The sequence below is a fragment of the Bradysia coprophila genome, unplaced genomic scaffold (genome assembly GCF_014529535.1).
Source record: "Bradysia coprophila strain Holo2 unplaced genomic scaffold, BU_Bcop_v1 contig_350, whole genome shotgun sequence".
Taxonomy (NCBI): domain Eukaryota; kingdom Metazoa; phylum Arthropoda; class Insecta; order Diptera; family Sciaridae; genus Bradysia; species Bradysia coprophila.
The window spans coordinates 6,228,670-6,344,203 of NW_023503608.1; the positions used below are offsets into that span (position 1 = coordinate 6,228,670).

Consider the following 115,534-nt stretch of genomic DNA (forward strand, 5'->3'; position numbering starts at 1 on the left):
ATTTCGACTTTCAACTGTTATTGATCAGAGAGCAGATGACCGAAAGCAATAATTTTTACACGGTAGAATTGTTCCCTCTACCGATCCCAATTTAAATATGTGCAGGCTTGTTCACATATTTCAGTCACAGGCCTGACTGCTTGCGGTAATCGCATCCACTGGTTTTCAGAAACGGCCCAGGGGTTTGGGCTTTTTTTTCCTGTGTGATATTCTTGTCCATCACTCATTATAAATATGAAATAAAATTATTGGTGGTCGGCGGTCCCTATTTAATGTCGTTTCAAACCAACCGTGATTTTTTAATATACTTCAGGAAAAGCTTTTAATTTTTGAATTTTTTGTTAATCAAAAATGTAAAAAAAGGCGCTGAATATTGGATAGCCAGAGGCGCTGAAAACCTAAACGCGGCACTGGTTACACGTGTTGTAATGAGATTTTTTCAGCACACGCCCCATTTTTTTTACTCGGATTTTCAGATTTGTATTTACCCAGTGCGTAATACGCTCTAGTGTGTAAAAATGAGGATATCATTCCTTAACAGAAAATATTGTTCCTATTGTGTTGTCAACCTCGACTTTGATGGTAACTACAATATGACAGTTCAAGTGATATTTATCTCTGCACAGTTTTTGCCAATGTCATTCTTTTCCGCACTTGTATCAAAATGAATAGGACTTACATTTATTGCGTTAATATTTTTCAAGCATTTATTTTTGAATGCTGGCTGTTAACATTATCAATTCCTAGAAAAATTGACGAAATGAGCAATAATTCAATGTGTTGAACCACCTTACTGATTGTTATTATTCGAATTTGTACTAGATGCTTGATAGACGTCACCACACTTCGCCACCCTGTCGTTGTGAGATCTACATAACTAACGTCAATGTCATCACAAATAACAAAATAAAAATGGTTTCTGTGTTCATTTTGGTCGACAACCTAAATTTACATTAGCCAAATAAAAATATTGTTTTGAGATAAACGCTCCCGCTGCGCTTTAACATATACAACTAACAGTTACTTATGAAATGATACTGTAAAAGACCAATAAATATTGACGACGATAACAATAATTATCGAAATTTAGTGGCACACCCCAAAGTGGTTGAGAAATTAGCAGAATTTGTGACAATATTATGCTAAAAATGAGATTAAATTCAGATATATCAGATGCTCTGCAGCATATCGAAGCTGTTAAGAAAGTTATTGACGAGTCAGATGATGCTAAGCTTCAACTAAATACTGGCGAAAGTTTTGATTTAATCTTTCGCATACTGCAAGATCCAATTTTACGCAGCATTGCTCAAGTGCAGGATTCATTGAGCGATTTAAACACACAGATCACCAAACATCCGTCTATTCTACCCAGCGATTTTGATATAAGTACATCCGGTGAATTGGTTCTGAATGTTCCGACCACTTTGGACTTATACGATCCGGACTATCCTGACCAGGAACAACGTGTACCATCTGCACAATTGTCACCCAACAGTCAAACCGAAGATGATATGATGGTCGAAGAGCAGAACTTGAATATACTGAAAAAGACCCGTGGCTATTCAGATTTAGTGCGAGCTGACGACGAACGACCCCAATCCGCTGTTAGTGATTCGTCAAAGCATTTGAATGAAATGATGACCGAATGGGTTCAGATTCAATCGCTTGAATTGGTCAACGATGGCACTGGTTTGGGTTTTGGCATCATCGGCAATGCTAGAACATCCGGCGTTATTGTGAAAACGATTCTGGGTGGCGGTGTGGCTGATAGAGACGGTCGACTAATCAGTGGTGATCACATATTGCAAATTGGTGACGTAAATTTGCATGACATGGTTTCGGAACAGGTTGCGACGGTTTTGCGACAATCTGGTACACATGTACGTCTTGTTGTGGCTCGTCCAGTTGATCCAGCAAAGACTGCTCAAGATGTTGAAGGGACTGCGATTGTACCGGCAAGGTGAGACCTACAGTACAATATTTTTCTAGGTCAAGTTAATTGTCCACTTCTCGAGTGCCACGATTCTTCCAATTGCAATTTTCGAGTTTTCTATTAAAAAATCTCCGACTCAAATTCTCATAGCATCAAATTTGTTTCCTTTGCAGACTTCTGTCGGATCCAAACGAATTGGAACGCTATCTTATCGCTGCTGGTTATCCAGACATATTTGGTATAATATCAACTCCATCCACGCCAACACCAACTGCCGACAGTAAATTTCATTATCGTGATGATCATATGTCATCTGGTGATTTGCAATCGATTGCAAATCGTCCGCCAATATCTCCACCGAGTGATCTCGATCTGCCCGAAACTGAACGATTTATCGTTGAACTAACGAAAGACGCTAATGGACTCGGAATCACTATAGCCGGATATGTATGCGAGAAAGAAGAACTATCTGGAATATTTGTGAAATCTGTGTCTGCTGGATCAGCAGCAGATTTGAGCGGACGAATTCAGGTCAACGATCGGATCATTGAAGTCGACAAACAATCATTGCAAGGATATTCAAACCATCAGGCTGTAGAGGTGCTTAAGAAAAGTGGAACGGTTGTTCAGCTTTGTCTGGAACGATATCTTCGTGGGCCCAAATACGATCAACTTCAGCAAGCTATTTTAGCTAACGAAATGAAACCGCCGACACCGATTCTTCCGCCACCAATTATGACACCGGGCCGGCCACATAGTGTTCTGTCAATGACACCAGATTTTGTGCGACGAGCATCCGTTAATGATTCATTTTCTCGTGAAAAAATGGAGGTGGAAAAGTCACCGGTGACAGCTACGAAAAGTACTCCTATTGCTGTAGTAAGCGGTGTGGTTACTTCGAATCGTAAGTTAATGCACGCAAAAGATTCAATCGAAAGTAAATTGCGTGCGGAAGCAGAAGAATTATTGGCAGAGGACAACGATAACGTTTCCACATTAGCGCAAGCAATGAATTCAGTTGCTATCCATAATCGGCATAAATATTGGGTGGAGCCGGTACTCACTGAAGCTATTGAACGTGAGATTCGAACGAGATGGCAGGCTGTGTTGAATTCTGACATGAAAATTATCGTTGCGCAAATTCGAAAATTTGCTGCTATGAGTGGCCTGGGAATATCTTTAGAGGGTACAGTTGATGTCGAAGGCGGTATGGAGGTCCGTCCACATCATTATATTCGTTCAATTTTACCGGAAGGTCCGGTGGGTCAGAATGGATTGTTGAGATCTGGTGATGAGCTACTAGGTAATTTTAGGAAACCTCTCATATGTTGAACAATTCCTAATTCTAATGGAAACAATTTGTTTCGTTTGCAGAGGTGAACAACCAACGTTTGCTTGGCATGAATCACCTTGAAGTCGTTTCCATACTAAAAGAGCTACCGCAGGACGTGCGCATGGTTTGTGCTCGTGGTGAAGTTGAATTGATCCCATTCACTGAAGAAAATGTGAGAAAGAATCTGGGCGGTAATTTTGGTGGTTCGCAGAATTTCGACAGCGCCATTGCATCATCAGACAGATTAGTTAAAGCCAAATCCGATGGAAGTTTGGCTACGAGTGGCACGAATGCCGAAGATTCTTTCAGCAAATTAAAATCCAGGTAGGTTCAGACATGACTGAATATCCTTAACAGTTACAGCTTCTTGAGAGTTATAACTCAAGAAATTAAATTTGAAACAAATACTTACCGGTCACTCTGTTACTTTCAGATCCTTGGAACCGCTGACTGGGTTAGCAATGTGGAGTTCAGAACCTCAAATTATCGAACTTATCAAGGGAGAGCGTGGCCTTGGATTTTCCATTCTCGATTATCAAGATCCGTTGGACGCAAACGATACATTAATTGTCATTCGATCGCTGGTTCCCGGAGGTGTGGCCCAATTAGATGGACGTTTGATTCCCGGAGATCGTTTATTATTTGTAAATGACATTAATCTGGAGAATTCATCACTCGACCAGGCCGTTCAGGCACTGAAAGGGGCACCGAAGGGCGTTGTCAAAATTGGTGTCGCCAAACCATTGCCGATGGCCGATCATTCGATAGCAAACGGTGCAAATCAAACTGATCCGGATGTTATACCGGAATGGAAGGGGAAATAATATTTAATCATACCAAGATCTGATTTCGAGGCGTTTTTGGCGTTGTACAAAAATTTGGATGGAATTCTCAAATTTTTGGAACACGTTGCTAGAAATGGTCAACAACAGAAGTAGGGATACAAAAGTAAGCGATTTTCTTGAATTGAATTGAATTATTTGTGTTCGACCAAACATTTTCGTTCGATTGATCCCGGGTATTTGTTAACGAAAACGTTGGCGCGAAAGATTCGATTTATTGAAAGCAATTGGTCATTTACAATTTATGCAAATTCAATTCGACGGACAATTCCGGAAATTCCTCGATGTCATTTTGATGGTATGTTTCAATCATTTTTTTTTTGCGTTTCTTTTTCGTATTGAGAACGTTCAAAAATCTGAACGGAACAAAAAAAGTATTTACTTTGAGACAAATTGGCTCAATTTTAGATTTTAGAAATTAAATTAAGAGAACAAATAATCCCATGTACAATGCAAGCAAGCGGCTGACCACAGTCTCAAATCTCAAATAGTCTTAGAGTTTGGGTGTTGGAAGGTGTTACAGTGTAGCTTCCTTTATAGCATTCCGCATCAAGCTACATTTGAATTTGTAGCGTTGCTAAAATAGATTGCGGATAACTGAAAACTTTCCAGCAAGAGTGCACAAGTGTCGCAGCATAACATCAAATTCCGCCTGCAAGTTCATATATGTGTTTTAGGCAGCTAGATTCCAGTAAAATCATTTTTAAATTCTTCCAACCTTTATTTAAAAAAAAACCTTTCTTTGTGTCGCCGTCGTGACTTTCTTTTTTAATTTTCTTCCTTTGTCAAACTTCTAGAGCGTTGAAGTACTTTCGAGACTCTGATTTCCAAATTTCTATCGTCAGATTTCCAAATATCTGTCGTCGGACTTCCAAATATTAGGACAATCTCGGTCGTCTACTAGTTAGACCATTACCTACTCCATTTTTAGATGCTAAAACTATTTACTTTTCCAATCGACTCAGATCTAACTTCTTTTTAACATTTTGTGATGGTGGTCTTTAATTGTAGAGACGAGTTAACGTAGATGCGTAGACAGTATATTGATGACCTATGCTCGTATTTATGGACACTAGAATATTTAACTTTATCTTTAGAAGAGTCTATGCTCTCTATACGATAACGTTTGGCTCTCTTTAAAATTCTGACCAGAGCTCATCGCTTATTTTTGTCAGTATCATCATTAATTCATGACTAAATCAATAGCCGTTCCTAATTGGTTAATTATTATCAAAGCCACACAAATTTCTTTAAAGTTGGTGGAAACTTCTTCACATGCACACTCAACAGTAACGTAAAATTAACTTAGGCTAAGGACAACAGTTGTTATAGCAGATATAGTTGCTCAAGGCACTAGAATTTAGAAACTTACCATTGGTCAAAATAGAAATGTTGATGGTGTCATAGCATTCCGTATTTAGCAGAGTTTCATAAAGAAAAAAAAAAATCTTCCACAATGTTTCGGGTCTCTGATATCTTTTCATAATTGTTTAGTTTTTGGCAGCAAGACTATATATTAGTGTCTAGTGTGTGCACGTTAGCATTCCATGTTTTTTTTATACACAGTTTTATTTGGACTTTATTATTACTTTAAGCAAATTCTACTTATGTTTAATTCGATGAAAAAAAATTATTTACAAAAAAAATCTTATAAATTTATAGAGTTGAAAATTGAAATGAGAATAAATAAATATTGTTAACAATGTGTGGCTTTCATTCAAGACAACAGCTATGATGACAAAAATGTAAAATTAATTTTTACGAAATAAAACTTCTCTGTACCCTCGCGCCTTTAAATACACTTCACAACGAACTTTCAGATCTGCTTGTATAAGTAAAACTACAGGGGACGTCAGTGAATGAATTTGTTTGAGCTGTTTTTCGGGACCACCTGAAACCACTGAGGACGACCCATATAAATAAAAGTACTGATACTTGTTTATACAGGTGAAATAGTTACACGCGCGAGCGGTATTGTAAAACCGTATAACGACATACGAACAGTTTTGTTTCTATGAGGGTACCAGCTGAAGAAAACTCATGTCTAAATTTCACTGACGTCTCCTATTCTGCGTGAACGTGAAATTTACATACATCGACATCGAGGTGGAGCACAAAGTATTACGGAAAATCTCTGTAAAATGATGTGTGATCTTCGCATAGACATCTAGAGCTCGAGATGACTTCTATCTCCGACAAAATATTCTATAATTTTTCTACTTGCGCCACATAAATTTACCATTCCCCAAAAGTGAACCTGTACTCAAAGAACCCATAATAATTATTTCCATCTGTGACAAGTTTTTTATTTTGTTGGAATGTAATTTTTCGCTAGTAAACAATCCCAATTCGCTACTGTTACCGAAATTCGGCGACAGATAACATGATTATTTTCCGGTTCTTTTAAAGATGTTAGAAATAAAATCTTCTGAATAAATTGAACTTGAAATTAGTTTTGATTGGAACATTCACAGTGTAACTTCGTATTATTGTGTGTAGTAACTAGTAGGTAGAATTAGTTATATAAGTTCATTAAAATATAATGTTACGACGTTGCGAACTTCTTGGACATGGATACTTTTTAAATTGTTTTCTTCAAGAATTATTCGCGAAGATTATACAAAATTGAATTGCAGTTATTAACAATGTCTGTTTTAGTTTGCTTGCGCAAACAATTTATAAAAATAGATTAACGTAATCACCTTATCATTTTATAATGTTTGTTATGCCACCTGCATGCTTCAATGAATTTAATTTTATTTTCCTCACTGCTCCCGCATCCTGAATCGAATTATTATGATTTCCTAAAGGCTACGAGATTTTTAGACGAGTCCAGTTTTCTATGTTAGTACGATCCCTTGTGTCCTTATCTTATTATTGGCCCCGCATGAAGTGGGCTATTGATTTGTTGTTCGTTTGTGAAATTGTTGAGTAAAACAATGATATGGGAGAGCACGATCAGAGTCAGAGAGGATTACCGAAATTTCACAGAGTGGCTCTAGAGCTTAGAATATATTGGGAAGTTTCTCGTATTCCCCACAAAAGTACGAAAAATACATTTAATTAGCATTAGAAACATGTCGAACTCTCAAAATTTTAATTTTTGTTTATATGGGAAAAATTGTACTCACCAGCAATCTTCGCAAACTTAACAACCTTTATCTTATCGCATAACTTTCTTATACGTTTCTGCTCTCATATTCATTGAATATGAATGATCAGAGTTTAGTAGATGAAACGAACTAAAGACTAGCAATCAAATCTACTAAGCGAGTCGTAGGGTTTAACTTGTGTTATTTATAAAATTTAATCTCAGGACGTCATAATCATGCCGGTGGTCGACCATTTCGAATGTTCTCGTTGTCAAGAACATGTTCCAGCTGATAAATATCAGACAGTATGCCCAACATGTGCAGGTGAACAATTGGAGAAAAACCTGATTGAATTAGGTTCTCTAACAAATTCCCAAATATCAAGGTGCACTTTACGTTCGGTACGACGTTGGCAGTCTAAAATTGGCCAATCGCCCAGGTCCTAATGCTCCTCAGAGTATGTGGCGTTATGCTGATGTATTGCCAAAAGTTGATCCAGTCACCCTCGGTGAAGGTTGGACTCCTATGCTGCGTAGTCGTAGATATCCTATTTTTATAAAGGAGGAAGCAACGAATCCAACAGGCAGCTTTAAAGCGCGTGGCATGTCTATGGCTGTGTCTATGGCTCGGTTTTATGGAATTCAGAAATTGTCCGCTCCATCCGTAATTTGAGTATTGAACTTCACTGATCATGTTTTCACACATAATCATTTACAGGCTGGAAATGCGGCAGGGGCACTAGCGGCATATTCCGCATCTGCTGGAATCGAGGCCAATATATTTATGCCGAAGGATGTACCTTTTGCAAATTACCTCGAAGGAATTGTGTATGGTTCAAATGTTACTCTTGTTGATGGCCTGATTTCGGACTGTGCGCGTATTATGAACGAGAGGAAAGAGAAAGAAGGATGGTTCGATATTAGTACACTGAAAGAACCATTCCGAGTTGAGGGTAAAAAAACTATGGGCTACGAAGTTGTAGAACAATTAGGTTGGTCATATCCTGATGCCATTTTCTATCCAACTGGGGGAGGCGTTGGTTTAATAGGGATGTGGAAGGCTTTCGATGAAATGGAGCAATTGGGATGGGTAATATTTTGACTCCTACAAAGTAACTAAAATTTTTCTACTAAAATGTTCATCACTCTGTAGGTCAGCGGCAAACGGCCAAAAATGATTGCTGTACAATCATCTGGATGTGCTCCGATTGTTCGCGCCTGGAAAGAAGGAGCTAGCGTTTCGCAAATGTTTGAAAATGCAGAAACATTCGCCGCAGGTCTTCGGGTGCCGAAGCCGTACGGTGATTATATTGTTTTGGACATTGTTCGCAAATCAGAAGGAACATGCGTTGATTTGTCGGAAGAGGCTATCCTAGCATCGCTTCTCGATTGGTCACGTAATGAAGGACTTTTGCTTTGTCCTGAAGGGGCAGCTGCTACCGCTGCATATGATCAACTCATAGCTGAAGGATTTTTGAAAACTACCGATTCGGTTGTCATTTTTAACACTGGCGCCGGTCTTAAGTATACCGATATGATTGCTGATGCTATGAAAGTTTGTCGTCCAAAATAAATTCCTTTTTTTAATTCAACTCGAAGTTTTAATTTTACAAAGTCTGACAACTCAGAAAAGTTCATTTGAATGTATGTGGTCAGATTGCTGGACACAAAATAGTGGGCATCGAAAAATTCTTTAAATCCTAAAAACACTTGAAGAATTCTAAAAAAATTTCAATCACAAAAACAATTCCAAATAATATTCACTGCCACAGTGACCATATCCGTAGAAAATATTGACTTTGATACAGGCCTCTGTTCTGCGCCTCAAATGACGAAACATGGAAGGATTCTCTATACGTTAAACGAGCCATCAGAACAGTCGGAGCGTTTGCTGCGACTGAGCCCCGTACAAACCCGTATATCTATTGCGTACGTGACCCTAGTGCGTCTGTCACCCTACTTTGACCGTAAGCCTATGCGCCGGTTAAAGTAGTTAAAGTAAAATTATTATGTAATGTGTACATCTTAGAAATTGCGCATAGCGCAATTACGAAGCCCCGTACGACGTTCCTTTCAAATAAAACAAAACTTTCAAATAGCCCTAAAATTTTAATTTATTGAGTATAAATACACATAGGCCTAGTATCGGCCTCAGTCCGAGGATCCAAATTTATTTTTTTTTCATCTACATTCTATTCGGCCTTTGATTACCTTCCAAATGAAACAAAAAATACGAAAAACGTATGAAATTTGCTCGAGTTATATGTAAAATACACATAGGGCCCTAGTAGCGGCCTCAGTCCGAGGATCCAAATTTATTTTTTTTTCATCTACATTCTATTCGGCCTTTGATTACCTTCCAAATGAAACAAAAAATACGAAAAACGTATGAAATTTGCTCGAGTTATATGTAAAATACACATAGGGCCCTAGTAGCGGCCTCAGTCCGAGGATCCAAATTTATTTTTTTTTCATCTACATTCTATTCGGCCTTTGATTACCTTCCAAATGACACAAAAATTACGAAAAACGAATGAAATTTACTCGAGTTCAATGTAAAATACACATAGGGCCCTAATAGTGGCCTTAGTCCAAGGACCCAAATTTAATTTTTTTTTCAACAACTTTCTATTCGGCGTTCGATTACCTTCCAAATGACACAAAAATTACGAAAAACGAATGAAATTTACTCGAGTTGTATGTAAAATACACATAGGGCCCTAGTAGCGGCCTTAGTCCAAGGACCCAAATTTAATTTTTTTTTCAACAACATTCTATTCGGTGTTCGATTATCTTTCAAATGAAACAAAAATTACGAAAAACGGATGAAATTTACTCGAGTTGTATGTAAAATACGCATAGGGCCCTAGTAGCGGCCTTAGTCCAAGGACCCAAATTTAATTTTTTTTTTCAACAACATTCTATTCGGTGTTCGATTATCTTTCAAATGAAACAAAAATTACGAAAAACGAATGAAATTTACTCGAGTTATATGTAAAATACACATAGGGCCCTAGTAGCTTTTCACTTCTAAGGCCCTAACTCACGGTCCACTCACCCGATTTTAAAACTTTTTTCCTGGATTGGTATTGACAATACCTATCATTTGCCGTGTCATTTACATTTCCATCGTTTATTTTGCCATAAATATCACCAAAAGACCTTAAATCACTTAGGTGGCCCTAACTCACGAAGGGCCGAACCGAATATGCCCATCTTCGAACTTAGCCTCACTATTTTGACTATCTTTCAGGAAAAAAAAAATTTTGAAATCGGATTTGATTTACTCAAGATATCGACGTGACGGACAGACGGACAGACGGCCCAAATTTTTATTGCGGATTCGTCATCTATGAACATAGGCAAACACTTTGCCCTTACCGTCTGCTTCGAATTCCATCAATTACACACGGCATCGTAATCCTATAAGCCCCTTCGTACTTCGTACGGGGCTAAAAAGTAAATGAGTGTCAGTGTCAAAACGAAATCTAATTAATTTCGTCGATTTTTTTCACCTGTTCGAATAGATGGACGCATTCACACATTCGATCTTGAACTCGATAGGAAATTTCAATTAATCATAAACCAAGAAAGTTATCGTAAATTGTCTTTAGTCTTTCACATCACTAGCTCAAACTAGAATATAGCTAAGTAAGAATACTACGCTACACACACTATATGTAACCAATCACTCTGTTGAAAATAACAAAGAAAACACTCCAATTGTACCAGTAATGTGGGTGGTAATGTGGCAGGGTAAAGTTTACTCATAAATAACATCTACGACAACCGATTGAAATACATTGTTTTAATAATGCCGACCTTTGCTCAATGAGACCAATCTTAATCCACACCAAATCAGGTTCAAAAGTCGATAACAATAAAATGGTAACATTTAGAAAATTGTGTCACTTTTGGTTTTTTTTTCTTCGGTTTTATAGCATGGGCTTACTAATATCTTATCCATGACATAATAATTCAAGTTGCTTTAAAATTTGACCGACATTGATGACGAACAGTTATGAGTTTTTCCTTGAATTTTGCTGTTTGTATTTGTCGTGGACGATTGCTGATAAAAATGATTCACTTTGAGAGATCAGAACTGATAAAAAAAATAATCGAAATGGATGCAATTTCCATCATTTCTCATGCAACTCGCTTAGTCCCAATCCGAATTTTATCTGATGGCTAATGTTGTATGTAGATACTGTAGATAATGTAGATACTGCAAGTTGCGGGAGAAATGTGTGCGAACAATTCAGAGCCTTATTATGCAGAGCCACGCAAATGAAGTCAATTTTTTGAGTTTGAGTTTAACCTGACACAGACGGCAACATATTAACACTTTTACTATTAACATTACTTCATTTGATCGAAGATTTTCAGAAATTAATTTCAGAAATCTTTTACTTCATATGTTTTGAACATGCTCTTTGCTATATAAGACCTCATTAGACAGACCTTGTCGTTGATTATTGCTGTCGTTGTCGATAACAGATGACAGCCGTATGTTCATTTTTAGGAAAACTGTGCAATCCGTTAGAAATTGGGTTAAGCAACGCACTGTCTAGCACCGAAGCTGGCTTTGACGTCACTCAAATAGCGGACTGAACCGATCAAAATTGGCTATTCTTTTTCATACAATGGCTATCAAAAAAAAAAAAATAGTCAACAGGTGTGTTTTTGGCCTTCTAATTGAGTGATGTCAAAGTCAGCTTTGGTGCTTGACAGTGCGTTGGTTAAGCCTATCGTGAATGTAGTTCTACATGACCTGGTGCAATCTTGACAAAATTGGTACCTAAACGGAGGCAAGTGTGAATAAATGCCAATCACTTACTTAACAGTATCTAACTTTATCATATCGCAAACTCACAAATAAATCGAAAGGATTAACGACGCAATTCTTATCTAATGGTCAGTTTTATCGATAAGTCCCTAATTTCGATATCTATATAAAAGTTACCGTCTTGGAAACGGGAACTTTAGTTTGAAAATTTCAACCATCTCAGTCGGTCTCAGGGAAATTGTGCGGGAATAGTAAATTAAAATGAAATCAGTAATTTTGATATTAGGTGCTATACTGGCGGTATGTGTAGCCCAGAACAATGTTGACTGGGCACAGGTTCGAAGAATCCATGAGGCACCTGCCTTCTTCGAAGAATTTCCGTATCTACAGGCGCTGTTCCCAATGTACAATGCGGTCAATTTAAACGAAACTGAAGGTCATACGTCCACTCGGAATCAGTTCAATTATATCGTGAGTTTGTTATGCAATTTTACTGTAGCAACGAATTTTATAGTTGAAAATAAAAAAAACAGGTTGGATTGGTATTGAATACACCAGACAGTACAGGCTTTTGTTCGGGAGCACTTATTTCTACACAATGGATTGTTACAGCCGGACATTGCTTGCACAGAGTAACCACTGGTATTGCGGTTTTGGGAGCAAACTCCATTCGTAATAATGGAGAAGCGGGTCAGACGAGGTTATTATTTATAATATATTAACAAATGGAGTACGGAAGTAGATAATCGAGACCTTTAACGTAGACAAGCACTTGCTGCTGGAAGCTTTTTCACGCACTCTGGCTGGAATGGCCTAAGACTCACTGATGATGTTGGCTTAGTTCGACTTGCGACTGCCGTCGTACCAAACGGTAATTCACATAATCACTTCTACAGAACTTTTTAGTTTTAATTAAAATATTTCGTTTTCAAACTATTGATCTCAGTGAACGTTGGAATTGTTCGTTTACCTAATATTCGCCAAGTACCAACCACCTACACCAACCAATTAGCAACAACTCCCGGTTGGGGACGTGGATTGTTCTTAAATGCTACCACAACCGTTTCGTTGCTGTGGCGTCAAACAGTAATAGCACCATCATTGCTTTGCAATTTACAACATGTCGGTTTACTCGAGTCATCACAATTATGCGCAGCTCAAGTTCCAGATCCCAATTTAACCAATCATTGTCCAGTAAGTGCTTCATCGTCATATTATTGTAAGTGACTTCTAATCAATCCAGCTATCCATTTTTAGAATGAATCTGGCAGCCCTATGGTTGTTGTAGAAGCCGACAATAATCCAACACTTATCGGCATTTCCGCATTTACTTCTGGTCTGGGATGTAATGGTAATCGGTCGACAATATACCTTCGCATTTCCTTCTACTTGCGGTGGATTCAAGAAGTTAGTGGAATTAATATTGCACAGGATTTCGTTTTTTAATCTATTGGATCGACTGAATCGGGGATGAAGTAAAAATGATTATTTCAATAAATTTGATGCGTCGACTTTGAATTGTTTGTTAGTTTTAACATGTTACAGACTGACTGCAAACATATGACCAGTATTATTCTCGGGTCTATTACTTCCATCGATCGAAGTATTTCAATTATGTCGATTTCAATCTTGTACTTCAATTTTGTTGAGCATGCATTTTACTATATCAAGGATCATATTACACAGAGGCCAGAGCTTGTCATTATAATTTTTGTCGTCGGTATCGATAACAGATGAATAGCCGTATGTGACAGGTTACAGCTCCCTTCGTACTCTCTAGCTATCTGTTCCCTGGTCATCGATCGATTAAACGTTAAGGCGACGCTAAAAGTTCGCCATCACCTTATCACTTTGTTCAGCTTACACAATCTCTCATCTAGTTATATACAGCTCAGCGAAGTGAAAATGGAAAATTATACCGACATGCCCAACCTTTTGGCAAGCATTTTGTTGTCATTTATAACGATTAAGTCTGTTACTTCTTTAGCCTTAATCATCAGCTGGTGTTCTAAATCAAATCTTTTAATTCTTACTATCTGATAACCTGACATCTATTTCGATAAAACACCTTCATGGTTGGTAAATGACCACTTCGTAATTTGCAAATGTTCATTTCATGTAACAAAGTTAAAGAATTTGCTGAACGCAAAACGAGGTGATACAGTTTCGCGTTTCATACATAAGTATTAATGTAACGAAACCTAACTAATAGAGAACCCCTATTGTTTCCATTTCCAGCATTTCATTTTTCCATATAATACGAGGTTATCGCTCTTGTATTATTTTGTGTATTTCGGTCATTTCAGTATGAATGCATTCTCAAAAATCGGAGAGAGCGTAACGACGTAAAAATAAATCGCTCAGTGAGACTATAATACTGGTGGTGTACGGTTCACTCGCGATACATTCATCATTGGTTTTTTTTTTTAAGCAAAAAAAAATCTAAAATGTCGGATTGTCTCTAAAATTTGTTTCAGTTTCTTTGTACTTCATTGGCATCTGTGAAGTGTTAAGTTGTGATGAAACAATAGACCAATCGGTGAATGATGCTCGAAGTCATAGTCTGATCCAGGTGATATGCAATTTGATTGATAATTTCAGCATAAAGAAATTTACAACTAAGTAAACAAAGTGTGTGCGTGCAGCAAAAGAGGTGAAATTATTACTTATCTTTTACGAGATTTTGTTTTGTGTTGATTTTGCCATAACTGCAAAGTGGTCAAAAGTGTTGTTCTACTTTGAAGTTTGTTAATTTTTCGAAGATAGAAAATATTATGATTTTTCCTTTCATGTTTTCTTATGTGTAATCAATGTGCGATGTGCGTTTCCATTTGCTAGGATAAACATTGCAGACACATATTACACGAAGGATTACACTACATAAAGGAAATCAACCATCGCACAACAACTGCAACATTTCAGGTGAGTGTGTCTCGCCCTGCCCATTTTTTACACTTTTGAATACCTTTTACGAATGGCTATATCATCCGTAGTTATTTCTAGAGACGACAAAAATGTAAGCGACGAACTTTAACTAATGAGGTCATTAATATCAATCTGTATGGTAAAACTACGAAGTACAAGATTTTCTATTAATCTATCGATAACACTCAGATCAACAGAATAATTTACTTGTAATATGTGCCTTTATTTCTACAATAATATTTATTATTGCCATAGCACTAACTGATACCAAAATTGATACTTTCGATGTATAAAACTGGTTTGTGATAAGTGTCGTTTGATCGTCACATTTTCTACATAAAGTTTTGAATGACCGTGATAGTATTCTTAAGTGAATGTTGGATAATCTTAGACCGATTCTATCAATTTGCAATTATTTTATAGCCGTCGTCTGTCATAATTGCTACTGTTCGTTTGTTGTTTATAGGTGTTTTATGGTAGAAATTTTCGGTTTCAGTCTATCATGAAATTTTGCAATTTCGATTGCTAAATTCAAATCATTTCAAGTTAAATTTAGACGTTGAAAATTTGTATGAATGTGTTCCACGAGCAGGCTCTTTGTCGATTTCATGATTCACACGAAATGTAGTTCAGTCTACCTATAAGTATAAAGAAACGTGTAAAAATCACAAAAAAGTTTATGGTGACCACGAGTATTGATACTTTATTATTCGTGTAAATCTAAATCATGCACATCGAAAGAGAATGTACCCCCCTCAGTATCAGTATGCAATCTAAATGTTTAGTTAATAGTAGATTATGCACCTCTTTCCACATTGTTTATTTTGACGATTTGGAAGTTATTTACCGAGCCGAAACCGTGGAACATGATCCAAATTGTCAAAATAAACACTTTAGATAAAGGAAAATAAATTAAATGATCGGTAACAGAGCTGTTTACTTTCCCACCTATATGTAAAATGATTATGATAGAAAAGCAGTCTAGGAAATACTAGCATCCTTTTCATCAGATCAGATATCTGCGTAGAATAATCTGATTTGAATCTGAATTTTACATATTGGCAGCTTTCAGATTCAAATCAATCCCAAATGCTCTGTTCGTACTCTTTCATACATCCTGTGCTCAATATGACACAAACATTGGACACCTCTTTTTCACATACGAGGAAATTTTCACAGCCAGAAGTACAAATGCATAAATGTATTTCCCTTTCAAGACTCAACAAGAGGAATATGTGTACTACAAAAGCCTACAGCACTCTAAAATAAACCCGACCTCTTCAGCAATTAATTTAAATAAATCTTGAACTAAAGAAAGTGGGCCACCCAACGATGTAGAAGTGTTCCGCGTACATTCATCGATCCAAATATAGGCGAAAAATCAAATAATTTCGTTGTTTGTATATAATTTAGTAAAGTCTAAAATATATATTCATTTGAGTTGCTAATTGTGCGCGGTAGCCCAAGACAAACAATGTCATTCAACTTTACCTTCTTAAGTGAGTGTAAAGTGAGTCATTCGTAACATTTTATGAGAAAGGTGATTATGTGTGTGGATTTTGTATACAAAATTTCAACTAAAAACATCGCATTTCCCGATCCGATTTTACATCCAAGCTCAAGTTCATCAAAATAAAAATTTGGTTGTATAACATTTTCAAGGTAATCGAAACAAACAAACATTACAAACTTTACACTGACTGGTTCCGATTGTTGTTTTTATTATTATTTTAATTCAAAATATTTTTTTTGTTTAATTTAACGCTAAAAAACAATTTCAAAAAATTAAATGTGATAAATGAACTCTAAAGTAGAGTCTTCTAATGTCATGTGATGTGCGCATCTTGTTCTTTTATCATGTTTGAAGAACCCTTTTTCACAATAAGCAATTACGTTCTTTCTTGTTCCATTCACTCTGTGGATATGTGAATTAAATGCGGGCCGGGTTTTATAATATAAAAAAAAATTGCCGAGACACAAAGAACAAACTGCGTTGGCCACACATGTGTGTTGGAGACAGTTAAATTATAATATCAAGCAGTTCTGAGCCTGTGTTTATTGTGGAATAAATATTTCTGAAAATTATATTTGTTTCTCTTATGATCAGCGATTCTTGCTATCTTTTTATTTTACATTTTATTTTCATCGACGATGCGATAAAGATATAATTTTCTGCTTTGTTTACGGTTATCTGTTTATGTTATTGAAAAGTTCCACTCGATCAGACATCTAATCTCATTGTATCGATTTCATAGAATAGAATGATTAAGTACCTACTTTTCTCAACAGAAATGATGTCTTTGTTCTATAATAATATCCGGTAGAATTTATTGATTTTGAATGCGGCCATAACCTGTTGTACAAGGGACAACTTTCACATTCTTTGTACTCTTTATATAACACAATTTTGATCTCTTGTAGAGGGTTTGACATAGCTGTAGAGTGCCACTGAATCAACACAAATTTATGACCATATAATCCACGAGATTGATTTGCTTTATGGAAAAATGATGTGTTGATACAAAGAAAGCCTGGATCGGTGCTGCAGGTCTAAAGCAGCTACTGTTTTAGATTTTAAAGATAATAATTACTCTTAAATCTATATATCTCTACACCCAATGTAATAAACGCACAAGTACACGATTAAATGTGGCCTCGACCCACTTATCTTAATTTACTCCTCATTCCATTTTAACTTTTCACATTTGTGGAAGTTTGAATTTCGTGATATAAGCAAGCATCAGTTGTTTTCTGATCCATGTAATAAATCAAATTGAATTGAAATTCAAATTTGTTTACAAAATAAACGGTTCTTTAACGCTGCGTATATGTTGTTATCATATCCCGATCATTTCCTGCAATAAATAACAAGACCACTTTTCGATGTTATTCCCTTGATGTTATATTGTCCAAATCGCACATCACATTTTCTTTCAAGCCACTTTGTTTGTGTTTATTGGCACAACCGCATGGAAAATCTCTTTGCCATAAGATTCAACTAAGAAAAATACACATAAAACGGACGATTAAAATAGATTATGTAAAGTTGGGCAATTTTTTTCCACTTTTATAATAAAACGAAAGAGGTTTTCGTTTCAGAATCCGTAAGATGATGGGAAAAATGTTGATGAATGTTTATTTCGAAATGTTCATTGTTTGATTTATTTATGTGTCGTTTCTGTGCACTGTTTCCTTCTAGTCTGGGAATGTTTTTAAGACAATTTTTCCACGACTTATGGGTCATATAATAGAAACTAATTAAAAAAAAAACTTATTCGGCGACATAATTCAGTATTACATTGTTGTCAGTGCATACGTAAATTGAATTTACCATACTGCATGTACATGTTATTATAGTCAAGCATTGTCATTGTTAGTATCGTAAAATTGGATAAACCTTAAAGTCTCATATATGCAGATAAATAAATTAGTTTTGGCCAATGCATGGTGTATTAAAGTTCCACCGCATGCGTAAATACAGAGAAGCCTCGTAAACAGCCATGACATAACTGATCCGCAATTTATCAAAATCTCATATTTTAGTTATTTAGACTACAAGTCATTAAGTGGTGCTCTTGTTACATTGGATGCTGCGAAAGTAATTCATTATTTGAGGTAACAACTTTTTGAAAAATACAAACTCTCAAGCGTGTTTTTAAGCAACAAGCTTCGGTAACTGCAAAGGTGAAGTATGCAGCTACACTTTTCGAAAAATATTTACTGAATCAAGTTGCTCAAATATACAAGAGGGAGTTTTGTGAGTATAACAACATTGTTTCCGAAGCAATGAATTACGTTTTACTGCCTACCAGATGCGAAAGTTAAAAATCACATGAAAGTTGACAGAAACTGAACCGAAAATATTCCATATGTAATCGATCAAATCCTGCGAAAATGAGGCGGCGAAGTTGTATTGTAATGACTTTCCCATGGGGCAGGCAGTAAATTTATGTAACACCCAAGATCATTTACGCTATCTATTGGATTTGTAACGTAATACTTGAGCCACTGCAACATTTTATCTCTTTAGGTGGGTATGGGTGCTATATTTTATTGTGAAAGTACTCCTCTTCACTTGCCTCTTTTATGCGTTCAACATTGACTCACTGTTTTCATTTTCATTTTATATCTGTAGTATGACTGAATGCATTATCTTGTGCATCATTCCAATGACGAAAACAAATTCTAATGACGTGTCAAGTCGCGTGTTTATTTAAAATATTCTGAGTGAGTTTACCATAATTTCTAAAAAAAAAGAATGGAAAGAAAAACTTGACAAAAATTATATGTCAAGCTATTTTTGGAATTCATGAGTAACTGACACCTCCATGGCAACTTTAACATGATAAAGTGTAATTTTCAGGAAAACGGTTTTCCTCTACATTATGCTCGTATCAATCAAACGCATCATCATGGAGCAAATGTAAAATTTTTCACAATCTTCCATTAAAATAAATATTTAACGGTCTCTCTATATCTCTACCTACATCCATTCCGTATGCAATTTTATTTTTATCTACCGAAAAATTGTTTATGTCACTTCTTATGTAAATAACTTTTTAAGTAAACAGCTGATATTGTAGAACTAACTTCTGTTGAAGAAGCATGACTCGGGTATATGTTTAATTTGCGCTTTTGTGTAACAATTATTTACAGAATTTTCCACACTTTAACTTCCAACATTCGCATGTTTATTTTTAAAAATAGTTTTACCTTGGGTATAGCTATATTATCATTGCAAAACTAACAAAAATGTCGTGTTATGTTTTGTCTTCTTATCTCTATAATAATGTAAATTTGGCTGGCTTTGTATCTGTTTCCTTTTTAATTAAAATACGATAGACATGAAATAAGATCTGCTTAAATATTGCCAGATCTGATTAAAATTCGATAAACATGGTATTACAGCCGTACATTCTGCAGATAATTACTGAGTTCTACGTAATCGGTGCGAGTGATAGCTCTCTCGAGCTTAGCTCCGCTACAGTAGAACTGGTTCAAAGTTTCTATCTAATGAATCTAAAATTTGATGGAAATAAACTTAATCCCTTTTGCTCAGATGAGATGGTAGTATATATTATACTTATGTATATGATTCAATCAAAGCAATTTGTATTTAGTAAAGAAAGTCTTCTGAATAAGCATGATTTGAGTGGCTCATGAGTTTTATTCGTCTTATTGAGAATACACAAGTGCAGTGCAACACACCAATTTCAATAAAGAACACATCTTATTCTACGCCACCCCGAACACAAAATCAGACACATTACTGTTTATTAATTCCATCTATACGCAGTCAGAAGTATATTGATTTTAAATGCGTAATACCTCGGTCTTCCACAGCACCGACACTTATTTCTGTTGAAAATTACCAACTTGCATAAAAAACATGATGTCTTTCAAATGGAATAATAGAATCGGCTTCCGTTGCAATACTCATTCATACATTTAATATATAAACGAAACACATTCAATTTTCAAATGTTCAAGCGACATAGTGACATCACTGCATTTTATGCGACAATCGGCAAGAACATGACCCGGAGTATCCGTTGTACTCAACTCTTCTCCGCACACATTTCTTAAAACGTGCATTTTTTCAGCTTCAGTTACAGCATTGTTATCTTCAACCACATGATATGTAATATGTGTTACGTGTTTTACATTCACTTTTACTGTTTTACCATTCATTAAAAATGTTATTTTTTTCGGCTATATATGATCTACTTCACATAACAGGTGTGCAAAACATCGACCAAATTCATTATTATAGTCCAACTGGAATACATGAGACTATCTCCAGAAATATACACCACATTCAGCTTAAGCAAGTACATCAGTGCACGTGGATAAATGTAGCACAGAGTTCTCATAACAGAATGTAAAATTTTGCTGCAATCAGCATTGCTGGTTTTTTGTCGAGGCATTTTTTGGCAAATAAGTCACGACCTATATTTTCATTCCTTAACTCGGACAAACCCATACGTTTCTGGAAAAGTTACAAAACGAATTTCCGACAAAACAAATACAAGGTAAAACGAGGTTACACGGATACATTCCTGGACGATATTTTATATGCGACGATTTTATCGACTGATTTTTAGCTGTTATGCAACATGTATACGTAACTGTATATTCACGGGAACATGATGAGCGTCATTTCGACCGCTAAGTAGAACATTTGCGATAGATAGTTCGTGTAATTAGGTCGTTGAGATGAAATATCAACTACCGGTTGAGTTAGGGTAGTAATTGGTTCAAATCGTGCGGAAGATATTTTGAACGTGAATTGAAAATAACCAAAATGTTAGATAGAATTACAGGCAATTAATTGGGAAGCCGATACGATGTTCAAAATAGCACACTTGAAATTGTATAACCGAAGTGTTGTGTTTTTAAGTTCCTTTCTTTCGCATCAGTGGAAATATTTGAATTTACAAAATATGAGCATGTTGGACATAGGTTTATACAGACTGAACACGGTCATATTTCTTTACTATTTATATGGGAAGTTCGTTTTCGTTTTAACCTTTCACTTACGGTAAGCACATCAGAAGTTTCACTATTGGATTTAGTACTTTTATTTGATTTGAATATTTTCAAGAGATTCACTCCAAATCTTTTACTTCATTTGTTAACATGTCACCGTAACTTTTTGTTGAAAGCAGTATTCTTCATCATATTGAGGCTTACTATTTGTTAGATTATCCGTTGATCAATGCAACTAGTTTTGTTGCGGAAACCATCGTGTTATTTCAAATGTTCAAGTCTATTTCATTTATAGCAACAAAAAGTCTTGTGTACGTATCGTCCGAATAGAGACAAAATCAGAATCTCACTTCCTGAAACGAGTATGCATTTAATCAATTCCTAATTAAAGAAATTGTTTTTTTTTTATCTTCAACATTTTTTTACCTTCGTCAACAAAAAATGTGGTCTGTAGTAATAAAAAAAACATTTTTTTACTTTGTACAGAAATTTAAAAAAATAATTGTATACAATGCAAGTTACGGACTCCGTAATACGGAGTATATATACCTAAAACATGTAAACGAATTGATGTTTTGTTAATTTCATAATATAAATACTGTAATACTCGAAGGTAACTTCTACACATGTTTTACGTCTGTTGATTTGAGCAATTTGTAAATTAAAACCGGGTATTTGGTTTATACTTTTGTTTGTTTACAATTTACTCACAATGAAAATGCATAGAAATTTTACCTTTGTAGCTCGAACATGCTCACACAACACACGCTAAGTAAATTAGATTTAAGTGCGGATGTTTCATTCGTTGTTAACCATTCACAGACGGTAAGAATATCTTACTTGATTTGATCTAAGACGTACTTTCACAGATTAGATTAAAATAAAATCCTATACTTCATTGGTTTTAACATGGTGGCGTTGGGCTCATTTATTCATTTTAGTTGTCTTCATCGATAACAAATGATTTAGCCATATGTAAAAGGTTATCGGAAGTTGGCTAATACTACTACGAGCTGTCACATATGGCTAATGATCTGTTATCGATAACTATAAAAATAATGACAAGCTCTGGTTAATACGGTTTTTTATATAGGAAAATCTATGTAACGAAATTGAAGTACAAGGTTTGAAATCAACCGATTAAAAACACTTTCACCGATTGAAGTAATAGACCTGATAATAATACTTGTCATATGCTTGCCGTCTGTTAAACTCACCTTATTCTGATTTCGATTCGATTAAGAAATCGACATTTGCCAACGAGTAAGATTTGGAATAAAAACATAGATTTTAATGTATTTTCACCAGCTAAAACATAGTACTGAACCAAGCGTTTTGTAACGGAAAATCTGCCCCTTTTTTCATTATAAAATTGTGACGCAGTGGCATTATACCAACCTTATAAACTTAATTTATATGAAATATTTTAACTATTGCGTCGAGGAGGCCCTCTGTGGTCACGATTGGTTCAGTACTATGGCTAAAAAAAACATTGAGTAAAAAGGGTACGATGGATTGGCACAGTAGCATCTCATATCTAAGTAATGGATTCATTTTTCATTCCAGTTCGGGGGATTGGTTGAGAAAGTTATGTAATTTTTTCGATCCATTTTTTGGTAAATTTTTTTGCATTTAAATGCGACAGTTTCTTTATATGGTATTATTGATGGACTCTGAACAATCTGCTGTATTGAAATTTATTTTTTACAAGCGTGTAATCAACAATGACAGTACAATAAAAAATATTAGTTTTTAGTGTCGCCTTAAAAATCTCTTCTGCTAACTACTGGTTCCTTTTAACCTGAAATCAAATGTTTTGTTTTTTGATTCATTAACTATTCTTTGTTCTAAACCATTACCATACAATCGACGGGAACATGCAAAAACTGAAAACTGACAAAACTGAAGGTTATTTAATCTTTCATTTTTAACGGGTTGTTTTGCGTACATACAGATTGAAGGTTGGGTCTTGGTTTGGTAGATTTATATGCGATCTAGTATGGTTTTCAGCTGGTTCAAATTCACAAACTGTGGATAAGATTTCTCATTTATGTTAATATGTCTCTTTTATCACGAAGAATTTATTTAACCAATACAGAACAACTACATCTTTGCAGAATTATCTCAAGATTATCGCATTTTAAAACTTTATACTTTTATTGTTTTCACGATAAAAGTAATGACAAGCTTTGGGTAATATGGTCATTTATACATAGTAAAATGAGTAGAATATTTGAAATCAACAGATTAAAAATACTTTATTCAAAAACGTGAAGTAAAGTTAACTTTACTGCACAGATCCAAAACTCGGCTACGCCTCGATCGGTAAAGTTCACACAAGAACTTGCACAAGAAGTACCATTTCCATCATTTGCCCCATTGATCGATGGAAGTAATAGACCCGATAATAATAGTGGTTATATACTTGCCGTCTGTAACAAACAGGTTAACTAACTGATCCAAATGTACAACATACAACAGCTCCCGACAAACTGTGGCCAATGAGCGTATTAGCATGATGATATTCCTTAAAGAATCGAGGTAAAGCAATTTTGGAACTTTTTGCAACAGTCATGGTAATGAAACAATTTATCTTCAATTTAAAAATGCGATAAATTTTGTGGGACCTCGAATTTGTTTCACGATTTAGTGTTATCTTTGGAACAAAAGACGAAAGTAATTTGTTAATGTGACATGATCAGTAATAAACTGGAAAATACTAATTGTAGCAAAGCATTTACGGTGGGATGGAACTGCAGGGATTAACACGTACAAACTCTTAGATTGAGATACATTTTTGTGTGATCAATTAAAACCATTTCTCAGATTGGTCCTATATGTGAGCGAAATTTCAAAAGAAAAATGAAACAAAAAATTATTAACAGTCTGGTATCAATTTTAATTATTTCCAATCGTTAACCTGTCATCACTTCCATAAATTCTGTGTAAAAAGAAAAATTGAGAAATGTGAGCGATTGTGAATTTTCAATGAATTGAATTTCAAACGTACCCTCAAAATCAACAGTTCCAGAGCCATCAGCATCGATTTCTTCAATCATCAAGTCTAAATCTCCTGGTGGTATTTTATCGTCGATTTCATGAAGAATTTGTCGTAACACTTCAACGGTTATATATCCTTTCGCTAAAAACAGATTTAAAAATTTTTGAATTTTTATTGTCCAACATGAAGACTCGTACAACTATCTTACAATCTCTATCGTATAGTAGAAACGCTTCTCTCAGTTCCTTAGCAACGGCGTCAGCATCCTCTTCGACCTCAACATATTTGGAAGCGAAACAAGCGAATGGTTCGAATTCAACTTTTCCACTACCTACCGGATCGGCCTCTTTTATAGCTAACTTTAACGCCCTTTCGTCCAACCGATGACCGAGCATTTCGACAATTGTCCCGATATCCTCAGCCAATATTGTGCCGGATTTCTCGTTTTCAAAGGCCAGGAAAGCATTCTTTAAAACTGAATTTTTCTTGATTATTCACTTGATCATACTTCGCACTCAAAACATTCACTTACTTCGAACGGTTTCCTTGTCGAGCTCCGAAAATTGCTGAAATAAATGTAAAAAAATTTTCAGTTACTGGAATATGAAGAATGGGATTCACATCAGAAGTGAACTTTTAAAAGAACTTTGAACTTTGAAACCTTTCCAATATTAAAACGAATCGTTTCACTATTCGTATATTACATAACGTATCGGTTCACAGTTATTTTCTCAGTTAAATCGCTTCATATATTTATCTAAAAGTCTTACCACCATCGTTCCCAACGTTTAACGTATTTATCGAACGGTAAATGGACTGAATTATTATTTTACAATTAACTTCAACCCCAGTTCACGCGAACGAATTTGTTTTCAATTAGTCTTTGATCAACCGACGTTTTCAGACTGAATTCCTTTATATCAAAATTTTATTTTGTTATCAAATAGCTGTACAGCCACACGAAGTACAAATAATTATAGACCACCGACTTGGCGATCGATGTGGTATTTAAATCATTTATTTTTATATGCGATGCAATTAATTCGATTTCGAGCATAACAACTCGACGACAAATTTATACAGGAAAAGTGTCTCGTTAGTCGAGCGAGTAAGACAATCCAAAAATGTTTTCATCAATGCAAAAGATGTTATTCAATTAACTATTGCGCGGAAATGAAGGAATGAACGTGATGCAATGGCAACTGGTTATCATTATTATTTTTCCAATATAATCACTTTTTAATGCCAATGTTGATTTGTGAACAAATATTTAATTAGATTAACATTGAGGGCTCTGAGGAATTTTTTTTCATCTTGCTAAATTTGCGAATCGATCGATCTTCCGAGAAATATACTTCCTTTCTTTTGAACGAAACTTGATGCAAAATGTTTAGTCCTCAGTCTTTTATCATATCGTCTAATGTATGGAATCTTTTACTTCATTTGTTTCAATATGACTTTACTTTAAAATACAATATGAGGCAGTTTTTTTAGTGACCGATTCAAATAAAAGTGATGAGCTTTCACTGTGCCAGTAACGAATATTTCTTCCTCACATACCTTTATCCAGGTCTCCCTTAGGTTATAATTAAATGTAGTTTTTTGTACACAATATTTTAAAGAACAAATTTGTGATTTCTTTACTACAACAATCAATGTTCATACACTAAGTATCTTGCATAATACGCAACTTTGTAACTTTCTTACAAAGTTTTGTAAATAAAGAATAAAAAACGAGAAAAGAAGACTTTTAACCTTTGAGGGAAAAAAAACTCTGTTATCGACAGTAACACCAAAAATAGACGATGACCTGCCGTTAATGTGATCTTATGTAGTAAAACGACTGGGTGAAACGACGAATAAAGTAAAATGAAGTATTTATGAAACACTAGGTTCTAATTTAAACAAAAAATATCGGATTTTGTGATTATATCGCGAAACACACTCTCCGTTTCTGCATTCTGAAAATTTTAATTCGAGGAGGAAACAACTAGGGTAAATGCTGCCACCATTGCTGTCTTGATATGACCTTGCAACAAACGAGCTGGTGCCTGTACACAATCCCAGAGAGCATGAACGTGTAAACACTTACCAGGGGAGAGGCCACTTCAGTCATCCGTAGCTTGGAACCATGTGTTCCTGTTAAGGTCAAGCCAAAGCATTCTGAAAATTTAGAGGAGGAAACAGCTAGGGTAAATGATGCCACCATTACTGTTAGTTTACTTAGCCTAATCGATTTCGCTCTGCTTCACCCACATTTGTTTTTCTTTTTCGGTTTTCAAAATAGGCAAAGACGATCCAGCTAAGTCAATATTTTTAAATCCAAGGCTTACGATCTTAGCATGTTCTATTAATTTACCAATTTTCAAAGTTCAAACAGTATTTGATAACCTAATGCGACCTAATTAGTAAATTAACGTTTTGTATTCCGATTAATTACCAGTCATTACTTAGATCTTGGTGTTCGTTAACCAAGCGCTTGTTTTCAAACAGCACACTGAGTACATTGTATGAATTATCAAGAAAAAAAAAGTAAAATACAGTACACGTACATGTTTACGTTAATAAAACCATTATTATTCTCATCAAAGCGAAGGCATGTAAAGTGTTTGGAACGCTGAACTTGTTTTTGGTGAATTTTAACGGTAAAATGATACAGACGATCTTATGAGTAATCATTTTACCGCTGAATCAAAATCTTAGCATCGTATAACATACAGAAAAATTACCCATTGACTTGCATGCAATGGGTTAGTGGTCGTGGCATAGAAGCTGACTTCTAAGATTAAATTAAATTTTTGTATGGTTATTATAATTAAAAATTGATTAGTGAAACCGGTTTTATTTTAGATGCTCTCTGTATTGCATCACTCGACAGAGTACACGATGATTTAATTCTCATCCAATGCCAATATTGTCTAATTCTTTTGCCTTTTGAGATCAGCTGAATTCGCTTCTTTTTCGATGAGATAAGCTCAAAAACCGGAAAAGCAATATTCATGTTTCATATTCCATGTCTGCATTTATGTATGTCAGACTAGAGTTGCATCTTATCATCTTAACAGTGGTAATGGTAATGAGAGCGGGAAACTACGCGGACAAAAACTGGGACAGGTGCTATTTGCTATTGGCGCTAATAGAAGGAACCAATAAGAGAAAATAATTGGTAAATAGAAGGAAATAAGGGGCAAGTGGAAGGAAGTAGTGCGCCAATAGACACAAATAGCAAATAGGTGGGACAAGACTTGCTCGCTTAGTTTCCCCATCGAGGTAATGTCCACTCCACTTCTCATTAAGGCTTTCGTGCAGACTTACTTTCCTTTCCGGATGCTATATGTTATATCATTTGGCTATTGCGGTCTTTTGTAGTAACATGTGTGGTGAAACTAATGAAGTAAAAGATTCTCAATCTATACTACCAAAATGCAGTTGAAAAGCTTAAAGATTAAAATAACATAGATTTCACTACAGTCGAGGAAATTTAGTTTTCGGGTTTTCCAAAGGTATTAATCTTATTTAACCCACACTTTATCCCACAACAATGGAATCCACAAATTTAAATTTAGTTAACTCAGCGGTCACAATGACGGCGCTGCAGTCACGATTTCAAAATGTGATATAGGGTGGATAAACTAAATTTTGGTTTTGGTTACATTTTCTCTTGGTTTTTAATTATTACATCAGGCTTCTAAATTAAGAGTAAATTTATGCAATATAAACCGTTTGAGTTTGAAAAAAGATGTTTTGTATCAGTGAACGATATAGGAAAGCGTTCAGTACGTCTCAACATACAAAAGAACGTAAAATATAATTGTACATTTAGCCACCCTACGTCCGTCATCGCTTCTATTGTCTTCAAAAACATATTGTGTGCTTGTCATGATATGTATCAGACGTTTGTTTATTTATGTGTCTCATCTAAAATGCTGGCCAGCAAAATTTTGATCATTAAATTCAACGGCCAAATTGATCTAAATGTTAAAATAATTGTGAATAATAGTGAAGTTAATGTGGTTTTGTTTTCTCTTCATAAAGGAATTTGCATCAGTTCGATGTAAAGTGCGGAGCACCATTAGAAAAAAAAACTTGTCGCTGAAGAATGATCAAAAAGTTGCTGGACGCAGTAGCTACAATTAATGCTTTGCAGGATATAGAATAAAAATTAGAGAAACACCAAGAGCCGTCCATTTGAAATCTTCACAATCATCATTTCAACTAAAGGCTTTTTTTTAAACGAAACGCAGATTCGGAACATTCTTTTTCGCCAAATTACAATTTGGCATAGGAAATAAATTCAACTCTTTGTATAAGTGAAGCTCATGAATGAGCTCAATCATGAAAACAGAATCTGGTCAGGAATAAGATAAGAATATGAATATATGACGAACTTCAAAGTTCCTGATTTATAATCCTGAGATGCCTGCTCATGCAATTATGCGATTTACGATTTCCAAAGAATTTTAATATCAACTTTTAGACAAAATAACAATTTCCAAGTCTGTTTTCTATTTGATTTATTTGATGTATTTCCGACCTCGTTCTAGGGTAATAAAATTTTCTGTGGATTATTTGTAACTTCATGAAAATATTAAGATGGAAAACCTCAGAAACATTCACATAAAAATTATGCTTTCCTAACTAATGTTGAAATAGCCTTTTTGCACTCATTAGGAACTTAGGAAAATAACTACTGGGCAGTCGAGACGGTTTACTTGTAGTCCGAAATTATATTTTGGCTTCGTAGAACACAGATAAACACAAGAGAGAGGAATTATATGATATGCAGTGCATACTGTCCCGTACAATCTTTTTCTAAATAAAAGTTATAGTCAAATCGACAATATTGTATTATTTGGCGATTTGTCATATTTTGGAGTTTCTTCACACTTTGGCGATTTTTCTTGACAATTCATCATATTTAGTTGATTTGTTAAATCATCAAGAAAAGTCTCAGAAGTGTGAAGAAACGCCATAAAGACAAATTTTCAATTCTCTATGATCCTTGGAGTTTCTTTACTCTTTGGCGATATTTCTTGGTTTTTCTTCACATTATGGCGATTTTTCTTGTTGATTTAACAAATCAACCATAATGATGAATTGCCAAGAAAAATCGATAGAGTGTGAAGAGAAGAAGAGAAAAATCGCCAGAGTGTGAGGAAACGCCAAGGTGTAAAAATACGTTTTTGAAATGTCTCTACATTATCTTTCGTAAAATGATAGTGTCCTCGGGATCTTTCGTTAAAGTATGAATTCCCTAGGATCGAACAAGATGCCGTTACCTGACGTAATTTCAATTCAATTTCAATTTTCATTTATTTCCAAGAAAAAACTTCTAACATTAAACACACAGCGTAGCTCCAGTATGCGTTACAATTCTAAGGAGCTACAACAACGTAAAATAAGAGTTTCCTTAGGATCGAACCAGGCAGCATTTCGTAACTTTTATAAAAGGATAGATAGATTCACTAGCTTCGAACAAATAACGCCTTTTAGATAAATTTCGTAAAAGGATAAATTTCCAAGGATTTGTTTAATCACCACGAAGAATCGCCAAAGTGTGAAGAAACGCAACAAAGACAAATTTATCATTCTTTGTTTTTGCCGGCGTTTCTTCATCCCTTGCCAATTTTTTATTTTTGGCGATTCTTCATGGGAATCATGATTAATGACGGCTACGAGCTTTAGCGAAAACGAATGAGATGTTCCGATCCGAATCTGCGAGCGAACTTCCGTTTCGTTAAAAAAAGCCTTTAGTTGAAATGATGATTGTGAAGATTTCAAATGGACGGCTCTTGGTGTTTCTCTAATTTTGATTCTATATCCTGCAAAGCATTAGTTGAAGCTATTGCGTCCAGCAACTTTTTGATCATTCTTCAGCGACAAGTTTTTTTTCTAATGGTGCTCCGCACTTTACATCGAACTGATGCAAATTCCTTTATGAAGAGAAAACAAAACCACATTAACTTCACTATTATTCACAATTATTTTAACATTTAGATCAATTTTGCCGTTGAATTTAATGATCAAAATTTTGCTGGCCAGCATTTTAGATGAGACACATAAATAAACAAACGTCTGATACATATCATGACAAGCACACAATATGTTTTTGAAGACAATAGAAGCGATGACGGACGTAGGGTGGCTAAATGTACAATTATATTTTACGTTCTTTTGTATGTTGAGACGTACTGAACGCTTTCCTATATCGTTCACTGATACAAAACATCTTTTTTCAAACTCAAACGGTTTATATTGCATAAATTTACTCTTAATTTAGAAGCCTGATGTAATAATTAAAAACCAAGAGAAAATGTAACCAAAACCAAAATTTAGTTTATCCACCCTATATCACATTTTGAAATCTTGACTGCAGCGCCGTCATTGTGACCGCTGTGTTAACTAAATTTAAATTTGTGGATTCCATTGTTGTGGGATAAAGTGTGGGTTAAATAAGATTAATACCTTTGGAAAACCCGAAAACTAAATTTCCTCGACTGTAACATTTATATTGACTTCATTTCACATACGGCAGGACCTTGCATGATCTGATTTGCTCAATGGAAATGTATAATCTTGTATCGCTAATTGATGCGTTTCGTATACGAATAATTTATTGTGTACTCAATTTATCAATTTCGACATCTTTTTCTTGTGTAATTTCCACTCAACTACTCAACAAGACGTTAAGTATAAATAAAACTTTTATGATATTTTACATGTGTCCCATTTTTGTGAATAGTCATTCTCAGTATTTTATACACATACGATCAATCGAAATAAAGAGAAGAAGAAAAAACCGAATGAAATAAATTAGGTTCATAAGTTTTTATTTCATTTTATAGTGGCTGATGGTTGTGTAAATAAATTTGATTATTTCTACATGACAGAACGGAAACAACTAAAATAAGTTGATTTGATGATAAGAGTATTTGAAAGAAAAAACATTTCTTCGAATTTGGATGTTTTATCATATTTTCATATTTGTACAGACGCTGCACACTGCAGTCGATAGAAAATATTTTTATTTCAAATGGATGACGCTTCTTTTTTTGGTTTTGTCTTTAATATTTAAAAAGAAGTTCAACCAAAGATCGTATAAACCTGAGCCAATCACTTTTCACGTTTTTGGGACTGTACTGAAGCTCTCCTCAGTTTACTAATAACTGTTTACCGGGACCTTGCTTTAAAAAGTAGTTCTAGACCGACTCAACCCTAGTGGACACACATTATTTAAAATCTTTGATCGATCCACTCGAAACAGACATCCGATTGGGTAGTATTTGTACTCGTAAATGTATTCTTGAAATTGTTAAATAGCTTCTCTCTTTTGACCTGAGATTTATAGAAATGTTGGTACTGTAAGCTTCCATCAAATAAAAATTGGACTAAATTGCTCAATTTCCTTGCGATATCATATTTGTTGTTGAGTTTCAAGATTTAGCAAATTTTTTATGAATATTTCCGAAATTCCCAAATATTCCCAAGTATTCCCAAATATTCCCAAATATTCCCAAATATTCCCAAAATTCCCAAATATTCCCAAATATTCTCAAATACTCCCAAATATTCCCAAAATTCACAAATATTCCCAAATATTCCCAAAATCGATTCCCAAATAATAGGCCCTGCAAGAAACTGTACCGGGTAAATAAACGAAAATGCTATTGGCACGACAGAGTAAAGTTAACCAGGCAGGAGCGCTGATTTGACCAGGGACCTGAATAATCTAGTAGCCCTATATTTTTTGCGAATAAAATTTTTCAACTTATGTCAGTGTTCATTTGAGTTCATTTTCATACAGTGTATTAGGTCCCTTATTTGACGTTTCGAAAATGAACCGCTCCTGCCTGGTTTATTTTACTCTGCCGTGCTATTGGCTCTATGTGCGAATAGTTACTTTATAATACTTCGGCAATTCGTACATTGTGCGAATAGTCTCTTTATAACACTTTGTCTATTCGCACAAAGAGGGAACAGACAAAGTATTATAAAGTGACTATTCACACAATGTGCCAATAACATCTACTAAAAATAAAAGTCTCAAAAGTTTGAACTTTCGAAACTTTTATTTATTTTTACCACAGGTTTGTATACTACTCCTAAATTACACTTCCCTATAAATTACTGGATTTTTGCAAAGAAGTCTTATAATTGTTAAATTTCTCAGAGCTTTCAAATGACGTCGTAGTGTTGGATCTACGTTGGATCTAGACGAGATCGAATTAATAAAATAGTCACAAGAAAATTGTGTCACCAATCGACCATAAATCAAATTCTATTTCTGTTTCAATTTGTTTTAATTGAAATCCCCAAAAAAAAATTTTATTTGTTATTACAATCTTAAGAACGTCGAGTGCGTCAAGTGGTTACATACTTACTGTAAAAACCTCTTCCAATGTGTTACTCATTTCATTGACTGAAAATCAGTTGTATCACAAAATAATAATGAGCAATTAAGTTGAACCGCATCTAATATGCTGGTTGATATAATGTATTGTCAGGGGAGCATGTTTATTTTAAAGTAATTGCTAGTGACCATGAAACCATCGAACTTGTTCTAAAAATACTTAAGTAACCTAAATGATCTGTTTTGTGATTCATTTTAGGAAAATTTTAAATTTACGATTTACAATTATTGCTTTTATTACTCGAAACGAAAATATTGGCCGTTGTTGCTCGGCATAGGTTAAATTTTTCTGTTGCAATTGTATTGTACAATGTATCAACGATTGGATATAGAAGATATAGAATAGTTATCCGATCCGTTACTTGAGTAGGTCTGAGTATTGTCGACAAATTAAAACAAAATATTTCTCTTTATTTGTTTTAACATACATATAAGACGGCGTTATCTGGACCTCAGAACGTGTTGTTGTCTTTGTTGACAATAACCAATGATATAGTTGTCCATTAAAGGTTAAATAGATTGCATATCAAAATGTACTCACTGTCCTGCTAAAATTAAATGTTATTTCTATTATCACACCGCTTTAAAGTCATAGTTCAAAATGATCTGCATCATTCAGCCGTATATAACGTAACATCATAATGACAATAACAATATTATGTGTGACAAAGAGTCTCGCGTATATAGCCGAACTAAAATAGCTGACATTAGTATCAGACCTATCAAACACTCAACGTTTGTACGTGTGATGCATCAATTAAGATAAAAAGGCTAATAGGTGCTGGCTCTATTGTTTGTTCGATGCTTATAGTATAATAATTGTCGCCATTCTACAACAACTGTTGCGATTTTGGTTTTTTCTGTATTATATTTATGGAGCAAATTATCTTAGATAAGAACAGCAATACGATAACACTAACAGACGATTTCCGTGATATTGGAATATGATTTTCTGAAAATATATTTCGGAAATTTTTATTCAGTGCTTAGTCTTCACGTAGTCAGGACCAGACCAACGTTCGACTTTTTGTGTTGTTTTGTTGACTGAACAAATTGTTTTGTTCTTATTTATTTCGACGTATTCTCACTTAATCATGTAAGAATTATGGTGTCATTTATTCATTCTAATTTAAATTGAAGCGATGTACGATGTGTCGCATCTAATCAAAACGCTATTTGAGTGAAGCCATTCCATTCGAACAAAAGAGATGAATAAAGTGTATAAATAGGAGGTTGAAAAACGCGTTCGTTCGTTCAACGGTGTAAGCGTATTATTTTGATATTAAAACCACCGCATAGTATGAAAACCGCATGTGCACACACATATGATTTTGATTCGATTCTCTAAAGCAATTTATGCACATTGAAATAATGAATCGTTGAACTTTATGACCTGATTTGTCGTAATATAAGCAAACGAACGAAAAAAAAACTTTTTTTTTTCTTCTACTTATTGGAAAATAGAAGAATATCCGATTACTTACAATCACGAAATGTGCAGTGAACCAATAAATAAAGTGGAAAAAAAAAATAATTTACATAATACGCATTCATCCAATGCTTCATCCAATTCACAAGTCAGAAAAGACATTTTTGTGCTATAGTACTTCCAACCAACTCTCCAAGTGTTTCGAATCGATGTTTATTGTCTGAATGTCAGTTCATTTACGAATATTGAGTTTTGTGATTCATAACGACTTTCATTTAGTATATTTTTGGACAATCTAACAATGCGAAATAATCTTTTTACGGCAAAAGACACACAATTCCACACTTTTCGTTTTTATGATCCCACATTCACTTTTCCACCAATTAACATCAATTAAAAGGCAGCAATTAGACATTAGCTGAAGTGTCTTCTTATGAATGGTTTTCTTTGTCTAGAATTTATGGCTTGAGACAAAGATCGTTCCACATAAATGTACATGGAACATATTCATGTGTGATACTTATAGTCATGCATCGAAATTCTACTATACTCACTCATTGAACTTATGTTACTTTCTCTGTAACTGATTATATTTCGATAATAGATTCATGTTGGCCTATACTGTATATGCTGTGCATAATAAGAGTTGAATTGAGGAATTAACTTTGATAACTTTGTCTTTGCTGTACCAAATTTTGTTTGTCTCGACAGCGTATAGGTCTGTTTTAAGGCCATACGAATTGTCAAATTACTGTCAAATTTAGCCACTATAATATGAACCTTATGGACTATGTCAAGGGTATAATGGCGCCAAATTATTTGTTCAAGAGCGTGAAATTGTGGTATCGGGGAATCTGGCACACGGTGTCAAAAGAACGAACTTTTAAACTACGTAAAAGGCGAACTTGCACACACAAGTTTATTGCTGAAAATGCTTTTTAGCCATCTCATCGACTCAATGACTCCTTTTACAAAATTTTGGTATTGAAAAATTGTGTGCGAGCTCACTTTTTTCGTATTTGAAAAATGCGTTGTTTTAGCATCGTGTGCCAGATTACCCCACGCCGAGAAAATAGTTTTAGAAGAGAGTCTGTAGTACTAACAGCTCTTTGCCTAGGGTGCCAAACCCTGGTGCCACTGTCTTTAATAGATATTTATGTCACAAGGACGAAAAAGTTGAAAAGTCGAATTCTCGCGTGAGGTCTGTTGATCCGAGTCGAAGCCGATGTACTTACAATATTTTACAACCCGAAGGCGCCAAAAAACATGCTTCATTCATTTAATAGCTACTTTTACTGCATAACAATTGTAAGCACTTTTGTTTAAAAAAAAAACAGCTGGAACAAAATGCAATACTTATTTCAAAGTCGCCGACTGTACAAACAACTTGTGGAAGTAAAGATAAGAATTGTTCGCAGTAAAACAGAATTTCAATAGAAATCGATGACTATTTTACATCTAAAATTTATTTCACGTAACTTTGATTCACTCTCTCTTCGAGGTACAATCTAGTCGAGATTGAAAACTCAGTAGACTGGTGTTAAATTTAACGACTGACATGCGTCATTCATGAGTCGATTTTGTTAAGTCTGATTAAACTTATTAAACATAACATTGAGATCTTAAGATTAAAGATTTTCTATTTTCTCGGTAAATTTCTATATTTTCTGACTATCATTCTTAAACTAACAACAGCTTTACCGTCAACAATTTCATCAAAATATTTTCTATATTTTCAGACATCACCCCGCAATAAGCCTTCCATAACGCACAATGGAAGTGCTTCAAAATGCTAGATTAGCAACTGTTCTTCTGCTAACTGTAGCTGCCGTACTCATCCACACACCGTCCACATCGGCTGAAGCAATTCTAGACCTCAAAGAAACCAACTACATACAGTGGAATAACAATGTCACCTACATCAGTTCAACGTCATACCATGCCAAAGGAATGGCACCAGTTTATGTCATTAGCAATCAAATTATCAGCCTATTTATGGGACGAGATGTGATACCAGATGGTGAGTGAAAACGAAATGTTTCTTCTTTTTTTTTAAACTGGAAGTTGAAACTGTTTTGGTATGATGTTATTGCTTTTATGCATACACAGTCTGATGTAACTCTCTGTATAAGAGGTTGATATTATGATATAATATCTGCGAGATATCAATGCAAAAAGTTCGCTACAAGCAACAAAACCACCTTGATTTTCTCATCCGCCCAAAATATTTTAATTACTCAAAACTAGAGGATGTTCCGGTTGAAAGCGTCCAATATTTTTTTCAAAACTATTTTTCCCTTTGTTATTGAAATGGCTTTTAATTAGACATTCTAACATTCATGAATAGCATAAAATCGATGAAATTAATTTACCGGCATAAATTAAACGATTTTTACACTTAACGGGCGTTAACATGCAGTTAAATAAATTCGTTTGTGTTTTTTGTATCTGAAACTCTGTTTGTAACAATAACTGAGGGGAACCCACTTCAAACGAATTATTGATAATTTGCATACGACTATTACTTGTATTGTGTATGTTATATTATGTGCAGTGCACTACAGCAATTAAATTCTGCATGAGAACAAAGGAATGAACTGCACAGCACATGCAAAAGTTGCTGTGTTACAAGACAAATTCTCGGGTCTCTCTTTCACTTATTGTTTATTATGTTGCATACATTCAAAAGTAATTAACTTCAACAACAACACGCCTAAGTAATTTAATTGAGTTTGTAAAATGAATGATCCGCTGATTAGATGAAAAGAGAATTAAGTTTACAATCCAACTGGGTCTCTTTTTCAATCTAACATGTCGATCAGACAAGCTAGTCTGTAAGTCCTACACATTTCCAATAAAACGACAAAGTTAACTCAAAATGTGAGAAATCGTTCACTATAGAACCTACTTTTGCTCTATGTTTGTTGGATTTCCCTTCCGTCTGATCTACTGGGTTTACTTTAACTCTAAATACGTTAGTGGACTACTTAACTGTATTATACAACGACTAGTACAAAATTGCGGCGGCGTGTCTTCGAGTTAAATTTCAAATCTTTTTTTAATCAGAGCGTCAGGTAATAAATGTTTGGAATAACTCGTATTAGCGAGAATTCACATCATTGAAGCCTTCGTAAGTCTTCATTATTTCTCGAGGATTGACAGGTCGGAAGAATTTGGAGCACTCGAAGGCTCGTATCTCTCGAAAAATTACTTTATGAGATTCAAAGCTCTGGACGATTCATAATAATAGCGAACGAACAGTGGTCGTAACTCCCAATAAAATTCTTGTTGTGTCAACTGTATGCAAGCAGACACATCCCAATACTCATTGTGTGTTGTGTAACATTAAAGGAGAGGTACCGAGCTATTCTCGGTTTAATCCCCAACTAAATATGACCTACCTACATCCTACACTTTTACTGCACATTGTTATTCAAAAATGTGAAAACAATTTGCCATCTGCAATTCTGACTAACTTTTGACTGGAAAAATGTATTTTTCTTAGGAATTTGTTTGTTATCTACAACCAATTCCATAGAAATTCTTTGAGTTTTAAAACAAAGGATAAGAATTTCAACCCACAATATAATTCGCACTTGAACCGTTCTAATATTTAAATTTAAAATTGAGCGAAAATTCTTTGCTGTAAAATTTCTATGCCATAAGTAGACATGTGCAATGCGTAGAATGGCATATATCCGCAGATTAAATGGATTAGATAATAAAATTCCTAATTACCATTCAGTTGACAACCTACACAATCATCCGTCCCGCTTTTTTCATACACCATTCATACGCAAATTGAGTTTAAAACTCATTTTATTCTCGGCAATTGCACCTAAACCACTCTACTGAACCCTAAATGTGATTCGTATACGCGTTTTGCATGAATTAATCATATAGCTTCCATTTGGGCCATATACAGTTTTATTACAAAATTTTTGACTGAAAAACCCAAAGACATTCGAGTGTATGAGTCACATCCATTGGTACGTAACGTACGAATCAAACCGGATTTTATCAATGAACAGTTTATAATGAATTACTAACCAAAGTCAAATATAATCATTTAGCAATCGTTTTCGAATAGGACCGCAAATTATACTGTACACACGTTTATCGTTTTCTTGTCAATAAAAAGTCTTCCACAAAGAGTCGATTCAGTATCGACTTTTTTGTTGTGATTACACAAATACTCATTTAATTCAATTTGTTCAATTCATTTGTTTATCATCATTATCACTATTGTTGTGTTATCTGGAAAATAAAAATACTTTAATTAAGTTTGCTATTTCTTATCGCAATCACACTTTTCAGATGCCATTTATTGAGGTAGGAGAAGATATTTTGCATTGAATGGGACAGTTGCGGGCTTTCAGGTTGATTTTGTATTTGTTTTCATTTGCTCAGAAGAAGTGATTACTTCTAATGAATCCGCAAGGATGGTCCTTTCCGGCAAGGGGTAGCCGGAAAATAAATAAAATTCTAGATCCGAGGCCATACCCGCACAAAATAGCCAATGGAAAAGAAATTCTCCCCGCACTTCCTCAGTACCAGAAAGCTAAATTCTTTCTACTGAGAATTAAACAAGTCGCTGTTGCCCGTTTAAGGTTCATGTTTATTCTGAATCTATTTCAAGCACCTCGTATTTAAGGCAACGTCTAGGTCTACGTTGACCATTTTCAGTTCAAGAAGTTGCGAGATTCATTTCAGTTTAAACAGTGAAAACACTGGTGGAATTCCTAACATTAATATTAGCTGGAGTGAGGTGATATCACGCTAACGCCGTAGGCATCATACATTTTCGAACAATCTACTTTTGCGTTTCGCATCACTTTGTATTGGCAGATTTTTTTTGAGGCGTCCCAGGCTGAAGTTAACCTTGAAATTTAATTCATTTATGAAATAAAAAGATGTTAACCGCAGACTGAGACCCCTCAAAGAACGCTAGGCCTACAAACCAAAGTCGTACGCAAAAATGAAATATACACAAAAACATTTTATGGGCGAATGTGATTCTGTGACAATAGAAGTTGGCCTATACTTGCTGACTCAAAAATCTAGAAGATCTTAGAGAACATATTTAATAAAAACTTTCAACATTACTCAAAGTAGAATTAATAAGTTGTTTTCATGTTAGTTGATCAACAATTCCAAGTTAAGGGTCATTCATAAACTATGCTTTTACCAAGTTTTTTTTTTACCCTCTGTAACCGTCCCTAAATTAATAATATGACTGCTATTATATGAAAGGCGTCTTATACTACCCTTATCCCTCAAATTTATTGTTCACACTTTGTTATTGTCACACTGTTCGACATTGTTATGTTGATGATGTTTGTTTACGCAGTCAATCGAACAAGCTTTTCATAAAAACCCTATCAAACTTGGGAAATTTCTTACCGTTTCGTGACTATATTCCTGCAAATAATGTCATAAGTGATTCACAATACCTTCTCAAGTGCGTCTTCATTTTTCTTCATAACAAAAAAGAAATTTTCAACAATCTATTGCCACTTATCCAATCGTGGGTTACAGTAAAAGTAAATATGAAGTGTACGTATACAATACATGTGTTTACGGCAATAAAAAGCAACCATTTTTACGATTGTTGACTAATTTATGTTATCAGTTGAATCAGTTGAAGGAAATCTATCATAAATATACAACTATTGTCAAACGATGGTGTAAGTGGCCGTTGTCTGACTCATCTCCTGATTTTTTTTGTTTTTGTTTCAAGAGTAGAGATCATTGAACGATATTTTTTATTGAGAAGACGCAATACATCAGTGTTATCTATTGTGATTACCTGTAAATGTCTTACAACATTTTTGCCACACACGACGTGCTAAATATTAAGTTTGTTATGTCGTTTCAAACATTGTAAATTTGAATAACGATGTAAAGATGAAGATTTTTTTATGTTTAGAGTAGACGAATTCTTTACAATTTTTAGTAGATACCTCCATTATATTCTGCCTTAATACAAGAGGAGTTTTCTAAAAAGACAACGTAATTTCGACCGTTTTTTAGCCCTGCACCTTATCTTCATTTTGTATGTCTCTTTCTTTACAGCAATTTGTAGTAATATTGTGTGGGTCTAGCGTGACACTGTTCGTAGTCAACAATTTTACATTGTGTTAAAACTAATGAAGTAAAAGATTTTGTACCAAACGGTGGACAATATTTCAATAATGGATTTGTAACGGATTTGGTTTTTTACCGTGATCCATTTTTTGTTTTGAACTAATAGTCCGAATTCTTTTTTTTTATCTTCAATGATAGTAGCGGACGTACTTGCCAAATGAACAAACAATTTATTCTAACATGAAATGTTTCAGGTTACATCTCAATTACCAGTTCCCCTACCAAAGTTGATCTCGGACCAAAAGCGAAAGAAAATGATTGGAGCGATCTTTTGCGTCAATATTGGCTTCTGTTGGTGGTTCTGTGCATATGTGCCCTTATCATCGTATTAATGCCAATCATTGGGTAATGTTGAGCACTGACTTATATGATTAAAACGATTTTTTGTAATAATCAATATCCCAAAAAACAGATTCTGCTTTTGTTGTTGTCGGTGTGCCGGTGCTTGCGGCGGACGATCTCAACCGTTCGATAAAAAACACGACACATGTCGTCGTGTGTTCTTAGGATTGTTGTTAATACTTGCTGGAACTGGTTTGATGTAAGTTAGGAGTGTTTGCGGGACGAGAGAGCAGTACAGTCAATAATCCAAAATATTTTCAGATTCGGTGTGGTCGTAGCATTTGTAACCAATTCCTACTTACAACAAGGTGTTGAAAATGCAACCACAACGGCAAGACATGGTGTTGATGATACGCAGAAATTCATGCGAACAACATCGCAAGAAGTGAACCATTTGTTGGTGACAAATTATGAACAGCTTTCCAGTCATTTGAAAGAAATGCTCAGTGGTACGTTTTGAGTTGCCACATTACCTTGAGTCTGACGCCCATGAGATTAATGCTTTTTTGGTTTTAGAAACGACCGATGTGGTCATTGATGAATTGGAAATCAGATCAAAGGCTCACAGTCTGACGCAGGTGGCCAATTTCGCAAATAGTATTCCCCAAATTAAAAAAGACCTGAACCGGATGAGAGACATTACCAACAATTTACGACTGAATGCGTCGCAGCTTAGTGATGGTAATTTGACAATTTTTTCTACAATGAACGTGTCATTGTAATCAATCAATATCGTCCTAACTAAAGGTCTTCGTGGAGTTAAGCGTGAATTGCTTCAGTCTTTGACGAAATGTGGTGCAACGTATAAGCCATGCAGGGATGTGCTGGATCAATTCCAAATTGGTAAACTGGACATCAACGGCATTGATTATAATCAGGTAATTGTCACGTCATACACACTTTTGACGCATTTCAATGAAATTTTGTTAAACATTAAACATCGATCAATTCCCTTTCATGCTAAAGATGTTAGACAGATACTTTCCAAGGGTATGTGTTGTGTGGATATCTGAAGCGTTATACAGTTTTTATTTTGTGTGATTTTGTAGATGAACATGCATGTTCCGTTCCTTGTTTAATCTTTTCTGTTTAATACGGCTATTCATCTGTTATCGATAACGACGACACAAATATAATGACAAGCTCTGGGTAATATGACCCTTTATATCGTAAAATGAATATTTAAAAAATTGAAGTACAAGATTTGAAATCAATCGAAAAATACTTTGATCCATGGAAGTAATAGACCCGATAATAATACTGGTCACATGCTTGCCGACTGTAACAGATTAAAGAATTTATTCAACTAAAACCTTATAAAATAGAGTTGCCTAAGCAGACGATTCGCTATTGAGTAGCTACTTTCTGCTGGAAGTCTAGTACACTGTACGTACACACGTCTCCGTTTGCATGTACAAAATTCTAATAAATTGAGATGCTTCGAATCGAAAGTAATGACTCAACAGTTACGACGCTACAGTCACTAATACATAAGAGTTAAGTGCCTTCAAGTTAACCATCTTGGGGAGTTACTAACCCTAATCGATAACGTGATTCCTACATTGTTACGAACAACAGCAATAATCAAGTTTTAGAGAATTTTCGTGGGTTACAATGCCATACGTTTCGAGAATGACGGTTTCTGTGAATCAACAAGTTCATTCATAATTATCGTTGAAAGGAGCTTAATGTCGTAACGAAATTATAGTTCTTTGTCCATTACTGTTTGATTCTTATCTCACTGTTAATTCTAGAATGCTTGTTTTCAGATGAAAGCCTCTCTCCATCAGTGTCAAGCTATTAACAGCCTCTTTTTTAACAATACAAATTACCATCAAAAATCGATAATTTCAGATACCAGACTTAACCTCCATGATTGACAATGTCAACGAGGTACTCACAGAGGACACAGTGGCTTCGATCATAAAAGGCAAACAAGCATTCGATAACATCCGATCGGAATTGAATACGACGATTTCAAACAACATACCAACAGTCACGGATGCATTAAGTGATGCTGGTGAGTGAATTTCGAATGAGTTTGTCGTTCAAGAATAAAATTTGTAATTTCCGTCTTAATTTAAGGTGCTGGGGTCCGTCAGGCATCGTCTGAAGTGAATGTAGTTCTTGAACGAATATCCGATGCGGTTGGTAACAATTTGTACATACATTTTGACAAAGCCGATGAATACATTCAAGAATACTACAAATACGTGTATTATGCCGGCATTGCATTGAGTTCCGTTTTGCTGCTAGTGTTACTGTGCGTAGTTCTGGGATTATTATGTGGAATATGTGGCAAACGTCCCGATGGATACGGTGACGATTGTTGTAATAAAGGCGCTGGTTCCAGATTTTTAATGATGTACGTGGTGAACGCTGATTTTTTTTCATTCGAATCGTAACTATTTTGTCCATTCTAGTGGTGTCGCCGTGATATTTTTGACGATATCGATCTTAACAGCTGTTGCTTTAATCTATTTTTTGGCCGGTATGTTAGTCCGACGTGGCTGTGTATCGTTGCAGTAAGTATTTTCATTCTGATTTGGCACCCTACAACCCTTAAACATAACAATCGTCTCAAAATTCTCACTTTCTCTCGTCACAGAAATCCAACTGAAGATCAAGTATTCAAGTACATCGACCAGTTGGTTGATTTGAATGAGGTTCTTTATCCGGAGGTGAGGCGTTCCAGCGCAAAGAAACGCAATTCGGATCCATTCCGGATTTCACAAATTATTGAATCGTGCCATGCTAATCAATCGATGTTTGAGGTAACGTTTTATCAATCGAAGATCGGGGAGTTTTTGCTTAAACGAGTTCTTTCGTTACAATCAGGTGTTGCGAATCGGCAACTACTTGGACATTAGAAAGATTTCGAATTTATTGAAAGAGTATGCCATCGATGAGAAGTTAGAAGAATTGACTGCTAAAATTCAAATCGACACCACGAACGATATCTTACCAGATGCAACAAAAGCTGGAATCGTGAAGTTACGAGATTCCGAACTGGGAAATTTTGATTCGGACAAGTTTATCGATAATGTGAGTGCAGAGAACTAAAATTGGTTGCAAGCCAATTCTAAATTCATTCTTGTCCGACAGCTGAGTAAAGATATCATCCAATACAATCTGTCCGAAATTGCGCAAAAATTACGTGAAACCGCTGAAAAGATTCCAGAAGGGTTAGCCGATGTACGAACGAGCCTCAGAAATCAGGCCCTACATTTGGTTACATATCAGGAAAATTTGGTGGATCCCATGACCGAACAAACGGCTGAAATTCTCGATTTGACCACGAAATTGGACGAAAGTTTCAAATTTAACCGAAGTTCGTTTGTGGATGGCATCAATAGTATTCTGACGGAAATAGAAGATGCCAAAACATTTATTGATGGTGAAGGTACCGAATATGTGCAAAAAGTAAGTGAACAAATTAGTGCTGTGAAGGGAATGCTTTTACATTAGTAATTCCGACAACAGGTCGCTGCTGAACTGTTACAAGGTTTCATTCGAGAAATCAATACGTACATCGGAATTGTTTTGAAAGGAATGGAAGAGGATCTGGGTCGATGTGGTCCGCTGTCCAATGTGTACAAATCGGTTCTAGTTGCCGGATGTAATCGAGTCGTTGATCCATTCGTACGTTGAGTTTGTAAAAAAAAGTTGTCGCCATTTCATTGATAATTCAAAACTTTGTTTTTTAGAATGGATTTTGGCTCGGCATCGCATGGTGCACACTCCTTTTCTTGCCAACTATAATCATTGCCGTGAAATTGTCGACATTATACCAAAAATCAGATCCGTATCCTGGTCCGCTGGTTGAATCGTAAGTGTTGTCTCTGTTGTTAAGTCGTTTCGCCTATGCTTGGGTATAGAAGTGCGATGTTGATGTGATTCAAGTAATTCGGTATAGAGGGTACAGGACCCTCACTAAAAAAATCTAATTTTTCCTTACGAAAACTAATCCGGAGATCCAAACTCAAAATAATCGCTCCTGAATCACATCAACATAGAAAGTCCAATCAAATTTTGTTTTTTTGTTGGCAATGGCCCTAATTTTGTGATGGATTTACTAATTTGTTGTTAGTCCTGCATTTTAAATATTGTGTTGTTGGCTGACCCTAAATTCGGTTTCAAATAACTATTTTTCAGAGAATACTTGTATGATGCGTACAGTGAACGTGATAACATACCACTCGCCAAGTAAGTATATCCCGTTTTTGTTGTTGTCCGTTTAGTTACCTGTTTAGTATATAGCTTGGTTCGGCATGCATCTTCGTTACAATTAATATTTTGAAAATGTCCATAAAAATGGATTCAATTGTTATGGTGGAAAGGGAAAGACAGGCAATGTGTGTTGATCGAACTGGAAGAACGAAATCACATTTTTAAGTCACCATGTTGTCTAAGGGATTTTTTATTGACAAGGTCTAACACAGGACCTATTTTAAGGATTTTGTTTTCTAGAGTTTAGCAAATTTTTTGAGAATTATCAAGATTTTGCATGAGTTTCTGGATTTCTCAAGCTATTCCGGAATTTTTTTGATAATTTTCAAGAATTTCAGGTATTTTGAAAATTTTTAAAAACCAATTTCACGAAAATAGGGCCTGCTCTCGCACTTCTATGCAAGGTTTAAATAATCAAATCAACGCGTTGCCACATCTCGAATAAACTAATGTAGACCGATCGATATGCTTATCAATCCTTCATCAGGCCACTGTTTACAATCTATGACATACTATTACGCTACCCGACACAAAAAAAACTTTTGTTGCGACCAGAAAAAGACCATTACCTTCTCGCTCAAAACCAGTTTTTTGCGTTTTCTGCCGCAAGACAACAAAATCCCGTACTGTCTCGCTGAGAATGTTTTTTCGTTTCGACCTGTGGATAAATTACTCGCCTTCGGCTCGAAATCCAACCTTCCAACACGCCTCAACTAGAAATGTCCCAACGAGACAGTAATGAATTATTTCCCGAACTTTTTGTATTTCTCTACTGCCACGCATCCTTGAACATCCAAATTGGTGTGAAAATGGAGGTACTGACACCAAATGAAGAATCAATATTTACCGAAGAGCCTGTCGTATTAGACAAGTTAAAAATTTGAATAATTAGTTTGTCTGGACACAGTACAAAATTGATTCTTCATTTGGCACCAATATTCCTGTTTTGACACCAATTCGGATATTGTACGAATCGTAGGCAAATCCTTGTTAGACCCTTCTAGCGATCAAAGCTAAAAGTCGTAAATCAAATGTTTTTCATATCGGGTAATGTGAAAGTATTAGAAGTTACGAGGTACTGCATATGCATGTAACGTTAGCCGTTGATATCAGGTGCTTCTAGTATCCCTTGTCGCCGTATAAATTGTGGGCATGGAAATCATGCGATATCCTGGTAGCCTGGCTACCCAGAAATTTTTTTCGTACAAAATTTGGATATCGGGAAATTGAGCCTTCGCCGAACAAAGCAACGGGAAATGTATGGTTTGATGTCTTTTTTTCGGTTACCGGGAAATTTTCATTATTATCATGCCCGATAAATCGGTACTCTCGGTGAATTTACTCAAAAAGCTAATTTGATTACAAAACATTTGATACACAACTCAAGAAGTAAGCAGGTCTGATTCCACGATGGAATCAAATGGAAAGTTCTTAAAAGGTGCTTGGTAAATGAAAAAGGACCGTCTCTAAGACCGTCGAAACAGAATTTCATCTCCACTTTCGCTTCACGCGATCCATGGGAAAGGGAAGAGTAACTATGCTCTGTTTGTTTTGGTGTATTCGTTTGAACTTAATTTTGTCTGCGTATTAGATAACACCACCCCTGGAATTAGTATGTTTTCCAGGTAAAATAAAGTCTTGTACCTTCGGAATATTGAATGGAAGAGTCTGCTGCTTAACTTAAAATGCTAGCATTTCAAAAAATCTTGCTTTCCCCAATTTTCCTGCCGACTAACCATCAACTGCAATTGAATATATGTTTTAGACATAGTAAAACGATAAAAAAACGTGCTGTCCTGTCCGGCATCTACCCGGTTTGCTGTTTTATTTGATTATTTTATTCCAATTTTCAGTGGCATGAAAAATAAGCGACGAAAAAAAGATCAAAGACGACGAAGTTCTCGTGATAGACGTGGTGATTATTATGAAGATTCGGGCTCTCCACATGGTCCCAGAGAAGGGCCTCGCGAAGCCCGATACAATGATATGGCACCAAAGTAAGTAATAGACATACGTTAAAGTGAACACTCATTTTGAGTTTTAATTTATTTATATTTTGCCAAAGTTTATTTAAACAAAACAAAAATCTCTACAAAAAATAATAATTTAGCGACAATTCTAATGCACGATCCACATTTGACTATTCACAATTTGATAATGATCCAAGTCCAAGTAATTCTGGCATTATCTATCCGACATTGCCGCGTATCCCATCAGCAACTACTCTACGAAATGGCACTGTCAACCATCAGCCGCAAACGAAAAAAATCGATTTAAGCACAGACAGTCCTCCTAACATACCACGAGTTCCATCCCTATCACAATTACGTCAAACGGATGACAAGTCGAGGTCATTACCTAAATAATACCGCTACGTAATATGCCTAAAGAACTTTTTCTGTGAAAATGCTATCAATTATTGAAGTTGTTCGTGCTGTGTGCGTAGTTTATTTAAAACTAAAATTGCAATTTCGAAATGAATGCTGAAAAGGTTCCAAGTATTTTAATGTTAAAATAAATATTCGATCAACTTTTATGTTTTGTTTAAATCTTCGTGTTTTGTGTTGTTTACTAATTCATCCTGTTCATGAATTCATCAGTTTTTCCGCTCTATGATTTTTCAACAACATGAAACACACATACACTAGATCAAAAAGCTTCCATCCACACAAAAGAAAGGGCACGAATGGACATGATAAACTTATCGGTTCATAGCTTGTGAGTGAACTTCGAACATTTTTATTTCAAAAGTTTAGGTTTAGGGAAAGTTCATTCTTAATGAATTGTGTCATGTCCCCTACGGTTCAATGTGGCTTTTCATACAACAGATCACATCTTCAGTTCAATCGAAACACATCTTCTGTTCAATCGACATTGGTAAAGGCCTAGGAACACAATTAAATGTTACTTTTAGATATGCAATGCCCAGATGCAATGAGAGGGTCGATTATTTAATGAAAAAACCTGAAGCTTGATAAATCCAAAGAGCTGAGGACTATCGACGACGACGGCAATAGATAATTTACACAAATTAAGTTCGAGACTTGATTTGTTGATTGATTAAATAAGGATATAAAGCCGTGAAGACGAAGAATTGATTCTTATTAATGCTCCACTTTTTCGTTAAAATTCTCTTTCCGAAGCTGGACGTAGATTCTGATGCAACTGTCAAGTTACAAATATCAGGAGTTACGAGAATCGTCGTCCTAAAAGAAAGTTCGGATTACAACCTTGTCAAGATTTCGTTAGGTGGAGTCTTAAAATAATTTTTAATGTTCAGAGCAAGTAAAAAGAGAATTAGCTTTCGCAAGTTCTATGATCCTTTACATAATCCTATTGACAGCAAATATTTTTTAAAGAAAACGAAAATTGGTTTATCATACAATGGTAAAGAATCGGGGACGTGCAGTGTTTTGCTACTACTGCATTCACCAGCTGTAGTCTACAATCATTCACTACTTGTATCGTAAAAAATCAAACGGCAAGCTAAACAAAACCGTCTCTTTTCTACGTGTTGTATAAGCACACAGATTAAATTAACGTAGCGAAGACACTGTCTGTAGCTTGTCTTCTGAATGTATGAATGCACAAAGAGTGTCTGTCTTCAGACCAGCTGATTAATTTTACTGTAGCAAAGACTGCACGTTATAAAAACAAACATACTGTAGGTCTGTGATGAATCATCGTTGCTGATGTACATGTGGATAGGCTTATAACTGCACTGGTAATTGCATCCTTGTAAAAAATGACATTCTTGGAACAGGATACATTGAATATGACATTTACGATGGTGGCCTCACTCGTCTTATATTAACAATATTCTAGCTTTTCTGTCTTCTTCATGCTTCGAATGATAAAACTATAAAATTCAATTGATTAAATCTGTCTTTTTTTCTCACATTATCACTTTACAGACATTGGGACGGCGGTCCACCTAGATACCAAAATGCTCCGATGGCGCCGCCAGCATCCGAATACGAACGACCGCCACCATATTACTTCCCCGGCGCTCCATCTGAACCAGAGTAAAATGGAAAATGCAATTTTTAGTTTTTCATTCATATATTTCCTTCGTAAATTTAGAACTATAAAATTATTCCATTCAATCCGAACGATTGAACAGTGGCATTTATTAAGATTAATTTAATCGAAGAAAGATGAACGGATTCAAGTGAAACATTTTCAGTTTTAATTAGAAATAAAATATTTGAGGAAATGAAACCAATTTTTGATCGCCCATTATTCGTCCATCAGTGACAATTGAAAAGATTTTTTTTTTTGTGTTAAACGTTTTATTATATTCACACAAAAAAACAAAAATATTTTTGAAAATAAGGCTGAATTTAGTAAAAAAAAAGGTTGAAAAAAAAACTAAAAAAAATATTTTTTACAATTACAACTAATTTGAAGGGAAAACAATAAATTTGTTCCAGAAAAAAAAAACATTTCTTCATGTGCATTCTTGTGAGTTAAAAGAACGTATTTAAATGAAAGGACTCTGACGGAAAAGCGGTAATTAGCGTAATTTTTGTAAGGCAATAATGTGTAAATCGTAAAATGAAACGCTACGAAAAATTAAAATTTTATTCAATCTAAATGTGATTCTTATTTACCACGGCAAAATTTACGCAAAACACGATGTGTGAGATAGTGGTAACGAATTATAGTTAAGTATCGTAGCAAAAAAATAATTCTGCCCAAGTGCAGCTTAAGTTGAGCTGGAACAACTGTGCTTATCAACTTCCACTAAGACTCGAAACAGTTGAATTACAGATGTTGGAAAATAAATTCAATCGTCTCGTGAAAAAGGACAATATTTGATGTAAGTTACTACAACTCAAAACGAAGTTGAGTTGTTGATATATGCCAGCTTTATCACCCCGATGCTCTTTAGTAGAAGGAGTCCTTACGGTAGCAGATTCTTGCGCAAAGCGGAATGCCATGGTGCCGACTCTACCAGCCAATATCTATAGATCCACTATCACTCTCTTTCACAAGACGATTGAGTTTATTTTTAAGGAGCTCAAAATTAACCGGTTTTCGGGAGTCAATTTTATCATCAGTGGTTGATTTACAGACTACCATCACACACAATTTTTTTTTAAATTGATTAAATCGACAGTTCACATGTCTCCCAATTTTTTCAATTTCCGAGCAGTCCTACTTTAGCTTGATAATTTAAACGTTTTTCTTCGATCAGTACGGAAGTATAGCATTCACTAGTTCGTAATGAGCGAAATATATATTAAAACTGTAACTGAAGTACCATTGAAATGCTGAGCTTTACTGAAGCCCAGACACATATAGCTTCACTTATCATCTCTATTACCAATCTCACCTTCTGTGTTTTGTACGAATTTTGTCCACTTTTTTAAATTTAAATTGAAAAATGTTTTCAAATAATAAAAATACAAATTTAAATTCGTAATCGAAACAAAAGATAAAAAATTTTAAAAAGAAATTTATTTTTGGTTATTTAGTGCAAATTCTGTTTCTTTATTTTATATATTCCATAAGTGTGCCAACCAATTCAGAGTGCATTGTACTAGGGAGTCATTTTAACGTGTTGTTCTGAACAAGACATGGTTTCAACGTTAGGTTGACCCTTATAGTCAGTTGAGCATGAAATTTTTGGCTAACTTATAGGTATTAATTGATTTTTCTTATTATTTTATAACGAAATTGTGTTACAAAATGTAAATGAGATTATGATAGTTAATCTCTCAGAAACGGCTAATCATGGGCTGTTATCGGTACCAACGATAAAAAAAATAAGCGATGACCTTCTGGTCTTGTTTAGCAAAATAAATATTCCAGCGAATGATTTTATATCAAACTTTTAGCGATACTTTAATCGAAAGAATCGCGAAACGATTGCCGTTTCTCGAAAGATTAATCAAAGTATGAGATTCATTTAAGGATAAAACAATAAAATAAATAAAAATTAAAACAAAATCCAACAAAGGTATGTCTTCAATTTAGTCTTTATTTGGATTGAACAAAAGAAATAAAATAAACGAGAAACATATAAATGTGTAATTTTCAATGTAAAATAAAAACAAACAAAAATGTCTCTAAGATAAGACATATTTTGAGTATAATATACCATACGAAAAAAGAAAAATCAAAATAAAATTCATTCGTTCACTTATCACTATTCACTAATCGATTATATTCATTCCCAACGTTTATCGATGTGTAATCAATTGTTTTGACCATATTTTTATAAGTCAGGTTTTATTTGGAGAGAAATAAAAAAGGCGCCTCCGACTAACGTATCCAACTTTCGGTAAAAAAAAAATATTTTTCGAGATGATAGCCTAGAGGCAATGAGTTTACGTTTAAACCGAAATCGACTTCAAAACATTATTTTTACTCCAAGAATCGATTCAAGTTTGTTTTCCATCGAAATCAGAACACTCATCGACCGACCCAGCGGGAGTATATGTCTTTTATGAGACTTTAACCTGTTTTAGACGGCAAGCATATACCCATTATTATTATCGGGTGTCTTACTTCCATCGATCAATGTATCTGTTTTAATTTCAAATCTTGTACTTCAATTTTTTAACATGCATTTTACTATATCAAAGACAATATTACCCAGAGCTTGTCATTATTTTTGTCGTCGTATCGATAACAGATGAGGAGCGTTATGTGACAGGCTACTAAATCCAGGCTTGTTAACTTGTTTAGTAAATTCCGCGCATCAATTAAATACATTTTGTGGTCACGCCCATATATGTGGCTCTTGTGGATTTAATTACCACATTTGCAAATCTTCAACAGCGTTTTGAAACGCACAAAATATACATCACAAGCAGCATATTTGAATCATTGCACTTCCTTAGAAATCGAACGGCCTTCCTTTGGTATTTTAACGTAAATGCGGTTTGGGTACGGGGTTTGATGTTTTTTCCAGCACCAAAATAGAAAGGTTCGGTTTTGTACGGTTCCGCTTCTTTAGGTAAAAAATAAGATTCAGTCAGGGACAATTTTTGGAAAATTTAACTGATAAATTTTTCAAAATTTGCAAAAATTCTCCAGAATTTGCTACGACTCTTCAAGCCAAAATTTTGTAGCAAATTTAGCAAATCAATTTCCCAAAAACAGGATCTGTTTTCTGTTCTACGATGTTTTAAGAAAGATGAAAGTGGAGTCTGGTTGTAGTTTTCATTTATCATTTGAACGCCGACAATATGAATTATTTTGTTCAAATTTTACGAATTATTTGAAATGTAACTGTGACGTTGTCCGCCGTCTTCATTAAACATAAATGGAAAATTGAACTAAATATAGCTGTAACAACATCTCTCAAATATTAATTAAATAATTAAAATATGGCTCAACATTTTATAGTGATTGTAATTATATTATGATTCTGATTAATTACGACTATTATTAATTATTTATAATTATAATTCTATATAATAAATATGCTGTATAATCGATTTAATGATTGATCAAACTGTATTCTTATAATATACCAAAAAACAAAAAGATAAAAAAATGAAAGAAAGAAAACGAAGACTAAAGTAAAAAAAAATTTTGTCTCAAGAATCTATTTCGTAAAAATAAAGAGATAATTTTAAGATCAATCCTGAAATTCTTTTCATCTTGTACTCTTACGACAGATACCCTGTAAAAAATCTTGACTTGACTTTGACTTGACTTGAGTAACCAAAACTTGCTCCTGTGAGCGATCCCATGAGAACATTGGACGTGAGGATTTTGGTTTGATTTGATTGTAAGTCAGACCCTAATCCTCCCTTTTCGTTCTCCTTGATTACATTCAAAGCACACATTAAAACGTCTTCACTCTCCCTGCTCAACTTCCACCTTTCGACCCTTATGTGTGTTCTGAATGATATCAGTGTAGGGCACACCATTCTGGTCTACTATTTTCTTATATACCACAGAGTACTTTCTGTGAGAGAAAAACCGAGAAAAACTGGAAGCAAATGAAATACTCGCTGTTCCGACAGACCGCGCAACGGGAATGCTCTTCTCAACGATTCGTAAAACGCTCCACATGTGTTGGCCACACCACGTAAACAACGACACCTACATGTAGAGGATACGCTCCTCTTAGGAAACGAGCAAGAAACGCTCAAACTCAGAGGCTGCTAAGCCCTTAAACGTTACGGAAAGAACAATTTCTCCAAGCAAGGCAAACGTTCCCTTCAAGCAACGCTAAAGAAAAACTGAAGGTTAACGAATCATAACTTTGAATTTGCAGACGTCGACAACAATTAAAACCAACAACAGACCGAAACTCGAAGCGCTCAACATCACGGAAAGTCTAGAGCAACAACGAACAATTGCAAACCAATTGTACTTGTGTACGTACGAAGAGCGAAAACAAGAATAAGGCTTCTAATCGTACAGGACCATCCGTTAAGCATCTGTTTGCCAAAACTGGTATAACGGCACATCGAAATCAAAAGTGTAAATGCACAAAGAAAAACCGTGAGTTACGACACATTCAGAGAATGGTAGCTGGAAAGCATCAACCATTCATTCTTCAAGTTACATCGCACGTACCGAAAACCGTTAACATATACAAACCGTATCTGCGTCAACTGGAGTCAGAATTTTCTCCAAACCGCGCTGCACTGTGTCCCGAGCGAATCAGTTCAGTATCATTTACGCGGTACAAACCGTATTTGCAACACGTTGACACCAGGACCAGAGCCTTCGTTCATCATCGAGTTTCACTGCTTGACCTGGATACAGCTCCGTTCGATATCCCTCCTGTTAGTTTCCGCATTGGTATTCGGCTTCTATTTCTCGGCATTTTCTTCAAATTCATGAGTTCCATGAATTCCATTGAACAACTTGTCGAGCAAAAATGTTGGTAACCGTCCCGTTTCACCGCCTAAGTCTCCGTCCGTCGAAATTTCATTCGGGAAAAACAACAATCGCTCGCGAGAACAGTCGTACACAATTGTAAACAACTTTAACATCAAACAAACCACAAAAACCAAGAAATAACTTGAAAAACTAAGACAAATTCGACGAGCAAAATTTTTTACGTCCAGCCATTTTCACACCACCTACTACTCCAGATACCCTGTAAAATATCATGCACCAAACCGGGAAAATGTAAGATCCAACAATTTCTATCCGTCCAAAGAACATTCTAAAAGATATTGCCAATTTTTTAGATAATTTGATAGGAAGAATTCGTTGATTTAGATCACTGATGACTCCTTCGATTTGTCTTAGATTTTTTTTTCTCGATTAGATATACGTCCTGTTCATGGGATCGTCAGTTATGTTTCTTTTTCATTGTAATAAGATATTCACCACAGGACAAACAGTGGAAAACGTAGCATAATTGTCGATCCCATCAACGCAACATTGCTCGTGTACTTTCGGCCTAATACGAATAAGATTGGACGATTCGCATTACAGTCTTTTATTTTTGAATTTTTAGCTTCTTTGTTTAACCTGTTATAGATGACAAGCACATGACCAGTATTATTATCGACTCTTTTACTTCCATCTATCAAAGTATTTTTATCTGTTGATTTGAAATCTTGTAGGGGTTGAAGAAAAAAATACTTTATTAAATTAAAACTTATTTTAAATTGTTTACAGCATCCTTAAGCTCTTCGGCTACTTGTTCAAGTTCTGCAATAGCTGCCTCTCGACGCGCCTGGCGCTCCAATTTATCTTTCAGCATTGCATCAGCCTTCAATTGAATGCCTTCATATATGGACTTAGTTTCCGCTTTCAACAACTCGACTACTTTTTCGTTATTCTGACATTTTAATTGATTTTGTTGGATTTCCTCCGTCGTCCTGTCGAGTGTTGCTTGCAGCTGTTGTTGTTGTTGCTCCGACTGGTACTGCGTCTCAACAATTTCGTTTTCCACTTTTCGCAATCGAATTTCCAACGAATGCAGCTGTTTCTTGAGGGCAGATACCTCGTTCTCCACCACAAACAGCTCATTCGAAATGGACGTGACCTGCGATTGAGTTTCATTCACCGATGCATGGACATCAGCCCGACGTGCATTGATGATTTCTCTGACTTGATTGATTAATTCCAATTTGGCTTTTATTTCGGGTTTCGTATCGCTTTCATTGATGAACAGCTGATCTATGGTCAGATCGTCGAATTTAATGCCAATTTGAAGCAATTTTTGCACGACCGCATTAATCGCGTAAATTTTGCTGGTTTTCTGTCTCCTCAGCCGGGCGATTTTGACCTGACTGTCGTCGGCAATCGCTTTCAAAACATTAACGAAATTCTGTTTTTCCTCGAGCAAATGTTTTTTTTGATTGAGATCAGCGATACAGGTTTGTCGGTCATCGGCTGATACGGGTTGATTCTTGATAGTTTCCTTTATCTGGTTCAAGCTATTAATCAGCTCCTTGTTAGTTTTCACCAATTCATTCAGTTCTTCGGAACTTTCTCGAACATCAACAGTTTTCTCGTTGAAAATTGCCAGAACTTTGGCCACCTCCTTTTTCAATTCCTCGCACTTCTTTTGCTGTATCTGCAACAAATGCTCATCTCCGAACGGCACTTCCTGCGATTGCAGCATAGTGAACTCGTTTTGAATACGACCGGTAGAAGCATCAATGTCATCCAATCCGGCCTTAGTATGAATCATCTCACGAATCCATTTCAATTTCCATCCATCGAATTCAGCTGTTTGATCACTCCAAATGGCGAAACCGTTTTTCAAATCACCGACGAAACTAGCGACGAATCGTTGATCGACCAGATTATCCGATTCGGTATCTTTGTATTCGATGTCGTCGGTAATGTTGTCGCCATCATCAATCGCAATAAAGTCGCATAGCCAATCCAAAAATTCCACATTACGGTCGTAAGCAATCGAAACGGTTGGTGCCTTGAACCAGGACTTGTTCATCTGATGTGGATATTCCATAAAATCGACGAAAAGTTTGACATCATCAACGTTGTTATCGTGAATGGTTACTTTACCACCAGCGATACTCTGAGAGAAAAACCGGATTATCTCGACAAATTGTTTCGCAGACATCGACTGCAATCCACCGGGTAAGAACGTTGTTCCGAAATGGTTGCGTACCACTTCGAGAATACGTGCGGCCTGCTCGCTATTGGATTTCTTCAAAGCAGAACTTCTGTTGGTCGAAGCGTTACTTTTGTTGGTCGATGCTGGTGTAAATAACGAGGACAACGATCTCGCAAACGGTGGCCGAACTGGTGTTTCACTAGGCATGCGTGGAGTTGCCGAGTTGCTCCGGGCTCTCTTAGGTATTTGTCGGTTGTAATGTGAAACATTTTCATGTGAAGACGAACGGTTTCGGCTAAGCGAATGCGGTGTGCAAGAATATTTTCGAGGTTGGGCCAGTCGACTGATTCTGTTGATGGAAAAACGAAAATGAATTGAATAAAATAGTACAAAGGCATTGTTCTGCTTTTGTTTCATTCATTTGAGCAATTATACCTGCTTGATGGTTGCGGAACAGCCTTCTCCTTTTCTTGGGTTTTTCGCCGGTCCATGACTTATATCATTGATTTTGTTGATTACAATTATGAAAATTTACAGAACGACGAGAGCAACGTTAACATTTAAAAAAAATTTAGTCGATTCACTGACATACACAAGTAAAGTTGGAGCAGTTGGAGGGAAATTCCGTTTGCTTCGTTCCGTGAATATATCGTACTAGATTTCCATTTTGGCGGTCGGTTGGAATAAAATTTTCAAATGAAGCCAAGTATACAACCAGCCGAACCAGCCACAAATGCCCACAAATCCAATGAACGTCTACACATGAGAGCCATCTGTCAAAATTTTCAGCTCGTTTGAATTAATGTATGAGAATGTCATTTCAACGGATGGTTTTTACTTGAGTTGAGATGTAATTTGAAATTGACGAAGCGGAAGATTAGAGCTTCCGCATCATCACGTGCTTGAAGCGAAGGTTATGAAAGGAAGAAAAGGTAAAGTTACCTACGAAGGCAACAAATTTGTTAAACGCACTCATTACAAATTGTTATTAGGAGGAGAGATGCTAATATGACTGCTGGGGAGTTTCGACGGATTGAGGAAATATGTCGAAGGATTTTGAATTTGGTCTACTGCTCCGCTCAGTATATTACAAGTCAACTTAGAGGTTTTTTTTGTTAATTAAAAACGTTCATATCTGAAAACATTCTTTCCAACACACGATTTTTCAACTTTAACACAGAGAAGAGCATTGAATAAAGAATTATTTATTGATTATTTAGTAATATTAGGTAAGGTAAAAGCAAAATAAAATGATCGAGTCTGGTTTTTGACAATTGAAATTCAATTGTTAAATGCCAGTCTCAATCATTTTATTTTGCTTTCATTTTATTTAAAGGCGAGTACACAGTTTGTGAAAAATGACTGAAAAATCTACACTAGAGAATTTTCTTTTCCACTTTGACGTTTTATTCGTCGTATAGTCTGTTTAAAATCTAGTTGGCGCCACAGAGAAATTTTGAAGCTAGTCTTTGGGATGAACTCAAAAGTGTCTTAACGGTTCTTTCAGAGCGTTGCCCAGAACAGCAGAAGCAGAACCCATCGCTTCCACAAAGCATTTTCTCACCTCAAGTTTCAGTTTTCACTGCCTTTTTTTAAATACTCTTTTAGGTACACTCGGTTTGCGGCCTCCAGTACAGATCTAGCGCCTAAAAAAGCATATCAATAACGAAAGTTTTGCTTTTTGTCACTGAGTTGAGAAAGACAACTGCCAAGTGTGCTATGTAGAAGTTGCTAGCTTCGCAAATTGCTCTATATGGTGTTTATCGGACTCGTATTCGAAATTTCAGAACTAGTGTGTCAATTAATATGTGTTTCCCCGTACTTCGAGTCCTCTGTCAAACAGCATCGTTTCTGGGAAGAGTCCGTGATAATTTTCACATAAATTGATGTTGATTACGGTGGCCTCACAGTCATCCGTTTCCATGCCGTTTTGCCTCCGTGTACGTCATTTCAAAAAATTACTCTATTGTATGATATGCCAACTTTCATGTACATGGAGGCATAACAGAATGAAAACTGTTGACTGTGAATTCAGACTTATACAAAAATTAATAGAGTGTTATGATGAAAGAGAAGAAGATATTTTGACAAGACCCCAAGGCAAGTTAAAATAAACTGGTCTTCTGTCCTCTCGCTCTCAACGTACCACGTTGAAAGAGAAGCGAATACTTTGACAAGTACCCTAAGGCAAGTTATAATAGTCATAACAGTCTATAGACTGTTATGATCAGAGCGAGAGAGCCGAAGACTAGTTATTATAACTTGCCTTGGGGTACTTGCCAAAGTATTTGCTTCTCTTTCAACGTGGAACGTTGAAAGCGATAGGACAGAAGACAAGTTTATTTTAACTTGCCTTGGGGTACTTGTCAAATCTTCTTCTCTTTCATCATAACACTCTATAATGTGATCAATGGTAAGTACTAGATTCAGTGGCAGCAAAATATTTTTATTATTGACACCAAATTCTATTACGTTACCAAGAAGCCACTCACTTCACGCCGCTCACAGCGATATTATAAAAAAAAATAAGGAAACATGGCCGAAAAATTCATTGGCTTTTAATTTATTGTAAAATATTTCGCAATTTGCTTGTGTAATTTCATAATAATTTTCATTTCTGGCTATTCAAATGAAGTTACTGTGAAGGTAGAGCTGAAAAAAAGTGAAATTGTGGCGAAAGAACTGTAAATTTCGTCAAAAATTGACAATAAAAATTAACAAAACAAAGTTTTAAGAGGGGTGTTCACCAATATCAGCCGGTACGACAATATTTGCTGAATTGAATCGATTTTCAATGAACAGTGAAACTGGAAATTAGTTTTTTTCGTCAGTCGAATCGCATGCATAGCATTGAACCACGAATTCCATTGCAGATTGGCATACTTCAACATTTATTTAAAGCAGAAAACGGTCAAACCGCAGTGAACAAAACCCCACTTTCCCAAATGAAGAATCCATCGATTACATCGCAAAATGCCGCGGCACCGGTACAACCCGAAAAGATCGATTCCATCGAGAATGAGGATGGAATTACAATCGGTGAAACGTATCTCGTCCGCCGTGCTGATTCGTCAGTGTGTCAGGCACAGGTTATCCAAGCACGAATGAGCGAATTTGGATATTATGAATATTACGTTCATTATGTGGGACTGAATCGCCGACTCGACCAATGGGTTCAGGTAAATAATTATTTCGATCAATGAAATTAGGAGCCGAGCAAAGGTGCCATCGTAGGCGATTTGTTATTTAACAGTTTCACTGAAAATTCAACATCTACCTCTAAAATACCCGATATTCAATTGATAGTTGAAATTAAATCTAGTTTCGTTGATTAACAGCGAGCCCAATTGCTGTCGTCACCATCCCCCGAATCACTAGAATCTCCACAAACAATTCGTGTTAGCACGGACGGCCCATCTATGGATCAAATGACGGACGACAGTTCCGATAGGAAAATAACGAGAAACCAAAAACGACGTCACGATGAAATCAATCACGTTCAGAAAACGTATGCAGAAATGGATCCGACAACGGGTAAGGTTTTGAATTTTTAGTACAGGTAACAAGTTGGATGACTCTCGTTTCATTAGTACTTTATACCATCGTAAAGGTAAAACGGTTTATTAACGTCACGAGTTCAGTCATCCAATTTAATCGTGTGAGTTGTGCTTCCTGCCAGTGTGCTCTGTTGAGTGATATCGATATTTTCGAATTGAAGTGTTAGTACTTCGTCAGAGTACAATAAAAATTTAAAATTAAAAAAACGCTAAAACCGTTCACCTAATGAGTGTTGCGAACCTCTCAAAATGGTCACTGACAAATTGCCTCCCACAGTATTCAAAAAGTTTACCTACCGATGCTACCGATCCTACTTCTTCTGAAGTACCGATCCCAAAAATCGATTATTATTATTGGCACGCGTGTGGTAGTGGTAAAACTGAAAAAAGACTTACAAAGAGTTTTGATTGTTTTTGTGGATCAGCTGAAAAACAGCTGAAGAAAATTCGTGCTGAAATTTCACTGGCCTCGAACTGTAGTCCCTTCGCAAAAAGAAAGTGTTTCTAAGGCATACACAACTAATTCTACGATTATTTACAGCTGCATTGGAGAAAGAACACGAAGCCATTACTAAAGTCAAATACATCGACACCCTCAGAATTGGTCACTTCGAAATCGAAACGTGGTATTTCTCACCGTACCCCGAAGAATATGGCAAAGTGAAGACATTGTACTTGTGCGAATACTGTCTGAAATACATGAAATTGGAAAAATCGTTCAAAAGCCACCAGGTAAATATTTTTGCGATAAATTTCGTTCGATCTAAATTCTCATACTCTATCCTTGTCACGCTCAGTCGAATTGCACTCAACGTCAACCACCGGGAAATGAAATTTATCGCAAAGGAACAATCTCGATATTCGAAATAGACGGACGAGATCATAAGATCTACTGTCAGACATTGTGTCTGATGGCCAAATTGTTCCTGGACCACAAAACGCTGTACTACGACGTGGAGCCGTTTTATTTCTACGTTTTGTGCGAAATTGACAAACAAGGTTATCACATTGTCGGCTATTTCTCGAAAGAAAAGGAATCGCCAGATGGTAACAATGTCGCTTGCATTCTCATATTACCTCCATACCAGCGGAAAGGATACGGCAAATTACTGATTGCCTTCAGTTACGAATTGTCTCGTCGTGAGGGTAGGTTTATTTTCCGATCAAAATGTCTGACCAAAATTTGTTATCATAACTTTCCGCCTAATCTGTAGGTATTGTGGGAAGTCCGGAGAAACCGCTATCCGATTTGGGTAGGTTGAGCTATCGCAGTTACTGGGCGTATACATTATTGGAATTGATGAAGGAATGTAGAACGACCACACAATCGATTAGGGAATTAAGTGAACTTAGTGGCATAACGCAGGAGGACATCATTTACACGCTGCAGAGCATGAAAATGGTGAAATACTGGAAGGGTCAACACATCATCTGCGTGACACCGAAAACGGTAAACGATCATCTGCAGTTACCGCAATTCAAGCGACCGAAACTCATGATCGATCCGTTGTATCTGCGATGGACACCGCCGAAGCGAAACACTTTGGTGAAGCCGAACAAAAAGATGTTGATCAATTGAATGTTAACTTCGTTGGGATGAGGAGATCATTGAATTCCTATCGCAGCAATTTAGACAATTAGCAGAATGTGCTTTTTATACGTGAAAATTTCCAATGGTCTTGTTATGATTTAGTAAATGTGGCCACCAGCAAAAATTGTAATGTGCGTTTGATTTTGAGAGAATTTGAACCAAAAATTGTCGTGATGTGGGATGCACTACAGAAATGAATTCAACAGCAAAAGCAAAGAAAATTTCCAGCGTAAAAAGTAAGTTTCAAGTTTTCTTCTAATTGCGGGTTCCGATTATGAGGAACTTTAATTTACATTTTTGTCGGACTCAAATATCTCTCGAAAAGAAATTTTCGCGAAATCGCGAAATTTTTTCAGAAATAATTTGAATACCGCGAAATCGCGTCTTCCCTGACGAAAGAAGTCTTTTCGGTTACCGGGAAATTTTGACTCGGTTACCAGGAAGAAAACGATCTACTTTTCATATCTTACTAATGTTATCGGCTAGACGAAAATATGAAGACATTATACGCACTACTGTACTCACATTGGGAAAAACCTTCAGATAATGACTGATTTAACGACCCAAATCGTCTCACCGTGTAAAATTTCTCTACATTATGCTTCTTACATACCAAAGAGTCATACGTTCATAAAAAATGGAGTAAAAGATTTGAAATCCACTTGGCTATTCTTAGATAGTCTTCTTGAAAGTGCTTCAATCAAATGAAGTAATAGATCCAATAGTATACAACTGCTGAAATGATTGCCGTCTGTGAAATGTTTTAACATGATTTTCTGAATAAATTCTATTGTTTTGAATTGATATTTTTGTTGCCAAATAGTCCAACAAATCCTTTAGAATGATGCGTTGAGTTATTCTTATTATAAAAGGAGTACAAGTTTTTGTAAGCGAGCACAAATCCATCGAAGCCAATGAATTGATTTAAGAGATTTTTTGGAGACAATCGTCATTCCACTTCAGTAGTTACGCCCGGCAGAATGTATCAGTTCAGTTGGATAGTTGGACATGAACAATCACATTGTCATCGGTCTGAAAATAGAAATTTTACTCTTAACGGCATAGTGTATTTGTTGCGTCAAAATTTCTATTAGATGATCTATGACTTAGCGACGCTATAGTCTAGTCGATATGATAATTTTGTTTGATTGAAAAACGGAAACTATTAGGAAAAGTGCGAATTTGCAGTTGATAACATTGCGTTGTTTTCCGATCTGAAAAATGAAAATTCGACCTAAGATTTTCGCCGTTGCTGATTGTCGCATGACGGTACGGCACGTCCTCGATTCATTTCTGTGTGGCAATTTCTATAATCTTACAGCAATCAGTTCTTCTGTAGATTGTAACGGATAGTAAACCTTATACACTTACGTCAGGATGGAGTGTCTTTTGTGGCAGTTACGAACTGAAGTTATTTTAACAAAATTTATTTCTATCGATTTGGTTGTACAAAAATAGTATAAAAAAAACGCTCAATGCAAATTTTGGTCCTGTATTGGTTGATGAGCGACAACGAAGACTTTGCACAAGTGATGCTTTTGTTGTTATTTTAATTACAATAACACAAGGGGAGGGATTTTAGCTCCATCTATTCTGTCTTCGGCTCCTCAACTGGTGGAATTGGTTCTTCTGGAGGTGGTGCACCAACATCACCGGCACCTTGTGGTTGTTCGTCGTCCTGAGGTGAGCCGACCAACTATGAAAAACAAATAGAATTGATGTTAGTTTGTGCTACAAAGTGTTGAATTGAAACTAAAATTCTCTTACCCATGGAGTCAACCAACTGCCCTTGTTCCATCTCTTTCTGAAGTCATTTGCCCGATAATTTTTAGCTAATTGATTTGGTAACAAGGCTGCCCTGGCTGCAGCAATATTTTTGGCAAATTGTGTGTCAATGGGAATTGGCGATAATGGATTGATCGGTAGGAATGGAACGGCTGGGTTGCTTGCTGCGCCAACATCTTTATCGAATTTGTTGAATGGATTGAATTTTAATGGCGATGCTGGTTTAGCTGGTGATGGTAAAGGTGCTGGTGCTGGAGAAAATTTTGATCGTAAATCAGCAGCTTTCTTTTGTGCAGCAGCGATAGTCAAATTGATTTTTTCATTCATTTCGGCACGAACAGCGTCCCATGCGTTTTGAATTTCGGTACTGGATGGAATACTATCAAGAATTTTACGCATCTTTGGCAAAGGTGCTGGTGGTGCTGGAGGCGCTGCTGCTGCAACAGTGTCATCTACAGCAGGCTCTGGAATTGGCTCCTCAGCATCTCGTTTGTACATATAACTGTCATCGTCCAAACTGGGATATTCTGAAATGTCCTGGTTTACATCAATGATGTGTCTTTTGATATTTGTGCGGTCAACAGCATCACTTGATACAGGCAGGTTATAATTGTCGTTTTGGGAGTTGGTATGTGTATCATCAACTCCTGATTTTTCCATATTTTCTGTGTTTCCTTCGAAATGAATATTCTCGTTGTTTGTGATATCCTCATTGGTTGTAATTTCCTCGTTGAATATAACCTCCTCGTTTGTTGTAATATCCTTGTTGATGGCTTCAATTTTCACTGGCTTAACGTCTGCAACTTTTGATTCTGTTTTTTGTGCAACAATAACATGAACTATTGGACTATCACTTAAATGTGTAGCTGCATCTCCGACCATTGGCGACGTGAGAACTTCATCCTTTTGTCGAATTTCGTTGGGCTTGTAGATGCTGATTGTGCTTCGTTTCTTTTGATTCGATTCGGACGATTGAACACAAACCTCTTCATCTGGATTCGCGTACAGTAAGCTTCGAACCATGCGATTTGCATTGGGACCCTGGATCAGGACTTCGAATGGTAGTTCCAATTTTTTGCAATTACTTTTCATCGTGTTCACACATTCTGCGTCGCCGTCGGCAGCACTGTTACATTCGCACAGACATTCATCACCACAGTAATATCCAGCACAGCCACAGAATCCGCACAATTTTTTGCATTTAGCTGCATTTTCACTTTCGACACTTGTATCGGACACCGGGACAGATTGTACTGTCGATATAATCGTACACGTTACAACCGAAAACAGTAAAATAATTTGAAATTTTCCCATTATTTTAATTGGTTCAATTAATTACGTTATCAACACTTAAAGACCGTTTTGATTGAGTTAGTTCACTGATAAGCTAGTAATTAAAGACCGTGCTTTTATACAAAACGTTTTTCGACTGTGCAGGTAATCAAAAGCATTCAAAATTGTTATGTTGATGCTTCGGTTGTTGTTGTTCTGGCGTTTGTTGATGCTGATGGCTCAAATAGGAAATGTTAAACACAAGCAATTTTTAAAATAAACTCTTTGCTGTGTAGACAGAACATTTGGCTGTTTGTTTTGTTTTTAAACCAAAATAAATTCAGCCTTCAAAGTCATTTATGTTGCATTGGTAATACGATTTCATTTTTCGTCTAAAATAATGATTCATGTGCAATCAATGGTGTATTAGACAAAAGTTTTTTCTTATCAATTTTCGGGCTGTGTTTCCAGATCGACAGATTCGACATCTTTTGAAGAAATCCATGTTTCATCAGAGTTAAACGTTAGAAGGTTCGAAGAAAACGTTTTCTTGAGCTTAAAGCTTTTTAAAAAGCGTCCGGCACGAGCAAGAAATTATTTATGTAGGTAAGTAGCGTCGGACAAGCGAAACAATCGCATGTGGTTTAGCTAAAACCAACATTATTTTGTTAATGAAACCTACTTCTTTTATGAGAAAAAGATCGAATTATTAGCAGTTTATTGATAGGTGATAGGTTGAACCTTCAAATTTATTTTAAAGTAACATTCACAGTCACAAAGAAAAGAAGCATACAGAGCGGGAAAGTATATAGTGTCATCATCATGACTGTTATACCAAAGGTTAGGTTACGCTTCGCTAAAATAGGTAAGACTATGATTAGAAACACCTAGATTGTTTAGATTTAAAACTAAAAGAAACTTTCGAATAAAAACCAGTTCTGATTGATAATTGTGTCAAAGCAAAGTGATAAAGTTATATATACCGTTCTATATTCAACATTACTTCGCTCTCTATCGCGATCAAATAATATTACATCTCAATTGCTTGTGTTAATTTACCTTCGATTTTCTGATAGAAATCTGTAGTTCTAGCCTAAAATTTTCTTAAAATTTTAGAAACGGCAGATGTATTTACATATCATGATTAAGTCTACTACTTCTTCTGTTCAAAGTTTTGCTACATATATAAGAACACGATAACAGAAGACAGGCCTCTCACACCTCCTTATTTCCTTATTTTTCCTTATTTTTATAGAAACCTCCTTATTCCTCCTTATTTTATTAAAAAAATCCTTATTTTCCTTATTTTTCGCAAATTTCATCGACGGAAATCAAAATTAGGGAAAAAAAAATTCGCTGCGCGGCAACATAACAATTTTAATTTATTAACACAAAGAACTCTAATAGTACACTCGCTATGGTCTATGGAACAAGGCGTGTGAATGGGTAGGTCGACAAAAGGTTATTGCTGGAATCGATGGCAAATAGGTCACTGATAAAGAATAGTATGGGTGATAAGCTTGATTTATGGTTATTCTCGGGTTATGGACATCCTAACCTGAAAAATTGTGTTTTTTCACATATTTGACATCGCCTAGTGGAAAGTAGTACAAATTAAATGGTAGTTTCTTCGGCAATTCGTCAGAGTATTTTATTCTGCACAAAACTCTCCATACAAGTCAATTCGCTAAAAAGGGTGGTGAGTACCAAAATCGAATTTTTCTCATTTTTCGATAGATTTGAGCATTAAAACTTCAGACGTCAACGGCTCATCGTTAGATAATTAATGACCGGCTTAACATATATTTTTGTAGTTCCACACTGTCTCTCGGCTCGAGAGTCTCGAGTAGGTAGAACTATTTGATTTAACATGTTTTTCCAATTCATTCAGTTTTAGCCTTACTTACACTTACTTCTTTCAAATTTATACTTTCACCAATTTATTATTTTTTCGAAATTCGAACGGCATAACCAACAACAGCTTTTGCAGTTAACGAGATCAAAATCTAATCCAGCAAGTTTTTAAACTTGAGGGTGGGGTCAAGTAAGAATTCACGTCGTAAGTACGTTTTAAATTTCAAAAATTTGTCGCATCGAAAACTGATTGAAAACTGCCACCCTACAAAAACGATAGGTACGTCAAAATAAACAGTGATACGTTCGTTTTATTTTGAATTTTGAAGCGTGCTTACAGTGATAATTGGTGAAGCTAAGCTTTGCTAAGAATTTGATTCAAGCCTTAAACGCGCCCAAAATATTCAAATTTTCATCGTGATGAAAGTTAATTTTACGATACAACTTTACAAGAACGATACTACAAAATAACATGCGTTTTATTTTAAAGTTGAGGCGGACTTCCGATGCTATAATTGCTGTATCTTAGAATAATTTCGATTTTTATCGAAAAATTTCTCCTCATTTTTCCTTAATTTCAACTAACAATTTCCTTATTTCTCCTTATTTTTGTGCTAAAACCTCCTTAATTCCTTAATAAGGAGTCCAAATTTAGAGTGAGAGGCCTGCAGAAGATCATCGTCTATTTTTGTCGTTGCTGTGGATTACATATGATTAGCCGTTTCTGAAAGGTTTATTGTTCAGAAGGGGTCAGATCAACCAGAATTTACCATAAACCTAATTTGTCCTGGACCTGGCCTGAAATGACCGGAGATATCAACGTGCTGGAATTATAGAAATCAGTCATCTAACAATTTAAAAGTTTTCGTCTACATGTTCTATATTTGAAACATATTTTGATTAATAGATATTGATTGTGAATTACCACATATTGGCCACATAGTACAGAAATTTAGGCTGAATAACTGAAACAGAGATTTTATGTTATCCAGCTGTGGGAGAGAATCTTTTCTTTCTACAGAAAATTTTAATAACTTCTAATTTATCTGCTATCGACAGCAAAGACGAAAACAAACGGTAACAAATGAATTAAAAGACAGTGTATCAAACTCAAAAATTAATTAGTACCTTAAACAAAAAGAGTAACAGCTTAAATACATAGCGACACATCTGGCGTTTGAAACGTTAAAAAAGCGGGAGAATAATATTGAATGAAAAACGTCTTCAATAATACGTTTATTGTCTTGGAGATATTTATTGTGTAAAAAAATTCCATTAATTAGAAATGCTGTTCAAATATTGACTTCTCGTGTAGCTGGACAGACAAAATTTATACGCAAAAATGTGACGTTAAGTGAACTTTACTACACGGTGGCGAAACGTTACCTCAAAGTTTTGAGTAAAACTTCCATCCTCGGCTTCGACTCGAAACGGTACATTTAACACAAGATTTTTTTTTCCTTTTGTAAGTTCAATTGCTAAGGAATGTATACTATGAATTTGTTGTATTATAATTGAAACTTAGAAAATATAGGAAAACAATACCTCTACCTATATCTCACATCAACAGTATCAACATAATGAAGATTAATCATTTTTTAGAAAAGTTGTTTTATTTTACAGAAATATCGAAAAGAAATGCTAAAAACAGCGCGAATAATGAGTTATAAATGAATACTCATCATATTAAAATACCTGTACATACTTGAATGGTAATTAGCAGTGAATTTAAATTGGATTGTCTAATATCAGTGCCGGTATTTTTTAACGTTGCAGTAGATTAGATTAAATAGATACTCAATAGATTAGTACATGGTTTTTTTGCGTTGCGCTTTAGCAACAGCACCTAGCGTTACATTTATGGGTGTCCTTTTGTATACTTATACTGTTGAATTTTAGACTTTAGATGTCCAAACTAACAAAAATTGTAATTAACAACGATCCATTCGATTCCCATACTAAAAATAATCAGAGGAATCCATTGTAACAATTTTATAGTTTCGGCTAAATATGGAATGGCGAAATGTCTGTAGCAATATTTAGCAGGAGTGTAATATTTAGGATGATCGATTCCAGACTTACTTTCTGGATCAGCGTTCTTTGAACAGGTAAAAATCTTTAACAGTCACAACCTTTAATGCTGGCTCTGCTAACTAATTGCTAAAGTTGTAGCAGTTGTTGCCGCTATTCTGACACGGAGAGACAGAACATTAAAGATGTATTACTCATGGCTCTTCCTGTGAGAACACATTCAGAATTACTTTCTGGGTGATTGAAGCAGCATTGACTTACAACTACAATTACAACTACAGAGCAGAAACGGATTCAATGTTTCGTTCATTGTAATGGTGAAGGAGACAAGTCTAATTAGAGCTGAAATTGACCATTTAGCTTTATAACAAACATTTTCTTGGAAATTAGTAAAATATCCGGGAAAACGACCGAAATATGAGTTCGTAGTGAGTGTGACTGACGTGGGTTATTATTTAGACTCTTTATGTTAGTTTATTTCACTGTTACTAATAATTTCATTAACAATACATAATTAATAGGAACGCGAAAAGTCAAAAAAATACTTCATATCACACGTTTATATAGAAAATAGCCTACAAAGATCGAAGTTTGGGTGGTCGTTGTATGTGACAGTCGTGGATATATCATAGTTTTACTTATTTTAGTTCCTTTCACTCTTTTTAAGCACTTAGTAATGAATAACGACACAAAAAGACTTAAAAACGTGGTAAAGAGTGGAAAAATTCTGTCGATTTTAGGTAGTACATAGGGTAGGCTTTCTTTCCATATATAACATGTCATGGAATATGGACACTGTAGCTCGGACACATCGGGGAATCTGGCACACGGTGCCAAACAGGGCCTACTTTTTAGAAACTTTTAGAGAAAATCGAGAAAATTAAGAAACTTTGAGAAATTCAAGAAACTTCGAGAAATTCAAGAAACTTCGAGAAATTCAAGAAACTTCGAGAAATATTTCTTGAATTTCTCAAAGTTTCTTGATTTTCTCGAATTAGAGATATTTCAAGAAATTCCACAAAATTCAAGAAATTCGAGAAATTTCAAGAAACGAATTTCTCGAGTTTCTTGAAGTTTCTCGAATTTCTCGAATTCGAGAAATTTTAAGAAATTCGAGAAAATTCGAGTAATTCAAGAAATTAGTTTCCAAAAAGTAGGCCCTGGCCAAAAGAATGCACTTTTAAACTAAGTTCATTGCTGCAAATGCTTTTTAGCCATGTCATAGATTTAATGACTCCTTTTACAAAATTTTGGTATCGAAAAATCGTGTGCGAGTTCACCTTTTACGTAGTTGAAAAATGCGTTGTTTTAGAACTGTGTGTCAAATTACCCCACGCCTCATGGACTCGGGACAATGATCATTTTTTTCACCTAAAATGGCTGATACTACCGACAGGTCAACATGGACCTGGTGGTATGCATACTCAAATTGTGCGTCTCGTCAAGACCTACAAGCCTAGCAAAAAACTTTACGACCTTTGGTGCCCGATCATGAATGAATTATTTCAAAAGTGGTACTACGTTTTACTCGCAATAGTTAAGCGAATCGAATGAGCTATAACTCAATCCGATCCGTGATCCCTTGTCCCAAACTTGTTCGAAGATTTCGCGATATCGCTCTTAAACATAGGTTCAGAGAACCCAATAACGATGAATGTCTATATCGAGAACAGTAGAGGAAATAAAGATTAATCCTTAAAATTGAAACAGAATTCTATTAAATTTGCAATTTCGAGTTTATTATTACTTTCTGGGATTTATTTACCTTCCGAAAAAAATCAAATAATTTAACTCACTTTATATGCAAAGAACGACACTCATTATTCTGCTCGACCTACGATCAATTCAAGGGCTTTAACTCACGATATATTAAACCGTAACTACTTATTATCATAAACATTATAATTCCTGGTTAATTATCTTGTCACGACCTGTTTCAGTTTATAAAATAGGGCGATCAAATGTTCATGTTGATCCAAGCTAATTAATTTGTCTTGAAATCCAAGTATTTTTAACGCGAAATGTCTGCAAAAGGCTCAATCTTAAATTCTCGAATTAGCTTCAGAGACTATAATTTGCAGATTTTGACCAAATTCTAATACAAATTCATCCAAGAATTCCACCGAAAACGTTTGACTTTCATTTATTTAAATATCTGGCCATCTGTTTGGTAACATAAAATAAATAAGACCGAAAAAAGTCTGATAAAAAAGCAAGCTTCGTGTTAGTAAAAAGAATACGACACAACGCAATTTAAATACTATTGGGTTATCATCATCAATTCCAAACAATTCCATATCTGTGTTATCTTTGCGTTCAAAATTATTGCTGTTCGACCAACACCTTAAATAAATAAAAAAAAAACTTTGCCGAAACCGTGGATTGAACACGGGACATTTAGATCTTCAGTCTAACGCTCTCCCAACTGAGCTATTTCGGCGCATACACATTCTGCGATTAATGTTTTACAAATACAATGATGATTGTCTCTATGGTTATCTTGTTCTTGGTTTCGTATTGGCATTTCTATAGAAATGTGAATCACGAAAGGTGCACAGAGCTAACAACGAAATATCGTATGTTAAATACGACATATGTCTTATCTTATCATGAAATGAAGAAAACCGAAGAAATGGGTTCACCGACCATCGAACGAGGCAATGATAAGAACTGAAAGAATAGGTGACTTAGTCTGGTACAAAATTATGGTAATTATGGTAACAATCGTAAGAAGAAACACTGTGGTGTTGCTTATGCGATTTCATCAGAATCTTTTATAAGATTCGGAACAAGAAGGAATTGGTTCTATATACTAACGTGTTGTATTGTTTGGTTCTCGACAAACAGTTACGATAATTGGGTCTATGTCAACGTCGTATGATATTTGCCTTGAACGGAATGTAGTACAGGTAGTACATTATTGTCAGTATTGACACTGACTTTGTTGCTTGTTTTCATTGTTTCGTTATAAAGTGCAATTCATGCGGGAATTTGTAAAAAGAAAAACAAACAAACACCCCACTTGCTTTTTATTTCTTTATTTGCATTTTTAGTTATTGTTTACTGCTTCTTTTCCGTAACATTTCAATATATAAGTTGATTTATATAGTTCAATGTTAATTTTCTATTGAAAGAAAGTAATAAAAATTGGTATAAGTACCACCTCTTAAAGTCTATCAGTTAAGTAGGTTTTTAAACTTTATATTTTTTTTTAAATTTTATTTTTTGTTCAACCATCGTACATAATAAGTATAGTAAGCCTTAAGCCTTAAACCTTATTTTATTAATAAAAAACAAATAATCACAACATTGACTACTACAGTCTAGGCATTAATAAAAAGTAGTTGGAGGAATATCATGTAACACTTGCGAGAATGTATTCAGCCATTTGCATCACAAATATTCACATTTCGTCGACGGGATTGAGATCAACGTTATTTTTTCTCTTTCTCTCGATAAGATAGCATCACCGTTTAGTGTAAAGTGCAGAGCACTGGTAATTGAATTTTTAGGAACAATTTTACTGTGACTTACGACTGTAGGATGCAATTCAATTTGTAGACATCTCGTCCAGAAATTGTCCTTCACAGTTTTCAGATCAATATATAGAAGAGTTTGTGTAACTTGAATGGTACCTTGCTATCTCGAATGTCATTGTAAAAGACCTTGAACTGTGATAACATTTTACAATTTATTTAGATTTAAGGGCAAGGGAAATAAATAATTTTTCAAGTGTGAGATCTTGAATTGATAAATAAATAACATCACTTCGTGTGCTCAAAATATAAATAAGCCGTGGAGCTTAATCTTTGGCAAGTAAATTTCATGTAACTTGAAAATCCTAAGACTCACCAGATATTTTCCTAAAATTTAAGCATTTTGAGGGAGTGAATTCTTAATCATTATACTTTTTTCGATGTAAAGAAATGTAGTGTTAGTGTTGATGATGCTGGGCCGTAGAAGATTTTGAATTTGGACAGCGGGAGTAAATCGAATTAAGCGCCAGATTTTGAGAGTTTCTGTCGTAGACATTGATAGTGTCGAAAATAACCGATTACTAACGCGATTTCTTCAGCATCAAAAAACCGTACGTTATTCACTGGGAAATCACATGAAAAATTGTAACTGGGAAATAACCATTTCAGAAGCGGCAATCAGACAAGACGGTCTGGGTTTCATGGAAAATCTTTTACTTCGTTTGTTTAACTATTTAGTTTTACTCTAACGGATATGAATGATGAAGTTATTTGGAATTGTAAGTGTTTTGATTACAGTGTTGAATGAGACGAAATTTATAAATTAACCGGCCGTCAGACGGCCAAAGTGTTACACAATTTTCCCCTTCACTTGCATTTCTTTCATTAAATTATTATCTTTGAAACGTTTCGTTGAAAAAAATATTTTTTTTAAATAACAAAAAATTAAAGCGAATTGTTTTGGCCATTTTCGATCCAGCTAAAATGTCGTTAGCATTTCATTATAATACCCAGAGATAATTAGTTTTGACTGATTTTTCGTGTTTGATCCCTTCCCTGCTCATTACAAAAGATATGCTTCACTTCACAGTTCATCGGATCCATCGGAACTTTTCCAACTCAGCAGTTCGTCGAGCAAACCTTCCATAAACGGATTCGGACCGAACAATGCCACTTCTTGACGAGCTTCTTGATCCAATTTGTCCAATATGCCACGAGTGTACTTGAAACTTCCCAATTTGTCCAATAAATTGATGCAATACTTTTTTACTTCAATGTCACGAGTTCGTTGACGCAGAATATCTGTTTTTTTTATTGCAGTTAAGGAAAGGTAATTTTAATAATGAATAATTCGTCACGACGTAGTAAAAAAAAATGGAATTGAAATTAGTTCTTCTATTTGTATTGGCGAAATGTAGCCGATTATGATGTCAATAGACTTGCCAAATATTAGTCAAATTTAAATGAAAGTAAAATACAGAGAACAATGACCGACGACGGCAGCCAAAATGTGGAAATCAATTAGTCGGCTTAAAACGACTGTTTTAAATACCTATTTCAACGCGTCGAAAAAGATTTTTTTTTGAGCATTAAATACCTACAGGGCTTCAATCCTATATAACAACGAAGAGAAGGTAATGCAAACCCTTAGCGGATCACAAGAAATACGGAGGGGTACTTTCCAAAGCATTTAAACACTGAAGGTGATGTAAATACACGAAGACAAGCGGGACTCTAGTTTGAGGTGAATTTTTGGTATATTGATACACATACGTACAGCGTGTTGTAAATATATATGTATTGGCATCAAAGGAAACTCACCCAAAAGTTGGGTCCCGTTATTTCCATGACCCGCTGAGCATTTGTTTTTCATTATTTCAGTGTTTACATACTTTGGTACTCTCGGGTGGTACGTTTGTGTATCGATTCACCACAAACTCACGTCAAACTAGGGTTCCACGTATTTTTGTGGATTTGCATTACCTTCTTCAGTGCTTACATACCTTGGAATTTCGATTGGTAGAATTCAACGATACTTGGTCGCTTTAGGACGTCCACCTTATATTACAGCTACTGACTATACGTCTAAATTTAGGCAAAAACCTCGGGTTTATCGGAGAATGTTTTTGTAAACTTTTTGATAATGTGTTGCATCATCAAACATTTGAGAAATAGTCCAATCTATAGGTACTTAGATTAGCAGCGTACAGCGTCAATTATAACCACATCGAAATATTAGATTAGCCAAAAAATCTTGGATATTTTCTAATAATTATTTCCCGTAATTGTTAGTAAATTGGATTTGATATCATAGAGCTTCCTCATAGGCCAACAGATGGCGCATTATTTATCAATTGACCTAAGTTTATCGACATTTCCGGGATGAATTACAGTCAACCGGTAAATTCGGTCAGTCGATTGATCAGAATCAAAACAGGGCCCATCTGCGCTGCGATATCTACACAAATCTCTACTCCGTAGCTTTTTCGCTTCGCTTCGAATTATGAATTCATTTAAAAAGGATACGTAACACCTGTCGATCTTGCTTCTGATAGTTGACGGCGTGAATGATCGGAAAACTAAACTTCCCTTCGGTCAAGTCTTCACAGAAACTCTTATTTTCGGAGTACTGAAAATATAGAAAAAACAAATTAAATTTCAACCGTTCCACACAGTATCATGATAATCGGCGGAACAAACCTCTTTACAAATTAAGTTACAATAATCATCGCGAATCTGGAAGTAGAGCCCCAAAATGGCGGTCAATTTAGAGAAATCCCTTTTATTATCGCTGAACAATTGCATCAATCGAATGGCCAACATGAACAAACCACCGGTTTTACGAATGGTCATTTGCTGGTACTCCGATTCGGTGGGACATGTGAAATTGTCACGCCAATAGATTTCCATTCCTTGACCACGATGCAATTCCAACAATTGTTCGGTGTAGACTTGTGTTGCCTGTGAATGAAAAATATCCGTTCAGAGTGATGTCCGAGTGATTGTGTTTGTCAAAATGCAACTTACAGACTCATGACCTAATTGTTGCACTTTTTCCAATGCCAAAAAGAAGACATAGTTCGCCGCATTTATTGTACTAGCCACACCATAGATGGAATGGGCTACCGGTACTCCTCTACGAAGAATCGAATTATCTTCAATATCATCGATTCTGAAAAATGAATGAGAAGAAACGAACAACAATGAGCCAACATTCACCAATTGTTACTAAGCAACAAAACATGGAATATAATCTACATAAATCTTTTAGTGATGAGTTATACCAGCTGCTGTGACTTTGTAAATTAACGAAAAGAAATGTGTGTAGAATAAATTAGCAAACTTACAATAAGCTGGAATTGTGCAACATTTGTACAATTTCTCCAATTTTTTTCAATTTATCGTCGGGAATATTGAGCCAATAGTTGAAGGCGATCGCTAGTTTAGCTCGAACATTTTTACCAGGAATTTGTTGAATGTAAACAAATGGTTGTAGCAAAATCTAAAAATAATTATTGATTTTTCATGTTCATGCTACGTTTAAGTGAGGAAAGCGGCTTATTTCGTTGTTTTCATTGGAAACAAATTGTAGAATAAGAAAAAAAGTAAACTTAACGTAAACATTCACTCAAAATCATATAAATAATAATAATAACAGTGCAGTGCAGTGAGAATAAGGTCGTTGGCACGGTACATCATTTCAGAACGAATACCCCATTTAATGAACAATTAACAGACGACCCAATAGTCAATTAATTCCCCAAAAATTACATGATTTTCGTCCTGACAATAATATCGATGACCAACAATAACGAGCTTTCAATTATATCAATTCACGCAAATCATGCAAACAAATAACTTACCCCGTCCTGTTCCTTCTGTTTCGTCCTGTCGCGACATTGTTCTAAGATCGAATTTAGCTCATCCATTTTAGGATTCAGATTTTATTGTTCAACGTTTCTTTCGTTTAACTAATGTTGTCCGCAAACTATGGATTTCAGTAAACCGCAATGCAGTAAAAAAAAAACCTCCTAACTGCTGTCTGGTCGATAATCAACTGATGACAAATGACAATTCAATTGAACGAAATGTAGCAGATTTTGTTTGCGTATTAATTTATACAGACCAGATGAAAATGATCGCGGAGGTCGATTCTCAGGTTTGCGCGATGTTTTGATGGAATGTTCAATTTTCAAAATTTTGGTACAATATTTTTTGTGAAAATTATTCTCAACCATTTTTGTGAATAAAATAGTATGTTACATACCAAGGATCGAAAAGGTGTGTTTTAGACCCAGGTGGTGAAAACGTCCAGGGATGGAGCGACGCGAAGCGGAGCGGAGACCAAGGACGTTTTCACCACCGTGGTCTAAAACACACCTTTTCGATCCGTGGTATGTATACTATTTTTCTTCCTGGAGTACCAAAGTCACATTCCGAACAAAACATAACAACAGATTTGCACGCCATATTCAGCTGCGATCTCTATACCACATGCGAGATCGTATGCGATATCACAAAATCTCATGCGATATCACAATATCACATGCGAGATGGCATTCGATATAACAAAATATAATGCGAGATCGCATGCGATATCACAAAATCTGATGCGAGATCGCATTTAATATCACATGTGTAGCATTTTCATTTGTTATAGTACATGACACATCTGGGAAAGAATAAAGATAGGATCGAAAATGACATAAGCGGGAATGAAAATTGAGAGAAAAAAGTGTCGGAGAATGTTGCTCTTTCGGTACTAAATTTGGTGAGTGAATGTGACGGTTTTGGTACTTCAGGAAGAAAACACATTTGAAAGCACGTTGTTTACGTGTCAACGTGAATGTTATTGGCGCTTCGCTCATATGAAATTTGCATTTACATTACCTAATCAAGTAAAGCTTAGTACTTATGCGGTTCTTATTTGGTTCCAAACTTTTATTTTTCGAGTGGAAATATCGGTGTTCACTTCGGGTCAAACTACAACTCGTCAACACATTTTTTTTTGAATCATGGACGTAATGAACTATTACGCAATCAAATGGTAATTGAATACTTTTTAGAAACTAGTAGTTGTCATAAGAGGCTGTCGGCTCTTCATGATATTAGCTGTAAAGGAACACAACAGATTCATTGTGATCGAATAAACGATGATTTCACTACAAAGCACACGGCTAACAAGCATAATTTATTGTGGAAACATTTTCTAAAGTTCGCGCCAAATGGGTGAACGCAGTACTGTAGTGAGTGTCAAATCTGTCAAACCGAGACTTTCGAAAATTCTGTGACATATTGTGCTTACACGTCTCTTCATCGTGAAGTAGAATAAATTCGTGTCCAACATAAATAAACTAAAACTAAAAACGAATTTAAATTTAATAAAATTATGGCTGCAGCAACGGCACCGATAACTCAGTGGAGTCCGAATAAAAAACACAGCGAGGCAGAAAGGTTTATCCAGTTCATTAACTGTGCAAATGGGGAGATGTTTAATTGATCAAATTTTCGCAGATGGATTTGTATATATCCAGCTTACATCAACAGCAAAAAGTCTCGGCAAGAAGGCCGTCGTTTACCAAAAGACAATTGTGTTGAAAATCCAACGTTCCAAGAGATAAAAGACGTTCTTTCCGTGTGCAATGTACGGTTCGGTGTAGAGAATAAATTGTATCCCCGGGAACGAAGCAAGGTAATATCTAGTCGACACATAACATTTTCTGCTTCTGTTTTAACTCAAAAACATAAAACTTGAAGGAACTTCAATTTCGTGGCCGAATCCGAATTCAACTCCGAAACGATGACGGAACTCCATTCAATCCACAATTTCCGACACGAGATAGTCTTATGCTACACCTTGGTTCTATGATTCCACAGTTGAAGTCACGACAAGGGGGTGCAAGAGCTGCCGAGGTACAACCACAACAGAGTTCTGCCGGCGGAGGATCGAAAAAGGGTAAAGGTGGAAAGCGTCGTTAACGCATTTGCAGCACTTTTTTTTATTGATAATCTTCTAAATTGGAAATAAAAGAATTTTATTTAATGAAGTAAATGTCTGTATAGTGAATAATCGACCGTATAGAGCTCTTAAAGCATTTGAATCATTACACCGAACGAAGGTGGTATAGACTTGCCCTTAGGTTCATATGAGGAAGCTGTTTCATCTGTTATTGATAACGACTGAAGGATTAAACGACAAGCGTTGACTAATAAGAACGTGTTCAAAAAAATGAAGAAGAGGATCCGAAATCAATCTCTTGCAAATACTTCGATCAAATGAAGTAGTAGATTCTAAAGTAAAACTGATGATATGATTGCCGTCTATGAAAGGCTAAATAAATTTTACTTTGTTAATAGAAACTCTTGTAGCTCCATCTGTATGCTTAGCTATATTTTTGCCGTTGTTATCGCTCACGGATGGCGTAGTCGTTTCTTTTGTCTCATCATCCACATTACAAGATTTACCCATAAGATGAGCGCAGATCACGGCAGAGTAAATTTAACATAGTTTATTTTACTCTACCGTGGCGCAGATAAAATACTAGATTTACATGACACTTGTCTTGTTCATAAAGTAATCAATAACATCAATTTGTTTGACGATGCGTGATGCACAGTACACATTACGAACCTCTTCAATAAATTGTTTACTATACTTCAATAACCGCTTGCATACAGCTTTCACAATCAAACGGTGACACAGCTGTTTTCATTCATAGTTTTCCTTTTATTGTCCTCCAGCTTACCACTATACTTATTTCAATTTACATTCGTACCGTGCGCCGCATGCGCCAATCATCTTGTAAATCTATGCATTTCTCTCTGCTTTCCTTTATTCTTTTTGTTTCTGTTCGTTTTTTCAATAAAAATTGCAGCAGACAGAAAACAAAAACTACACGGTGAGAGAGGTCAATGAAACGTCTACACTACATGGTTCGTAGTAAGCGTAAAACAATACAATCCTTTGTGTCAATTGTTTTAGCGCAACTATATTCTCTCCGTACTCTATTGTAATTTGTAGTATACGTTGCGTTTCCGTACGACGGGATTTTTTCCGAACTGTGTGATGGAAAAGTGCATTGGTTAGGGTTCGTCAAGGTTACATAGGTTGCAAACACACAATAATTTAGACGTGAACGGGAACGAAGTAAAATTTTGTGAAAATATTCAGTTTCTTGTTTATTGTTTTGAATTGTAGTACGAGGAATTTCATTTCGATTCCGAGGTGAGATGTAAAAAAACAAAATCAGCTTTATTGGATGTGGTGAGTACATTGTAATTATATAACAACATTTCCATCCACCGGTTTGTCTCTTTTATTAAATAAACAATTCCTTGTGATCAGTATGCCGCTGCGTTCTTATAATTATGAATCAAAGTATTTAATTACTGCTAATATGCTAGAATAATGTGGTTACAGTCCATCCGGGATTTTCCGTTAAATTTTCATCAAAAGAGATAAAATTTCATTCAATATTTACCGCGATGAAATGGATGGGTAAAGCAAAGGAAACTAGGAACAATAAATGTGTAGTTATTTTCCTATAACGCATGCTAAAAGAGTTCCTTTTGCGAATGAGAGGTTTCCAAGGAAAAACGTTGTTCCTAACTTATGCCACGGTGCGGTTGAATGAATTTTAACTGAGCATTTCGATGCACTTTTGATATTTTTGGATATTATTAGTCAGCTCGGAGCCCTGAACAAGGTTCCACAAACATTTTTGATTTTCATCCGTACCGTTGGTGACATTGGTGCGTAGCCCATCTTGCCTACAGAGAGAGTGGTGGAAAACTGGTTGTGGTTTCAAACGATAGTGGATGAAATTCTAAAAACAATTGTAAAAAAATTTGGTACCCTAAATGCAAGTGAATCAGGCACGCTAAAGTTGAGAAAACGTGAACAGTCATAGAGGCGTGGATACTTAAGAGGTGAAGCTAACAAATAGTTCTAGCAGGATTATGTTTAAAGACCAACTACGTAGAGGCCGACAGTAGCTCAAAGTTTTTCATAAACTTAAGTGAGAGAAATTTTGTGCATGATTTGAAAAATCTTTGAAAACACCGCTGGGATGATTTGTTCAGCTCGGAGCCGACTAATAATATCCAAAAATTTCAAAAGTACATCGAAATGCTCAGTTAAAATTCATTCAACCGTACCGTGATGCTAAAAGGCTTTTTTTTAGCGAATTCGAACCTCTCATTCGCTGCATTTTAACATGCGTTAGGAAAATGACTTATTACGTATCACTTCGTTCGGGCTGCAACTCGCCAAATTTCCTAAAATCATCTGTCCAGGACATATTCGTATACAACCTTCCATGGCTTGGGCATAAATTTCCAAATTTTCCAGTAATTTAGGCCCTAGGCATGAAAAGTTCTATACATATATGTTGTGGACGGTAGATCTTAGGCACTTTCGCTTGTCGTCCTACCTTCGTTCGGATAACAACTCGCGAAATTGCCTAAAATCTACCGTCCACCTCAGATATACAAGTAATGTACTAATATTGAACGTTAATTCTTCGTAACTTCGTAAATCTATTTAGTAATTTTGGTAAATAGTAATTCCTATCGGATATACAAACGTACAGCGACGGACAACTCCACTGTTTCTATAAAACATTGTAATGGTAAAGGAACTATAAAGTCCCTAAAATTCATAGTATCTGCAGTCTTTTCTCTGTGACCAGCAAGGATTTAAAACTTCACAGAAGTTTCAACTCTCTAGCTCGCGATGAATCATCGTAACTATAAGGGACTACGACACACTACGACATAGATGTACTCTGATTAATTGTGTCTAAAGTATTAATTTTTTTGTATGAAACCCTATGCGATACTTTAAACAAAAGAAGATAAATATCGGATACAGGATTGATGAGCACTCAAATTTACATAAAATAGATAAAATATCAACATGTACATGTGCATGCACTCTTTTTGCATCTATTATGAATGTCATGTAGCGTATAGGTACTTCCAAACAATAGTTGCATAATCAAATCAGACTATTTTATTCGGTTCATCGGTTCTCTTATGGCAGCAATGACCTTGAATATTTTTGTTTTTGTTCCAAAACGTAAATCATAAATACATCTCGTTTTGTAGTGTTATTACTTTGCCACAATCTTCATAAAGGCACCGACCGACAATATATTTCATTTGATTGAAATTTATTTTTAAATGAAAACCAAGCTCATTAAAATCGGCATTACGTGTATAGAAACAAAGATTATAAGTGTGCATGGTCCAACCGACAGTGAATGTTATTCATGAATTTTCAACTATAGAGATGAAATAGAGAGAAACGACGGTGCTTAAAACATTGCAATAAATAAACTTGTTTAAAGAAACTTTCAGTTTGTTTCGGTATTTAGTTGTGACTACACCGCAACACTATTGTGTGTGTACTGTGTACACAAGTGGCAAAACATAAATAAAATTTAAGTATCGATGATTCACTTTTCCCGGTTCGAAATCAAAACAAAAATAAATCAAATATTTAGCCTCCAAGTAATTGATAGTAAACCAATTGGTTATGAATGTGGATTATAACAATTAATTGAGAACAGAAGGGAATTTTATAAACAAAATCGAATTTGAATAGTATGCTTGTGTGAATCGTGAAGCAAAGTAAATTCACAATATAATCGGAAACTTTTTGTAGTTGTAGTGGATTTTCATTTATTTAGAGTTGTTCGATAAAAACGTAGAGTGAAACTGTGACAACTAAACTAAACGATACGTGAAGTGAATTTTCATTGAAAAATGATACAAATCACAAGTTAATAAAATTGGAATTACCGACAGAATAATAAACAGTATACAACGTATGTATAAATGAAAATGTTTATGCTTTATGCTCCAATAAAAAATCAAATTCTCTTGTAACAAAATACGATGAATTATGAAAGTAAATCTGCTTTCAATATAGTTGTATTATCATTGTAGATACTTTATGTTGAACTTGAAAGTATGTACAAAAAAAACAAGTAAAGAACTTGAATTCACGCACGCACACGCAATGATATATTAAATTATGAATTTTTTACTAGGATACTAATGTATTTTGTCTGTTTTGTTTATTAATTTTGGTAATTTTTTTTGCTGTCTCTTGGGAAATATGAACATACACATTTTTAGCATTCATTAATACGATTCTTTTTGTATCAACTTACTAGTGCCAGCGAAGTAATTTTTCATTTAAAACGATGATGTAACAGCTTAAAGAATAGAAACAAACCGGATATTATGAGATATAAACTTAGGAATGATGTTACCGAAATGAAACATATTTTGAGTGGTTGAAATGATGGAGTGGTTCGAATTGTTATCAATCAACTCGAAAGACAAGCGATTGATGTGCTAAAATCTTACGATTTCTATCTGCTCCCACGTTTGTTGTTAGCTCTTAGTTGCTAAGTTAGTAAATAGTGGACCAATAGTGGTATGGTTCAGACCGAAAGCTTTGATCGCCCATGTCGAAACAAGATGTGGAAGCAGTTACGTAATGAAGTATTAAGTGCTGAAGCAACTTTAGCCCTGAAGAGTTATTGGAGCATTTTATTTTGATTCTTCATTTTCATTTGTTGCATCGACATCATATCTTTAATTAATTGCAAATTGCAATGAATAAATTTAGCTGATTTCGAAAAATAATACTGGTATACTGGCACCACCATAGCCTTTGATTCAGTTTTTTTTAGTTTCCTGATGCATATAATTCAAATGAAATAGGGAATCCCGAATATGCGTCTCTGTGTTCAGTTCAAATCAACGCAAAATAAAAGAGCTGGAATGTACTTGTTACACCGGAAGGCTACAGTACCGGTTACCTTAACTACCTAGGTTATTAGGTCTGAATGTTTAAAACTGGTTAGCTCAGATGAATCTGAAGCAGAAATTATACTTGACCTGTACTGACCTGAATTTTCAGGTCATAGTTCAGATTGACCGTGGACCTGAAACCACCTGTTTATTTTCAATGTTGACCTGATTTTTTCAAGTTGACATGAGCGTTAAGGTTCTGCTTCATATAACGTAGTGTAAGAAAGATGTTCACAAAAGTTTCAGGACACAGATTCAGGACAAATTAAGATTTCAGGTAAATCAGGTTACAAACTGTCCTGATTGGGAATACAGGTTGACCTAACCCGATAGTAAGCATATTTCACTTCGATCTGACCTTATCTTTGGTAAGCCTTAAATGTAATATATAAATTAATGTTGTCCAAAGCTGAATGTAATATATAAACTTTGGTACGTCAAGCGCATCTTGACATAATTATCGAATCTGTTATTTCTTTCGTTAAAAATAATGCGTAGGTTTTATCACCTTTTGGTCCATTCGAATTGATAACATACATTTTACAGTCTTCAACATTTTGAATGTCATTTTTTTAGAGAATGTCGTTGTGAACTTGCAATGCAGAATATTTGACAGTAAGACATTTGAAATGTTAAAGACTGTACTACAAAATAGTCAACATCAGCCAAAGCCATTCACTAATTCAGGTCATCGTCGTCGACATCGATACCTGGCTGGTTTTTAAACGAGCCTTAGCTTTGTGTAATTCTTTGTTTTGTTAAAATCCCAAGTTTACTGTAAACTGTAAAAACTTTAAGATTTGTTTTAATATTGATACTGACGATACTGACGAATTGATTTGTCGAGCGAAAAAAATAATAATATAAAATCTTAAATTCGTAAAGTCGATAATATTTCAGCTGAAATATTTAAATATTTATTAGCTTTGTACGATTTACTCTGAAACTTTTCTAAAATGATTATCGTTATCGCTTTGTTGAAAGGTAATTTATTTGTTACAACCTTTCGATTAAGCCATGCGTAAAATCAATTTCATTTATAGTAAATACAGTCACATTTTTGGTTTATTTAAGATCTGATTTTTCTAGACCCACTTATTCTGACAGCTATTTTAGGGTATTTTAGGGTATGTTGGATTCTAGCGGCCTTTCTAATTGAATAAAACTACGTTCTGTCTTCGCTATATTTCGGGCATTGTTTAGGCACTTCTTCAGGCTATATTCAAAAAATTAAAAGGAAAAAACATTTCAAAATGAACTTAAAAACTAATCATAAACTGTCAGGTACTATTAACCTTTCTGACAGTTTATCTTCTTCTTCTTTTTCAGCCTATTTCTATCCACTGCTGGACGTAGGCCTCCCCAATTCTCTTCCATTCCGAATGATCCGTTGCCACTGATTGCCAATTTGCGCCTGCAATTCGCTTTATACTATTATTCCATCTCTCTGGTGGTCTGGGACAAAAGCCCAAAAAACCAATGAAAGTACAAGCCAGGTATGGTATGTCCATACAAACCTGAGGAAATAGCGATTTCACATACAAAAAAACTCACCTTTCAATTATTTTCATTGGAGGTGAGTTTGTTTATATGAAATTGCTATTTCCTCCGCTCCATACAAATTTTTGACATTAGACCATACCTGAGTATACTTTCATTACAAAAAAAAATTCAACATCAAGACTGTCACAATTGTGGGTCTAGAAATTAATTAGAATCTCTTGAAAACAAAAATGAGACAATTCCTTATCTTTTTTTTAAATGTTGATATTGGATTGATTTCTTCCCTCAATGAATTCTTTCGCAGTACAAGTGCAAGAACGATGTCGTTTTTACTACACATTTGATATTATTGATTTAAAATTGTCTAAATTTTACTATTCTGTTACTGACTACCATACTTCATTTAACTAACAATTCAATTATATCAGAAGTTATCTATTACATACTATGGAGTATGGTTGTCCTAAACTTTGCGTGATCCGTGAACGCGAATTGTTTTCTACAAAAAAGCTCTTAGTTTTTTATCAGGCCACTTCCATTTAACAGCTTTTATAATTTTCCATATCAATCTGTTAGAAACTAACATCGGTCTATTCCATAACTGCGTCATCGTAAGCTTATCATTTAACTCTTATTTTGGTCAAGTCGTGTTCTGCATACCAGTTTTTACCACTTTCCTCGCCACTTTCTTTACATTTTGGCCAAGTCAAGTTCCATATACCAGTTTTTACCATTTTTTCATATATATTTTGGTCAAGTCACGTTCCGCACACCATTTTCTATACAATTTGGTCAAGTCATGTTTCGTATACCAGTTTTTCCCACTTTCTGGACATTTTGGTCAATTCACGTTCCATTTACCAGTTTGCACATATTTTGGTCAGGTCACGTCGTTATTCCAATTTTTAGGTCCGTCCCACTTTCCATATTTTGGTCAAGTTCAAGTCATAGTCCTGATATATCGCTCAGTACAAAGAATTGAAAAAAGTAACGTTTGCTTAATATAATGTAAAAGTAAAATTGACTTTGTGTGTAACATCTTTCGATACTAAAATAGAAACATCCCAAAAGTCGATAAAAAGATCCTACGTGGATCGCAATTGTCGTCATGTATTATTTCAGCTTTTATATTATATTTTGAATGGTTTATGGTCCCACGCCTTCCGGATATTTTCAATGCATTGGGGTAATTGGCTTTTATCGGGTTTAAAAGGCGTAAAACGTTTGTAGAAAAGTGTGCAAGTATAATTTATTTAAACAAGGCTTGGTGTTCTATAGTGACGAGACTATTAAAAAAAAAATATTTGTTCAAGTATCAAGTTCATTCGTGGAGCCACTTCACATCTTAGGAAATTCAACGACACTTGTTCAAACATTACGAGCTTTCGATTCGCGTCGATATAAATAGCACAATTTTTATTTCTTGCATCAATTGGTTGTCGTAAAGACGTTCGGTACATTTGGTATTATATTGCGCACAAGGCACGAAATTAGTTGATTTTAAAATTGATTTAATTTTCGGCAGATAAATCATCAGAAAGTCGAATTTTATATCCTAAAATTGTTTCACGATGAAAGTGCTATTTTACTTGTTTGTCGTTATTTTCGCGAAAATTGACGCCCGAGTATTTCAGGGTCAATGTCGTAGCATTCCAGCACCAGTCGTCCAATCTTTCAATTTTGGGAAATATATGGGAATCTGGTATGAGGTACGCAATATTGAAAATTAATATCTTTCGCAATACTAGACTCAGCATTTTTTTTTTGTTAAAAGATTTTGTGGTATGACGACGAATATGAAACATTTGATGAATGTCTTCAATTCACTTACACCGAAACATCAACCTGCCCAGAAGAAAATACTTTTAGCACGAAACTGAAACTACAGACTCCTACGGACAATTATGTGGGGCAGCAGGTTTACACTGGAGTTGGTAAACAGATTAACGGTGGTAAACTTGGCACTGGTTCTAGTTATCCCATCACTGTTCCCAATTATTTCGTTCTTGCCACCGACTATGACAATTATTCATTTGTCTGGGATTGTTTCAATGTTAATGCTACGCATTACAATGAGAGAATGTGGTATTTTGACAGACAGCCGAATCCCAGCAGCGTCCCAACAAAAGTGCAATCATTGATTTCTAAACATTTCGATGAACAATACGTTCGTAAAACATATCATGGAGACAAATGTAGGTATTGAGTCGCAAAGGGAGTGACAGAAGATTACAAGAACGGGAAATGTAATTATAGATTTTGAAAAAGGACTAAGAGAATCAATAAAAATCAATTAATTTGGCTATCTACCAATGAAAAAAATGTTTTTATTTTCTAAGTAAAGTAAGTGAATCGAGTGCTATAAAGTGGCTAATATTACGACCTATCACGTTGGACGGATCATATATAAATCTGAATCATGTATTATACGTACCTGTCTAGAATGATTGATTTTAGGTACTTTCGCTTGTCGAGTTGAATACACATACGTAAATAACTATTTCTGGTAAGTTCACCATTTACGATCAGGATTTATAAAGATTTTGATAGAAGACTTCCATGACGTGTCCTGTGATAACCAAAATTTCGTTTTGACGGCCAATTATTTTCAGTTTCAATTTTATGAGTATCTCTTGTAAACAAAAGCTTTGTTTAACCTGTCACAGACGGCAAGTACTTATATGTATTAACAGTTTTACTATTTAAACTATTACTTCATGATCGAAGATTTTCAGAAATCGATTTTATTCTCTTGACTGAAAGTCAGGATCTTACACCAGAAAATACCGAAAAATGTGGGTTCACAAAACAACAATTTTAAGATCAGCTCCTAAATAATTGAAATTGAAGATTCACAAAAAGGTTCACTGTGATTGAAAATGTATGAAATGCTATGAAAAACGTTAAATGTGGGTAACAATTTTTCGTTGAGGGCACGATAACTTGAGTAATTTTTAACCAATTTGGATGATTCTTTTTAGACCCGTACGAAGTACTGGGGTCTTATAGGTTTACGCATACGTTTGTAACACGTCAAATTGGACTCCCTGAGTAAGGGGAAACCTATTGTGGTTGTCTAGAGATGCCAAATCCGCGAAAAAAAAATATCCGTCTGTCTGTCCGTCTGTCCGTCAGTCTGTCTGCACGATAACTTGAGTAAAACGCATCCGATTTTGAAAATTCTTTTTTTTCCGTTTGGTAATGTCAAAAGACAGGCTAAGTTCGAAGATGAGTGATTTTGGATCGACCCCTCCCGAGCTGTGGCCCAATAAGTGCTTTACGGTTTTTCGAAGATATCTCCGGACATTTAAACGTTAAACTTGTAAGTGATACGTCAAATAAAAGGTATTTACAATACCGATCGACAAAAAAAAAGTTTATGGAAATCGGATGACCGACTCGTGAGTTAGACCCCTTGGTGTGGAACAGGCACAGGGCGGCAAGCAGTTTTTGCTTGTAGGTCGGCCACATTTGAACATATTTCGTCTGTTTTAGCTTTATTAGATAGGTATTGACCGTACCAATCAGGGAAATTTTTTTTTATGAAATTATGTTCTCCGGAGCGTGAGCTAGGTCTCTTGGAGTGAGCTCTTATCTGGCTACTCGGAAGTACAGTGAACGTGGTGTATTTTGACAATATCTCGAGTAAATTTTGACCGAATTTCATGAATTTTGTTTTATTTGAAAGGTATTAACGAATGTAAAGCGTCGGTACCATTTCCGGTCTCCTAACAAAATGGCTGCCGGCGGCCATATTGGATTTTAGTAAAACGATATAAAGTGGGAAAAATGATGCTTAGAGAGTTTCTGTTAACATGGAAATAATGTGTTAAGTGTGAGGGGTTTCAGGGATTCCATATATGGACATCTATATATACCTATATACAGCTATATTGAGCTATATACAGGCATATAGAGCTATATAATAGCATATATTTATCTGTGAAATGTTTATTTATAGTGAAATATAGGTAAATATAGCGGTATATAGCTGTTTAAATAGGAATTTATGAAATTTGACTTCGTACGGGGCTGTCTATATTGCCTCCGGCAATTTAATTGTATATGATAACAAGGCAAAGAGTGGATAATGTAAGTGATTTAAAAGGAAGAATAGTTTTTCAGCAGAGAAGAAAATGAAGTAAGAGAAATGAAGAGTTTCACATTAAAGGCTTTTGATACGAATAGGTGTTTCGTACGGGTCGGCGTTAGCTATGTTTTTTTTTAAAATACGTGGAATTAAAATCCCGAGGCTAAGTTCGAAGATGGGGTATGTAGGACGAAGTATCTGGAAGCTATCCGAGAAAAACAGGATTTTATACTGTTGATCATAGCCTCAAGCCAAAAAGATTACTTTGATGAAATTTGATTTTGTTTGGTAGTGTGGGTATCGTAGATTACATTGGATGCTGCGGAGGTAGTTCATTACATGAGGGATCAATTTTGTGATGCGAGCCGAACTCACAAGTGTGGTTTTAAGCAACAAGCTTTGGAAGCGGTTATTTTGACAAGTGTAGAGTTTGCATATACGAGCCGAAGGCGAGGTATGCAACTACACGAGTCAAAATAACCGTTTCCAAAGCGAGTTGCTTAAAACCACACGAGTGAGTTCGCGAGTTCACAAAATTGATTCCGAGTGTAATGAACTACCTCCGCAGCATCCAATGTATGCTGTTTTATTGCCTATTCACCCGGAATATTGTTGTTACGAGTACATTTTCCCACCCAAGGACCTGACAGTTCAAAACCAAAAGTGTTCAAGAAGACACTAGCAGATTCTTGAATACCATAAGATTATTCTAAATTAATGTATAATTTCACAACATTTATGTCGCGCTATTTCATTCACTGCCAGACTAATAATAAACATAGAAAATATCGATAGCACAAAACCAACAAAAAATCTGTTGTTGCATTGAAACGTTTATAAACGAATCTAGTCTGCTCATGAAATCGGCTCACGCTCACACTTCTTCATAACATTTATCCCGAAAGCATCACTGGCAACACTACTGTTTTGATGACATGTTGACAAACTACTTCGACTGTTTTGTTTTTGTGAAGTGCTAGATTCATATTTTGCGTAATATTTGTCGATTTTGGTGGTGTTACAATAAATTTTGCTGTGAAGTGAAGTGAATACATGAAGACAAAAGTGTTGATTGTTTTTGAAAATAAAAATGCAAAAATTAAAATTGTTCGTCGAAGTTGAAAAAATTGAAATTATGGCTATAGACAAAATGGCCGTCACTCTCGCCGTCACTTATTTTTGTGGTTTTTTTTCGAAATTTTTTAATGAATTTGCTTAGATTTGTGTGGACTTAATTCAAGTGACAAAGTTTGTGATATTAAAACTAAAATAACATCGCGAGTATTGTTTCGATTTCAGTGCTAAACAGGGGCTATTTAGTCGAATTAATTTGCCGAAATTCGCCAAAATTCGCCGAAATTCGTCGAAATTCGCCAAAATTCTCCCAAATTAAAAAATTCAAATTTTGAAAATTTTCTTCCAAATTTATGTTTTTTGGAATATTTTGCTAGTTTTGTGATATAGCATAACAAAAATATGCAAGAATCTACCAAATTCACAAATATATGTAAAATTCACAAAATTAGGACATTTTTCATCGTTTGGCCAAAAAAAAACCTTCATGGCTTCCCGGTTAAAAATAGATTTTTAGAATGTCTTGGCCAAAAATATGTAACTAAGTTCTACGATTCTTTGAAATTTCTTAAAATCATGTATAAATTCACAAAAATTCGTCAAAGTTCGCCAAAATTCGTCAAAATTCGTCAAATTCGCCAAAATTCGCTAATAATTCAACTAAATAGCCCCTGGTGCTAAAGAATATTTCAAGTGATACATTTTGCTGATAAGTAATAAAATTCTGCTGATATGTAATGAAAATCTCCTGATATGTAATGAATTTTCATATGACTATTCCTTCACTTGTGATGTAATGAAAAAGTTCCCACATGTAACGATCGCTTTCCGTGGGTGGGAAATGTACGTGTAACAACAATATTCCGGGTGAATAGGCAATAAAATCATATAAATTTGTTTTCGACGTGCATGAAACTAGTAGGAAGAATAATTTCATCATTCGATGCCCAGCTTTTAACGTGTAAACATCCCTTGCTAGTGAACTTCTCACATCTTGATAGTTGATATCAAATTTGATAGCAGACTAACAAATTTGATAGTTGACTAAGAACTTGATAGTTGACTAACAACTTGATAGTTGATTAACAACTCGATAGTTGACTAACAACTTGACAGTTGACTAACAACTTGACAGTTGACTAACAACTTGACAGTTGACTAACAACTTGATAGTTGACTAACAACTTGATAGTTGACTAACAACTTGATAGTTGACTATCAAGTTGTTTGCCATCTATCAACTTGTTAGTCATTTATCAAGTAGGTAGTTTTTTACTCTCTTTACAACCACATCTTACGCCAGCGAGCGAAGCGTGAGCCGTAATTCACACGAGTCGCTATATTTTATTCACCATTGAAGGTTTTGTGAATGGGAAATTATATTCGAAGGATTATTTGTTTTCGGTCTACCAATAAATTTGTCTTTTTACAAATATTTTTAATCCCTTTACCATTATAGAGTTGAAATTGGTACCAATTTACCGAAAATATTGGTAAAATAACTCAGATTTTTAACGATGAACCAAAGACTAATAAAGTTCATTTATTACCATGTGAAGGTATATTTTATGTACCGGGGGACTTCCTTTTTTACGCAAAAGTGTATCTATCGCACTTTTTTATTTTGTGAAAAAGTCCTCGTTCCACATTCACAAAACAAACTTCGCATCTACTCTGATGTAACAGAAAGGCTATCAAACAGAATAATAGACAGCTCATACGGGAAATATACACGAGTCATACTTTATTTATGATTGGAGGTTGATTGAAAATCTTGAAAATTGAAATTTTATAAGAAAATTGAGAGCTCAAAAAGTGGTCAAAAATCATTCCACCTTACGCTCGATAGTTTCCAAGAATTTTTTTTTGTCAAATTTTCCTGTCATTTGCGTGGATTCATTAATATAGTAAATATATATGTATTAAATTTGACAAGTTTTTATGAACACAGCTGAAAAAATAAACTGGAATCAGTGATGCTTCTGAAGCTTAACAATAAAAAATTAAAATGCAATGAAATCGATATGATCAAAAATACATTTAGAAAAGTGTCAGTCAAGGGACCTGACCCGCCCAAAAGGCGGGACCTAGTAAATCTTTTACTTCATTTGGTTTGAACATACTTTTTGCTATAAAAGAGCCAATTAGTCAGAGCTTATCGTTTATTATTGCTGTCGTTGTCGATAACAGATGAAAGCCGTCTGTATCCAAAATTTTTTTTGACTAAAATTAAAAATTCTTTTGACCAGAAACATATTCCGTCTTAAAACCCAATCTATAAAATAAATTCTTTAAACTTCCAATTTGTGCAAGTGAACACTTATTGTAATAGTCATTCTCTCCATTGTATAAATAACAAATTTACAACAAATTCAATTCACTTAGATGCTGGAATACTCCTCGATGACACAAAAACAATTTATCGATAATAGAACCCGATCAAAAACCGTTAACAGTTCGGTCCATGATATGTTTTACGTATGTACGCCTCATTAAAATACTGGCTGATCAACTTTTGCACCTTAACTGGCCGACCAACTGGATTCGGTTGCCTATCAAAATACCACATTTTCTCATTGTAATGTGTCCCGTTTACATTCATGCAATCCCAAACGAATGCATAGCTCTTGTAATTGGTTGCAAGAATTTGATGATTAATGCGGGTTGGAGGACCTGCGTCATATGTAGTGCTCAGTTGTCCTGGCGTAAATACACCTCGCGGAAGTAATCCCGGCTCTGAAACGATTCCATGTCCTTGAAACTGTTGCGCAGCAAAGCCGTTATTTGATTGCTTCAAGTCCAGTGTCATGGTGAAAGCATTCCTTGACGTCTTGGTGTAAGTGAATTTAATACATTCATCATAGGTGGGATATTCGTCGTCGTACCATTCAATCTGTAGGTGGATTGAATGAATGTAAGAATAATGAGTCGGTCTACAATTTTGAATTGCTCACCTCATACCAAGTTCCCATGTACCTGTTGTAATTAAATGGAAAGACCACCGGTGAGAGCATGGTACGGCACTGACCCTCAAACAAACGGGCGGATGTTGTAGAAAATAGCAGAAAAATCAGATAAATTAGTGATCCCATTTTATGCTCTGAAATTTGATGTTGCTTCCTGCGACTAGAAATTAAGACTAAAACCTATTGCGTTAAGTGTCACAGTTCTTGATGGATAGACAAAGAAATTTTGAGAATGTTATTTACTCAATAATTGTGTATTTACTGTAAGTGTTGTTTACCTTATTCGATCTTAATTACAAATGAAACGGTATTTTGTGGCGTATCTTTTTCAAATTATATGTCGGTCTTTCTTAATGGCTATCACACACATATTTGGTTCACGCGTTACGCCACTCATATAAGGGTAACTCCAGGGTTAGTTGCGTTACAAATTTCGTCATTTCTGAGGCATAAAGTGAGCTGTGTTCACTATGTTTTGCGGTAACAAATCAGTCTAAAATTTTCTAATACTCAGGAGACACAGTGCTTTCATACCAACAAGAATTAGAATTTTTAGCCTGCGAAGTGTGACTTGTGTGATCGCAAAAGTTGGCGTTTAGTTGCGTTACACGTTTGTGACTTTTCGAAATATTTTCATCAAATGCAAACTGATTTCTGCAAACTTTTTTTCCCTGAAAGCTATGGTCAAGACGCGCAGTTTAAGTGATATTTTTCGATGGTCATTAATAGCCAGAAATATTTTTTTTTAGAAATTGTTGGTTGTTGCCCCACAGAAAATGTTGCCTTGGCTCAAAACCGTTTAAACAAATGGTTACAAAATTTTTCGAGATAACCTCGACGAGTCAAAATTCGAGAAAGACACTTATCACCACTGGGAAGCTGTTTTCACCTACTTCACTCACCCAATTAACCTGATCGAGCGAAAGTTATTTTTCTCATGAAGTAATATGCTGTAGCTTTCGAATGACACCGATCTTCAGTTTTTATATGAAAAAATGTAATTTTGGCAACGTTTGGGTCGAGGTGATTTCACCTTACTTCGAAGCAGAATGAACCAAAAATCTTCTAAAAATGTAATTTTGTGTCATTTGGTGAATCTGTGGAATTATAGCGTTCGTTTCTACAATGAAACAAGTTTACAGAAATCATTTGAGATTTATTAAGAATATCTTGGAAGGTCGAATAAAAACAAACACTTTTTGGCGTCTTGTCAATAGCTTTCAGCAAAAAAAAAGTTTAGTGAAATCGGTTCAGATTTCGTGAAATAAACTAGGATTTTCAAAAATTTGCTAAAAACAAGCATTAATTTTTATGGTGGTATCTCCCCTAGATTTTCGGCCACCGACCTAATATGTGGCTTAAACGACGCGCCTGGTCAACAGCTTTCAGGGAAAAAAGTCCCATATACACCATATATGAAAACCCGCAAAAGATCTCGAAAAAATCATCAGAAATTAGCATGCGAAACACCAAGCCTTGATAACTCCATCAAGGTTCAAAATAATTTTAATAGAAAGCTTTGGGCACCATCGTCTGACTTGCTATGTCTGGTACTGGTGAAAATTCGCTAAGCTTCTTCGTGCTCTATAATTAATAGGAAGTCGAAGCTGTAGATCCAAAGCAGTTGCAGCTGTAAAAATCTGTGTTTAAGGCGCCTAAGTTCCTCCAGTACGGTTTCACTGCACGAACACATTCACTTTTTGAATAAGCCAATGCTGAGCTCTACGGGCGAGATTGTTATATTGGTTCTCGTGTCTTTTTAGTTATACTTATTGAGAGGTTTGTGTTTATTTTGTGAAATTTAGCATTTCTGGTTAATAAAGGCCATTATAGCTTGATGTGAAAATAAATCATCTCATCGATTGAGAAATATTAAAATTTTTTGAAACAACATCGAGGCAACATTACTGAAGGGAGTAGCTAAAATATCTGTGGAATTTTTCAAACGCTTTTCATAAAGTGTTCCCTGAAACATATAATTGTTTCTGAATTTTCAGCTTCATATAAAGTTAATCCGACTATTAGTTCGAAAGATATAGTCGAAAAACCCGACGTACTGTAAACTGCAGGGTGAAGAAACATTAAAAAGAGTTTTCAAAATTATAAGTTAGCTTCTCTGAAATGTTGGACTTGTTCCGAGTCCAAGTCAATAGAGACATTCTCTTTAAAAGGTCCTATTTCGTCATGGAACAATGTCCGCTCACGGCAAAAATTATTGTTCCTCATTCAGTAATAATCTACTAATATCAGTGATTATCTTGGCAAAGAAAAGAATTTGGCTTCACTCGAGTTACAGAAGCGGAGTTCTCAAATATCACCGAAATGTGTCGGTGTTTCCGCTATACCTTCTGAACCATTGCTTGGATAACTTTACATGAGACTTAAAAAGTCACAAATAACTAGCTTTTTCAGGGGGGAAATGTTTATGAAAATCGGTTGAATGTATGTATGTACTGATGATGCCCTCGATATGTGGGTAATAATAGACAAATTTTGTAATTTACTGTTCGAAGAGACGTAACGTCTTTTTTTATCAAAAGTTTATAAATATGAACGCAATGACTGTACTAATCTTTTCAACAGCTCTTCGATAAAAAAGCAAACAATTTAGGTTGTTCAAAAAGCTTAAAACAATAATGTCAACATTCAGTAAAACGTTTTTGCTATTTAATCAAATAACTGAACCTGATAATATAAACAAATTGTTTTTAATTTATGTAACTGACGCATTCGTTATTTCATTTACATAATTTTTGTTTGGCATTTGCGCTCGTGTTGAATTTATAGTGATATAGTAGGTTGTTAGGGTTGGATTTTTCGTCAAAATGTTAGGTACATTGAACAATGTGAACCAATATTGAGAAAGTTTATTGTCTAGGATCTAACAAGTAATGAGTTACAAAAAGAATTCCTTGCACTCAGCTCTCAAACAGTCAGCATTTTCCATTTTTAATTAATATATATGGTAATTTAAGCGCAACAAGAATTTACCATGTGAATTTCTTATCAGCTACCGCAAACATTTTGTTAGACAGTAAGTGTGACCTAGGCGTATCGATTAAATTCTTTTCGTGCAGTCCGGAAACGTATAAACTCGTGAATCATAACAATTATTAGTCACATCATCTATAGCAACAATTTTAATTGCTTAATTAGGTGATTTTTTTGATAAGAGGTGTACGTACAGTCAATAGAAAAATAATAAAATCTAATAAACAGAATGACACTCTTTCGAATGGTTAGCTATGAGTATAAAATTAAACTGAAGCCTTTACACACACGGAATTTTGAAACCCGACACATTTTCTGTTTCTGTGTTTTACTTGAGTTTCTGATTTCTCCATATGTGTCGGTTTTCAAAATTCAGCGAGTGTATGTCGCGAGGTATGTCGTCTACTTTAGATTCTAAAGTTTAGAAAGCTTCGCAAATTTAGCGATGTATTCTAGTAATAAAGATATATGCAAGATACAATCGTTCTGGGAGGGACCCACAGATACCGGACCCCCTTTTCATGCTTGAGCGCATTTGTCAATCAGCGGAAATTTCTCATTTTCGATTTAGATTCCCATTCTAATAAAATATGATCACCGCTGTGACATCTCTTTGCTATTTAACATACGACGAATATCAATTAAGTGAAGTAATTAAAGTCTTATCACTTCAACCAGTAAAGATAACCAATTGCCATATCAAGCCACAATACAGTTTCGGTTGTATTACCCAGATTTTGCTTGTTTCAAAGCCTAACATTGTACCTGTACACACTCCTTCGTTAGTGTTAAATGAATTTTCGACCGAATAAAATCGTTGCTGCAAATGTGACAAATTTTATTTTCAAATAAATTTTCAACATTTCGAAATCAGTAGAAAAACTTATTAACGTCGTTCAAAGTGCGTCAAACATTTATCCATTCGGATGTGACTTCTTTCGTTTTATTGTAGAATTGGCGATTAATTTGTTTCATTTTTTCAGATTTGATTCAGCATGCCTTCGGCCGAAGATGACCATCCGGAAAAATATGGTGAGTGATCTCATTAGATAGGGAAAGTGTTTTCTCTTGTTTTGCACAATTAAGTGCCCCCTGGGCTCTGGCTTGTGTTGTTTTAAAAGTTTATATGTACTATAATTAATGAAGTACTAGATTTGGTGCCAAACACTAGTAGGTTTTCAAGCACAAACAGTTAGATATGGTTAAAATGACAGCCGCACATAAAATTTAAACAGAAAATAGTAAATTGTAACTGTGAGTCTACAGTATTTGTCTTCAATTACCCATTTTTTGTTTAATAAGAAAAATAAATATTTGGATTTTATCTACTGGTTTTCTCGAAATATCCGAGATATTCCATTATTATTGACCTAAAAATCTAATTTAAAGTTCAAGTTCGGCATTGTTTGCAATATACGCTTAAACACCTTTTGTTTGTTCCTTTTTGCGAATCTTTGTTCAGTCTTCTATCAGAAGTAAATATTTACTTCGGAATGACGCGTGAGTCGTTCCATTGTTGTGTTGAATCACAATTAAATTGATTAGAGATTTCAGATACAGAATCTTAATTTTTTCTATCGTGAGACTAACGAGAAAGATACGACATTTTGCTACATTAAGCGATAAATGTTTCTCCTCCTAATACTTGCATGAGTAATTCTAAATTGCTTTCTTTAACATTATTTGAAAATTTTGAGGTGAGAAAGTTTTACGCGGATATCCCTGAAAACATTACGTTTTTTGGAGATTTTGTTACTATTCCAGTTCGATGATACTAACTGAAATTCCACTTCAAATCGTTTTTAGTTGAGAATATATTTCGAAAGTGTTTATGTGTTACTTGTTAGTAGGAACGAGTACCGTTTAATACAAAAGATAACTTGAAAAAGTCAATCATAAATCTGTGAACATTTGATTCCAGGCAGGACTTTCTCGATTGACTATCCAAACATTCTATAATAAAATTGTATTTGGGCTGTTGTGAGATTATGTATGATGCATCTTTGCGTCAAAAAAACTATCTGCAGCTATTACGCCTTCCTTTAAAAGAAATATTTTACAAAATTTAATTATAGATTATTGACGTTAATATATACTTATAAGCCTGATTAAGTGGCAAACGTATTGGTATCACGATTAATCTTTAAATCTGTCCATTTCCATTGTATTAATACGTACTCATTATAATACATTTTGCTGTTTAAGATAACACTAAGGGGCTATCCATTAATTACAGATGAAAAAATCTCGATTTTCAGACCCCCGGCGTACACAACAAAATAATGAAGTATACACTACACACTTTGTGGATTGCCTCTAAGCCATTGCTTCTTTTTGTCGACGTTGTCAATCAAATCTCCTAACCTTTCTAAAAAAAATCACTTCTAGAAGTTGGTTTTCGATCAGCTGGTTTGTAACAGAAACTGGATGGTCGGAAACTTTCGACGGTGTTTCTATTGTAACTACTCAGTACTAAAACTTCATCCTCAGCCTTGAAAACATTGCTCATATTCGCAATCATCATTACAGTGATAATGAATATTGCTGAATAAACGCGATCAGGCCTAAACAAATATCGGTCACATATATATGTCATATATGGTATCTTGTTCAAGTTCGAATAGCTATACCAAAATAGACAAGTTTTTTTTCGTACTCGTCACCGGTTATGTACTTGCTAGAAAACGAGATTTATTTGTTTTCATCTGTTAATTTTGTCAGTGATTTCATGAATCTGATTACCACCGCAATCCACAATGTACAATACACGGAGATGTGTAGACCTAATGAAATTTTTGTTATTTTTAATTTCCAACGTTAGATATAATATTGATGATGACATACAATACATGAGAAGTTAAGACATGGTACCGACTCATTGAAATCGTCAATCAGAAATATATGTATGAAAGGCTAGTACACACTCTGTATATCACGTAGTTTCGTGAAAAATGCATAACATTCCTCAAATGGATTGTGTTATGTCCCACAAATGGATTTCGTTTTGTCCCACAAATGGATTTCGTTCTGTTCCACAAATGGATTTCGTTTTGTCCCACAAATGGGTTGTGTTCTTACCAACTAGAAGGAGGTTTTGGATTTGACATTAACAAATTTTTGTGAAACATAAAACTGGCTGGGCCGTTTTCGAACTTCTAAAACGATCTAAATTGTCTTGAGCCTAGCGTAAAGTCATGAAATATCACATGAAACAGCAACATAGTCCATACATTTTCTGTCAAAACAAAATTTATCGCTGTGTTGTATACCGAGTTTAAATGTCGATTGATATAGACGTAAGAATAATTTCTTACGATGCTAGCATATGCAAGAGCATATGTTGTATACAGTTCAGAAAAAAAACAGTGAATTAGTATACCCAACACAATAAGCTCAAATGATATGTGGTTAGCATTCACATAACTGTTGCATATAGTATATATTTATGTTCATAAGCATAAATAAAAGCAATGTAGTTAGCGACTAATTTCTGATGTTCATCATCTCAGTTTTGTTGTAAAATCGTTAAGAATGAGATCGCTAATTTTATCTCGTTGACATACAACGCGTCTATTCAATAGAAATATCTTTGGTGGACGTTATTTACTATTTGTTAAGTGGATAATCGGAAATCATATCGTTTTTGAATTACCCCATTGTTTGTGAAATAGAGAGAGTATTTGTTCTTTCTTATCTTGGTCGATAAAGTGAATCGCAGGAAGTGTTATAAATCAACTTGCGGAAAATTGAAATATTTATCTCTGAAAATTTTCGATAAGGAACACTTGAACCTGGGAGTCATAACTTAGTAATATGAAAATACTTTTGTACTAAAGCGAGTCTTAAATATTTTCTTAATTAACACAAAGACGAAACCAAATTGAAGAAGTGAACTTCAAGACGTGGGAGTATAAAATTCTATTTACAATTTTACATTCTCTTTGTTTTTTCGGTGCGATATTCTACACACAGTACTAGCAACTCTTAGTTCTCTTATTTCAAATTGAAATATCTGTCGTTGAACTAAAAAAAAATCCACATTTTTACATTGAACTTCGAATAGTCATTAAGGCTACACCTAAGGGGTGGCGGAAATGTTTCAAAAATCCCAACAGATAGTAGAATCTACATTAATTTCACAAGACATCTATCATCTTCACCTCATTAGACTCAAATAGCAAACTTATTTGTGGGTTTTTACCAGAGAATGTAATCATGAAAGCGATTTCACGAATTTTTTGCCAATTTTGAGGATGCACACAACAGGAAATCCGTTACACTTCATATTGAAGGAATTATAATAAATTAGGAAAATACTGAAAAAACGGTCTAAAAGGTGGTTTTATTGATCGATTCCTGCAGCTCCCACTGAATCACAATTTTTAATATTTTTGATATTCTCAAAAATCGTCAAAATTTGCGAAAATTCGTGAATATTATCGAAATCACATTCACCATTACATGCTCTGGTTTTTACGTAATTGTTCTTTTTGGAGGATATGCACTGGAATGTGTAGATGGGATGTAAGAAATACCAGGAATTTGGTAGACCTCCTTTGACTGTACGATAAACAGGCATGACACACTCCTGCCAGAATACCTTAAGATTCTAGGCAAACATTCCTAAAAAATTATTCTGCTAATGGCACTACTAAGATACATTGTAATCTCCATGTTTACCATTAGTAAAGATGTTAAAACAAACAAAATTTTCTTCTTCTCGTGTTCAAAGAGTCTAAGCTTTGAAATCGACACCCACAGCGATTTAAGTACCTACACCTGAAATTGAAGTCACTGCCATGCGCACTTTACTTTTCCCCAAATTATCAAATACGATAACGGCCTCGTCATAACAAACAATTTTCAACACATTTGTATTGGTACATAATGACGACGGTAATGACATTCTACCGCATCATTATATACCAGAATATACACGCACTCGGTTATCAATAGATTAATTTTTCCATGTATGCAAGAAATAAGCAGAACATTTGATTACTCATACGTGTGTAATAGTATTACCTTTCGAAATTGTTCCCAAACAGTTTGTGATCGTATGTGCAATGTAATGTACATCGTGTTAATCGTAGCGTAGAGTATAGGTTAATTAAGTGCTTAATATTTACCTCGATGACTATTATTTAAAGTTAGAAATTACAAAGATCAGTCCGGTGTGTTGATCTTCAGTGCTTAATTGGATAGGCTCAGGAAATTAATGTGATCCTACCTTAATTAATGACTGAATGAACATAGTTAATCTAACGACATATCATGGGTTGTTGTTGTTGCGGAGATAATGACAGTGTTCACAATCGTGAATTTAGCGAATTACCGCAAAGTTAGTGCACAAATTCTTATCTCATCACTTTTTCGCCTGTAGAATGTAAAAAATTCATTTTTTGTTTACAAATTTTTAGGTGAACCACTGACGTATGATAAGAATTTTAAAGGACCTCTCTCGAAGCGATCCTGCACCGATGTAATTTGTTTGCTCATTTTCATTGCATTCTTAGCATGTTGGGGAGTGGTTGGATATTATGGTAAGTGATCTTTCATCTATTTTTCGATACTTAGTCTTTAGAGCAACGCAGTGGTTACAGCAGATGTGTACTCTCGGAACTGTTGACGAAGTCCTTTTTTATTGAGCCGAATAGAGACTCATTGGTTTTAAAATTAATCCACACTGAAATATGTGCAGTTGAAGTTTTCAACCGAAAACTTGCACTTTTCTTACCAATATTTCTCCAGTTACACGAGCCGTACATGGTGGTGTGGGGTATCATTTGAAAGGTAATTTTACGTGCTTTTGGGCCAAATAGGGTCTTATGGGGTTTGGATGCATATGCGATGAAATATGAGAAGTTTAATTGTTTAAGTTCCCATATTTCATCGCATATGCATCCAAACCCCATAAGACCCTATTTGGCCCAAAAGCACGTAAAATTACCTTTCTAATGACACCCCACACGACCCTGTACGGCTTGTGTACCTGGAGAAATTTTGGTAAGAAAAGTGCAAGTTTTCTGTTGAAAACTTCAACTGCACATATTTCAGTGTGGATTAATTTTAAAACCAATGAGTCTCTATTCGGCTCAATAGCTCATGATTACCTTTCTAATGACACCCCACACGACCCTGTACGGCTCGTGTACCTGGAGCAATTTTTGTAAGAAAATTGCAACTTTTCGGTTTTTGATCACCTTTCACCAGTCACAAAAGCTTCGAAGAATTTTTTTGAAAGTGGTTTTGGCTTCTAGGGTCGAAGTCCTTTCTAAGTACCTATAAAAAGTTCCACTAGAAAACACGCCCGATTTCGGTAGGCTGTTTTTCAAAAGAATCCCTCTAAAACACTCGCTAACAATGATTCAGGAGGGGACTACTCATCTTTAGGGGAATACATCGTTTGAGAATAAGAACTTAGACGAAATGCAGGTTTTGAAGATTATAACTTTTGAGGTGTAACACAAGAAATTTTAGACAGAGCATGCAGCAGTTCTGCGATTACCGTTTGCTTCATTTCCATTTTCACAAAATTTCTACGTAAAATCTGACGCCTTAACAATAATTTCAGCAATTAAAAATGGTGATCCTGATCGACTCCTTGTGCCAACCGATTCTCAAGGGCTGAAATGTGGCGTTGACTCGGAGGTATATTCATAAATTCCAGACATTCCAGCACGATCCAATAAAATCGCGCTCAAATCATTTCCAGGTCATTTCGAAGCCATACCTTGTTTTCTTCAACTTAGAAAGATGTATCGATCCACTGGTGCCAATAAACGGATGTCCCACACCGCAAGTGTGCGTTGAAAAATGTCCAGACTCAATTTTTATTTACGATCAAAGCACATGCAGTGCAAGCAATTTGGAGTCGATTAAGTCCAAGTTGATTTGCAACCGGAATGTGGACATTAGAACAATTCAAAGTTGTACGGCAATAACTGATCTAATTAATAGTGATTACTGTGCGTCATGGTACCTTCCCAGTGAATCATGTAAGTATGCTGGCAAAGTTAACGCCCACAATATAAATGTTGTTTTTTTTTGTTGTTGTCTTTTTTTGTAGTTTTTTGTTTTGTAATTTGTTTTGTTTTCGTTTTTTTAACAAATCATAAACCGACCTGTCGGAATACATCCAATATTTTATAAGATAACGAGTTATAGATCCTAACTTTGGTATCATTCTTGACAAGAATATGTGATACTAAAAATCAGTCTCACAGTAGTAAATGATACACATTCCCACATTCATGAATTCAAGAATCTGCACTACACCTTAGAAATTGCCAACCAAAATCAGACTCAGAACTCTTTCAGTTTTTTGGCGTCTGGGTCACAACAATTTGCATGCACAAGTCTAACTTTTATTTTTAGTTCGTTTTCACTCAAATATTTAATTTTACATTTTTATTCCATCAAAAATTCAAACTAAACCCAAAACCTATACCCGAATAATAAACAGTTTTGAAGCGTTGTATATCGGGCATGCCATCATCCATTTGTCCATTAATTCGTCCACGTTACTTACAACGAAGTCGCCGAGCTTTGGTTCCCACAAATTACCTGAATGAAACGGATGATGAACATCCCCGTTTCGAGGACATGATTATCATGGATCAAAGGGCAGCCGTTAACGAGCCAAAGGCGTCATGTTCTGATAGCCGGAAATTAGCCGAGGGATTCATAAAAGAGAAAGTGGTTAGTAATATGCATGACGATACTGAATGGCCGCATTACTCTCAGTCTCGATATCAATCTGCACAGCTAATTTTTGAACACTACAGCATGTTCACACATTTTTTTATGTAAATAGATTGTAGATGATGAAGGGTAGTAAATAGTTTCTGCTATATGTTTTGCGAGAGCGTCCACAGATTACCAGTCGTAACCTCTTAACCCGGTGAGAGAATCGGAATCCGAAGTGATTTGTGGACGTTCCATTATAAAATGTTCTCAGAAGAATATGTGGTGATGGCGAAAGTAAAATTTCTGAAGGAGCAATTGTCATCCGCACATGTTTTTTCGAAGAAATCTATGGCTATATGTGTGTACTAACTAACTCTGTGCATTTTCTTCAATTTTTCTTTAATGATTTCTAATTTGATGGTTATTTGGTTTTCTGTTTTTTACCTATGATTTCTAGTATCTAGACGTTGTGTGCCATTTAGGGTGGACCGGACCACAATTCAAGAGATACAATCACAAATTAATTTGCAATGGGCAGATTTTGTTAAAGCTGTTGACAATATCGGAATTTTAGCAAATATCAACGGGGTAGGTCAATTTAAGTTCAATAGTTGTTTGCGTAACCAGGTAGAAAGTTGGTTTTTTTCGAGTAAGTGTGCGGAGTGATGACGCCCAAAACAAGGGTTACAATCACGAGCATATAAAAAACCTTTCTGCCAAGTTTCGTATTGAAATTTATATGTTTTATGCGTCGAAAGTGGAGTTATTGGAAATTACAACTTTCGATGAATGAAACATTTTAATGTTTTTTTCTCACAGTGAGTGGTGAGTCTGTTGTTTGTTTTGCAGTAAAAATCCAAACAAAATTTGATGTATTACGTTATTTCCTTTCGGTGCATGATTAGCAGTGATTAAAAATAAAATTTTCATTATTCATTATAATTCATTATTAAATTCCACATCACCAAGGACGCTAACTCTTTAATTAGTAAAATGGAACACAAACGTCGGATGTTTCACGAGTGGTAGCCCGACTCATCTGACTTTTCAACCATTTCCATATGGTATAAACAAACGAAGCGACAGATTTAGTGATACCCTTACCGTTTAAAAAAAGTTAATCAGAAGACGTGTTCTGAAGAAATAATATTTCGTGTACCAGGACTTTGCATTGTACCAAATAAATGGAAGAGTGCAACTGTTAAAATCAACGTAATTATCTAATAAGGAGCGGTCATACCGTTGGAAAAGCATTACCAGGAAAAATGCAATTTTTATTTGCTTGTCCAACCATCCTTATTTTTGCATGTTAATTTCTAATCTAATGCCTTGAATAGACATGAACCATTAACTCTAATGCTACATAACCTTACCTCTAACATAAATTTAATCCTTTGAGTCTAACTAACTTGTCCATTTCAAACATTTAACCTTTCACAGACAGCACTCGTATATCGTAATGAATAGTAGTAATGGAATGGACTCTGTTAATCTAAAAAATTGAACAAGATTCTTGAAAAATCTTTTACTTCAATTGTTTTAATACAAAATTTACAGTAAGAGACTTTTGTCGTCGAAATGTTTAATAGATGCCGTCCGTAAAAGGTTAAAATTACAAGAATACATCCAGTTTAACTGATGAGAAAACAAAAATCAATTTACTGAACTAAACCCAATTTTTTGCAGGAAGGTCAGAAGATCGTAGAAGATATAATCAGCTCCAAATGGCACATATTGGTTGCACTAATAATTGCCATGGTGTGCAGTTTGATTTTGATTGCAATGATGCGGTGGTTAGCTGCTCCTTTGTTATGGTTGTCGATCATCGGAGTGCTAGTTATGCTCGGTTTTGGTTAGTAAATCCATACTGTGTTGTCTCGATCACAATTTTATTGTTGGAAAATTAATTTTTCAGCAACGTTCTACAGTGTCACAAAATTTATTCAACTTCGAGACAATCCAGTCGAAGTTATGGGTGGATACAATATCGCAAGTTTAGTGAATGAATATCTTGCCAAAAAGGAAACTTGGCTCGTTTTGTCCATTATTAGCGGGGTAGTTCTGCTGATCATCTTTTTGATTGTGATATTTTTACGGAAACGAATCGTCATTGCTATTGCATTGGTGAAAGAGGGAAGCAAGTACGTCTATAATTTTCTTCTCTATCTTGTAGCTAAGGATCACTAGCACTTCCTACTGATAAAAAAAAATCACGAAATTCGTGGAAAATTTCAAAGATGGGAAGGTCTTGCTGGTATCACATGGCATCGATTTTCTAAACGAAATGTTTTCTTTCAGAGCTGTCAGTTCAACGCTCACAACAATATTTTTCCCAATCTTTCCATGGGTTTTCCAATTATTGGTTATTGCATTCGCTGTTACCGTTGGGTTGTACTTAGCTTCGGTTGGGACACAAGTTCATACAGTTGTGGGATTGGATACTAATTGTGTGTGCTCCGGTCCGGCAGCTACCTATGTGGTAAGTGGAAGAAAGTACATTTCCAAACAGTCTTAGAAATCGCTGTTGTGCCTTTGTAGAATGGTGGTGTATGCGATCCGAGAACATTCTCTGAAAATTGTCATCCCACGTCGGCGGTTCTGTCCCGGTTCTTGCGACAAAGTAACGACAATCCATGTGCCAAAGCTGCTTGCCATTTCAAGAAAATTGATAATCCATACTTCATCAGATACTTTCACGTGAGTGGAATTGAAATCCTTTCCCTGTTATGCCTGTGACTCATTGATTCTTGTATTTCAACAGGCCTGGAACTTTGTCGGCTTCTTCTGGGCTGTATTCTTTGTATCAGCTTTCGGCGAAATGGTCTTGGCCGCTACATTTGCCACCTGGTATTGGACTTTCCACAAGTCTGATGTGCCGTATTTCACGCTGACTCTCGGCCTGGGTAGAACGGTCCGGTATCATTTGGGAACGTTGGCGTTCGGATCGTTAATCGTCGCCATTTGTCGAATGATTCGTGTGGGTTTGGAGTATCTGGATCACAAGTTGAAGAAGTACGACAATGCATTCGTTAAGGCGATACTTTGTTGCATGAAATGTTTCTTCTGGTGCTTGGAAAAATTCCTCAAATTCATCAACAAGAATGCGTACATTATGTGCGCGATCCATGGAAAAAATTTCTGTGGCAGTGCTAAGGATGCCTTTAATTTGCTGATGCGCAATGTGCTACGAGTATTCGCATTGGACAAAGTAATTTGATAAAAATGTTTTTGATAGTTGAACCCTTTGATCAATCGATTTTAATATTGGTTAGGTCACCGACTTCCTGTTCTTCCTGTCCAAATTGCTGATTACACTCGGTATGGGAGCATCCGTGTACTTTTATTTAGAAAGTGAAATAAATACGCACCGATTGCACTATAACTACGTTCCGGTTGCTATCGTTATGATTGGAACGTATTTGATCGCTACGGTGTTTTTCGGGGTTTATTCAATGGCTGTGGACACGTTATTCTTATGTTTCCGTAAGATTTTGAAGACTTTTTTTCTAACATTTTCGGTTTGCTAACATTTGATGATTTCAAATATTTTTAGTCGAAGACTGTGAACGAAACGATGGATCTGCAGAAAGACCGTATTTCATGTCGTCAGGTTTAATGAAAATTTTAGGTAAAAAGAACAAAGTTTCCAGAGATCAGTACAAATGATTTTGAGCATATAGCAAAATGTCGACATCACAAACACTACTTGATCCTGAACAAAAAACATGAAACTGAAAATACTGAACACAAAAAGCCAACCATTTTTTTTTATTGAATTGTTTTTGGATGGAAAGAATTCTTTTATGGAAACGTTATTGCGATAATCGTATTATTATTATGGAACTGTAATTTATTCATTTTGCATTGAATTTTATTTATAATTTTTCTCAAACCTTTTTTAATGGAAAAATAGTAGAATTCAAATCCATCAATGGAATCCAACTATTTTTGTCTTAGATTAATTATCAAAAAAAATCTTTTATACAAATAAACAAGACTCGTTATTGAGGCATTTGATTGAGTTCTGTATTTTTGCTTGGTCTAAAAAAGAGGAATATTTTACAAAAGAATTACCCGCGGTAAGAAAAGTGGCACTCTTAATAGGAAAAAAATCTGTTGCAAATCTAGTACGGTCGTCCTTCGTCGACACGTTACATATTCAACTACAGAAGACAACTACAGCCAGAAAACAACTACTCTGTGACTCTTTTAATGCAGGCCTGGGCCAAGTTCATTTCTTGTTTCAGCAGCTTAGAAGGGAGTTGTCTTTGCACAACAGAGCCTAGCATTGGTCGACATCAACGACACTATTTATTATTTCAGCTGCATACCTGACATTATTAGATAACTTCAAAATTGAAATTCGCAGAAACTGACATAGAGGAACACTACTTTACGCTCTCGGCACAGATTTTCAAAGTTTGACAGTTTTTATGGGATTTTATACACGCAATTGTCAAGTTACGAATATTTGGAGTTAATAAAGGCATGAGAATCTACGTCCAGAGCGTAGATTCTCGTAGCATTCCTAACACTAAAAATTCGTATTTTGACAGTTGTTAATGCTTGCAATGATAATGATATAAAATTATGTAAAATTTCTATTCAATTAGATCACATATAATAATTACAATATGCGCGCGCATCTTCATGCTCGCGCATGCGCAATGCATTAACAGTTCAGTCGATAGAATTGTTATACTTGAATCATATACGCGACATTATGAACAATTATATGCGCGAATGTAAACATTGCAATCATTAACGTGTAATATGAGATGCATTAAGCGAAATATGTGGTAAAAAGATGTTAAATGATTTATGGTATTCATTTCTTGGAAATGTTTATAATTAATTGTCTTTTTTTTGGAAACATTTATTCCGGATAGTTTTCGGTATAAATGTATTAACCAAATTATGGAAAAGGATGAACGTCACATCCGGTGCATTGCTTTATTACTATGTGAATCAAGCGTTAAAATACTTCCCACGATAATTATAAGTGATTGTAATTATAACAATAAGTTCTTTGTTTAGAATTAGTATAAATACTGTATCCATTCAATGGATAAGATCAGAGTTTGAGGAGAGTTTGAGAAGTATTCAAACAGGAGAGTTTGAGAAGTATTCAAACAGGAGAGTTCTTTTAAAAGAATCAGTTAATAAAGTAAAGTTTATAATTAAAATAAAACATCTTAGTCTTTTTATTCGATAAAAGGATAACCGTAGGAAAAAGCTCCTACGGGTTAAACATTGGTGACCCCGAACGCTTGAAATGAGCGCGAGTAAAAATTAAAAGTTAAATGTATCAGAAAGAATTGAACATATAACGAAGGAAAATAAATCGCGGACTGCAGCCGTTGATTTATTGAACAATAAAAGTGTAATACAAAGGGTATTACGCAAAAAGTGCACTTAAATCAACACGGTGTGTTGAAATAAAAAACAAGTAACGCGGTGTGTTATAAAAAATAAAAGCTTATGTTAATCCACAAACAGCACGATCTGTTAAAGGAAAAATAAAGTGACACGGTGTGTTGCAAAAAAATAAAAAATTGAATTCAAAATCCACAAACGGCACTGGCTGTTAAAGTAAAAGTGGGAATTCTTAACTAAAAAATAACGCGGCGCGTTAAAATAAATACAGTAGTATTGGAAACTACGTATTGACATAGTTTGTCACAGAACGTGAGAGTCCAAGCTATAATAGAAATAGTACTGAGACCCACTAGAAAAGAAAGTAGCCTTGCAAACTACAACTCGACACGGTGTGTCATAAATATTAAAAAATAAAAACGCGGTGCGTTAAAATAAATAAAATAATCCCGGGAATCGACATAAGGTCAAATTAAAATGTCTCAAGTAGACGCAGCGCTTACGGCGCAAAAATCGATCGGAACCAAGGTTCGATCTAAATTAGCAAGCTACAATTCGTTACCTATTGAAAGGAAAAATTACGAATATGTTAAGCAATTGATTAATGAAGCTGAAGAACTTCGGAACGAGTTCAACAATAATAATGAATTTTTGTGCAAAACTCCGTTATTGGACAGCGAACATCAATACTTCAAGGCCAACTACTACGACGAAACGATAAAGTATTTCACTGAGTATAAGGCATTGATGCAAAGAACAATCCATGATTTAGAAGAAGCGAATCCAGAGCTAAAAACCGGCAAAACTGGAGACCATGTAAACCTGGATAATTTGTTAAAGCATGCAAACGAAAATCCTAAAGATATCAGCAATGCGACTGATACTACCTCAACGAGAATGGGGTTATTAATGCAGCGGCTCAATGATTACATAATTGCAGTGCATAAAGCGGAAAGCGCAAATGATATTGATAAAGCCAGAACGTTGGCAAATATCATTAAAAGCTATTCGAGAATTATAGAAGTGCAGTGCGACATAATTAGCAGTCCAAGCTGTAACATACACGATTTCTTCGATATGACAGATGAAATGACAAGAATTATTGAGAAGTACGAAGCCTCGAAACCTTCCAATCCAGCTAACTGGCAATCATCGGCGAAATTACCGAAATTAAATGTTCCTCTATTTTCCGGGGAATACGTCAAATATAAATCATTCAAGGAGTTATTCCAACGTATGATTGGCGGGCAGCAGCAATTGGATGACTGCGAAAAATTGGCATACTTGAAAGGGCAATTAAAAGGTGAACCTTTAAGATTACTTTCAGCGTTACCAATAGAAAATGCCAGTTACGCTATCGCTTGGGAAACGCTCAATGACAGATATGAAAATTGTCACTTGATAATGGTGCAGCTAATGAGAAAACTAAAGTCTGGGCCAAAAAATGGAAAGATACGTCGTCGAATCAATGAAAAACATCACAGATGAAATCAGTGAATCCATTTCATTGATCTCCAACATGGGAATACCTTGGAATGAGGATACTGACATGTTGTTCTACTACATAGTAGAAGAAAGAATCGACAGCATAACTATGGGTCATTTCCAAAACAAAATTGATGGTCCACCCAAATTGCGTGGTTACAAAGAATTACTGGAATTTTTGAAGCAACGTATCAGCATTTTAACGGTGGAATCTTCAAACGAAGAGAAAGGCAACAAGAAGCCTGCAAAGAAAATAAGTTTCCGGGAATTTAAAAGCCAGGATACACCTAACCAAAAAACGTCATTGGTTGCCACTCCAAGCGCGTCCCCAAACATCTTTAATGCCAACAAGAAATGTGATTGCAAAGAACCCCACTACATATCGAAATGTCCAGTATTTGCTGCACTAAACCTAAAAGGCAAAATGGAGAAATTGAGGAATTGGAAGATGTGCTGGAATTGCCTAGTAAAAGGGCACGAAATACGAGATTGTAAACAAAAAAATAGTTGTACCAAGTGCAACAGAAAACACCACACTCTAATGCATTCGGAGAAAATGGCTACGTCATTATTGGGAACAACAACTAAAAATGAGCATCTTGATCATGTGTTCTTGGCAACCGCAATAATTAATGTCATTGGGTCAAATGGACAACCGTGTCAAGCCAGAGCATTATTGGACTCTGGTTCCCAAATAAATATCATAACACAGAAGTTATGCAACAAAATTAAAGCAAAATCAAGCCAATCAAGCTTGAAAATTAATGGAGTAGGATCATCGCAAGTGGAATCAACAAAACGAGCAAGTTTTGTTATTAAATCAATGGCATCTGGATTCGAGGCGAATCTAGAAGCGTTCGTCCTAAAGGAGGTCAGCACGTGTCAACCATTGAACGAAGTAAACACAAGCAGATGGAAAATTCCAAAAAATATCAACTTAGCTGACCCTAATTTCAACATACCAGCAGCAATTGACATCATCATTGGTGGAGAGCTTTTCTTCAAACTAATTTCCATTGGACAAATCGAGATTGGAAAATCCTTACCAGATTTGCAAAATACGGTGTTCGGTTGGGTAGTAACTGGAAAAGTGCTGGGCCTACAACAGCAGGAAGCTTTCGTGGGAATGGTAAATGAAACTCAGCTCGAGAAACAAATTGAAAAATTCTGGCAATTGGAAGAACGCTACAAGGTCAAGAAACCAATGACTGATCGCGAAGTAAATTGTGAGGAATATTTCGACAAAACTACTATGAGAGATAGTGACAATGGAAAATTTATTGTGAATTTGCAATTCATAAAAGAACCATCAATGCTGGGCAACTCGAAAAATATGGCCATAAGGCGATTCCTGTTCTTGGAAAGACGATTCCAAAAGGATCCGGAGCTAAAAGAGGAATACGTTACTTTTCTACGAGAATACGAAAACCTTGGGCACATGGAACGAGTACAGTTGGAAAATATAACTGATGAGAATTATTTCATACCTCATCATGCCGTTAGGAACCCATCCAGCAGCACAACGAAATTTAGAGTAGTTTTCGATGGATCGGTAAAAACTACAACGAATATTTCACTGAATGAAATACTGGCTAATGGTCCAATGCTTCAAGACGACTTATTTTCCATATTAGTTCGTTTCAGAAAACACGCGATAGTGTTTTCAGCGGACATTACAAAAATGTATCGCCAAGTAGAAGTGACTGAAAGTCACCAAAAATGGCAGATGATTATTTGGCGAGAACAACCAGACCAACCATTGGGATTTTATAAACTAAAAACATTGACATATGGGCTAACATGTTCTTCTTATTTGGCAATAAAAGCACTTCAAACATTGGCCGAAGAGCACAAGAACGTCTATCCTGAAGCCGCAAAAATAGCAAAATCAGATTTTAACGTTGACGATGTTATGACTGGAGCCGAAAATGTGGAACAAGCGCTAGTGCTACAAGAGCAATTAATACAGATGTGCAAAAGTGGACATTTTGAACTACATAAATGGTGCTCCAATCATCCAATGTTATTGAAAACAATACCAGCAAAGAAGCGAGAAGTAAGCCTGGAGATCAATGCAGAAAAAACAGAAACGAAGGCATTGGGAGTAAAATGGATTCCCAAAGACGACATTTTTATGCTTTCGTACGTTCCAAAAGAGCATAACAAAGTCACAAAGCGGACAGTCTTATCGGAACTATCGCAATTATTTGACCCACTTGGCTTCGTAAATCCGGTAGTCGTGATGGCAAAAATATTCTTGCAAGAGATATGCAAATTAAAATTGCAATGGGATGCAGCAGTACCAATGCACATGAATAGCAAATGGGAGCAGTATCGAAACCAACTAAAAAAGTTAAATAAGGTGAAACTACCCAGGCGCATATTGGTGGATAATCCGTCAGATATACAACTGCATTTATTTTCGGACGCAAGTGAAAAAGCATATGGAAGTGTTGCTTATCTACGGTCGGTAAATTCAGACGGAGAACGGCTAGTCAGCTTGGTCTGTTCTAAAAGCAGAGTTGCCCCGATAGTGCAAACAACATTGCCAAGGCTGGAATTGTGTGCAGCGCTACTAAACGTGGAATTAGCAAAAAAGGTTGAGCAAACGTTGCAACTGAATATATCTAGCACTACTTACTGGACGGACTCGGAAGTTGTCTTATCATGGGTGTTATCAGATGGAACCTACCGCACATTTGTAGCCAACAGAGTAGCTGAAATAAAAAGGAAAACTCAGCCGGAAAATTGGAGATATATCAATACGAAGTCTAACCCAGCAGATTTAGTGTCACGTGGAATGACACCTGAAAAACTGTTGGAATCCAAGCTATGGTGGGAAGGACCACAATTCTTAAATCAAGAAAAAGAAGATTGGCCAGAAATGAAAGCCTCATTCATCAGAGAAATCACTGAAGAAAAGCAAATTAAAACGGTGCTAACAGCTTCAGTACCAGAAGCCAATTTCATAGACAGGATCAATCATAGAAATTCTATTCGAGTCCTTCAACGAATTGTGGCGTACGCGCTGAGAATGCTGAGAAAAAACAATGGCGAACGAGAGCAATCAAATGAAACATTGTCGATAACGGAATTAAAAGCAGCGATGCGCGTAATACTCAAACACGTCCAAAAAACCTGTTTTGCTGAAGAATTGGATCTGCTAAGCAAAGGAAAACATTTGAAAAGTCGATTTTCTAACTTTTCACCCATCTTAGACGCAGACGGTCTAAAACGAGTCGGTGGAAGATTACGAACAGCCGAAATTTCATTCGATCAGCGACATCCAGTATTACTACCAAGGAAACATTATGTGACAAGATTAATATTGGAGCAGCTACATCGTGAAAATATGCACGCCGGACCACAAGCACTCTTAGCGATAGCTAGGCAAAAATACTGGCCAGAGCAAGGCAAGCAATTGGCGCAAGAGGTCGTGAAAAATTGTGTCCTCTGTGTAAAATCAAAGCCAAAAATGATGGAGCAAATCATGGGAGATCTGCCTAAATCTAGGACAACTATAGCACGAGCGTTCTACAACGTAAGCGTAGATTTCGCAGGACCGGTTGAAATTCATAGCACCATTCGTGGAAAACGAGTAACTAAAGGATATATTTGCATCTTTGTGTGCTTCACGACAAAAGCAGTTCATATGGAAGCCGCAATAGACTTGTCCATAGACGGGTTCATTTGCTGTTTGAAACGATTTGTCGCACGAAGGGGATTACCAAACGCAATCGTGTCAGACAATGCTACTAACTTCAAAGGAACTCATAACCAGCTGATGGAGCTAAAAAATGTGTTTTCGGACACAGAAAACCAGAAAAAATTGTACGAATATTGTCAGGATCATCAAATTGAATGGAAATTTTGTCCGGCAAGAAGTCCACATTTTAACGGATTAGCAGAAGCTGCTGTCAAATCAGCTAAGTGGCATTTGCGAAAAATTTTACATTCTGCCAGACTCACTTATGATCAACTGGGAACAATCACAGCCGAAATTGAAGCAATTCTGAATTCCAGGCCGTTAACACCGATGTCCAACAATCCCGACGATTTACAGCCATTAACAGCTGGGCATTTCTTAATTGGAGGACCACTGACAGGTCTAGAGGACCGAAACATCTCAAATGGTCCCAAAACAAAAATTTGGTACAAAATGATGGAAATGCGAAAGGAATTTTGGCGGCGATGGTCCACGGAATACTTGGCGGAATTACAAAGCAAGGCCAAATGGAGGCAGGAATGCAACAACATTAAAGTTGGAACATTAGTCATCTTAAAAGAAGATAACATGGCTCCATTAAAATGGCGAATGGGCAGAGTCACAAAGGTTTTTTGTGATGAAAATGGTAAAGTACGAGTTGTCGAATTAATAACCAGTGTGGTCAGAATTCCGGACATAGCTAACAACAAGAAACGAATAGCAAACATGACCGCTTCAACCCATTTGGTACGAAGAGCAATACATCGTATTTGTCCATTGCCAATAGAGGTTAATGACGAGCCAGATACGTTAGCTTCCTCGAGCCAGCACATACAAAATCCAGCTCAACCTAGCGTCATCGAGGAATCTAAGGAAACAACTGAGCAGTCTCCCGAAATAGAAGTGGCTAATGCAGAGACTACTATTGAGGAAGTTTCTGCAATCGCTAAACCACAAGGCAAATTATTGAGAGTGTCAAATGGTCGGGAGCCTCCAGTAATCGTCAATCAGCCAGAAGAGCCGATTGCGCGAAGAACCAGATCAAAAATCAACACCACAATATGTTCAGTGGCAACTGTAGCATTCGTCTTTCTCGCTTTCCTTGGCAGAGCAAAGGCTGAACAGTGCCAATACAAATCATTCGATCATAATCCAGGACTGTATTTCGAACCAGTGGGCAGAATGGCTTTAACTCATGATAAATGGAACATCATATGCGTACTCAGTCTAGATCAACTATGGTCACAGGCATCCGAAATAACAACTATGTTGGACCAGTTGGACACCATTTGCAGCAAGATAAAACCCCCGAAGCTTTGCAATATCACACGAAAGCAATTTCGACAGCAAGTGAAAATATTGGAAGAACAAAGTGAGTTGATTAGACAGTTTTCTCATCAGCGCAGGATGAGAAAACGGCGGGCTGGGTCCAATAGTGATATACAATTATCACTATCAGAAAAAGTGAATAAACGAAGCAAACGAGGCTGGGTAAATATTTTCGGAAGTGCTTTGAAACTAACTACTGGAGTTATGGACCATGATGACAGTGAATTGATCCAGAAGCAAGTCGAATATTTGAACGGAACTTATCAAAATGCAATGAAGTTAATTGCTGATCAGACAACAATTCAAGACATAACACAAAATATAATCAAGCGTGATGAAGTGAATGTGTCAAAGCAATACACATTAGTTCACAACGAAGTGTTGGAATTAAGGAACGTTACAATAGAAAATTCGCATTTTGATTCACTATCAATTCAAGCCTTGTCGCTAATTGAAAACCATCGCGAAAGAATTAATGCTATTATTGACGTAATTACTCAAGTTCGTCATGGACATATTTCAACCATACTGATTACCCCACAACAGTTGATGCAACATTTGGAAAAAATGTCAGGCGAAATCAAAAGAAATTTGATGATACCTGGAAATGATGTACAAACTAATTTGGTACATTTGTATAGCATAATGAATGCGGAAGTAAGCATGGGCAAACGAAATCTCATCATAAAATTAACAATTCCATTGATTGAAAGAGAATTTTATGACATGCACCATATAATACCAGTTCCTTTTCGAAATGACAAAAATGCAATGCGCATTATCCACACAACGGCGCAATATATTTGCATTAATAATCGTCAAGACAAATATTATATGATTTCTCATAATGAGAATGCAGCATGCAAGGCGTTTGTTGACAACATTATTATATGCGAGCAAAAACATATGCTGTATAATATCTACAATGGTTCAGCGGAATGTGAAATGGCTATATTTACC

At 35.5% G+C, this 115,534-nt stretch overlaps 13 protein-coding genes, 1 long non-coding RNA gene and 1 other non-coding gene across 38 annotated transcripts; 8 read left to right on the forward strand and 7 right to left on the reverse strand.

Annotated features, from left to right (window-relative positions):
• The first annotated feature begins 875 nt into the window (after nt 1–875).
• LOC119080402 (patj homolog) lies at nt 876–5,480 on the forward strand. The gene is made up of 4 exons (XM_037188731.1): nt 876–1,960; nt 2,107–3,236; nt 3,308–3,590; nt 3,700–5,480. The coding sequence occupies exons 1-4, from the start codon at nt 1,140–1,142 to the stop codon at nt 4,088–4,090; spliced, it is 2,625 nt and encodes an 874-aa protein (XP_037044626.1). The 5' UTR covers nt 876–1,139; the 3' UTR covers nt 4,091–5,480.
• A 997-nt stretch (nt 5,481–6,477) lies between these two features.
• On the forward strand, nt 6,478–8,791 carry LOC119080473 (threonine synthase-like). 3 transcript variants are annotated; one of them, XM_037188851.1, is made up of 5 exons: nt 6,478–6,618; nt 7,420–7,524; nt 7,586–7,863; nt 7,918–8,289; nt 8,353–8,791. In XM_037188851.1, the coding sequence occupies exons 2-5, from the start codon at nt 7,437–7,439 to the stop codon at nt 8,770–8,772; spliced, it is 1,158 nt and encodes a 385-aa protein (XP_037044746.1). In that variant the 5' UTR covers nt 6,478–6,618; nt 7,420–7,436; the 3' UTR covers nt 8,773–8,791. The 3 variants fall into 3 exon arrangements, with proteins under 3 accessions (XP_037044746.1, XP_037044747.1, XP_037044748.1); XM_037188852.1 differs by having other exon boundaries at nt 6,508–6,613; nt 7,425–7,524; XM_037188853.1 differs by having other exon boundaries at nt 6,516–6,608; nt 7,423–7,524.
• Nucleotides 8,792–12,172: 3,381 nt separating this feature from the next.
• LOC119080495 (chymotrypsin BI-like) lies at nt 12,173–13,503 on the forward strand. Its single transcript, XM_037188892.1, has 5 exons — nt 12,173–12,456; nt 12,519–12,685; nt 12,750–12,856; nt 12,932–13,179; nt 13,243–13,503. Exons 1-5 carry the CDS (start codon nt 12,247–12,249, stop codon nt 13,429–13,431), a joined length of 921 nt encoding a protein of 306 aa, XP_037044787.1. The 5' UTR covers nt 12,173–12,246; the 3' UTR covers nt 13,432–13,503.
• Nucleotides 13,504–14,340: 837 nt separating this feature from the next.
• On the forward strand, nt 14,341–51,068 carry LOC119080398 (prominin-like protein). 12 transcript variants are annotated; one of them, XM_037188721.1, is made up of 21 exons: nt 14,341–14,638; nt 14,824–14,907; nt 35,979–36,259; nt 40,581–40,731; nt 40,799–40,927; nt 40,990–41,177; nt 41,245–41,409; nt 41,476–41,606; nt 41,695–41,718; nt 42,583–42,748; nt 42,814–43,093; nt 43,152–43,253; nt 43,337–43,502; nt 43,567–43,773; nt 43,834–44,151; nt 44,212–44,370; nt 44,436–44,557; nt 44,884–44,934; nt 46,812–46,955; nt 47,069–47,308; nt 48,873–51,066. In XM_037188721.1, the coding sequence occupies exons 3-21, from the start codon at nt 36,013–36,015 to the stop codon at nt 48,985–48,987; spliced, it is 3,105 nt and encodes a 1,034-aa protein (XP_037044616.1). In that variant the 5' UTR covers nt 14,341–14,638; nt 14,824–14,907; nt 35,979–36,012; the 3' UTR covers nt 48,988–51,066. The 12 variants fall into 12 exon arrangements, 8 of the variants coding, with proteins under 8 accessions (XP_037044616.1, XP_037044621.1, XP_037044619.1 ...); XR_005088323.1 differs by having other exon boundaries at nt 14,341–14,907; nt 47,069–47,449; nt 48,873–49,001; XM_037188720.1 differs by lacking the exons at nt 14,341–14,638; nt 14,824–14,907 and adding an exon at nt 33,771–33,906.
• Nucleotides 23,082–25,394, reverse strand: LOC119080538 (troponin C, isoallergen Bla g 6.0101-like). 2 transcript variants are annotated; one of them, XM_037188951.1, is made up of 7 exons: nt 25,171–25,394; nt 24,933–24,966; nt 24,609–24,875; nt 24,410–24,541; nt 24,320–24,340; nt 24,173–24,232; nt 23,082–23,200 (listed from the first exon to the last, which is right to left on the reverse strand). In XM_037188951.1, the coding sequence occupies exons 1-6, from the start codon at nt 25,174–25,176 to the stop codon at nt 24,222–24,224; spliced, it is 471 nt and encodes a 156-aa protein (XP_037044846.1). In that variant the 5' UTR covers nt 25,177–25,394; the 3' UTR covers nt 23,082–23,200; nt 24,173–24,221. The 2 variants fall into 2 exon arrangements, with proteins under 2 accessions (XP_037044846.1, XP_037044847.1); XM_037188952.1 differs by lacking the exons at nt 23,082–23,200; nt 24,173–24,232 and having other exon boundaries at nt 24,275–24,340; nt 25,171–25,390.
• Nucleotides 51,069–54,505: 3,437 nt separating the features above from the next.
• LOC119080425 (GRIP1-associated protein 1-like) lies at nt 54,506–56,619 on the reverse strand. Its single transcript, XM_037188775.1, has 2 exons — nt 56,408–56,619; nt 54,506–56,321 (listed from the first exon to the last, which is right to left on the reverse strand). Exons 1-2 carry the CDS (start codon nt 56,461–56,463, stop codon nt 54,542–54,544), a joined length of 1,836 nt encoding a protein of 611 aa, XP_037044670.1. The 5' UTR covers nt 56,464–56,619; the 3' UTR covers nt 54,506–54,541.
• Nucleotides 56,620–58,442: 1,823 nt separating this feature from the next.
• LOC119080457 (histone acetyltransferase KAT8-like) lies at nt 58,443–61,244 on the forward strand. 2 transcript variants are annotated; one of them, XM_037188825.1, is made up of 6 exons: nt 58,443–58,731; nt 58,846–59,151; nt 59,311–59,506; nt 60,071–60,261; nt 60,327–60,675; nt 60,744–61,244. In XM_037188825.1, the coding sequence occupies exons 2-6, from the start codon at nt 58,918–58,920 to the stop codon at nt 61,106–61,108; spliced, it is 1,335 nt and encodes a 444-aa protein (XP_037044720.1). In that variant the 5' UTR covers nt 58,443–58,731; nt 58,846–58,917; the 3' UTR covers nt 61,109–61,244. The 2 variants fall into 2 exon arrangements, with proteins under 2 accessions (XP_037044720.1, XP_037044722.1); XM_037188827.1 differs by having other exon boundaries at nt 58,478–58,731; nt 58,884–59,151.
• Nucleotides 61,245–62,530: 1,286 nt separating this feature from the next.
• On the reverse strand, nt 62,531–64,299 carry LOC119080446. Its single transcript, XM_037188811.1, has 2 exons — nt 62,888–64,299; nt 62,531–62,816 (listed from the first exon to the last, which is right to left on the reverse strand). The coding sequence occupies exons 1-2, from the start codon at nt 64,217–64,219 to the stop codon at nt 62,709–62,711; spliced, it is 1,440 nt and encodes a 479-aa protein (XP_037044706.1). The 5' UTR covers nt 64,220–64,299; the 3' UTR covers nt 62,531–62,708.
• A 6,130-nt stretch (nt 64,300–70,429) lies between these two features.
• Nucleotides 70,430–70,502, reverse strand: Trnaf-gaa. Its single transcript has one exon. It is a non-coding gene; the product is annotated as a tRNA-Phe (tRNA).
• Nucleotides 70,503–71,276: 774 nt separating this feature from the next.
• LOC119080490 (geranylgeranyl pyrophosphate synthase) lies at nt 71,277–75,607 on the reverse strand. Of its 2 annotated transcripts, none has more exons than XM_037188883.1 (6): nt 75,402–75,607; nt 74,886–75,040; nt 74,566–74,674; nt 74,239–74,499; nt 74,065–74,167; nt 71,277–72,840 (listed from the first exon to the last, which is right to left on the reverse strand). In XM_037188883.1, the coding sequence occupies exons 1-6, from the start codon at nt 75,465–75,467 to the stop codon at nt 72,623–72,625; spliced, it is 912 nt and encodes a 303-aa protein (XP_037044778.1). In that variant the 5' UTR covers nt 75,468–75,607; the 3' UTR covers nt 71,277–72,622. The 2 variants fall into 2 exon arrangements, with proteins under 2 accessions (XP_037044778.1, XP_037044777.1); XM_037188882.1 differs by having other exon boundaries at nt 74,566–74,710; nt 75,402–75,606.
• Nucleotides 75,608–76,816: 1,209 nt separating this feature from the next.
• On the forward strand, nt 76,817–77,586 carry LOC119080539 (signal recognition particle 19 kDa protein). The gene is made up of 3 exons (XM_037188953.1): nt 76,817–76,992; nt 77,053–77,230; nt 77,296–77,586. Exons 1-3 carry the CDS (start codon nt 76,928–76,930, stop codon nt 77,515–77,517), a joined length of 465 nt encoding a protein of 154 aa, XP_037044848.1. The 5' UTR covers nt 76,817–76,927; the 3' UTR covers nt 77,518–77,586.
• A 1,052-nt stretch (nt 77,587–78,638) lies between these two features.
• LOC119080409 (choline transporter-like 2) lies at nt 78,639–106,693 on the forward strand. Of its 8 annotated transcripts, none has more exons than XM_037188744.1 (13): nt 78,639–78,802; nt 95,973–96,021; nt 100,410–100,532; nt 101,564–101,640; nt 101,705–101,987; nt 102,455–102,690; nt 104,365–104,530; nt 104,594–104,819; nt 104,977–105,157; nt 105,217–105,375; nt 105,440–105,886; nt 105,951–106,161; nt 106,232–106,693. In XM_037188744.1, the coding sequence occupies exons 2-13, from the start codon at nt 95,985–95,987 to the stop codon at nt 106,342–106,344; spliced, it is 2,259 nt and encodes a 752-aa protein (XP_037044639.1). In that variant the 5' UTR covers nt 78,639–78,802; nt 95,973–95,984; the 3' UTR covers nt 106,345–106,693. The 8 variants fall into 8 exon arrangements, with proteins under 8 accessions (XP_037044639.1, XP_037044642.1, XP_037044638.1 ...); XM_037188747.1 differs by lacking the exons at nt 78,639–78,802; nt 102,455–102,690 and adding exons at nt 80,901–81,368; nt 103,136–103,266; XM_037188743.1 differs by lacking the exon at nt 78,639–78,802 and adding an exon at nt 80,902–81,368.
• LOC119080571 lies at nt 86,115–102,797 on the reverse strand. The gene is made up of 3 exons (XR_005088341.1): nt 102,786–102,797; nt 94,344–94,346; nt 86,115–86,251 (listed from the first exon to the last, which is right to left on the reverse strand). It is a non-coding gene; the product is annotated as an uncharacterized LOC119080571 (long non-coding RNA).
• On the reverse strand, nt 91,345–92,275 carry LOC119080528 (apolipoprotein D-like). The gene is made up of 2 exons (XM_037188939.1): nt 91,987–92,275; nt 91,345–91,925 (listed from the first exon to the last, which is right to left on the reverse strand). The coding sequence occupies exons 1-2, from the start codon at nt 92,122–92,124 to the stop codon at nt 91,482–91,484; spliced, it is 582 nt and encodes a 193-aa protein (XP_037044834.1). The 5' UTR covers nt 92,125–92,275; the 3' UTR covers nt 91,345–91,481.
• Nucleotides 106,694–109,648: 2,955 nt separating the features above from the next.
• Nucleotides 109,649–115,029, forward strand: LOC119081102. Its single transcript, XM_037189842.1, has 3 exons — nt 109,649–114,617; nt 114,705–114,954; nt 115,014–115,029. Exons 1-3 carry the CDS (start codon nt 109,649–109,651, stop codon nt 115,027–115,029), a joined length of 5,235 nt encoding a protein of 1,744 aa, XP_037045737.1.
• The last annotated feature ends 505 nt before the right edge of the window (nt 115,030–115,534 follow it).

Coding starts and splice junctions, on each gene's coding strand:
- LOC119080402 (XM_037188731.1), top strand. CDS start 1,140: ATGCTAAAAATGAGATTAAATTCAGATATATCAGATGCTCTGCAGCAT. Junction 1,961..2,106: donor ACTGCGATTGTACCGGCAAG/GTGAGACCTACA, acceptor TTTCCTTTGCAG/ACTTCTGTCGGATCCAAACG. Junction 3,237..3,307: donor ATCTGGTGATGAGCTACTAG/GTAATTTTAGGA, acceptor TTTCGTTTGCAG/AGGTGAACAACCAACGTTTG.
- LOC119080473 (XM_037188851.1), top strand. CDS start 7,437: ATGCCGGTGGTCGACCATTTCGAATGTTCTCGTTGTCAAGAACATGTT. Junction 7,525..7,585: donor AGTATGCCCAACATGTGCAG/GTGAACAATTGG, acceptor CCAAATATCAAG/GTGCACTTTACGTTCGGTAC. Junction 7,864..7,917: donor AGAAATTGTCCGCTCCATCC/GTAATTTGAGTA, acceptor AATCATTTACAG/GCTGGAAATGCGGCAGGGGC.
- LOC119080495 (XM_037188892.1), top strand. CDS start 12,247: ATGAAATCAGTAATTTTGATATTAGGTGCTATACTGGCGGTATGTGTA. Junction 12,686..12,749: donor GGAGAAGCGGGTCAGACGAG/GTTATTATTTAT, acceptor CCTTTAACGTAG/ACAAGCACTTGCTGCTGGAA. Junction 12,857..12,931: donor GACTGCCGTCGTACCAAACG/GTAATTCACATA, acceptor TATTGATCTCAG/TGAACGTTGGAATTGTTCGT.
- LOC119080538 (XM_037188951.1), bottom strand. Junction 24,542..24,608: donor TCTACTATACGATAGAGATT/GTAAGATAGTTG, acceptor ATCTGTTTTTAG/CGAAAGGATATATAACCGTT. Junction 24,341..24,409: donor TGGAACTGTTGATTTTGAGG/GTACGTTTGAAA, acceptor CTTTTTACACAG/AATTTATGGAAGTGATGACA.
- LOC119080398 (XM_037188721.1), top strand. CDS start 36,013: ATGGAAGTGCTTCAAAATGCTAGATTAGCAACTGTTCTTCTGCTAACT. Junction 43,254..43,336: donor CGTGGCTGTGTATCGTTGCA/GTAAGTATTTTC, acceptor CTCTCGTCACAG/AAATCCAACTGAAGATCAAG. Junction 44,152..44,211: donor GTACCGAATATGTGCAAAAA/GTAAGTGAACAA, acceptor TTCCGACAACAG/GTCGCTGCTGAACTGTTACA.
- LOC119080425 (XM_037188775.1), bottom strand. CDS start 56,463: ATGGACCGGCGAAAAACCCAAGAAAAGGAGAAGGCTGTTCCGCAACCA. Junction 56,322..56,407: donor GTTCCGCAACCATCAAGCAG/GTATAATTGCTC, acceptor TTCCATCAACAG/AATCAGTCGACTGGCCCAAC.
- LOC119080457 (XM_037188825.1), top strand. CDS start 58,918: ATGAAGAATCCATCGATTACATCGCAAAATGCCGCGGCACCGGTACAA. Junction 59,507..60,070: donor AGAAATGGATCCGACAACGG/GTAAGGTTTTGA, acceptor GATTATTTACAG/CTGCATTGGAGAAAGAACAC. Junction 60,262..60,326: donor AATCGTTCAAAAGCCACCAG/GTAAATATTTTT, acceptor TGTCACGCTCAG/TCGAATTGCACTCAACGTCA.
- LOC119080446 (XM_037188811.1), bottom strand. CDS start 64,219: ATGGGAAAATTTCAAATTATTTTACTGTTTTCGGTTGTAACGTGTACG. Junction 62,817..62,887: donor GCAGTTGGTTGACTCCATGG/GTAAGAGAATTT, acceptor TGTTTTTCATAG/TTGGTCGGCTCACCTCAGGA.
- LOC119080490 (XM_037188882.1), bottom strand. CDS start 75,467: ATGGATGAGCTAAATTCGATCTTAGAACAATGTCGCGACAGGACGAAA. Junction 74,711..74,885: donor TTGCACAATTCCAGCTTATT/GTAAGTTTGCTA, acceptor TTCATTTTTCAG/AATCGATGATATTGAAGATA. Junction 74,168..74,238: donor GTAACTTAATTTGTAAAGAG/GTTTGTTCCGCC, acceptor CTATATTTTCAG/TACTCCGAAAATAAGAGTTT.
- LOC119080539 (XM_037188953.1), top strand. CDS start 76,928: ATGGCTGCAGCAACGGCACCGATAACTCAGTGGAGTCCGAATAAAAAA. Junction 76,993..77,052: donor AAACACAGCGAGGCAGAAAG/GTTTATCCAGTT, acceptor AAATTTTCGCAG/ATGGATTTGTATATATCCAG. Junction 77,231..77,295: donor ATCCCCGGGAACGAAGCAAG/GTAATATCTAGT, acceptor TAAAACTTGAAG/GAACTTCAATTTCGTGGCCG.
- LOC119080528 (XM_037188939.1), bottom strand. CDS start 92,124: ATGGGATCACTAATTTATCTGATTTTTCTGCTATTTTCTACAACATCC. Junction 91,926..91,986: donor ACATGGGAACTTGGTATGAG/GTGAGCAATTCA, acceptor ATCCACCTACAG/ATTGAATGGTACGACGACGA.
- LOC119080409 (XM_037188740.1), top strand. CDS start 100,264: ATGGGTTGTTGTTGTTGCGGAGATAATGACAGTGTTCACAATCGTGAA. Junction 102,691..104,364: donor GATTCATAAAAGAGAAAGTG/GTTAGTAATATG, acceptor AATTTTTTGCAG/GAAGGTCAGAAGATCGTAGA. Junction 104,820..104,976: donor TTGGTGAAAGAGGGAAGCAA/GTACGTCTATAA, acceptor GTTTTCTTTCAG/AGCTGTCAGTTCAACGCTCA.
- LOC119081102 (XM_037189842.1), top strand. CDS start 109,649: ATGGGTCATTTCCAAAACAAAATTGATGGTCCACCCAAATTGCGTGGT. Junction 114,618..114,704: donor GAAAATATTGGAAGAACAAA/GTGAGTTGATTA, acceptor TATCACTATCAG/AAAAAGTGAATAAACGAAGC.